The sequence below is a fragment of the Wolffia australiana genome, chromosome 1, assembly GCF_029677425.1.
Source record: "Wolffia australiana isolate 7733 chromosome 1, ASM2967742v1".
Classification (NCBI taxonomy): domain Eukaryota; kingdom Viridiplantae; phylum Streptophyta; class Magnoliopsida; order Alismatales; family Araceae; genus Wolffia; species Wolffia australiana.
Window position 1 is genome coordinate 8607476 of NC_135835.1, and position 143767 is coordinate 8751242.

General features: G+C 41.9%; 8 protein-coding genes, 1 long non-coding RNA gene and 1 pseudogene across 10 annotated transcripts; 5 read left to right on the forward strand and 5 right to left on the reverse strand.

Annotated features, from left to right (window-relative positions):
- Positions 1-12774: 12774 nt before the first annotated feature.
- LOC144704833 (DOMON domain-containing protein / dopamine beta-monooxygenase N-terminal domain-containing protein) lies at positions 12775-15641 on the reverse strand. The gene has a single exon (XM_078577383.1). It carries the CDS (start codon positions 15490-15492, stop codon positions 12838-12840), a length of 2655 nt encoding a protein of 884 aa, XP_078433509.1. The 5' UTR covers positions 15493-15641; the 3' UTR covers positions 12775-12837.
- A 13107-nt stretch (positions 15642-28748) lies between these two features.
- LOC144704847 (Transport protein particle (TRAPP) component) lies at positions 28749-61356 on the forward strand. Its single transcript, XM_078577407.1, has 8 exons — positions 28749-28897; positions 29857-29945; positions 49608-49671; positions 51163-51240; positions 60002-60078; positions 60184-60250; positions 60332-60439; positions 61158-61356. Exons 1-8 carry the CDS (start codon positions 28826-28828, stop codon positions 61185-61187), a joined length of 585 nt encoding a protein of 194 aa, XP_078433533.1. The 5' UTR covers positions 28749-28825; the 3' UTR covers positions 61188-61356.
- A 221-nt stretch (positions 61357-61577) lies between these two features.
- Positions 61578-62805, reverse strand: LOC144704841 (putative CCR4-associated factor 1 homolog 7 pseudogene; annotated as a pseudogene).
- A 2831-nt stretch (positions 62806-65636) lies between these two features.
- Positions 65637-67003, reverse strand: LOC144704855 (RTF2 RING-finger protein). The gene is made up of 2 exons (XM_078577419.1): positions 65835-67003; positions 65637-65743 (listed from the first exon to the last, which is right to left on the reverse strand). Exon 1 carries the CDS (start codon positions 66940-66942, stop codon positions 65890-65892), a length of 1053 nt encoding a protein of 350 aa, XP_078433545.1. The 5' UTR covers positions 66943-67003; the 3' UTR covers positions 65637-65743; positions 65835-65889.
- Positions 67004-75970: 8967 nt separating this feature from the next.
- SDF2 (stromal cell-derived factor 2-like protein precursor) lies at positions 75971-78657 on the reverse strand. Its single transcript, XM_078577449.1, has 6 exons — positions 78311-78657; positions 78084-78224; positions 77328-77468; positions 77103-77152; positions 76678-76807; positions 75971-76255 (listed from the first exon to the last, which is right to left on the reverse strand). The coding sequence occupies exons 1-6, from the start codon at positions 78404-78406 to the stop codon at positions 76154-76156; spliced, it is 660 nt and encodes a 219-aa protein (XP_078433575.1). The 5' UTR covers positions 78407-78657; the 3' UTR covers positions 75971-76153.
- A 321-nt stretch (positions 78658-78978) lies between these two features.
- LOC144704863 (sister chromatid cohesion protein PDS5 homolog E-like) lies at positions 78979-83714 on the forward strand. 2 transcript variants are annotated; one of them, XM_078577430.1, is made up of 15 exons: positions 78979-79213; positions 79309-79517; positions 79982-80185; positions 80280-80461; positions 80639-80765; positions 80860-81042; positions 81156-81206; positions 81273-81977; positions 82065-82172; positions 82525-82607; positions 82696-82747; positions 82826-82900; positions 82969-83018; positions 83103-83162; positions 83243-83714. In XM_078577430.1, the coding sequence occupies exons 2-15, from the start codon at positions 79410-79412 to the stop codon at positions 83628-83630; spliced, it is 2376 nt and encodes a 791-aa protein (XP_078433556.1). In that variant the 5' UTR covers positions 78979-79213; positions 79309-79409; the 3' UTR covers positions 83631-83714. The 2 variants fall into 2 exon arrangements, with proteins under 2 accessions (XP_078433556.1, XP_078433564.1); XM_078577438.1 differs by having other exon boundaries at positions 78979-79205.
- Positions 83715-100805: 17091 nt separating this feature from the next.
- Positions 100806-101775, forward strand: LOC144704892 (uncharacterized). The gene is made up of 2 exons (XR_013581924.1): positions 100806-101150; positions 101278-101775. It is a non-coding gene; the product is annotated as an uncharacterized LOC144704892 (long non-coding RNA).
- Positions 101776-103058: 1283 nt separating this feature from the next.
- Positions 103059-106609, forward strand: LOC144704886 (8-amino-7-oxononanoate synthase-like). Its single transcript, XM_078577461.1, has 6 exons — positions 103059-104558; positions 105100-105491; positions 105565-105652; positions 105719-105941; positions 106026-106245; positions 106345-106609. The coding sequence occupies exons 1-6, from the start codon at positions 104235-104237 to the stop codon at positions 106463-106465; spliced, it is 1368 nt and encodes a 455-aa protein (XP_078433587.1). The 5' UTR covers positions 103059-104234; the 3' UTR covers positions 106466-106609.
- A 6123-nt stretch (positions 106610-112732) lies between these two features.
- On the forward strand, positions 112733-116786 carry LOC144704898 (serine carboxypeptidase II-2-like). Its single transcript, XM_078577481.1, has 10 exons — positions 112733-113127; positions 113199-113306; positions 113610-113705; positions 113854-113946; positions 114621-114706; positions 114984-115250; positions 115677-115810; positions 115903-115998; positions 116217-116322; positions 116474-116786. Exons 1-10 carry the CDS (start codon positions 112833-112835, stop codon positions 116633-116635), a joined length of 1443 nt encoding a protein of 480 aa, XP_078433607.1. The 5' UTR covers positions 112733-112832; the 3' UTR covers positions 116636-116786.
- Positions 116787-117185: 399 nt separating this feature from the next.
- LOC144704906 (enhancer of rudimentary protein) lies at positions 117186-119450 on the reverse strand. The gene is made up of 4 exons (XM_078577493.1): positions 119291-119450; positions 118021-118114; positions 117618-117738; positions 117186-117519 (listed from the first exon to the last, which is right to left on the reverse strand). The coding sequence occupies exons 1-4, from the start codon at positions 119291-119293 to the stop codon at positions 117426-117428; spliced, it is 312 nt and encodes a 103-aa protein (XP_078433619.1). The 5' UTR covers positions 119294-119450; the 3' UTR covers positions 117186-117425.
- Positions 119451-143767: the final 24317 nt, after the last annotated feature.

Genomic DNA, 143767 nt, shown 5'->3' on the forward strand with positions numbered 1-143767 from the left:
GAGCTATAAATTCTAATTTTTGCACATTATGGTTATTTTTGACTGAACTCCTTGACTTCTTTGAAGTCAAGAAATTTTAGTACTGATGAGTATTCTCTAATTTTACATGTGCAGAAATTTACAAGAATGAGGAGATGGGAGCCCTTAAAGAGTTGGAGAATTTTTTGGGAGCTTAGTGATTCCACAAAGGGGCTTGAAAGGATCAAGTGGAGTTGTGGACCTTCAAAAGAGAAATCTGAGGAAGATGGGCCATTACCTGACCTGCCCATTGGGCTCTCAAAAGCCTTATATTGAAAGAATCTAATTATTACAAAGGGAAGCTCTCAACCAATGGAGAAAAATATGCAAAATGCAATGAAAAGAGAATAGAAAATGCCCAAAGGGGTATTTTAGTAATTCTCCTAATGTATAAATAGACTTTTTTCTCCCTCATTTTCCCTCATTCTGAACGTGCTCTAGAAAGTGGCTGGCCAGAAGGACAAGGCATTTTTTAGGATCCAAGTTGTCCAACTTGCTTAATGTAAGTTTATTGAAGTTTTCTCTTAATATAAGGATTTAAACTTGAGAGGAAGCATTGAGGTCTTAGTAAACTTGCATTGAGGTTTTATGAACTTAGATTTCCACTTTCCCCATCATTATCCATCCATTTATCCTTAGAATCCATCATCTTCTCACTCAGTTTTTATCTCTCTAGACCTTCGTCCATGTGCACCTTCAAATTATATCTCAAATTCCGTATACACCCTCTCTTTGTTTTCTCTCTCTATCTCCTCATTTCGATATTTTCTCTCTTTAGAATCGGTTCTTTCTTTATCTAGATAGTCATCCATCTTCCTAGTTTATTCCCTAAAATTTTAAAAAATCTTCTCCATTTATAATTTTAAATTCCGTCTCAAACTCCCTCTACCCTCTTCTTTATTTTTTCTCTCTATCTCTTCATTTTCTCTCTCTGTATCTTCATTTTGACCTTTCCCCTCTTTAAACCTGTTTCTTTCTCTTTCTAAAATATCTCACTATCTCTTTCTAGATTCTCCCATCAATCCCCATTTCAATCCCCAAAAAAATCACATTAAAAAAATTCTCAATTTTCTCCCATCGTCGTAGCTTGTGTGCATTGCATGGCAGCGCCCTTGGGCTGGCACTGCCCTTTGCCTGACGGTCGCACGTGCGCGTGAAGCCACATGCCTAGCGGACAGAGGGGAGCACCCTCGTTGGGGACTTAGCCGATTTTCAGCTAAGTCCAAGAGGGGTTAGACTGGGTTGAACCAGTCCGACCAGGTCGTACCGGTCTAATAGGGTCAAACCGGCCCATTAAAGAAAAAAAACATTTTATTTTAATAATTGGTCTGCCGCTATTGGGTCAAGCCCAATAGACCGACCCAAGCCCAACCCAAAGAAAGATATGTCGTTGCTGTCGCCGCCGCTGCCGCTCTGCCACAGCCACATCGCCGCCGCCGCTTTTCTAGTGTTTTTCTTTGTAATTCTGCTTCAATTTAAATCATAAGAAATTGTATAAACTACCTAAAAATCCACAAAAATTCCAGTAATTGTATTTCACTTTTAAAATCATTTTCTTCATCCCAAGCTTGAGAAAATTTCTGAAATCAAAGATGTGCCTCTTTGTAGATCGACCCCTTGCCCAATATTAAGTGGAAATTTTCATTACTATTGTTGGTTAAGTCTGAATCAAAACAATGACATAAAACCCCTAAATTTGGACATATTGGCATGTGAAACGCGGTCTTCTGGATGTCTTCCTACTTCATGCGGATCTGGTGATACCTCGGCTTGAGGTTGAGCTTTGAGCAACTCATCCACCACTGGAATAGGAAACTGATTGGGCACTATGACTCTGTTGAGGGCCCAATAATCAATACAAAACTACCAGCCTCTTGTCTTTTTCTTCACGAGCTGGGTTGAGATGGAGTAGGGGCTGTGTGACGTTCGAATGATCTCTCAGTCAGTTGTTCCTCCACCAATTTTTCTCACTTGTTATTTTGTAAATGGGAATAGCGGTATGGACGGCAGTGGACTGGACTCACTCCTAGGATCAGCCTGATCTGATGGTTGCATGAACGGTGTGGCAGTAGTGTCTTTGGCGTTTGGAAAACTGATGGGAATTGTGTCCAGTAGGGCCTAAGGCTCATCTCCACCCCAGCTTCTTGCAAGGCCACTAACCAAGTTATGGAGAGCTTGCAGAATACCATACCTTTGGTTTGATCATGATCGGTTCGTGTTAACGTCGGTACTGCCCCGAGTTGTGTCTCACCCGAACCACCGCACAATGTGAGCCACACGCCAGCCACTTGGAACCGTAGTAGTATCAGGTCCCATTGTGTCGATATCTTATAAGTTCGAAAAGTATGTTTACATGTGTCGTTATTTAAGGGTTTTCAAACTTAAGCAATAAAATTTGTTATAACCCTTAGTACTCGAGTAAGGGGTCGAACGTGAGGGAGGCGTTGGTGAACTTAAATTCTTGATCGATGAAGGTAGAGTGGACTAAATTGGAACTGATATGACACTCTTTTTACTCAAGTTAGAACCATGCTTGTAGTTGTATTTAACCTTCTACCCTTTTTTCTTAATTCAATTTATCTCAATCAATAGAGATTTAGATTCTGAAATTCTTATCAAGGAGAATCAAATTGATGATTAGTTAGCAATTCTTGATAAGAATTACTAAATAATCACCTGGCTAGATTAACTATGTATTTATTTGATCTTAGATTTTTGGAAATTTAGCATTACTCTTTACTAATTTGTTGTAATCACTAAGGCCAAATCAAAATCTACCACATTTATTGCTCGTTTATTTTACCCAAAAACTTAATTCAGTTTGAATTATGTTTTTGGGTTACTTAGTGAATTAAAACTGGTTTGGAAAAAATAGTAAGTCCAAATTGATTTATGATAAGCCTTTTGTAAAATCTAATCCAAACTTCTCACGAATTGGAAGCATTTTATTGTGTTTTGCAGTTTTATCCCACTTATTTTGAAATTGCAAAGATACCCTAACTCGCAAATCGTGGCTATGATTTGCTAATCAGGGTGATTGAGAGCTGACACGGGGGTGGAAAGTCTAGTTTGATCCAAATGAATTTGACCTCAACTGCAGAATACAATGCTAATCAACTCTTAAACAAGGTAAATCCCAGAATTAACAGATTGACCTCAGAGTTTTTTTTTGAAATTAAGAACTACCATATGTTGGCAAATCGTGAACGCGATTTGCTAATTAAGGAAATTGAGATCTAATATGAGTTCATTAAAGGTCAATATCAATTCAAAATTGTTTAACGTTGACTACTAAAGATTAAAAGATTAGAAAATAAGAGAAATTCGAGAATGAACACAATTAAAATTGGAAATTCATCAGAAAATTTTGCACGTAAACTGAACTACAAAATTGCTAAAATTAAACGCAAAATCAAGTGTAAAATAAATTTTTATTAAGCCTAGAGATACCCGGAATGATTTAAGAGTTGGTTTGAGAAGATTCCGCACACAAACAACCAAATTTGAGGCTTGATTTTTGGGGACGAATGCGGCACTAGATCATCAAAATTCTCTCCAAATTGAACTCCAAAATGCACTCAGGGCTGTTCTTGAGTCTTCCAGGAAGGTAGGCTATCTTTCCTCGAGCTTAAAAATCAAGACAAAACTTAAAAATCTACCACATTTATTGCTCGTTTATTTTACCCAAAAACTTAATTCAGTTTGAATTATGTTTTTGGGTTACTTAGTGAATTAAAACTGGTTTGGAAAAAATAGTAAGTCCAAATTGATTTATGATAAGCCTTTTTGTAAAATCTAATCCAAACTTCTCACGAATTGGAAGCATTTTATTGTGTTTTGCAGTTTTATCCCACTTATTTTGAAATTGCAAAGATACCCTAACTCGCAAATCGTGGCTATGATTTGCTAATCAGGGTGATTGAGAGCTGACACGGGGGTGGAAAGTCTAGTTTGATCCAAATGAATTTGACCTCAACTGCAGAATACAATGCTAATCAACTCTTAAACAAGGTAAATCCCAGAATTAACAGATTGACCTCAGAGTTTTTTTTTGAAATTAAGAACTACCATATGTTGGCAAATCGTGAACGCGATTTGCTAATTAAGGAAATTGAGATCTAATATGAGTTCATTAAAGGTCAATATCAATTCAAAATTGTTTAACGTTGACTACTAAAGATTAAAAGATTAGAAAATAAGAGAAATTCGAGAATGAACACAATTAAAATTGGAAATTCATCAGAAAATTTTGCACGTAAACTGAACTACAAAATTGCTAAAATTAAACGCAAAATCAAGTGTAAAATAAATTTTTATTAAGCCTAGAGATACCCGGAATGATTTAAGAGTTGGTTTGAGAAGATTCCGCACACAAACAACCAAATTTGAGGCTTGATTTTTGGGGACGAATGCGGCACTAGATCATCAAAATTCTCTCCAAATTGAACTCCAAAATGCACTCAGGGCTGTTCTTGAGTCTTCCAGGAAGGTAGGCTATCTTTCCTCGAGCTTAAAAATCAAGACAAAACTTAAAAATCTACCACATTTATTGCTCGTTTATTTTACCCAAAAACTTAATTCAGTTTGAATTATGTTTTTGGGTTACTTAGTGAATTAAAACTGGTTTGGAAAAAATAGTAAGTCCAAATTGATTTATGATAAGCCTTTTTGTAAAATCTAATCCAAACTTCTCACGAATTGGAAGCATTTTATTGTGTTTGCAGTTTTATCCCACTTATTTTGAAATTGCAAAGATACCTAACTCGCAAATCGTGGCTATGATTTGCTAATCAGGTGATTGAGAGCTGACACGGGGTGGAAAGTCTAGTTTGATCCAAATGAATTTGACCTCAACTGCAGAATACAATGCTAATCAACTCTTAAACAAGGTAAATCCCAGAATTAACAGATTGACCTCAGAGTTTTTTTTTGAAATTAAGAACTACCATATGTTGGCAAATCGTGAACGCGATTTGCTAATTAAGGAAATTGAGATCTAATATGAGTTCATTAAAGGTCAATATCAATTCAAAATTGTTTAACGTTGACTACTAAAGATTAAAAGATTAGAAAATAAGAGAAATTCGAGAATGAACACAATTAAAATTGGAAATTCATCAGAAAATTTTGCACGTAAACTGAACTACAAAATTGCTAAAATTAAGCAAAATCAAGTGTAAAATAAATTTTTATTAAGCCTAGAGATACCGGAATGATTTAAGAGTTGGTTTGAGAAGATTCACACAAACAACCAAATTTGAGGCTTGATTTTTGGGGACGAATGCGGCACTAGATCATCAAAATTCTCTCCAAATTGAACTCCAAAATGCACTCAGGGCTGTTCTTGAGTCTTCCAGGAAGGTAGGCTATCTTTCCTCGAGCTTAAAAATCAAGACAAAACTTAAAAATCTACCACATTTATTGCTCGTTTATTTTACCCAAAAACTTAATTCAGTTTGAATTATGTTTTTGGGTTACTTAGTGAATTAAAACTGGTTTGGAAAAAATAGTAAGTCCAAATTGATTTATGATAAGCCTTTTTGTAAAATCTAATCCAAACTTCTCACGAATTGGAAGCATTTTATTGTGTTTTGCAGTTTTATCCCACTTATTTTGAAATTGCAAAGATACCCTAACTCGCAAATCGTGGCTATGATTTGCTAATCAGGGTGATTGAGAGCTGACACGGGGGTGGAAAGTCTAGTTTGATCCAAATGAATTTGACCTCAACTGCAGAATACAATGCTAATCAACTCTTAAACAAGGTAAATCCCAGAATTAACAGATTGACCTCAGAGTTTTTTTTTGAAATTAAGAACTACCATATGTTGGCAAATCGTGAACGCGATTTGCTAATTAAGGAAATTGAGATCTAATATGAGTTCATTAAAGGTCAATATCAATTCAAAATTGTTTAACGTTGACTACTAAAGATTAAAAGATTAGAAAATAAGAGAAATTCGAGAATGAACACAATTAAAATTGGAAATTCATCAGAAAATTTTGCACGTAAACTGAACTACAAAATTGCTAAAATTAAACGCAAAATCAAGTGTAAAATAAATTTTTATTAAGCCTAGAGATACCCGGAATGATTTAAGAGTTGGTTTGAGAAGATTCCATACAAACAACCAAATTTGAGGCTTGATTTTTGGGACGAATGCGGCACTAGACCATCAAAATTCTCTCCAAATTGAACTCCAAAATGCACTCAGGGCTGTTCTTGAGTCTTCCAGGAAGGTAGGCTATCTTTCCTCGAGCTTAAAAATCAAGACAAAACTTAAAAATCTACCACATTTATTGCTCGTTTATTTTACCCAAAACTTAATTCAGTTTGAATTATGTTTTTGGGTTATAGTGAATTAAAACTGGTTTGGAAAAAATAGTAAGTCCAAATTGATTTATGATAAGCCTTTTTGTAAAATCTAATCCAAACTTCTCACGAATTGGAAGCATTTTATTGTGTTTTGCAGTTTTATCCCACTTATTTTGAAATTGCAAAGATACCCTAACTCGCAAATCGTGGCTATGATTTGCTAATCAGGGTGATTGAGAGCTGACACGGGGGTGGAAAGTCTAGTTTGATCCAAATGAATTTGACCTCAACTGCAGAATACAATGCTAATCAACTCTTAAACAAGGTAAATCCCAGAATTAACAGATTGACCTCAGAGTTTTTTTTTGAAATTAAGAACTACCATATGTTGGCAAATCGTGAACGCGATTTGCTAATTAAGGAAATTGAGATCTAATATGAGTTCATTAAAGGTCAATATCAATTCAAAATTGTTTAACGTTGACTACTAAAGATTAAAAGATTAGAAAATAAGAGAAATTCGAGAATGAACACAATTAAAATTGGAAATTCATCAGAAAATTTTGCACGTAAACTGAACTACAAAATTGCTAAAATTAAGCATAAAATCAAGTGTAAAATAAATTTTTATTAAGCCTAGAGATACCCGGAATGATTTAAGAGTTGGTTTGAGAAGATTCCGCACACAAACAACCAAATTTGAGGCTTGATTTTTGGGGACGAATGCGGCACTAGATCATCAAAATTCTCTCCAAATTGAACTCCAAAATGCACTCAGGGCTGTTCTTGAGTCTTCCAGGAAGGTAGGCTATCTTTCCTCGAGCTTAAAAATCAAGACAAAACTTAAAAATCTACCACATTTATTGCTCGTTTATTTTACCCAAAAACTTAATTCAGTTTGAATTATGTTTTGGGTTATAGTAATTAAAACTGGTTTGGAAAAAATAGTAAGTCCAAATTGATTTATGATAAGCCTTTTTGTAAAATCTAATCCAAACTTCTCACGAATTGGAAGCATTTTATTGTGTTTTGCAGTTTTATCCCACTTATTTTGAAATTGCAAAGATACCCTAACTCGCAAATCGTGGCTATGATTTGCTAATCAGGGTGATTGAGAGCTGACACGGGGGTGGAAAGTCTAGTTTGATCCAAATGAATTTGACCTCAACTGCAGAATACAATGCTAATCAACTCTTAAACAAGGTAAATCCCAGAATTAACAGATTGACCTCAGAGTTTTTTTTTGAAATTAAGAACTACCATATGTTGGCAAATCGTGAACGCGATTTGCTAATTAAGGAAATTGAGATCTAATATGAGTTCATTAAAGGTCAATATCAATTCAAAATTGTTTAACGTTGACTACTAAAGATTAAAAGATTAGAAAATAAGAGAAATTCGAGAATGAACACAATTAAAATTGGAAATTCATCAGAAAATTTTGCACGTAAACTGAACTACAAAATTGCTAAAATTAAACGCAAAATCAAGTGTAAAATAAATTTTTATTAAGCCTAGAGATACCCGGAATGATTTAAGAGTTGGTTTGAGAAGATTCCGCACACAAACAACCAAATTTGAGGCTTGATTTTTGGGGACGAATGCGGCACTAGATCATCAAAATTCTCTCCAAATTGAACTCCAAAATGCACTCAGGGCTGTTCTTGAGTCTTCCAGGAAGGTAGGCTATCTTTCCTCGAGCTTAAAAATCAAGACAAAACTTAAAATCTACCACATTTATTGCTCGTTTATTTTACCCAAAAACTTAATTCAGTTTGAATTATGTTTTGGGTTACTTAGTGAATTAAAACTGGTTTGGAAAAAATAGTAAGTCCAAATTGATTTATGATAAGCCTTTTTGTAAAATCTAATCCAAACTTCTCACGAATTGGAAGCATTTTATTGTGTTTTGCAGTTTTATCCCACTTATTTTGAAATTGCAAAGATACCTAACTGCAAATCGTGGCTATGATTTGCTAATCAGGTGATTGAGAGCTGACACGGGGTGGAAAGTCTAGTTTGATCCAAATGAATTTGACCTCAACTGCAGAATACAATGCTAATCAACTCTTAAACAAGGTAAATCCCAGAATTAACAGATTGACCTCAGAGTTTTTTTTTGAAATTAAGAACTACCATATGTTGGCAAATCGTGAACGCGATTTGCTAATTAAGGAAATTGAGATCTAATATGAGTTCATTAAAGGTCAATATCAATTCAAAATTGTTTAACGTTGACTACTAAAGATTAAAAGATTAGAAAATAAGAAATTCGAGAATGAACACAATTAAAATTGGAAATTCATCAGAAAATTTTGCACGTAAACTGAACTACAAAATTGCTAAAATTAAACGCAAAATCAAGTGTAAAATAAATTTTTATTAAGCCTAGAGATACCCGGAATGATTTAAGAGTTGGTTTGAGAAGATTCCGCACACAAACAACCAAATTTGAGGCTTGATTTTTGGGGACGAATGCGGCACTAGATCATCAAAATTCTCTCCAAATTGAACTCCAAAATGCACTCAGGGCTGTTCTTGAGTCTTCCAGGAAGGTAGGCTATCTTTCCTCGAGCTTAAAAATCAAGACAAAACTTAAAAATCTACCACATTTATTGCTCGTTTATTTTACCCAAAAACTTAATTCAGTTTGAATTATGTTTTTGGGTTATAGTAATTAAAACTGGTTTGGAAAAAATAGTAAGTCCAAATTGATTTATGATAAGCCTTTTTGTAAAATCTAATCCAAACTTCTCACGAATTGGAAGCATTTTATTGTGTTTTGCAGTTTTATCCCACTTATTTTGAAATTGCAAAGATACCCTAACTCGCAAATCGTGGCTATGATTTGCTAATCAGGGTGATTGAGAGCTGACACGGGGGTGGAAAGTCTAGTTTGATCCAAATGAATTTGACCTCAACTGCAGAATACAATGCTAATCAACTCTTAAACAAGGTAAATCCCAGAATTAACAGATTGACCTCAGAGTTTTTTGAAATTAAGAACTACCATATGTTGGCAAATCGTGAACGCGATTTGCTAATTAAGGAAATTGAGATCTAATATGAGTTCATTAAAGGTCAATATCAATTCAAAATTGTTTAACGTTGACTACTAAAGATTAAAAGATTAGAAAATAAGAGAAATTCGAGAATGAACACAATTAAAATTGGAAATTCATCAGAAAATTTTGCACGTAAACTGAACTACAAAATTGCTAAAATTAAACGCAAAATCAAGTGTAAAATAAATTTTTATTAAGCCTAGAGATACCCGGAATGATTTAAGAGTTGGTTTGAGAAGATTCCGCACACAAACAACCAAATTTGAGGCTTGATTTTTGGGGACGAATGCGGCACTAGATCATCAAAATTCTCTCCAAATTGAACTCCAAAATGCACTCAGGGCTGTTCTTGAGTCTTCCAGGAAGGTAGGCTATCTTTCCTCGAGCTTAAAAATCAAGACAAAACTTCAATTCATTTTCCCCAATTTTATTGCCATGGAATCGGAAGTACTCCTCCTTCCGATTCTGTTATTTTTTTGATTTTATTTGCTTTGTATGAAGGCTGAACGATGCCTTGCAATTGGGCCACGTGGTGCCACGTATGCGTTGCCCTTCGTGCGCATGACACTGTGTACATGCACTTCGCACGAACGAGGCTTGTGTGGACTATGACGATCTGCAATCCCATTGGTCCACGCAAGCTTTGTATGGCTTAACTCGTTGTGTCGCACGCAGTGATTTAAGCCGCATCTCATTGGTGGAGACTTACCTCTGTGCGGTGCGCGACATGCACGATGCTGTGTACATGTGTGTCGCGCACCGCAGACGCCGAGTGCCGCTTTGATTGGCCAGTGCTCTCTACGTACGCACTGCACAATTTAACACTGTGTTAGCGCTGCACAATTTAAGGGCCAGTTTCAATAAAAAATGATTTTTATTTAAAATCAACTGAAATAAATTGTAAAAAATCTTTATTAATGCGTAAAAATGCTTTATTAATTCCTAACCTCAGTTTTAGTGTTAATTTCTTTTTGTTTATGGAACTAGGTCAATTAAACGCATATAATTCCTTATAACTTTCAGTTCTAAAAATGTATAAAATGTGTTAATTAACCTAATTATTTATCAAAAGTATGATTCCTCTTGAAAATTAAGAAAAGTATTGTTTTAAGATAAAATCATGATAACATTCACTAGAATTGGATGTTTTTAAACACTAAAAGCCCACAAATATGATAAAATTAGCATTGTATAAGCTCTTATTTGCATGTTATCAATGTCTATCCTAGGCTGCAGAACCAAGAGAATCCCAAGATGACGTCGAAGCACAGGTCTTGTACCGGGTAGAAGGAGATAGTCGCTGAATATGCTTGAATTAGGAGTCAAACGTCTTCATCCGATTGAATGCCTGTTGAATCTTACGTATTGATAACTATGGACTCGTTGAGCATCTTACGGCACACATGTCGGGGAGTAAACTTTTTGTTGCATTGGAAACACAGCCCTTGTGCTCTCCAGTTGGCAAACTCATCCGCCCAAGGGCGAAACTGGCATGGAGCCCGTGGTTGTGGTGTTCCTCCTGTCATTAACCCCGGCTGGGTTGGGGCTGTGACGCTTCTTGAGGTTTCGCTCCCAGATATCTGGACCCCCTACTTCGCCTTGATGATGTCGTCTTCAGTTGACCCAATAGCTTCTCTTCCTTGAAGGCGCAATCTGTTAGGGCCCCAGTGGAACGAGGCGGTCAATTTCCACCTGGAGGGATGGCCTTATAGCGGAGTACAACGCATACATCATGGCTGTTTCTTCCAATATCTCCGGCGAATACCCTACCAAGTTTACGAAGGTGGAGACCACTTCGTCCACGGAGCCCGTTTGATGTAACTTGAACAATTGGTGGTATGCCTCCCAGGGCTGTAGACCAAAACGATGTGACAATTGTCGTTCGAAGTCATCCCAACTGACTGTAAAAAGCCCTTTCTCTTCTCTGCCGGTCTGATTAAGTAGCTCCCACTATTGGGCCTCTATGGATTGGATTGTCCTTCGGCATGGGCCTGGGTCGACGTTCATAGATGCAATGGTGTATCCCATCATTCTGTAGGTAAAATAACTTACCATGGGGCTCGTTGATATTGATCACTATTTAGTGATCAGTAGATCGGAGTAATAGACGAGAGATTGATTTGTTAAATGTGCCAGTAAGTTCACCATTAATTATTAAGCTACAGAATTATACTTGGAACATTAATTTTTTATTCTCACTTAATTTTGGTTTGCCTTTGAATTTAAATCAAAAATCGATAAAAATCTTGGTTCCTCAAGAGATAATACTCCCCCTTCTCGTATTTATCTGCATTTTATTCTCTTTGTCTCGTTAGTTTGTGTTTGCCTTTCCTGAGTCCCTATCCATATTTCTTTCTATTCCTTGCAATTTTCCCCAAACTGTCTTTCCCGAGCAATTGGTACGGTCCTTTGTCGAGGTCTGTATCTGTGGGTGGAAGAGGGTGAGACGAGAAGAGAAGTTCCCGGGGTAGAGAGGTGAAATGGGAATGGTCGGGGGAAAGCCGAGCAGAGAGGATAGGGATCGGCCGGGGACGAACCGCCTGGAGATGCGGTGAGGAGGGACGATCGCAGGGGACGGGGATCGTGAGGGGAGGGGGATCACTACTTCATATTCAAATTCCAGTCTGCCCTCCTTGGAAGAGGGCTGTGCTATTTAAAGGCAACATAGAAAGAAAGGCAACATATTAAAATGACGATAATGCCCCCACATGGGCTGGGAATCCATAATATAAAGATAATCTAAAACATGTCTTTTGATTTATATAATGAAAGCTCCTTCTTTCCCCTTTCCCGGGCGGACTCTCACTTTCTCTCTCCCCGTACTTTCTCTTCACCTATTTAAACACAGGTCAACAAATACCCTAAATCCCCTTAATTATCCATGTCGAATATCTTCCCCCCCACGATTATTCTCGAGTCTAGTCCACTCATTCATTTACTCTGCTCAATTTCTCCATCTCTTGTAAATTAATGATGGTGGTTGATGAATCATAAATTTTTGCTTTGATTTTGATCTTTTTACTCATTTTGATTTTGACCTTTCTTTCCTAAGCTTTAGTTTTAGTTCCAGAAGAATCTTATCTCACTTTGAAATAACTGGACGAAATAGGAAAGCAAAGAGACTCCAGAGTCATCACAGAAAATTGACTCCGTGCTTAAGAAAGATCAAAAGGAGTTGCCAGACAAGAAGCTCAATTTCTCAGAAATTATTGAAAACTTGCATATCTCATTGTGATCGGTCAATTTAATACTGTACCGCACACAGTAATGAAAAGTAAGTCTGCTCTTCTGGAACCTAGTTTGCAAGCATCACACGCATAATTTACGGGCATCAATCATCCCGTAACAGACGAGAAATCGCTCCATTGTTTCACATGCTCTTTCAAAATTTTGATCATATAAACAAACATTGAGGACAAAATATAAGAAGAATCATGTCTATCTGCTAATGGGTTCAAGCTGGATCTCCATTCCACTAGATGCCTGATTATCTGGTTCTTCAGAGAATATTCTCCTGTGATGCAAGAGATCAGCAGAATCATCATCATCAGTATTTCCTAACACCCAGGTGCCTGCAGATGAATTCCTATTAAACATTCTCCTCTTCCTTTCAGAATACTCCAAGTACACAACTACCAGAGCTCCCACCAAGAACCAGAGGACTAATGCCCAATTGAGGCCTTGAGCATTCTCATCCCCATATCTATCTCCCAAGTGCTTCATACCTGTGATCAACGATGCAATCCCTACACCAACTGCACATCTTCCAATGATGACATGAGAATACTCCCAGAGAATCCTCTTCGAAGACGGGACCTCCCCATTGGCTGGTTTCTTCGGCCTTATGCACGCGTTCACCGGCTGCGCACAGGCCAAAACTAAAGCTGTGAACCCAAACTTAACGTGCAGGGAACTCATGGAGAAACCTCCGAGCTCGGCGGTGGCGAAGAGCAACCCAAGCAACATGATGGCCACTCCAGAGTATTGCAGGTAGACATGAATCTTGAACCAGCCATCGCCCTTCACATGCTTCAGGTATCTTGCAGACAAGATTCCTCCAGGGATCAAGATTCCCCATGCAACGAACATCATGAACCCATGCACAGCCAAAACCGGGCGAAGATCCTGATCTGCCTCTGCCGAACCGTGCATCAGCATCACCCTCATAGGCTTGAAGCTAGTGAGAGAATGCATGTTTCTCTCAGTTAAGTTACCCTCAGACCACTGAGCCCCCAACGCCCACACCACTTTCAAGGGAGCCGCAGGATCAATCACGTTCTTGCATTCAATTCTCCCTGTGCATGAAAGTGAAAACAAGCGAGTGAACTCAAAGGTTACTATACCATTCTCCATTTTACAGCTCACATCAGTCAAATTCTCAGAAGTCGGGTGCAAGTTCGACGCATCCCGGCCGTCGATCCAGTAACTGCTGACGTGGGCCTTCCCCATTTCATCCACCCAGCCCACATAAGCGAAGCTATTCACCATCCCAGCACCAAAAGCAATAGCAAGATACCCACTTTTCTTCTCCCCTCTAGCTGCCAGAGAGATGGAGTCCTCAGACAAACTCCAGAAAAGAGTGACCTGCTGATCATCTAGTAGAACACTATTGTTGTACATGTCAGAGAGACCTCCATCCACCACTTGAATTTTCCAACCCATCTTCTTCCCAAAGAAAGACTGATAATAAACCTGGTCTGGAGTCTTCCTATCAGGCAACCAGAGAAGCTCATTTGGGCTTGCAGGGACGCCTTCAGCCTCAGCTCCACCTGCATAAATCACCTCAGAAACATTCCTGGAAGCAGCATTACCCCCAACCGGATCGGACGTCACATAAAGCGCCACGTCATGCCCTGCTTGAATGGAAAATTTCACAGGGACTCCCCTCTCAACTCTCAGCGTTGGAGCTTCCTTCTTGTTGATGTAAAGAACCTTTGAAGGGGAGGGGGGGTTCGGGTAGCGGACAGGAGGGCCAGAAGTCACTACCAACGGAGTCTTGCGGTCTGCAATTATCAGGTCTTGATCATCTTTATCTTCTGCATCCAACGGCCCAGCGCAATCGTCCACCGATTGAGAGAGATTGAGAGTTAAGAACCCATACGACTGATTCAGCTCTGCTTCATGTTTTTGAGGAAGATAAAGAGGGTGGAGCGCATCGGGGGGTCTGAGCTTGCCCAAAGCCCAGATCACTGCCATGGACTCAGATTTGTTCACCACAATGTCGAATTTCACATCCCCTGTTTTAAGCAAGCGATTAAAGCGAATAAAGGAGACCCCGTCTTTCCTGTGGCCGTAGATGAGCTTAGTATTGTTGACCATGGCAGATCCTCCACCTTCTTCTTCCTTGTAGACTCTATCCGGGCATACTCCTTGGGACTTACCGTCTTTGTCTTGTAAACATTCACTGTTTGCAGAGATGTAGTAGTCCTCTGCGAAGGGGTTGCCCTCTTCGGTGAAGCCAGAGACGACGATATCGGAGCGGATCATGGCGGGCGAGGCCGATCCAGGATCTGACCACCCGAAGGCCATGTAGTACTGAGATCCGACGGCGGATTCGACACCCACGTCGACGGAGTCGTTGCCAAGCGTCCATCGAAGGCGGTAGCGAGGGGAGAGAGCCCTGCAGTTGTCGAACATGGTGGGTTCGCGCGTTCGAGACGGCGCCGGCGGCTTCAAGACGACGTGCCCGAAGTCGGACGACGTGGACGCGTCCCAGACGGAGACGACGCCGATCTCGTCCCAGGTGCGGTTCTTGAGCCGGACGACGATCGTCTCGTTGTTGTAGGTTCGATTGAGCGGCAGATCGGAGATTTCGAAGCCCTGGGTCATGTTCTCGAAACCCTCGCCGGCGGCGCCCCACCATCGGACCTCGCCGGATCCCGGCAACATGTCGAATTTGCGGACGGAGAAGGAGCACGCGTCCTCCACGCGGAAAATCCCTCGAACTTGATGCTGAACCATGACGAGATCAGATTCGAATCCGGAAAACGTTGAATTTCTCTCCGGACAAGCCTTCTCCAGCGATCGACCGCCCCGCATCAGGGAAAGCAGGAAGAAGACGATCAGGGACGGGAGGATCGCCCTTCCCCTCATCGGAAATCAACCTTGATTTCCCCCCAAATCTTGGGAAGATTGCGGAGTTTCGTAGACTTCTCCTCGTCGTCGCTCCTCTCCGAAGAAGAAGAAGAAGAAGAAGAAACAGGCTTGCCGGTCGCAGTTCTTTCTTCTGCTTATGCGCTTGAATCGGCGCCGACTCGGTGAACCGCCGAGTCGCCGCCGATTCCCTTCTTCTGTTAAAATAATTTACCTTGATGGAGAGGAAGAGAAATTTATGCTTGTAAATGTAGGTTTTTGGAAGGGCTACCGTCACTGTTGGAAGCTGAAAATTTAACGAGTATGAGACAAGCAAGTTATGAAAAACTTGTTAAAACCATGAAAATGTGACTTAGGATTATGAGATATATAAATAACTATTCTATCAATATATCTGTAGAAGATCATTGGGTGCCACCAGAAGATCAACGTTTCATTTTGGGAACCAAAGTCCACTGACTCATTTCATGAGAGCCATTCTTGGGATCCATGTTTTTCGTACCCGTTCAAAAGGTATGATATCCTAGACACCTTGTATAAAATATTGATAGAGTCAACATTTGTTGAAGTAATGTGCCTGTAAAAGCCAATATTCAAAGTTCCATGATAAGATATATGCAAGTAAGTGCATATATTCATGACTTTATATGATTGAAATAACACATCATGATATGAATTTATTCAGTCATAAAGATGTATACAAATTATTTTGGATATAGTAAATTGTTTTAGGACACATTTTGGAATTTATGCAAGACAACGGATTGACTTCATATTTGACTACCCCACTAGTTGAGCTGAATTTCTTCTCCCACCTGCAATGTAGCATGTAGAAAGATCTGAAATTTCTCTATCTTGGGATATCATTCTGCAACTGAGTTCTATCGTAAGAATTTGGTTGGTCCAAATCCTTGATGGTTCTTTCTCACAGGGCGTGTCTTCGTCATGTGTTTCTATAAGTTTGGTGGTGAAATGGATAGAAGACCTTGAATGCAAAATGCTTTTGAGTACAACTCCTCAATAAAAAATAAACAATTGTAGATTTTGGAAATATATGTGACCAACAAGTCGATCACACATTCCATATTTATGAATACATGATCTGGCTTAGTTATTAAGGACGAGATTATAATATAGAGATAATTCATCTTTCAACATGTGTTCTAAATTTTTCTACTTCTAAAAATACTCGATAAGGACATTGAAATATCTGGATATAATAGCACTTTCTAGTCTCATCCATATGATCATTAGGGTCGATCCCATAGCCGTTAACGTGGAGATAAAAAGGACATAGGTGAGTGGCATTAAACAAAAAGAGTTCATTGGATTGATATGTACAAATCTCTAAATGGTATTATACCAAACTATCAATCATGTTAATTCATGACACAGTTGTGTAAGTCGACGAAGGTGAATGTGTGATTTAGATGGGATCATCTACCCATGGTATTTGAGAAGATTAGCTCAAAGAAGAAGAAGATTCTCTAATGATTTTGCCACGCATTAGTCCTAACCAAAACGCCAATTAAGATTTGAAGAGTAACCATATCCTAAGTCATTCAGGAGTCTCACAGGGATGAAGAATTATACATACAAGGTAACCTATGATATTAAAGGTTCCATGAACATCAGGAGAATGTTGGCAACCCATGGACTAGAAAATCAACCTATTGATTAGCTTAAATTAAATATTGGTTAAAATTAATCAAAATGTTGATTTTGATAATTCATAAGGTAGGCAAATAAAATTTATTGTTCATTGGACGTGTTAACTAGACTAATTCATGGGCCTAGAAGGTCACACGCAAATGGTCTGTTAGGCGATGTAAGATAGATTTAAAGATAAGGGTTTTTTCTTAAAAATTCCCCCTTGACTGTAAATAGGGGAGGCCTCAAACAAAATTCATCAACGTCATAATTATTCAGGTGCCCATCATTCTTCTCCCTTCTCCTTTTGGCTCCTCCCCACTTGTGTTTGCATGTCCTGAGTCCGATATTGGAAGACGACATTAGGACATCTATTAAACTGTATATCGCAAGTCGACTATCCGATATTTGTCTTTAATAATATCTAGATTGGATGACGATGTTCGATATCATTCGCTACAATACCAATATATGATTATGTTATTTGTCTTGAAATCGTGTTGTCTCTTCGTCTCAAGGGTTGGATGATAATATCTGATATTCTTATCGGTATTAGTTTATTGTGATATTTGACAAATAGATAGAAATATAATATAAATAATTTATCATTTTACTAGGAAACGTATGCGTGTGTAATTAAGCTAGAGTTATATATACTTTATTTTGGTATGATTAATATTTGGTAATAGAATTTATGAATTTTCAATTAGTTAAACATGTAGAAATAGTAATACTTAATAATCAGTTTGCCCCCCCCCAAATGGACTCATAACAGTGGACATCGAAGCCCAGTTTGACCCAATCAACTATATTTATTACATGATGGATATATGGATATATTGTATATCTTTGGAAGAATTTATACAAATCTGATGTCTATACCCGAAAACCTATTGTCCCTATGGAAGAAAACAGAAAATTTGAGCTGTAAATATTAAACAAGGTAGGATATATATTAAATGATTTAATAATATATTTAATAAATAATTACTATATTATTACTTCGTTAATGCGTAATATGTTTAATAAATATATATATTTAAAATATTACTACCTCGTTTAATATATACAACTCAAACTTTTTGTTTTCTTCCATATGGGATAATAGGATTCGGAGTTTAATCACATATCGAAGAAAACAAAAAGTTTGAGTTGTATATATTAAACGAGCTACATAATAATTTATAAAACTCTCTGCTTACCCTCTGGCCCACATATTTCCTCTCCAAACTGTTTCACGATGACGTCTACAATGATTAAATTATATTTTTAACAACCCTTGTATGTTGGATACTAAAATATGATATCCAACTCTGATATCTGATATCATCATCCTCCCCGAGAGACGAAGGCGGATGACGACATCAAGACAGATACCGATATTGAATATCGGTACTATAGCTATCGATGTCTGATATCGTTATTCGATATCCGGATATCGTAAAAAGAGAAAACCAAAAATTTGATTTCTGGTATCCACTACAGCTTCTGTCCCGATACCGTAATCTGATGTCGGTATTGGGACGGGCGATCTCTAATCTGACTATCATCTTTGATGCTCAGTACTGGCATCTGCCACGTCTTGGAATCTACAATGTTTGTCTCCATATACATTATTCATTGCATATTCGATATTTGGTATCTGGAATAATCTCAATTTCACATGGATATCGGATAACGGTTGTCTAATGTAGGATATCAGGTGGATATCATACTATTTATTACTACTCTCCGCCTCCAGTGCAATTGAAATGGCATAAGTATGATAGTAGAGAAATAACAGAGATCCTCAAGATGGAGGACATTGCATGTCTTGGGGTCGTGTGGATACATCTAGAGGCTGGACACATGAACAGCTCAACATGTTTCACTCGAGCAATCGAGAAATTATAGTTTTGGTCTCTAGACATGTGATTTAATGATTGCATTCTCATTCTTCCACTACATGAATCACCAATGTTTCACCTCAATCACGGTCATAGAACTGAACATTAGAACTGTTCCAATATCATATTACCTTGATGATGGGATCTTTGTCTACTTTTCCTTGAGTTATAAAGAAGGAAGTCCCAACATTGATCCACATCATACTTTGTAATACCTCCATTGAATTTATTGATATGCTAAAAAATAAGGTTTTAATGTGTCCTTGGTGTTTTCAAGTTTAATCTGTAAAATATAATTAAGTGCTCACTTTAAGTAAATTTAGCTAGTGATGAGTATGGATCATCTCCCTAGGGAATGTTAATTAAGGATTTATTATTCTTTAAATTGTCATTAGTGAGATGAAGTGAGATACATATTAAATATGTGGTTGGGCAACGAGAAAATATAAGGTGAGATGGTGATAACTAGTAATAAAAATTAAGATGATTATAGTAAATAGTAGATAGTGATAATCAGAATTTAAAAGATCAAGCAAGTGTGTTCATAGAGTGACAGTAAAGAGGAATACACTAGTGATGTGATGAAAAGAGCGAGTCGAATAACGACGTAATGAAATGATGATGATTTGGTGAAGTGAAAAGATAAGGCATAATCGAAGGGTATAAGGATAATGTGATGGTGAAATGTGATGATGAAATGTTTCTAACCTAATGATGATACCAAGAAGGCAAGTATACTTATCGTAGATCCTTATGTTATGCCAAGATCACAACAATTGGTGGGTGCAGGTAAGCTCTCCCTCTTCTTTGTTGTCTCGTCTCACATACCTACGACAACGAGAACAAGATTAATGAATATCATAAACTCACTAGCTTTCAATCATCCCAGAAGGGCACGAAGCAAGTATAAGGATGAACTTGTTAAGGATCCACATCTCTTTTTATAGATCAAATGGTGTAATAGAAGGAGGTAGTGATGACGAAGTGACCCTTGAAATTTCAGCTCAATCAACCTTCTTGATATTTAGATATCAATCTTTGAAGTAGGAGAAATCTTGGACATTGATTTTTTCTCCTCATCATTGGTATTATCACTTCCTTGCTTTCTGTTGGCGATTAGAATAATCAGTTTTCACAATTACCTCGTCTTCCACAATCGATTGCTCCTAGAAAGCTATGAGTCCCTGCCTAGAGGAAGAAGACAAAAAGTCACTTATATTTCTTTTTCTTGTCATTTTGTCTTGAATTTACACTGACATGTGCCAATGATTATGTGACATGGGAACACATTCCCGCACACCACATCAGCATTACCTTTGGTTTAAACCAATGGCGGCATTACATGTGTGCGCCATGTGTAACACCACAAATGTTGACTTTTAAGTTCTAAAGAAATCAATTATTCTCTTTTCCTCACTCGATCATCACATTTTATTTATTGTAATTTTAGTCCATTATTTTTTAATTGGTCCGTGTCACCTACGAACTTTAAAATAAGAAAAGCTATTAGCCAACGATTGGGCATTATGGGATGGTGATTCGTGATGCCATAATGATACCGGTTTACAATGATTTGTTTTGCTAATCATTGCAGAAACTCCTGATTGGCTTTCATTTTATTTGTAAAAAATCTTTACAATTCAGTTAAATCCACAAAAATCATAATATTAAGTATATATTGAATCATCTAGACCTTTATAACATGCAAAAATAATTACTTTTAATGCATTGAGTTATGAAAATTCCACAGAATTAACCCAATAAATTATGTTATTATATCTCGTGGGTGTTATTATGGTGTGTAAAGCAATCAAGCTCAGTTAAGTTTGGCTTCAATTTTTTCATTACTAGACATTCACGTTGTGTAGATGCTTAAGCTTAATTTGACGGATTAATTGAACAACCATTTTAACTTCGGTGATCATCTTTACAAGAAAACCGATGTGTTGCTGCAACAACTCACCCCCTTCAGCAAAAAATTCCATCTGATAGTCATTGTCATACAGGTTGTTAGTCATGTTGATATCACTCTCATCCCCCAGCAAGAGAGATGTCACAACTCTTAAGTGCTCCTAGAAAAATTATTCATCACGAGTTTGATGCATGAAACATATCTTTAGGCATTGAATCTCTTGTATTGTGGTTTAATTTCCTTCCATCCATGGTTACCATCCTTTTGTTGTTTCTTGAGGCATTATACACTGTAACCTTTGGTGCTTCTAATGAAAATCATGTTTACAATTTTGTTGTGAACTATGGTTGTAAGGAGGAGCACATCATTAACCTTCAACTCCACTATTAGAATTCCTCCAGCACATGAATGACGATCACAGATGATCTCACCTTCTTGCTTCCCATAAATATCTTGAACATAAAGGATGTCTTTGTGTTACTTCTAGTAAGCATCAATCAAGTGTGTGGTTATTTCCAGTTGGCCACAACATTTCTCCACATCAACACATGTTGTGAGAAATATTTGCTCAAATTTGGATAACATCTACTTGATCTTCACCTCCATCCTATCAAATGACATTATCAACCATGGCTTGACAACCTCTTCAATAGTAGTATCCACACAATTTTCATGGGACACTACCAAATTTCCTTACACATGTCTATATCAATCCAACACCAAGACAAGTCAGCCCGGTATACAATGATGTCCTTTGTATCCATTGGTATTCTAGCCTTCAAGGAGTGCCATCCACCAAAGACACCTCGTGTCACATTATCCATGTCATCATCAATATGGAGCTTCATGCCCACATTGTCCTACAGTTCGAGAGTGTTTTTTAGGATGAACACATTTCTAGGGTGGCTAGAAAGCATTTGAATTTATGTATGCTGATCGCTGCTCTTGGATGGGCTTTCTTGTATTTTAATCCAACAAAGCTCACACTCATATATCAGATCCCCAATGCGTCCAGTACTTCTGTATCAACAAACATTTTGCTCATATGCACGGCTTTAACACACCATTTGTTGTCTCCTCTGCTTGGTCTTTGTCCATACATTCCCTCTTCCATTGACATGAAAACTAGAAGGGTAAAATTTAAAATCTGAGATAATTAGAAAATACACGACTCCGATTTACCAAATGCACATAAATAACTATATCTAACATAATTTAATGGATAAATCCTTTAGAAATGAAAGCGAATGGAGAGAGAGATAGAATAATTCACAAATAAAATTTGAGATTAAAAGTGTGTTTATAAATTAAGAGAGAGACTGGTAAATTATTTTCTAGATGTATAACATTTTGGATAAAAAGTTAATCAATAGCAAGAGTATGACAGCTTTTTTTGACATGGATTAAATTTTAGAGATAATTATAAGAGAGGATAACTATGAGAGGAAATAAACAAATCAAGAGGGAAAATTAAGAGATAACTTTTAATAAAAATCAAGAGAGGGATAACTTGGAAGAGAGACCACAATATTGAGAGGGAGAGAGAATGAGAAAGAAGGAGAAAGAGTGAAGGAGACTGAGAGAGATAGTGATAATCTAATATTCAAATCAATATAAATTACACACAGAATAAGGATTTCCATTCAATTTAATGGTCACTTGAATTAAATGAATCTGAATTAAGAGTTAAATTAAGAATTTTTGTGTGTGATCTGTGGTTCAGATTGACAATATGAATCTATATGTTCCAAGTAGTGTATAAAGAGTTAAATAACTTCAAATTTTCATGAAAGCCAAGCTATCGATGGAAACATTTAATGTATACTATCAATCTCTCTTCATGTACCAAGAAGAATAAATCAAATTAAATAGGAATTGAGAAAGGAGGGAGAAAGAGAGTGAGAGAGAGAGCTAGATGAATATGAAATGGGATATGGAGAGTCAGAGAGTGATGGATAATGTGGCCATCAAGCCAAATCACATTAACGCATTTATTTAAGTTCATTGAATAAAATATTACATTCATTATAATTCAAGTATGATGTTTATAATGAAGTCCATGAAAATAGTGAATTATGATGATATCATAATGAAGTGATCATTAGTCTTTAAACATGTATTCTAAATATTCTTTTTCAATGGATAGTCAAGATGGACATCAAATTATCTGCATATAATAACACTAAATGATCCTACTTATGTGATAAGTATAGCAGATTATGTGGCTATTAGTCTACCGACACTAAGGATATATAGTGGGTGCTCTTCGGAGAAAGAGTTCACTGAAATGATCCATTCGAGTCCATAAAAGGTATTTTACCTAAATGTCAATCAGGTTGATTCATGCCACAGTTGTATAAGTGATCCATTGACTCGAGACACCAAGGACATCTCGTGAATGGACAACTACATTTTGACAACGTCTTACGAGCCTCTAATCATGGGATTCAAACAAGTCATAGCTTGGGTGTAGTAAGAAGCTCATGGAGGTGATTTAGTGGTTCAAGACAAGATCATCTGCCCTCGATATTAGAGGAGATTGACTCAAGGAAGACGATGCAGCAAATCCCTGGCCAGGATAGTGAGGATATTAGAGAAGGCCTTCACTAATGATCCCAATTACACGTTAGTATTAATCAAATGATAGATTAGGGTTTCAAAATCAACCATACCCTAAGTCGTTCGAGAGTCTCACGCGGATGATGGATTATACATATATGGTAACAGATGATGGTAAAGGTTCCATGAGAGAGTTCGAACTCTACTCGATATCTTATAGAACATGAGGTGCAGCTTGGCAACCCAGGGGCTGGAAACTTCACATATTGATTGGGTTAAATCGATCCTTAGTTAATTAATATATATGTTGATATAGTTAAGTAATAAGGTCGTCCAATAATTATATTAGGCCACTAAAGTTATTAACCAGAATGATACATGGGCCTAGAGGGCCACACACATAAGAACATATGGGCATTGGTGAATATATTTTACTTTATGGGGGTTTTTGAGGAAAACTTGAGTAAAATTGAAATAGGGAAGGGGCATTCATTTCAAGAACCTAGAATTGAGAGCCCCCTTTCTCCACTATGCTTTCTTCTCCACTCAACCAAGGAGAGTGTCTTCATGGTGAGAAGATCTTCAAGATTTTCAAGGAGAGTTGAAGAAGAGGTGGAGATCCAAGAGCAACATGATTGCATGGATATTTCTAAAAGTCGGGCACTTGAATGGCTTCAGAACAATCTCAGAGTGGAAAAGTCAAGGGTGGAAAAAGTTCCCCATAAGGTACATATGATGTATTGATTTTATAGATCGATTGAAAATTAATTCATTCTTTCGCATCATGGAAACTATGTTTTCCATGGTTGAACCAAGGTACAAAACTCAACAAAGAGGATCTTGAGAGACATAGCAAAGGAATAAGAGAAAATCTAAGGGGGAGAGATAGATATAAATGGTGGGAGAAAGAGCTAGTATATTTTTTGCCACCACCCCTTGAGACCACCGCAATCTATCTCAGGTGTAGCCTCTCCCCATTTCCACCATATCCCATTGATGACATATCCTCACATTGAATCCGCATTTGGATGATCTCCCTGAACTAAAACGCCATTGTATCAATAGATCAACTATCAACAAGAGCTCATCAATCATGAAATAAGACATAAGTATCATGCTTGTTATGACTTTAAAATATTTGATATGCAGTGTCTGTTCTGATATCTGATAGCAAAACATGAAAAGCACTTTGCTTCGTCTTCGCTTTATACGTCAATCATGTTTATAAATTCACACCTCGTCCCTAGTTCTAAACAGTGGTTTTCGGGGACTCATTGATTAGTAAACCTACGGTGTTGGGAAGGTCTGGACTTTGGACATTCATCTTTGGCTTGCCAATTAATAATATCACCGAAATTGACCAACCAGCTGGTTGATTTGGACATCTATTTATACTGAAAACGAGTCAATTATATGTTTGTTGGATGACATGTCATGCTTGTTCAACCCTTGTACTTGGGATGGTCCCTAGGATCCTATAAACTCACTAACATCTACATTGCCACAATATTGTTCTACAGAAATAGGTGGACCAGGTTTTCTTTTTACAAGAAAGGGGGATCATAAAGCTGAAAATCTAACATATAATGATTACGATAATATATAATGTAACAACATTTTATGTTGTCCTAATATGTAATACAATTGCAAATACCATATATCGAGAATGATTTTCCAGTGCTAAATGATAAGCGTGCAAAACCGTTATCATGTGGATAGTGGAAGATATCAGTCCTAGATATCAAATATCATATATTGTATATTGATGAAAGCAGATATCAATTTTCTCCCATTCAGGATCTGATTTAGCATCCATCCCTGTATTGTCAAGGACTGGAAAGGCTCGTTGTTCAGTCCCCTCCAATATGTTTCTAAGTGGTACCCGTCAACCATCCCTAAACGCTAACCAAGGGATGATAAACAATACAGGACAAAACACAAACCATAATAAATTATCCATCTTCACTAGGGTATGCGTCATGTATCACATTTAGTGCCCTCCCATTGCGTTCATTTAAGTTTCGTCATCAAATTCTTCTCCAATTATCCATTGATCTACTCTTAGTCTTCCTCATCCCAATCCGACACTTGCACCATTCAACCCCACATAGATAAGTAGGGTTGGACATTTAGGACATACTGTATTGAATGGGGACAGTAGGTCTAGCATTTCAAGATCAGTTGGTCTGACATGTTTATTGATGCAAAACGAAGGGTGGGGATCAACGTTTGTTCCAGCGTCACTTGGATGAGTGTAATGCAAATGGGTACTTAATGTTTATGCGACGTTAAAATCAACGAGAAGGAACGACTTGGCGCCGAAAGATACTGACGACCAGTAGATCACAATGAGGGGTCTTGGGTATGCCATGAGGCTCCCAATGGCCCGGACGTCGTGATAGTGATCAATAGTGTGAGCACGTCTACTGCCACTGGTGCACACAACCTCGATGTTCCAACCATAGGCATACCATGAAGAGTCCTATTTCTCAAAACGATAGTCCTGTCTATCTCTACTCTAACCCCAGTGGTGGAGTCCCATTTGGGAGGTACTGACGGAAGTAAAGAATGTGCACATGGTAAGGCGAGCGTACATGCAGAGGCAGCATGCAAGTGGGCAGCTTGGCGGCACAGGCAGGCGAGGGTGAGCACGAGCGAATGCGACGAGCATAGACGAGGTGTCTTAGGGCGAGGGCAATAGCCAAAGAAAATCTGAGCAGCTGGCGTGTGGCAAGGCGATGGGCGTGGGCCGCGGCGATAGGTTCAATCACAACAATGAGCATGGACAAGGCGAGGGGCGCGATGAGATATGTTGGGCGCAGTGGCGGACGTGGCCACAGGCGCGTCTGCGGGCGCAAAGGTGGGCACGGTGGTGAATGTGGTGGCGGGCACGACGGTAGACACGGAAGCAGGTGTGGCGGCTGTTGTGAAGGTGAGCGCATGGCAGGCAATGCGGCGGGTGCAAGGTGTTGGGCGCGGCGGCAATGCGAAGGTGTGTGCGGTGGCAAGCACAAGGGCAGCGGGGCGGGTGAGCTGAGGCCGCGTCAAGTTACTGGGAGGGTGTGGCTGTGAAGGTAGGCACGGTGGCAGGCACGAGGGGGGGAGCTGGCCGTGCTACGGTCGGGGCAGGCGACTGGTTGGCTGTGGCAGCGACGAACAGCCGGGTATGCTGCTCCCTCAAGCAGGCGCGGCAAAGACGCGGGCATGCATGGTAAAGTAGCAGATTGCATAGACGATAGCAATGGTCGGTGATGGTGGTGGGGTTGGCAGCCAGATTAGGGTTTCCACGAATTTCAAATTCGTGGTGGCATTATCATAAATATGTTGAAAACAAAAATAACAATATAATAAAATAAAGCTTTTTTATTCCTTTTCTCCTTAACGAATGAGGAATATCCCCCCTCCCCCACCCTTACATTGGGGTGAATATGGGCCTCCCTCCTAGAAAATGGGAAAATACGCACATAGACAAATCCTAAGCCCCCCTCTCCTCTCCTCCTTAGTAGGCGAAGGCCCACGCATGGGCCCAAACACGTCAGCCTGTCTACACGAACACATGGGCCCCAATACATACCGACACACACAAACAAAAAGGGGACATAAAAGCATGACGAAGATAACGTCAACTCTGGGGGCCCATTGACTAGGTCACATACGTGAAGGCCGGGTCTCTCCTTCAGCCCACGCTCCATGAGCTAGGTGAGACTGGTCTTCGGTCCTAGATGGTCCCCAACATTTAGGTCCAAGTGTCAAACCAAGACCAGAACCATAAGTAAATTATTAAATATTTTTTAGTAAAATTTTAAAATTTTTGCTTGAGAGGTCTCTACTGAGCTCGGCGTACCCGTGGCATATTTGATTGTCCACTAGTGTCAAATTGATGAAGAGGGGCTCTTCTTTGAAGGCTGTCAGAACTGATTGCAACCTATTCCTCTATTGAATGTTTCTTACTGCTCTATTCACCATGACAGTTCTCCATGAAGGGAGAGGTGTGGAAGGAGAAAGAACTAGAGAGGGAGATAGAGTGAGAGTCGGCAAAATAAGGGAAGGGAGGCGAAGGGGCCTTCGCTACAAGTGGTTTTGAAGCTTGATATGTTGATAGTCAACATATCCATTAACATGACTTGTCAACTTTGACTTTGACATTGACTAGTCAACCTGATTGGATTGGGACCTAACAGAACAATAACAAACCTGAACTGGACCGAACTTTTAGTAAGTTTTAGTTCTTTGTTAAAAACCGAGATCATCAAACCCTACATGTAATCTCACCAAATGACATGTCCTGCCTCCATTCCATTCCGTGCCATCAGTAGGGAACGGCAAGCATCATCCGTCATGTCACACGTCACCGTGATGGAAAAGTGACGGATGGCATGACGGTGACAATGACGGTTTTAGGGGTACGTGAAGGTGATTGTGACGGATGATGATGGGGGCGTGACGGTGATGTGACGTTGACGGGGTGCTCAGGACGCGTGATGTGACACAACGGCCGTCACAGATGACGGCCGTTCCGTTATTTCTAAATACAGTTAAAAAACAGTATTTTTAAACATTCGTAACTGCGTCCAATCGCCGGGAAAGTCCCTTATATTTATCTATCTTATATTTATCTCTCTATATCTCCCTATATATCAAAATATATTTATATTGATAACAAAAAATCTATCTGTACATATATCGATCGACATGCCACTATCGATATGCCAAATAGTATGCAGTATGTCCATCATTTGTCTATCTTTCAATCTACCATGCTATCCCTCTATTGTAAAATGAAGCCACACTAGAGACCAATCTAGTTTTCCCCGAAGATCCTTCTTAAAAAAAGGAACAAGCGCGACTTCAAGAAATTCAGAACGGTGTTAAGAAATTCGTAACGGTGACACTAGGGTTTTTTCCGTTACTGGTGACGGTGACGCCGTCACGGTGACGTGGACGTGACAGGACACCCAATAGAGGGATGCGAGACGGAACATGACGGTTTTTTGTATTTGCTGGGACGCATGATGTGACGGTGACGTGACGAAACTTTTGTCACGTTACCTTCCGTCACGTTCCGTCATCGGTTCTGTCACGTCCCGGACGTGCCGTTCCCTAGCCATCAGTGACAAAACGTCATCCGTCGTCCATTCCAAATAATAATCGTAACTGGAAAATTCGTCCCGGATTCTTGTCGGAACGTGGATATTCGTTTATTTTAGCGGGTGTTAACCGACCCGATATGCATTAGGAAATACCGGTGGAGTTTTGAGAAAACCTGTGAAGAGCGAAGAACGGAGAAAACAGAAAGACAGTATTGCGGGGAAAGCAGCGGGGGAAGATGATCGGCGTTGGGAAGACAAAGCAGTACTCGAATGTTCTGGAGAAGCCGCTCAGCCGAGGGAGACAGGAGGTAGAGATCCTCGTTAAATCTGCTTTCTTACTGTTCTTCGTTCGCTGATTAATGAGAAATCGTATTACTCCCAGAATTACCAATTCTGAAAGTTTTAGTTCTGCGGTAATCACTCTGGATCTGAGGTGCGCGTCTTCTGTGGCGTTTTTTACCTGATTCTGAGTTCCGTAATGGTTGGAATGGGGAGCGTTTCTCCCGTTTAACATTGATTCTTTGGAGCGTTCGGTAATAGTTTCTTCGGATATGTGACCAATTCTGAACCGTCAGCGATTTAAGTTACGTTCTCCGCAGCAGGGGTGTAGAATTTGGTGCGGGGGGATACATACGGGCATGATGTTCCAACCTTTTGAGATCTGGATTTTTGGTTCTGAATAATGAGATAAATTTAAAACTATGGTCGGCGATAAATATTTTTTTTCCCGGAAACATCATCATTTCACAAATGCGAAATCCCTTGTTAGACTGGCTTATGGCATTACGCTTAATCTGACCTGGCCGTCAACCTACGTTTCATTGGACGGATTGCATCCCTTGAATGGATAATTGCCGGATGCGGTCCTTCCTGGGCGGGAAGATCTATTTTACTCTCTCTGTTGCTATTTCATCCGAGTCAGAGCAAATCTCTACTGTGGGCTGAAGCTTTTCTTACACACTAACCGGAGTTAGACAATGATTCAATTTGGGGGCCTTTTTTCAAAGAGAAATCTGGGATAATTAACGCGTAATATATCACGTGCTGATTTTATGCCCTACAATGATAGCTTGAGGGTGTGGAGGCGGATTGAAGCTGGCCATCTTTTCAACTTATTTTCATTATTACGGTTGAAACTCGGCGTTAATTGTCTACGTGTGAACTAATTCATCTTTTTTGCATAGCTGCATATCAGCGAAAGAAGATATTGAATTATGTGTATTTTTAAGATTAAAGTTTGTGAATGATATCCTTTTCCTTTTTTCAGGTTAGTCTGAGCGCATTTGCATTCCTATTTTCTGAATTGGTGCAGTATAATCAGACACATGTCGACAATATTGGAGAGCTAGAACGCAGGTAAAATTCTCACATAGTATCACCGTTTAATCTCTTTTTAATTCTCCTCAACTTAAAATACACGTGTATTTACCCTTAGAGTTCTTGTGGAAACTTGTACTCAGTGAGATTTTCCCATGGCTTAGAATTCTTTTCTAGTATCTCAGTTGCTTTAGGTTGTTTAGAACTATGCCTTAGCTGTTAGCTTGAGGACTATCAAGGTCCAGTGATTCTCCTACTTGCTTTCTTCTTCATTATCCTTTCATGAAATTTCTCTCAGCTGTTATCCTCAACCATGCTCCGTTTGGCTCTAACTTATCCGTGCTTTGTTTGAATATTGAATTACGGTCTCTGTAAAAACTCACTGTCTTGGATGGTGTAAGGGAAACTAAATGCGTCGTGTGAATTTTTTGTAATCCCATTATTTTTTCGTCCCTACTTGTTACCACTTGGGTTTATAGTCTGAAATCTTAGAGGCGGTTAGTAAGAAGTGTGATGAAGAAGGCTTTATAGTATGGGGAAACAGATCGTTGGTGAAATAATTTTCTATTCATGGCAGGAATCTGTTGTCCAGGCTCTTACCCCCTTCAAATGGCCATCTCCAGTAGAGAGTAAAGTATTAGTTCTGTTTTCCTCACTGTTTGTGTCAGCACAAGGATATTAAATAATAACGCTATTAGTGTTTATATTAATACCAGCCTTAAAGTAGCTATCTGATTCGAAAATCCTAGTCTTTTTTTCGCATGGTATTAGAGCAGACTAGGATTTCTAGAACTTATCATCTTATCACCCACAAAGGTGAGGAACAAGCTGAATCTAAGCAAACTGAGTTGAGGATTTGATTCAGGGACTGATGAGAACTATGTATGATTTAGAACGCCAAATAGTGAAGGATTACAGAGAGTATGCTTCTGTTTTGCTACTTGTTAATGTTGCATAAAAATATTCTACATTTTTTTAGAAAAAAACAGGAAATGTGTTTTTAAAGTAAAAAAGAATGGATGTTCCGTTTGTTACTGTTGCAACCACTACCATTAGGACTTCTTAGACACTGTCAATGATGTACCCAACAAGATTGGAACCTTAGCAAGCTCAATAGGTTTTGAAACTGGTTTCTCAATTGTAGCGCAAGAAAGTGTGAGGGAAGAGTGAAGAGAGAGTGAGAGAGAGAGAGAGAGTCAGCTCTGTAGGATGGGCTTTGCAGGAACCAAGGGAGAAAGTATGTCACCAGTGCACTTCTCTGCTGCCTTGCACAGGAATGGATGTCTGGTGCAAGGAGTGAGTTTGGACAGAGAGGAGAGCTAAGAGAAAGCTCCAGGATGGAGAAAACTCCGACTGTCGAGCTGCTTGGAGAGACCGCCCCGCCCCTTCTATTTACAGATCCAGCTTGGCTCTTAACGGACATTTCCCTTAATGGGCCTATAACGGCCTGACCCTTTTCTTCTGTCCCACCAGGTGTCTGTTAGGACCTCTCTCTCCTGTCGTTAGCTCCCTCGGGCCTTTTCGTCTCTCCATTTCCCTTTAAATATGTAGCCCTACTTGTTGGAGGCCAGGACATTGAGTTGGAAATGAGTCTCTCCCTTTTGGTAATTACAATACGGTCTGCGATATCCACTTAATTGGCCCTTGACCATTGTGGCGTCTTGGCACCAGCCATCCTTGTCCTTGCTTCCTTGCTTCTTGTTTCCCATGGATCGTCCATTCCACCAGGGACCTTCTCCTCCCTCTCTTTCCCAAGATACTTCCCTCGGAAGGAACGTATCAATGTCACATCAAAGACATACAAGATGAAAAACTGTTGAAAATGATATTTGTAATCAGCGGTGTTGACTATATTCAGAGCAAAAGTTGGCTTTCAAAAATGTTTTTTCTTGTGAAACATTATGTAGAACACCTAATGAGGTACCTATACATTTCCAACGCCAGTAACTGATTATTTTTGCGTTTTTTGGTTGAGTAAGACCAAAGTTTTTAATTTTTAGACCATATGAGGGAAGTAAACCCAATTCTTGATGTGCTTTCAAAGGTACTAGATTGAGATTAGGTCATGTAAACGGATCTTCTGGAAGAAGCAGAATTAATGGTGTTATTTTGAAATTCTAAATTTACACACGAGTTCCTTTATAGTTCCATTAATTATGTTGAGAGGAATTGCAGAAGGATGGAGAAACTCTCCCTGTGGCCCAAATGACTTGGTTGTCTTGGTAATGTCCAGCTTGTACACCTTGTTTGTCACCTCTCATTGCAATAAGTTCACCAATTCTCATTTTTTATCATTCTTAGATATTTTAGTCCATGTCTGGGTGCACCATGTCTCTGGTCCATAAGGTTATGCTGGTGACTGTGACAAAGAGGCAAGTTATGTCAAAGTTTCCCCTTCAGTAGCTTCAAAGTTTGAAGAGATGCTAGTACCATTCCAGCATGATGCAGAGATTCCTATGGAAAAGCTTGTGGTTAGAGGAAGGGAGGGGATGGCTCTGGTATCTTGAGATGTAGTGTGCAGACTGGTCAACTTGGGGTGACTAGAAGTATTAGAATTACGCATGAATTTCGCATTAATTGAAAAGTGGTTGGGCAGACTTATGGGCCCGGAGGCAGATATGGTTACACGGGTTCTGAAATACAGTTATGGACCATGGATGGGCCAGGAGAGATGGATGACTCTGGACCTAGGGTCATTTGCATCTTGGTAGAGGGTAAGCAAGGCTTTTCCAAATGTCTGAAAATTCTTAGTGCCTAGTTGGGGGACAGCTCCACTTTCTGCTATTTTCTGGACTACTGGTTGACTTAGGCACAGTTAAGGAAGAGTTCCCGTGTCTGTTCGTTCTTGCACAGAATCCTTGGGCCATGGTTTGGGCATGTTGTGATGACATATAGAATCCATGCTTGGCCAACACCCCTTCAGACCAGAGAGTGGAGGATTATATGACGATGCAACAGGCCTTACTACATCTATGTCCACAGTGGGACACAAGATGGTTGGGGGTGGATAGACTCATCCTTCTATGTCCGGAATGCTTACGGGAAGCTCAGACACTTAAACTTAAAGGAAGAACCAATCTCCATCCTCGCTTGCAGTGCCATATGGAAACAAAAGATCCCACTTATGGTGCAGTTTTTGGTTGGTTGCTCTTGCAACGTAGGGTGATGACATGGGTTGTCAGGAAGAGGTGGCTCCTAGAAGCCTTGGCAGAATGTGTTATGTGCTCAGGAGGTGAAGAAGACCACTCCCATTTCTTCTTTGATTGAGAATTTGCCAGGCAGTATGGGCCGTCCAGCCAATCCCGGTTATAGGAGTGCATTTTCCGGCCTTCTGGGACTCTATACAACGCGGTGCACCCAGGTTATATGAGCGCGGCTCACCCTTCACGGTGCTTTGAGCAATATTGCGGCATCGGATTGAGGTTGTCTTCAAGGGATGGGAGGCATCGCTAGATGCACTGTACAAGCAGTTCAAGCCTTTCCTCTTTATGTTTTAAAGGGCCGTGACTAGAGGGCATGTGAGGGCCCTAGATCTTGTGTGTCCTTATTGATCATTATCTATTTATCACATTGGGAGGGTCACCAATGTATTGGTTGATCTTCCTCTCATCTTTTAAAAAAAGTTTGTGTTGTGCCTTTCTTTATGAAGTACACCTGCGATTGTTTCTTCATGTGCGTCCTTAGAGATTCATAACCTCTCTTGGAACATACACTCTATTCATGACTTTCACGAATACTGGTCTATTTTATAGATAATCTCCTCTTCATAGCTTCAGTAGCTCATCTTGTTAGTGTGGACTTATTATTATTATCACTCTCTCTCTCCTAGGGTATAAATACCCTCCATGTAACCCTTTGGGTCCCAATGTCATTCTGTTAGTCTTCCTTCATCGATCATCCTTCTTCTCCTCTCCCTCAACCCTTCTAGGGTTTCACATGGTATCAGAGCCCTTGGGCATCTGATACTAGGGTTTGACATCGCCCTAGTTCCGGCAGAACTCCGGTGAACCAAGGATCTGTTCGATCCTGCAGGAAGGGGAAACCCTAACTGCAATTTTGATCGACTGCTGGTTCTCCGACGAAGCTTTCTGCCGACGACCGCCAGCCGCTGCACAACCAGTCCGCGGACCCGCTGCACGAGCAACAGCCCGCGGACCAGCCGCGCGCGCAGCCAGCACGCGGACTAGTCGCACGAGCAGCCAGCCCGCACGCCAGCCGCCGCGCAAACAGCCCGCGGACCAGCTGCCCGCGCAGCCAGCCCGCGGACCTGCTGCACGAACAGCCGGCCTGCACGCCAGCCGCCGAGCAGCCAGCCTGCGGACCCGCGCCCGCACAGCCAGCGCGAGACCAGCGCCACGAGCAGCCAGCCCGCCGCCAGCCGTCGAGCAGCTAGCCCGCGGACCAGCCGCCTGCGCAGCCAGCCCACGGACTAGCCGCCCGCGCAGCCAGCCCGCGCGCCAGCCCCCGGGCAGCCAGCCTGCAGACCCGCCGCCCGCACAGCCAGCGCGCGGACCAGCCGCACGAGCAGCCAGTCCGCATGCCAGCCGCCCGAGCAGCTAGCCGCGGACCAGCCGCCCTGCAGCCAGCCCACGACCAGCCGCCACGAGCAGCCAGCCCGCACGCCAGCCACCGAGCAGCTAGCCCGCGGACCAGCGCTCGCGCAGCCGCGCAGCGGCCCAGCCGCCCGAGCAGCCAGCCCGCACGCCAGCCGCCAAGCAGCTAGCCTGCAGACCAGCCGCCAGCGCCGCCAGCACGCGGACCAGCCGCCTGAGCAGCCAGTCCGCACTCCAGCCACCGGGCAGCCAACTCTGTCATGGCAGCGAGCGACACTCCTCCTCCGTCTCCGGCAACTCCACCACGGAGGGCGCGAGTACCCGTCGCCAACGCGGCGTCGGCGACTGATTTTTGGACGTTGACTTTCAGCGGAGCCGCTGTCTCACAAAGTGGTTCATCCACTTCCGATGGTCCCGAGTCGACACTCCTCCGCGGCCCGAACATCCTCTCCTGGCGCGTTTCATGAAACAACTCTCAAGGCCCGCCAACTGTTTAAACACTGCATTGCCGCACCGCTCACGCCGACCCATCCGCGCCGCTGCCTGGGAAGCCGAAGAGAACTTCATCATGGGCTGGCTGTACATTCACACCCTCGCTCCCGAATTCCGTGACCGGTTCCCGCATCGGACTACTGTGAAGGGATTTTGGGACCAGGCCGCCGCCTATTGTGGTCGTGATGGCAACAACTGGCGTCTCTTCAGCATCGTTCAGCGCGCCAACAGCCTCCGTCAAGGACAATTGTCCATTTCGGACTACGCATTGGCCCACAAGAAGCTGTGGGAAGAGGTCGACTATTACCTGCCGACTGACGACCCGACCTGCGTGTCCTATCAAAACACACTTCGTCTCCGGCTTCTGGGGTTCCTGAACGGCCTCAACAAGGAATACGATGACATTCGTCGTCGAGCACTCCACCGACGCGAAGGCCTCCCGTCGATTGATGATCTCGTCAAGGAACTCCAGGAGGAGGAGAACCACTTCCAGCTGCAGGGTTCCTCTGCCGAGCCTTCTCCTGATTCGACGGCTCTTCTCACTCGGCAGTCTACTTCCTCCTCCGCCTCTACTTCCGACCCGCCGGCCTCTGCAGTGGTGTGCAACTACTGCAACAAGCCCGGTCACCGCAGTCGTTTCTGCCGGCGTCGCAAGCTAGATCAAGAGAAGAAGAAGGCAGCCGACTCGAAGGCGATGGTCGCCGTCACCTCGTCCGCTCCTGCCAGCAGTACCTCCCCGTCTCCCATGGATCAGCTTCAGGCCGACATGGCTCTTCTTCGGGAACAGCTGGCCGCTATGCAGTCCCAGTCCTCCGCTCACTTTGGTGGTTTCGGTGCGTTCTCCTCTCCGGTGTCTGATCAGTGGTACTGTGGTCATACGGCACTTCACTCACCTATTGTCTCGGATACAACCTGGGTACTTGATTCGGGGGCTACCGACCACATGACCCCGTTCAATGACCGGTTTGTATCCTACGAGAGGCACAGTGGGCGTCGTAAAGTTCTCACGGCCGGTGGCGGGCGTCTTCGCGTGGCTGGTATCGGGGCAGTCTATGTAGATGGCCTCGGTGTTGTCCGCAACGTCCTTCATGTCCCCGACCTGCGAGCTATCCTCATGTCACCACAGCGTCTGGTTGATGATGTCTTCTGTTCGTTCCATCTCCAACCTGACGGCATGTTCCTTTCTGACAAGGGGGGGCGGACTACAGCCATTAGACGGGAGAACGGGCTGCTGCTGTTGGATGATGGGGGTCGTTCGCAGTGCTTCTTGGTACTTCGTGGCCTCCGTCCGGTTGATGAGCAGCGTCGTGCCCGACTTCACTTGGCCCACCAGCGCCTGGGCCATCCTCCCTTTTCTACTTTGAAGCGACTCTTTCCTTCGTTGTGTACTGGACTAGATCTTCAGACAGTGGTTTGCGAAGCTTGTCAGTTGGCCAAGCATCGCCGGTCTACGTTTTCTCCATCTACGTCCCACACCTCGACGCCGTTGTTTCGCGATCATAGTGATGTTTGGGGATCGGCCCCGCAGGCGAGTCTGAAAGGCCATCGATATTTTCTGATCCTTGTTGACGAGGCTACCCGCTACACATGGACGTATCTGTTGGCTGCGAAGTCTGAAGTTTCGGCCTCGGTCCGGCATTTCTGCACCTTGGTCCAGACCCAGTTTGGACGCGGCATCCAGCGCTTCCGGTCGGACAACGCCCGTGACTTCATCAATGCCGATCTCACCTCCTTCTTTGCCGAACGGGGAATTCTTCACGAATCCTCGTGCGTGGCGACACCGGAGCAGAACGGCATGGCCGAACGTCGCATCGGCTATGTCACCTCGACGGCCAGAACTCTATTGGTGAACTCTCACGTGCCATGGCCATATTGGGGCGACGCGGTGTTAACGGGTACCCAACTCGTCAACCGCATTCCCTCCGATGTCCTTGGGTTTCAGAGTCCCATCGATCGGCTGACCGCGGCATTTCCTGGTGTTCCTCTTCGGACCGGCCTCCTTCCTCGGGTCTTCGGCTGCACCGCCTATGTGCACGACACCTCCCCCACTCGCACGAAGCTCGACGCTAGTGCCCTCCGGTGCGTGTTCGTGGGTTATGCCTCCCTCCAGAAAGGCTACCGGTGTTATCATCCGCCGTCTCGCAGGTATTTCATCTCGGCAAACGTCACCTTTGCCGAACATGAGCCCTACTTCGGTGACACCTCTTCCTGCCTCCCGTTGGATGAGGTTCCTGTGGCTCCCCACTTGGAGCCCTTTCCCGTTGCGGAGCCCACTGCTCCCTCACCATCCACTCATGTTCCACCTCCACTTGACCTACCTCCGGCTCCAGTGGCGTCGTCTCATGAGGGGTCTTCGGAGCTCTCCTCCACTACCCCATTGCCCCTTCCGGCAGCCTTGCCACCTTCCTCCACCCCTTTGGCGGTTCTGCCACTACCGCCCGCATTGCCTCCACCCGTGTCTCCCTCTTTCCCCGGTGTGTCGTCATCCACACCTCTCGGGGAGACACCCTCCATCACTCCATCTGCGGCTTCTTCTCCTTCCCCTCCCGGTGAGCTCGCTCTCTCTCCCGGAGAGGGGTCCTCTTTTCCCACGTATGCTTCCGCTCCTCCGTCGGACGAGTCCTCCCAGCCCCCTCCCGATGATGACGATCAGTTGGGTTGGCCTATCGCCCTTCGGAAAGGGGTCCGCGAGTGCACCCGCACTCCGCGGTATCCCTTGTCCCACTACATCTCCTTCGACCGGCTGAGTACTCCCTACCGGCTGTTTCTCACTCGCATCGAGTCGGATCCTATCCCACGCCGCCTAGCCGATGCTATTGCTTCTCCTCATTGGAAAGCGGCGATGGACGAGGAGATGCAGTCCCTGCTCAAGAACCACACTTGGGATCTCGTTCCCCTCCCTCCGGGCAAGAGGGCGGTGGATTGCAAGTGGATCCACACCAAGAAGCACCGTGCCGATGGCACCCTCGAGCGCTACAAGTCGCGTCTTGTGGCCCGGGGGTTCACTCAGTCTTATGGCGTGGACTACTTCGAGAAGTTTTCTCCGGTGGCGAAGATGGACACCGTCCGTCTCCTCTTGGCAGTGGCCGCTCATCTTCACTGGGTCATCCGGCAGTTCGACGTGAAGAACGCCTTCCTTCATGGCGACTTGACGGAAGAAGTGTACATGCAGCAGCCTCCGGGATATGCCCTCGGCCCTCCTGGCACCGTCTGCCGACTGCGGAAGTCCCTCTGTTAGTGAGAGGACTCTCCTATTGGGTCATGTTCTATAAACCCACTAGGCTCCCTCACTTATCACTAACTCATATTCTCTCCTCTCTCTCTCCTAGGGTATATATACCCCTCCTCATGTACATTCTAGTTAAGGATTTCATTTCCTCTCCTTCCTCCAAGCCCTAGCATGGAGTTCAACATGGTATCAGAGCCAAGCTCTTGATCCCCATCTCTAGCCCTAAGCCTGTGTGCGGGCTTCTTCTTCTTCTTCTTCTTCTTCTTCTTCTTCTTCACCGTCACCCCCATGGGATTCTCCACGAGACGTCTTGCGTGGCGACGCCCGAGCAGAATGGCCTTGCCGAGCGGCGTATTGGGTATGTCACGTCGACTGCCCGCACTCTCCTGCTGGACTACCACGTCCCGTGGACTTATTGGGGGGAAGCCGTTCTGACGAGTACTCATCTCATCAACCGGCTGCCCACCCCGACCCTCCAGTTCAGCCCTCCGCTTGACCGGTTGTCGGCTGCCTTTCCCGCCGCGCAGCTCCGCACTCACCTTCTTCCCCGCGTCTTTGGCTGCACGGCATATGTTCATGACACGCGCCCTCCGAAGCTGGATGCCCGGGCGCTCAAATGCGTCTTTGTTGGCTACTCTTCGCTTCAGAAAGGGTATAAATGCTTTCATCCCTCTTCTCGTCGGTTTTTCGTCTCTGCCAATGTCACCTTCTCTGAATTTCAACCCTTCTTCTCTCCCACATCTCCTCCGGCCCCTCCCTTGGAGCCGGATCTGGTTCTGGAGCCCGCTGCTCCCTTTCCTCCCACCGTCGTCTCTCCTCCCACAGTCGTTCCATCCTCCTCTTCTTCTCCTCCACCGGTCGGCCTTCCTTCCTCACCCATTGCGCCTACTCCATTATCTTCCTCCCCCGAATCCTCGCCTCCTGCTTCCGCTCCCTCCCCGTCTGCTGAGTCCTCGCCTTCCTCTCTTCCGCCAGCCATTTCCGAGTCGTCTTCTTCTCCTGCTGACGATGACTCCCCTGACTTGCCTATCGCTTTGCGTAAAGGGGTCCGCCAGTGCACCCGCACTCCCCTTTACCCCCTCTCTCACTATCGCTCCTTCGCCAGGTTGAGTACTCCCTACCGCCTGTTTTTGACCCGCATCGACTCTGTCTTCGTTCCACGCCGCTTAACCGATGCTATCGCTTGTCCTCATTGGAAAGCGGCGATGGATGAGGAGATGCGCGCCTTGCTCAAAAACCACACGTGGGATGTGGTTCCTCTCCCACCCGGGAAGACGGCCGTCTCTTGCAAGTGGGTTCACACCCCCAAGCACAACGCCGATGGCTCCCTGGAACGCCGCAAATCGCGGCTCGTGGCTCGTGGCTTCACTCAGTCCTCTGGCGTCGACTACTTGAGGCGTTTTCTCCGGTCGCGAAGATGGACACCGTCCGCCTCCTCTGGCGCTGGCGCTCATCATGAGTGGTTGATTCGCCAGTTCGGCGTTAAAACGCCTTCCTTCATGGCGATCTTACGAGGAGGTCTACATGCATCATCCTCCGGGCTACCCTCTCGGGCCTCGGGGACCGTCTGCGGAAGTCCTTGTATGGACTGAAGCGAGTCACCGGATGTGGTTCGGCCGCTTCAGCTCCGTCATGCGCGCCGAAGGTACACGAGCAATGGGGAAGCCACTCTCTTCTTCCGTCACGGCCCGGTCGCTATCCTGGTCGTTTATGTGGGCGACATCCTGATCACGGGTCGGACACTGCGAAGCTTCACGCCTCGGCCGCTCCCTTGCCCGCGAGTTCGAGATCAAGGCCCTTGGTCAGCTCCGGTACTTCTTGGGGCTCGAGGTGGCCTACTCGGCTCGTGGTATCTTCATCAGCCAGCAGAAATATCACGGTGGACCTGCTGACTTTGACGGGTATGACCGTGCTCTGTGAAGACCCCCATCGACCCCAACGTCAAGTTGGGCGAAGTGACTCTCCGCCGGTCAGCACCCATCAATATCAGCAGTTGGTGAAACTTCTCTATCTGACCCACACGCGTCCGACATCAGCTATGCAGTTAGCCTTCTCAGTCAGTTCATGCATGCTCCGCATGATTCATCGTCAGGCCGCTCACCGGGTGCTCGCGTACCTGAAGGGCTGTCCCGGAAGGTTTACTCTTCCCCGGAGCTCAGAGCCTGTAAAGGTATATCTGACGCTGACTATGCAGGCTCTGTGGACTACGGTCTACCACGGTCTTTGCATCTTGCGCCGGGGCCTTGAGCTGGAAAAGCAGCAAGCAGGATCGTGTCTCCCGTTCGAGTGCAGAGGCGGAATACCGGGCACTTGCGGATGGGGCCTCTGAGGCTCAGTGGATTCACGGGGTGCTCCGCGAACTTCGCGTCGAGTACACCCGTCCGATCCACTTTTATTGTGACAACAAATCGGCTATTGCCTTGGCTCAAAATCCGGGCCAGACGGGTCGCATCAAGCACATGGAGATCAACCGCTACTTCTTCAAGGAGCGGATGGGCGAGCTTGTTCGACTTGTCTTCGTGCCGTCATCCGACCTGGCGGCCGAGGTTCTCACGAAGGGATTATCAAATCCTCTCCTTGTTCGTGCTACCTCCAAGCTTGGCATGGATGACATCCATACCTCGCTTGCGGGGGGCTGTTAGTGAGAGGACTCTCCTATTGGGTCATGTTCTATAAACCCACTAGGCTCCCTCACTTATCACTAACTCATATTCTCTCCTCTCTCTCTCCTAGGGTATATATACCCCTCCTCATGTACATTCTAGTTAAGGATTTCATTTCCTCTCCTTCCTCCAAGCCCTAGCATGGAGTTCAACACCCTCTATGGACTGAAGCAGTCCCCGCGGATGTGGTTCGGCCGCTTTTCTTCTGTGATGAAGGCCGAGGGCTACACCCAGAGCAACGGCGACGCTTCTCTCTTCTTCCGCCACACTCCCGCTGGTGTCTCCATCCTGGCGGTCTATGTTGTGACATTCTTATCACCGGCTCAGATTCTGCAGAGGCTGGTCGCCTTGGTGTTGCCTTGGCCAAGGAGTTCGAGATCAAGGCCCTTGGGCCTCTCCGCTACTTCCTCGGCCTTGAGGTGGCATACGCCCAGGGCATTTCGTGTCTCAGCAGAAATATGCCGTTGACTTGCTGGCGGGCATGACGGAGTGTGCGCCAGTGAGTACTCCATTGACCCCAACGTGAAGTTGGGCGCGGGAGGACTCACCACGGTGAATTCCTTCCAGTATCAGCAGCTGGTGGGAAGCTCCTCTATTTGACGCACACCCAACCCGACATCAGCTTCGCCGTCAACCTCCTCAGCCAGTTCATGCACTCACCACGCGAGATCCACCGCCAGGCAGCATATCGGGTACTTGCGTACCTCAGAGGCTGCCCCGGCACGGGGTTGTTATTTCCTTGCAGCACGGATCGGCCGGTGAAGGTGTACACGGCGCTGACTTTGCTGGATCGATTGTGGATTATCGTTCCACTACCGGGTACTGCTGCGTTTCTGTTTGGCAGTCTAGTCACGTGGAAGAGCAGCAAGCAGGACAAGGTGTCCCGCTCTAGTGCGGCAGTACCGAGCACTCGCCGATGGGGCCTCTGAGGCCAGTGGATTTACGGGATTCTCCATGACCTTCGTGTGGAGTATTCCGGCCCGATCCACTTCTACTGCGACAACAAGTCGGCGATTGCGTTGGCCAAGAACCCTGGCCAGCAGGGAAAGATCAAGCACATGGAGCGCAACCGCTACTTTTTCAAGGAGCGTATGGACGAAGGGATCTTCGACCTTGACTTTGTTGCTTCCGCCGATCAAGCCGCGGATGTCCTCACCAAGGGACTGTCCCGGCCTCTCCTTCAACGTGCAGTGTCCAAGCTCGGCATGGACGACATCCATACTTCGCTTGCGGGGGGGTGTTAGTGTGGACTTATTATTATTATCACTCTCTCTCTCCTACTTACTCTCCTAGGGTATAAATACCCTCCATGTAACCCTTTGGGTCCCAATGTCATTCTGTTAGTCTTCCTTCATCGATCATCCTTCTTCTCCTCTCCCTCAACCCTTCTAGGGTTTCACACATCTGCACTGCCAAGAACATATCTTTTTCGTCGTGTAACTGTGACCGGTCTTGTGATAATATCACAAATTCAGGGTTCTTCATCTTGTTTTGACTGCAGTTTATGAACCACTATCCCGTCTGACTTCCATCAACTCATAATATTGAGAAAAAAAATCTGGGTCAGGGATCATCCATTCTAAAGACCACGTCTTCATATTCATCAGTCCAAGACTGGTTGAACAACTGTAGATCACAGAAACTTGTTATGCCCAGTAAGTTGGTGACGTGCAGACAGTTGCAAGTGATGTTGGATGCTGGAGCGGCTTACTTGTGAGCAAACATTTTAAATACCTCCATACTGCATAGTTCTGACCAAAAGATATGAGGTTGAGATGAAGATCACTTTGCTGATTTATCATGCCATGCTTGCTGGATTTCAAGATTTTTTTACAAATCAGATCAATGTAAGCAGGTGCTCCAGCATGGAATAGACGTGAGAAGGTGTTAAATGGGTTCTTGTCAATGGGCCTGGCCCATGGGCACACAGTTTCATGCACTAGCCGTTATCCTGATTGTTGAACTCCATGCTAGGGCTTGGAGGAAGGAGAGGAAATGAAATCCTTAACTAGAATGTACATGAGGAGGGGTATATATACCCTAGGAGAGAGAGAGGAGAGAATATGAGTTAGTGATAAGTGAGGGAGCCTAGTGGGTTTATAGAACATGACCCAATAGGAGAGTCCTCTCACTAACAGCCCCCCGCAAGCGAGGTATGGATGTCATCCATGCCAAGCTTGGAGGTAGCACGAACAAGGAGAGGATTTGATAATCCCTTCGTGAGAACATCGGCCGCCTGGTCGGATGACGGCACGAAAGACAAGTCGAACAAGCCCTCGTCCATCCGCTCCTTGAAGAAGTAGCGGTTGATCTCCATGTGCTTGATGCGACCCGTCTGGCCCGGATTTTGAGCCAAGGCAATAGCCGATTTGTTGTCACAATAAAAGTGGATCGGACGGGTGTACGACGCTAAGTTCGCGGAGCACCCGTGAATCCACTGAGCCTCGAGGCCCCATCCGCAAGTGCCCGGTATTCCGCCTCTGCACTCGAGCGGAGACACGATCCTGCTTGCTGCTTTTCCAGCTCACAAGGCCCCGAAGGCAAGATGCAAAGACCGGTGGTAGACCGGTAGTCCACAATCGAGCCTGCATAGTCAGCGTCTGTATATACCTTCTGATCGGCTCTGAGCTCGGGAAGAGTAAACCCTTCCCGGGACAGCCCTTCGTGCACGCGAGCACCGGTGAGCGCCTGACGATGAATCTCATGCGGGCATGCATGAACTGACTGAGAAGGCTAACTGCATAGCTGATGTCGGGACGCGTGTGGGTCAGGAGAAGTTTCCCCACCAACTGCTGATATTGATGGGTGCTGACCGGCGGAGAGTCACCGGCGCCCAACTTGACGTTGGGGTCGATGGGGTCTTCACAGGAGCACAGTCGGTCATACCCGTCAAAGTCAGCAGGTCCACCGTATATTTCTGCTGGCTGATGAAGATACCACGAGCCGAGTAGGCCACCTCGAGCCCCAAGAAGTACGGAGCTGACCAAGGGCCTTGATCTCGAACTCGCGGGCAAGGGAGCGGCTGAGGCGTGAAGCCGGCAGTGTCCGACCCGGTGATCAGGATGTCGTCCACATAAGCGACCAGGATAGCGACCCGGCGGGCCGTGGCGGAAGAAGAGAGTGGCTTCCCCATTGCTCTGGGTGTACCCTTCGGCGCGCATGACGGAGCTGAAGCGGCGAACCACATCGCGGTGACTGCTTCAGTCCATACAAGGACTTCGCAGTCGGCAGCGGTCCCGGAGGCCGAGAGGGTAGCCGGAGGATGATGCATGTAGACCTCCTCGGTAAGATCGCCATGAAGGAAGGCGTTCTTAACGTCGAACTGGCGAATCAACCACTCATGATGGCGGCCAGCGCCAGGAGGAGGCGGGCGGTGTCCATCTTCGCGACCGGAGAAAACGTCTGTAGTCGACGCCGTAGGACTGAGGGAAGCCACGAGCCCCGAGCCGCGATTTGCGGCGTTCCATCGGCGTTGTGCTTGTGAACCCACTTGCAAGAGACGGCCGTCTTCCGGGTGGGAGAGGAACCACATCCCACGTGTGGTTTTTGAGCAAGCGCGCATCTCCTCATCCATCGCCGCTTTCCAATGAGGACAAGCGATAGCATCGGTTAAGCGGCGTGGAACGAAGACAGAGTCGATGCGGGTCAAAACAGGCGGTAGGAGTACTCAACCTGGCGAAGGAGCGATAGTGAGAGAGGTAAAGGGAGTGCGGGTGCACTGGCGGACCCCTTTACGCAGCGATAGGCAAGTCAGGGAGTCATCGTCAGCAGGAGAAGAAGACGACTCGGAAATGGCTGGCGGAAGAGAGGAAGCGAGGACTCAGCAGGCGGGAGGGAGCGGAAGCAGGAGGCGAGATTCGGGAGGAAGATAATGGAGTAGGCGCAATGGGTGAGGAAGGAAGGCCGACCGGTGGAGGAGAAGAAGAGGAGGATGGAGCGACTGTGGGAGGAGAGGCACGGTGGGAGGAAAGGAGCAGCGGGCTCAGAACCAGATCCGGCTCCAAGGAGGGGCGGAGGAGATGTGGGAGAGAAGAAGGGTTGAAATTCAGAGAAGGTGACATTGGCGAGACGAAAAACCGGCGAGAAGAGGGATGAAAGCATTTATACGAAGAGTAGCTAACAAAGACGCATTTGAGCGCCCGGGCATCCAGCGGGAGGCGTCGTGTCATGAACATATGCCGTGCAGCCAAAGGCGGGAAGAAGGTGAGTGCGGGCTGCGCGGCGGGAAAGACAGCCGACAACCGGTCAAGCGGAGGCTGAACTGGAGGGTCGGGTGGGCAGCGGTTGATGAGATGAGTACTCGTCAGAACGGCTTCCCCAATAAGTCCACGGGGCGTGGTAGTCCAGCAGGAGAGTGCGGGCAGTCGGCGTGACATACCCAATACGCCGCTCGGCAAGGCCATTCTGCTCGGGCGTCGCCACGCAAGACGCGTCGTGGAGAATCCCATGGGCGGTGAAATCGAGGTCAATTCCTGGTTGGCGTAGTCCCTGCGCATTGTCGGACGGAACCGCTGAATAGTCCGGCCAAACTGAGTCTGAAGCATGGTGCAGAAGGCTTGAACAGTCGAGAGGCAGCGCTCTTGGGCGGCAACAAGTAGGTCCACGTGTAACGGGTGGCCTCATCAACAAAGATCAAGAACCACCGGTGTCCTTCAGGCTGGCCTGTCGCGACGGACCCCATACATCGCTATGAATGCGATATAAGGGAACATCACTATGAGAAGTCGACGGAGGGAAGGAGGCCCGGCGATGCCGCCAGTTTGCATGCATCACAAACAACAGAAGAGAGGTCAAGCCAGTACACAATGTCGGAAAAAGTCTTTTCAAAACATGGAAAGACGGATGCCCGAGCGCTGGTGAGTGAGTAGAAGCGCTGCGGCGCTGGTCCTCGACTGTCAACAAGCACCGCTGCACCGGGTTCCCGACCGCCCCTCTCGTCCAACAGCAGTAGGCCATCCGAGCGCCTAGTGCAAAGTCTTCCCCACCTTGTCAGTCAAAAGATCCCATCAGACTGAATGTGGAGCGAGCAATGGACCGCATCGGCAGTCGCTGCGGTGACATAAGTAAGGTCTGAAGGGCGGAACATGAAGGACGTTGTGAATGATACCAAGGCCATCCACATGGATCGACCCGATACCAGTCACGCGAAGTCGTCCCCACCGCCGTGTGGACAGCTCGACCACCAAGGTGCGCTCGTGGGACAGAAACCGGTGGTTGAGCGGGGTCATATGCTCTGTGGCCCAGTATCAAGCACCCAGGTGGTATCCGAAGCGAAGGAGCTTGGAGGGCAGTGTCCACAATACCACTGATCTGACTTGGGAAGGAAGAACGCACCGAAATCACTGAAGTGAGCCACGGTAGGCTGCGAAGAAGACCCGGTCTGCAGGGCAGCCAGCTGGGAGCTGAGACGGACAAGTTCGGCAGTCAGCTGGTCATTAGTCATGGCTGGATGGCTGGAGCTAGAGGCGACGGGGCGGTGCCTGGGCAAGATGGGCTCTGGCTGCGGGACCGGCGAGGCGGCGAGGCAGGAGCTGATGACGGCGAGGCGACCTCCGGATCGGTACTGTCCAAAAATTTCTTGATGCACCGGGCCTCAAGATGATTCGGCTTGCCGCAGTAGGAGCAAACCACCGGTGCCCGAGAGCCCGAAGAAGGCTTGGGCAGCAAGGGAGGTTGCTCCGTTGGGCGGGACAGGAGGGCAGCACTCGCCGGGGACTCGGCAGGCAGGTCCAGCAGCGGGCGTTGGCGGCGAAGGCTGCTTTCAACCTCCGTCAACTCCTTAACCAGACCATCGAAGTCCGGAAGAGGAGTCTGGGAGTGAAGAGCCCGACGCCTGACATCCGCATATTCGGATTCAGCTTGTCGAGAAATGACATGTAGCGGAGCTTGAGAGCATGGCGGCGGTCGCGCAGTCGGATCCCCACCGGCATGTAATAGTCCACCTCGCGCCACAGGGCTTGGTGGGCAAGGCTATAGTCCATAATGGACATGGTGCCATGTCGGAGTACACTCGCCGCTCGGCCAAAGTAAAGATCTTCCAGTCATCAGCATCATGCCCGCAGTAGCGGCAGCGTGCTCCCAGATCTCCAGCGGAGTCGTCAGGTGGAGGAACTTGTCATAGACCTCCCGAGAGAGTGTGAGTCAAGAGCCAGGAGTGGGCCAGTACTGCTCGGCACTCCAGGCCGGGAAATGCGGGTCCGTGACGGGAAGGGGCTGGCAGGTGAGATGTTTCTGGAGCAGGCGGCGCGCAGAGTGTACTCGGCGAACTTCAGCCACGACATCAAGTTCGGAGCACTGAGGCGGCAGTTATCCGGGCGGAGGGAGAGGAGCACCGATTTTCGGCGACGGGAGTTCCCGGGCAAAGTCAGCGCGGTGAAATCTGCTTGGAGTTGGCGTCGGGCGGTGGATGCAGGCGGATCACTGCCCATGCTGGAGGTAGTCGACATGACTGCAAACAGCAGCAGCGGCAGCGAACCGAACCGAACACGGTCGAAGACGGTTGCTTGCGGCGGCGGTCGTCGCGGCGCTGCTCGCGGCGCTGCTCGCGGCGGTGCTCGCGGCGGCTGCTTGCGGCGGCTGCGCTGCTCGCGCGCTGCTCGCGGCGGCTGCGCTGCTCGCGCGCTGCTCGCGGGCGGCTACTGCGGCGGCGGCTTGCGGCGAAGCGTCGCGGGCGCTGCTCGTGGCGCTGCTCGCGGGCGCTGCTTGCGGGCGGCTGCTCGCGGGCTGCTGCGGCGCGGCTTGCGGCGGGCGCTCCGTGCGGCGCTGCTCGCGGCGCGCTGCTCGCGGGCGGCTGCTTGGCGGCTGCTTGCGGCGGCGGCTGCGGGCGGCGCTCGTGCGGCGCTGCTCGCGGCGCTGCTGTGGCGGCGTCTGGCGCGGCGCTGCTCGCGGGCGGCTGCTTGCGGGCGGCTGCTCGCGGGCGGCTGCTCGCGCGGCGGCTGCGGCGGCTTGCGGCGGCGCTCCGGCGCGGGCGCTGCTCGCGGGCGGCTTGCGGCTGCTGATGGCGACGCGCTTCTTGCGTGCGAGCAAGGAGAAGATTGAGAGGGTGATGGTGAAGAAGAAGAAGAAGAAGAAGAAGAAGAAGAAGAAGCCCGCACACAGGCTTAGGGCTAGAGATGGGGATCAAGAGCTTGGCTCTGATACCATGTTGAACTCCATGCTAGGGCTTGGAGGAAGGAGAGGAAATGAAATCCTTAACTAGAATGTACATGAGGAGGGGTATATATACCCTAGGAGAGAGAGAGGAGAGAATATGAGTTAGTGATAAGTGAGGGAGCCTAGTGGGTTTATAGAACATGACCCAATAGGAGAGTCCTCTCACTAACACTGATATTGGGCCTATTTTCTGTTTCTTTGGCCCAATAACACTTCTATTTAACTTTGAACCCTAAATGGGTTGTGTAAGGGTCGTTCTTGAGATTTGAGGCTTCTTTCTTCTTCCCTAAAGTTCTCTACTTCTCTCGTTCACTCTTCCCGGAGAATCCCTACTTGTGACAGAAGGAAATGTGGAAGTACAGAAAACTGCAACCTTTGTGGCTCATATGTTGAGTAAAAAATACGTTCAGGGAGCGATGCATTCAGTGGACCAAATGTGGAAGAACCCCACCTGAGCTCAAAGATTCAGGCTCTCATGCCTCATGGGTTTCAATTTTTCCTCCAGGAAAGATTCTTTCACGGCTGTTACTCGAATATTGAACCAAGAGACGCGACAATTAAATATATATAGATGATTTTATACAACCTTAAATCAATCTTATCTATTGAGTCCTCACTTGACGAGTATTGGAGCACTATGCTGTAGTGTAGAAGTAAATATGTGATTATTACATGGGGTCAGAGATAACTCAAACATTACCCGTCACCATGGGAAATAAAATGTGTTGCTTTCCCTTCATTTCTAGGATAATCAACCAGATACCACTTCTAGAGTTCTAACCTAAGGTGGACGTGGTTTCAATTGGTCTTTTTTTATACAAGATATCAGAGATAACTTCAACACTGTCAATCACCATGTTGAGTAAAATGTTTTGCCTTTTCTTCTTTGCTTGGGTAATCGCCCGAATCCCACTTCCAATGTTCTAAACTGAGTGGAAGTTTTTGATTGTTTGTTATGAGTTGCTCTATGTTATCCTGATTTATTGTTAGATCATCACGGCCCAGTTAGGGCTAATTTTACTAACTTATGGGCCTGAGGCCATGTACGTGTAATAGACTAATCCTAGGGATCTAATGGAAAAACTAACCTAAAATGGATTTAAATAAAGGCCCAATAAGGGCCCATTAACGGCCCACTAAGGACCCATTAAGGGCCCAATAGTGAGGGCCCATTTAGGGAATATATTAGGTCCATTAAGGACCTAATATATGCTGGGCCTGATTTATATCAGGCCCAGCCTCCAACAGCTATAAATATAGCTGTTGGAAGTCCTTTTTGAAAAAGGGATCTCTTCTGCAGCTTTTTCCAACGGTCAGTTTTTGACCGTTGGACAAAAGCATTAACCTCTCTCTCTCGCTCTGTGAAAATTTTTATAAAAGGGGCATCTGTTCAGTAATAAAGATCAGTTCATTTTGCCCCAATTTCTCTGTCTCTTCTCCACATTCTCAATTCTCTCTGCAGTCCACTATCTCATCTTTTCCTTCAATTTATTACATTTATCAATCGTGGTTAATGAAAATACATTGTGAAGAGGAAAGAGACTGGCTTTGTGGGAGGATGGAAATCATTGGATCTCGATATTAATTAATGTATGTGCCTTTGAATGTGCAGGTTAGAGGACGCAGGATATTCAGTCGGTGCAAGAGTTCTGGAGCTCCTATGCCATCGAGAGAGAGTAAGTCCAGAGTGATGTGATATCTTATGCCCTTTTTTTGGGAGGCCTTTTTTTCTGGCTACAAGTCGTTTAACAGGTTTCCTAGGAAGCGTAAGGCTTTATTTTTTCTCTTAATACTGTAAACAAATTTGATTGTGTTAATTTTCAGACTAATGAGTTGTGTTCATCAGCCATGGTTTCCGGTCTCTGAAGCTTGACAGTGATCCGTGATTTCAAATCCCATGTAAATATTGAAGTTCGTTTAAAGGAGGTGGATGAAGAGGATAAGGAAGAGATTTAGTGGTTGAATAAAGGAGAGGAAAAGAAACATAGTGTGGATCTAACAGAACACTGACTTTTGGCAGGGAAGTGTTTCAATGAAATTTCCTCCTTAGCTCTTAATGCCCCCCTTCTGGAAGCACTGTTCTTAGTTTTTAGAGAAATTCCCAATCTCTATCTTTGCCAAATTCCCATTTTATATCTTCAAGCTTTGTTCTTAGTTTTAGCCAAGTTCAAATGTTTCTTTCCGTGCATTGCACTCTATTTATCAAAACGCCCATCTTTATTCCTTCTCTCTTGGGGCCTCTCTATTCTTCTCTCTTTTTTAGGGCAACTCTGTGTGAAGTCATAACCTTCTTCCATAGCATACTTAGTAATGAAGGGGGTTCCGTAAGTCTGCATCAGAAAGCGTTGAGGATGTGGAACATAGTCGTTGGTTATTCACTTGGTGAAAACGTGACCACATTCTATCTTGTTCTCAGATTTTCTCAATTCTAAATTGTGGTTTGACAAAAACAAGAGTCAGCATAAAAATCATGACAACTGTCTGAAACGTATAGACTCTTCCACCATGTTAGGATCTCCAACTTAGTTAGAGATATGCCTAAATCTTGGGCTTGACATTGAGCAGTTTGGTTGTTATCATGTTGCATAGTATAATTTTGCTTCTAATTGCATTCTGATTAGTTTTGGTATGACTACTGCCTCGTTTTGTCCTGTTCAAATTGTGATTGGAAATTTTAGACAAGGTTTTGATTGAGGAGAAAATTGTGATGCATGTCATACATGAGCTGCTCAAAATTTTTTGACACTGCTTGAAAAAAAAGATAACTTTCCATTTGAAGTTATAGAAAAATTGGCGGTGAGATTGTGAGTTCATTGTTATAATTGAGCTGCCCCAGCTCCTTACATTGTATGTGCTGCTCAGATGGGCTGCCAAAAAATCTGTGGGTAAATAAAGTCATGTTATGTTTCATTCATTACCTAGAACATCATTGGTACTGGATGTGATTGAATTTACTTTGGTGTTAACCTGGACGTTACTAAGATCTTGACAAAGCAATTTCTCATCTTGATGATTACATAAGAACACACATTTTCCCTGTCAAAGTAAAAACACACAGACCAGGTTCTTTGGGTCCAAACCAGGAGTCTAATTTTTTGACTTTGAACATTATGTACTTCTGTGTTAATTCCTTCGTTTTTATCTAATTTTTTATATATTCTGCTTAGGGAAACAGGAGAGAGACTAGATTGTTAGGAATCTTATCCTTCGTGCATAGCACAGTGTGGAAGGTTCTCTTTGGAAAGGTCGGTCATGCTTCTGTTTTGTTATAGTCTATTAAATACATTTTCTAGATTCTTCGTGTAAAATAAGACTTAAACCTAATTTATTCGTTTGATTAACAGCATTGTGAATATTTCAAAAAAAAATAACAGCATTGTGAAGTGTCTCTAAATCTTAAAATGCTGTTGAAATTGGTCTTAACCTATTTCTAACTTACACTATTTTTTTACTTACACTGTTTTTCTCTCTCTGTTCCTCTATATATACTGTTCTCATTCTGTTACACTTATCTTCATTAACATAGTTATCCTACCATTTTACATTCGGCATTCTTCTCTCCCCTTCAATCCTTGGCTTCTTCACTGTATCAGAGGCAGAAGGGGATTCAAGGTGACTTCTTCTACCTTCATTTACTTCAACATCATCTGTTGCACCGTTCGTCGCCTGTAGCATCAGCTGCCATAGGTCAAGCTTATGCATGTTGTCCACATCTGTTGCTTGTGCACGGTTGTTGACATCCTGTGCCGCCACTCGCTCCTGGATCATACATTACTGCAGCTTTTGTGTGTGCATGTGCCCGCGCTGTCATTTGTATGCGCCTGGACAGATGTTTGCAACCACCAGTGCCATTGACTATTTGACCACCTGCACCAATGGCTCTGCGCCATCTAGTCTACTATCCAGTGATGTAGTTCATCCGTGCGGCTGCTGCTGTCTACTGAAATCTGGGTCTTCTGGAATTATTCTTTTATGCTATGGTCTTCACTGGCTTCAATGGCTCTTCTGGTATTCAGGCACCACTCCGCCTAGTGGGATTGTGATAAGTTCTATAGGAAAAATTATTGTAGAAGAAAGAGCAGAAAAATCGACTTTAGGAAGCATGCAAGCAGAACCTGGCACGTGCCAAATCTGTTATAATTACGGAGGGCAGGAGTTCAAGAAATCAAGATCTGAATTTGACTTAGTTTCTGATCGGGAGGGAAGCTGTGCGCAGCTGGATGGATGTTGGGAATGCTCTTCGACCGAAAGCAGAGGAGAGCTTCATAAGCTTCCTCCATTCTCTTTTCTATCTGGATTTCCTCTTTTCCTCGTCAAGACTTGATCCATTTTATTGGTTCTTGGAACGCTTTTACTTTTTGGAATTCTTGAATTTCATTAGTGCTCATTCTCAACTACAACTGTTACGGTCAACTTTGATGCGATACAGATACCTGTGTCAGACTGGTTTGTCCGTATCACCTTACGGGCCAAGATTTTGGCAGTTGTCATTACCTTCTACCTTGGATTCCTCCTGAATTTTTATTCACAGAGAGGAACTTTTACAGTGGCATTAAATGTTCAAATTACTCTTAAAGGAAACTTATAAAGCATCTACTCGCGGATGGGCCTCTGCAATATATGATCATTGAGTCTAGATATGATCACTGGATTGACGTTGGGCATATCGTCCTGATATGTTCTTTTCAAGAAAATATAAAAGGAGACGAGCTAATAAAAGAATCAGGTCCACGTTAGCTCAAGAGGAATGAATGGGGCCAAAGACCCTATGAATAAAGACAGGGAAAGACCTACAGGTATCGGATTTTCAAGAAGCTGTTGGAGTCCCATCTAGGAGCACAGTTAAAGGCTGGAGAGCAGGAGAGGCCTGCATCTGGAAGAAAGGATCGCTATATCCTGGTTCCTGGTATCTTATATTCAGTTCCGTTGAAGCTACATTGTAAAAACTTCATATATGTCTCTCGTTCTGCTCACGCATTGTATTGAACTGATAAGATCTTTCTTTCAAGAAGACACAAGAAGATCACATTTCCGATTTCGATTTCTTGATCTTATCATGTCCATAGACGGTCACCTGACAATATCCATCTGTCCATTTCTGGCAAATTTCTGCCTCTTGGCTCAGCTTGGGAGATTTGGGGCACTGTTCAATACAGTCCTCTAAGAAAGATAACATGGCTATCATAAATGATTTGGTGCATCTGTCCACCAACCTCGTTCATGGTAATCAAGCAGCGATAGAGACAGCATAGAATTTTAATTTCCTATGGACCAAAATTGACTACTACATGTCTCCTGACCTGTCCTCGCACCAATCTTGTCCAAGGTAATTAAGTAGTAAGGAATGCAACATTGAATTGAATTTCTTATGGGCCAAACTTGATCACGACCTGTCTCCTGACCCATTGTCTACTGACATGCGTCCGGATTACGTCCCATAAGAAAAGTGAAGACCTGAATGATCCGTCATGAGAAAATCTTAACTTTCAAAGAGGTTCTCTGTAATGTTCAGTCCAAGGCGTCACACTAGTGCATTGTTTATTTTGAGCCTGTGTACACTATGGCCCTACAACCCCTATGCGGTCATGGCCCCTCACCTGAACAGGGCGTTCAATCAGCCATGTCACCATCCCTCTTAAAGTTTGCACCTGACGGACCAACCGCCAAAAGTGATCTCTCGTTGTTTTGTAACGACCGCAAGAAACGGGGTCACTCAAAGGAGACATGCCACATGCTATAGAAAAAAAGACCACTCATCAAGCCCATATTACTGCTATCACCTCGTCCACTATCAGTCCCTCCTCCACACTCATTCTCTACTACTGAGCCTATTCCTCCAATGCCACCCAGTATCCTACCTGCAACCCAACCTTCAACTGACACTTCTACTTCTGGGGATTATTTGAGGTGGGACGGGATTGCTCTAATTCACTGTTTACTAGGCTCAACTGTTGGGCATTCTACATCCTTGGCTCCAGAAGGTATGAACCTGCCTCCACTGCTTTTGTTGCATCTTCTTCGACTCCTTCATCATCGATTGTTGACTCCAGTGAAACTGCACAAACAATACCCGATTCCTGTAGTTTTCTTTCCTCTGATCCCTCTCCCAGCTGTCATAAAGTCCGTACCACCTTGGGTGACTTAATTACAATGGTGGGTGTTGGTCATGTCAACCTTCATTTACCACTCTCACATGTTCTTCATCTCCCTCGGATTACTGTTCATCTCATTTCCCGCTCTTGTCTGTTCAGGGACTTGTGTAAAGTGAGAAGGTATCAAAGAAGATGGCTAAACTTGCTGAGGAGTATAGGGGTCTCTACCTCATTGGCAACTCTCATGTTTCTTCAATGGAGGCCACTCCCTCATCCGCTTCTCAAGACAAGTTGTGGCTTCTCCATCGCCACCTTGGGCATGCTTCTTTTTCTACGCTTCAGTTGATGTTCTCTCATCTCTTCCATGGAGGGCATGTAGACAATTTTGTATGTGAGCCATGTCGGCGTGCTTATCCCACGTGGAAAATTTCAATCTCATTCACAGTGATATTTGGGGGTCAACTCCTATTTCTAGCACTCCGGGCCTACGATGATTTGTTTATTTTAAACAACACAGCTCATTTCTTATGGGATTCTCTGTGCCCTTGTTCAGCCTCAACTTTCTACACCTATTCGACACTTTCGCTCTAACCACACTAAAGACTTTGTCAACTTTCTCCTTTCTCATTTCTTTCATGCACACGACTTTATTCATGAGACTGCCTACATTATACCAAAACAAAATGGGGTGGCAGAGCACGAATTTTCATTATATCTTTGACACTTACCTAAATAGTGCATTTCCTATCCTCAACTACCTCCCTTCTCAGTTCCTTCACCATGTTGGCCTCCTCTACTGTCTCATGATTTCTTTCCCTTCCATTTCCTTAAGAATAGTCTCACCTATCAAGACTTTGGATGTGTCTTCTACATAACCAACCATCACCTTGTCAAGATAAACTCGACTCTAAGGCACTCTGGTGTGTTTTTGTTGGTTACATTTCTACCCAAAAGGGTTATCTGTGTTATCATCCCTCTACCGTATGTAGTATAAAGATATTACCTTCTACAAAACACTGTTCTTTTACCTTCTCTTCCTGCCTCTCCAATTTTGGAGTTTTCCTTTTCAGACTCTCTTTACTTTTTTCTTCCTCGTCATCCTTTGGTGCCCTCTTCTTCTTTGCACCCTAACCCTACCTGTTCCCTGCATTTTCAATCCCTCTCCTTCTCCTATGGTCTCCCAATCTCCCTTAGCACCTTCTCGATCTTTTGCATCACCTTGGCAAAATGTCGCTGCCATCTCCGACTTTTTATTCTTATTTCTCCTCATTGAACCTGATCTGATACTGATACATTCTATTAAACACATTACCAAAGAAGGCATAAAAGGAAGAATAATCAGCAGCAGATGCATCCGTGCAAAGATGCAGGCACGAACCACCTTTAAATAGACAGGAGAGAGGAACTCAGTTGACATATTCCATCCAAGAGGTTTCAAGATTTGAGCGGTTGCGGAGAAGCTGCAGACTGTAACGGCAGGTACAAGCCTGCTGAACCAGAGGGAAGAATCCAACTTGATTCCTCCTATCATATTTTCCTTTCTTTTCCCATCTTCTTCCGTTTGCTTGGTTTCCTGTTTTTAAAGACATTCCAAGCTCCTGGACTACTGGATCTATATTGAGTGAATCAGTACATTTTCTTCATTGAACTTTGGGAATTACAGTCTTGATACAATTTGACATATCAGATACCACATGAGACTTCGAGAAATTGTGGAGAGGTAGAGAAAGTATGGGGCAGGGGTTTTTCCAGCCAACCCAGTACACAAGATTAGGGTTTCCAATCACATAAGTTTCATTACATCTATCTACCTTAATTAGGCAGATTGAAGGTTATAAAAGTAAGTATAATATCCTAATAAAACCAGGAATTACTTGTTCCCCTGGCGTCTGACAGTCAATCGCTTGATTGATGGCTTCATTGTAAAGTGACTAGGTATGATGGTGGTAATATTGGTTCTTTGAAGAAACAGGGATCTGGATAGTGCACATCTGCTACCAGATTCTTTCGCTTGCTCTGTACTTTATTTCAGAACTGTATTCTATCAGCTTAAATGACACAATCTAAGTGTAGGAACAGTGTACAGAAGTGACTTTAGTCCATAAGCCTTGCTCTTTGTTGAGACCCTCGTGCTGACACTCACACTGCAAACTCAAACTCAATTCCAACCAAGTTCGAGGTCCAGTACAGAAGGGGAAACAGAAAGTAGTAGAGAGGAATGAGAAGGGGAAGGGCAGGAGCAAGGCCGCTCTCTTTGTCGCCAGGAGACTCGGCTGCACGATCGATAGTAGCTGGAGAAAGCCAAGGAAGAGAGAGGAGTTAGGGTCATGGAAGGGTGAGAGGGAAGGGAGAGGACTTACGAGAGTTTTTGTCTGATGCCCCCTTCAGCTCCTCAGGCTCCCTTCTTATGACTCGCGGTACTCCCGCAAGTCAAAATGCCTGCTGGTCGGGGCCCGAAACGGCCCCCTGTGGAGTCGAAACGCCAGGGGACCATTTCGACCTCCGTCTCTGATAAACCCTCAGCGGGGTCTTAACACTCTTCTTGGAGTAACCAAGTCCTGAATCCGCATAATTAGCCTCTTCAACCCTTGAGTCCACAAGGTCAAGCGAGTTTTGCGTGAGTCCAATAGCACTGGAGCACTCTCTAACAAGGAGAACACCCAGTCGGGAGAAACAGGGTTCTCAGAAAAAAATGAATGCTTAAAATTGTCCCATTCAAGGTTACAATTGAGCCATAAATAGGCCAACTAAAGGCAGAGGTCATCCTAAGTGATAGTATCCTTGAATAACACTGACAAGGTAATACAGAAGATCCTAAATTTGACAGGCCTGCAGCGAGATATTCTGTGGATTCCTGAACCTAGGGAATCTGTCAGAGGATGTTGTATGGCTCTAGAAAATTAAAACCAGATGAAATAGAAGGTTTCTAGCTCTAAAAAGGCAGAGATATTGATTACATTCTGTCAGATTGTGTGCATCTCTTAGTGATGTTCTGCAGATCTTGTCAGCTTCAAGAAGATTGTCCACTCTAGCCAACCAGCTGTAATGGGCCTCATGAACTGGGCTCTTGAGATTCATCATTAAGTAGCTATTTGTAATATTCATCGTGTGACTCCCCTGGTCATACTGGAATTTCAGGCTCTACTGATAATTTTGAATAATAAAATGTTGGTGCATCAATTGGTGTTTCTGCTTGTAGACTACTAAGATGATAGCCATCGACTCACATTCATTAGCAGATCTTTGGTGAGCCTCGATTGGCAGAGCTTGACTGAAGGAAGGGGCCTCCCCATTTGCTTATGTCTGTACTCATACCCACTCCAGAGGCACCTAAATACATGGTTAATGGATGTGAATCATCGAGCAGTGTTGAAACTTCTGCAGAACAGAGAAGCTTTTTACAGGAGAAATTCTCTTGGGCTTATTGTGACGATTAAAACATATATTTTCTCCGTTATTGAGTCAACTGCTGAGCTACAGATGCATAATTATGTTAGTAACCTGTAAGACCAGGGAATTCCTGAAGCTCCTTAATATTTTCAAGGATAGCCCATTCAAGCAGCCTGAATCTTCCTTCTGTCTTCCAGGATCATGCAGACAGACTTAACCTTTTTTACTTCTACAAAGAGCCTATCGATACAACTATTGAAGACATCCTTAATATTAGACACTGCAGAGGCAATGTTCTTCCAAGGCAGCAGCTGTGGAACTCTATTATTTGGGGAAGTGAAAATCGCAGTAATCACAGAGATGGGGCTGGTTTAGGTATCAGTTTCAGAGATGGGACCGCATATGACAGATTTGGCAGTAGGCCCATTATAAGGATAAAAAAGTGTTGAGATATCTAACTAGAGAGCAGTGGTTTCTTTCAAAAAAAGAAAAAAACTAGAGAGCAGTATTGGGCTTGTTTACGATTGGTCCAATAGGGGTTACAGAGAATAAGAGTGAGAACAAGAAAACACTGGGATCTGGACATCTGTGTTTAACACTCAGAATCAATAAATTTACACTGAACTTGGTAGTAGTCAGTTTCTCAAAATATCTCAAATAGATAATGACCATATTCTAGTGCTATCCACATAGTTGAAGGAAGAATAAAATATTCCTGGAAGAGATTGGGCTGAACGATTCCTCGTTATGTTTATAATACCAATGATGAACCACATCTCGTTGTTTCCATTGACTCGTGATTTTGAAATTTATGATTGATGACAGCGACCTGAGTCTCATGTCTAAGAGCCATTGAGATTTCTTCAGAAAAAAAGTGTTTACTTAGAGGTACTAATCCAATATCAAATCTTGCAGGGAGATCTATGGTCGTAATATAATAAAATTTCCATTGTCTGAGGTATGTTGTGGTCTCTTTCTGGGGCTTAAGTTTCTTCTGGGTTGAGAGAATCCAAAAGCATCGCTTCAGAGCTTTTTCTCCAGTTGTAGGATGTTATGGGCAGAAACTGAACGATGAAAAATCACCAAGAAGTTGTAGCATGAATGCCCTTTGATGACAAGAATTTAGTTGATGAGGTTGTGCAGTAACGTGGCACACGGAATGAGGTAGCAAGGAATTGAAGATGGAACTCAAACTAGGGTTACCGATAAGGTAACCCTCCCTCTGGATCGGCTTACCACTCCTCTTGGCAGTTGTTGCGATGCAGCTTCGAGAAAATAAATATCCCCTTCTTGACTTCACCCGCCCCTTATTTATACAACACCCGCCTACCGATTCAGTTGACGGTACATTTTAATGTTGACCAAGGATGCTTGGTCCTCTTGTATCGTAGTTATATTGGGAGAAGCCTGATACTTATAAATGTATCAGGGGTTCTTAATGGGCCTCCTAGTTATATTGGGAGAAGCCTCCCTATGAGGTCTTTTATCGTGATCCTCTCAGGGTCACATTATAAATGGAGAGAATAAACATAAACACCTTAGGCTGACACTTTTGAGCCTCAATCAGGGCTGTTTTATTTGGGAAAATAGTTTTAAGTATTTTCCCAAAGTAGTGATAGTAGCAAACTTGAATCAAGAGTTGAAGAACGAGGTATCCCAGTGAGGGAAGAATACAAGGATGGGGTATCCCTACTCCAGTCACTGAGAAGCCGAAGAATCTCCTGACGCTCCAATGTATCACCTCAGCAACCGAAATTTCAAGATGCCCCCTCCTCAAGCTGCCTTCCTTCTTATTTATAGAATTCGGGCGCCTTGTCTTGCTTCTCACTTGCGTCGATCAGCAAGTGTGTCTTTTGTTTGCTTCCTCCTCGGTATGTATGTGAGTGGAAGGGTCGTACCAAAGTGCCAGAGAGATGGAAGGCAGGTAATGTCCATGAGTATAGTACAGGTACAGGAAGGGAGTCATACGGATCTCACTGGAGCTTGGAACTATAATGAATGTGGTCAAGTTTCCTTTGAACAGGAGGAAAGAAAGAATTGAGAATAGAGAAAAAAAGGTTTATCTTCTCATTACTAAAGACACACATATATAAATATAACATGGACTATAAGACCATTTAGCCGGGAAAGAGACAACATTCCGGTTTCCCTTATAACCGTATAGTGCGTAACAGGCACGTTCTACACGATTAAAAAATCCTAAAATGGGTGTATTTAAACCCCAATCATTGTCATGGGGAGTCACTCATGAGCATTAGGATGGTAGAAGGTCTCAAAGGGATTTTCCTTAATAACTCCCAAACGAACAAGGTTGTATAGAAGTTTCTATTATAATTATTATTTTTAACAGAAGTTATTGGGTTCATTAGACTACACAGAAAATTTATCTCTCGGTGTATAAGCTTAAGTACTTTGGAAAAATGTGTTGAAGTCTTAATTATCACTCCCGATCAATTTGCGGTATCTTATCAACTACCCGAATTGGCAATCAGTGATCGATTCCTTTGACTATTTGATGTTGCAGGTTGCAGACTCGCTAGAGAAAGGTACGGAGCATGAAGACGAATACATGATCAGTGAAAAAGAGCTGCTTGTGAACAGGTATCTGGGTGCAGCCTTTCAATATTAGCTCGGCTCTTGAAGAAAATAGTATAAAATCCTTTTTTCATACCATCAAATCAAGATAACCATTTTCTAATCTTGAAGATTCATCTCTACGCCTAAAGACATGGGCGCATTCAATTGTGGAGCATTTGTCGCTGGGATAGTAAGGGTATAAGCAGTTCTCTAACTCTGTTCAGACAAATTTTTTGAATAATGGTTCCTCTCTCATGGGTCTAATAATGTCCGGCAGGGAGTTCTGGAGAATGCAGGATTTCCTGCTGTTGTGACTGCGCATTTTGTGCCAATGGAGGGCCTGCAGCGGCCCCGTACTACTATTTTGATAAAGTTTGCCGAAGAGGTATGTTTGGCCTTCATTCATTTGCAAATGTCTGTCAAATTGTGGAATTTAAGTGACTGATCTCATTTCAAATATTTCATAGTTCTTGTAAAATATCGACTTCATATCTCTCACATTTTTATTTTTTTCTACTTTTTGATGAAGAATTATAAAGTGTTATTTTGATGAACGGTGATAGATTAGTTTATTTTCTTTTGGAAAGGCAAAAAATTTTCGGAGAACCATCCAGTTTATTAAATGTATGATTAGTACCCCGAATGTTGGTAGATATTCAATCGTCAACATCTTGCCAATGTCTTACGATCTTCCACGTTTTTTTACGAGTTGATCATCTGATGCATGCAAAAATTACTGAATCAAAGCCCAGAAAATAGACGGGGGCCACTTAGTACGTTTGTTTCCTGAAGCCCTCCGTGTTAATTCAGATCTCCAATAATATGGCCACATCACTACCAATATTTTCGTCTATTTTACCTGAATCAAAGTTTGATGCTGAACCATGTTGGAAAAAAGTTTGATCCGATTGTTCCATCAATGTGAGGCATAGTTGTGATTTTGATCAAATTTAATCCTGATTTAAGTCGGGGAAATAACAAATTTCGTATCTTTTTATTTTCTTTTCTTGGTTTGGTTGTTTTTGTTTCATACTGTGGACAAAGTATCTCAATATATTCTTCCTTTTGATGATGAACCCTCTAATTTTGCTATAATCTTTCAGGTGCTGAGGAGGGAAGCGAGATTAGGATAAATCATCCCGGACAAACCGGCTTTGAAATTGCTTGCCCTCAATTACTCAAGCAAATTCCTCACTTTGAAATTGATGCCAGGCTGATAAACCAGATCTCCAGCGCCTGGTAACTTTATAGTTCCTGACTATTTAATTTTTTTGAATTGAGTAGATTGCCCACGTTGATAGAGCTAAGGTCTTGATAGATTAGACACTTGATAACAGCAAAGTGTGAAATTGAAGCTCTAGAAAACGAGAATTCCCAGTACAAGACTAGGGAATAGCTAAACACGTATGAAAATTCTGTTGCTTAGGACAGGATTCGTGAGAGAATATGTTAATTAAAACATGCATCCCTATCTGTATGTAATTCATGGATAAACAAAGGAAATTCTTCCGGAGGCGTGGTCAGAACCAGAAAAGAAAGAGGGAACTTTCAGAACCCAAAAGATGACAACTTGTGCATTTACCCGGAAGAAGAGGCCGATAATGCATATTATTCCTAAAGAACCTCCCTTTTTTCAATAAGCATTCTGCCCGGTCTCCACGCCGAGGCCATACAACACGCCGGCGTACTTGTCGGTGGATCCACTGAAGAACATCTCCTTGAGCTTCCTGAACGCCGAGGAGGTGAGCAGGCTATCAGATCCGGCCTGATGACAAATCCCCACCCTCTCCACCTCCAACAACTCCGCCAGCTTGTTCAATCCCCCGTGAAGGCTGTTGCAGAACTTCATCATGTGCTTCACATCGTACAAATTCGGGAAATATATGTTGATCATCTCGAAGAACCCGGCCTGCGATTCCGGCAGATTCTGCCCGGTCAGCAGCTTCAACAAGTACCCAAAATCATACCCACTGTGGAACGTCACCCAACGCACGGCGTCGTTGAGCACGATCCCTGAAGACATCAGCAGTTCCCCAAATCTCGACGCCTCGATCCCCTGTTCCGTGTTCTTCCCGAAATCGATCCCCGATTGGCGGAGAAGCTCGATGGAATCGTTGGCGAAGACGTCCAATTGGGGGTTGAACTCGCGGAAATTGAACTGCCAGATGCAGGGCCGCCCGTCGTCGCCGGCGGGAAGCCGCCCCTCCTCGTCGGAGAAGGTGAGGCCGAGCTGGATTAGCTTGAGGAGGTCCACGTTGGCCTTGAGGGTGTGGTAGTTGAACTCCGCGTTGGTGCGGAAGCTACCGACGGGACGAACGACGATGCCGGGGAACTCGGTGTCCATCGCCACGTACGGGAATCGATCGACGATATCGCGGATTAGGGCAAACTCCGCCTCTAGATTGTGATCCCAAACCTCCCGGATCTGCACGGGTCCGCTTGTCTTCTGCTCCGCTTCTGCCATCGGGACGGCGGTCGGACGAACATCCGACGCTGCAAGGATTCGAAGGGTTCTGCGCCGGATCTGTCGCCGGTGCGATTTTCTAGGGTTTCTGCGGATCGATGCGATGAGCACAGAGACGAGAAGGACGACTCGATCGGAAAACCAGCCGCTAATCTCAGCCTGGATCGACGACGACGGATTGAGCGAGAAGAGGAGAAGAGATAGCAGGTCGAAGAAGGCGAGAAGACGACGGGGAGAGGAAGATAGCGAGAAAGGGGAAGGAAGAAGATAGAAGAAGACGGAGAACAACGCTGGTTGGTGGGTGGGTGTTTAAAGGGAGTCGGTCGGCTAACTGGGCTTGATGGGCCTGCCTTTGTTTGAGCCCAAAACTACACTGAATGAATTAAATATCAAGCCGTGTGGAACAAGATACCGCCAGTTTTCTGTTTTCTTCTTTTTAGTTCGTTTTGTTGTTCTGGTATGTTTTGTTTAATAATTAGTTATCAATTATTAAACAAAAATCTACAGAAGCATGCGATTTATTTTGATGCAGAATTTTCCGGGTGTTGAATATCGATATCTTGACATATGTTGTGGATCCCTAAAGATGATGCGAATATTGAAATCTATTGACATAAAATCTAGGTTAAATTGTACGAGAGTAACAAACTCATTAGTTAAATTGCATTGATAAACATGATACTTTGTGAAATGCTTTGATAAACTCATGAAAAATTAAAGTTCTATCAGAAGGATTTCATCTACATCATTTGGCATACTCTTTGCATCACATATATCTACAGCTTAACTAGAAGAAAAATAGTCTTACTGCCAACTCAAATGAATACGTTGCCCTCGTTTTTTATATATGTAGACGTTGATAATGTATCATCACACTCCAAAAAATTCCAAATCAGCGTAAGGACCCATATACAAGTATTATTTTAGTATGACAAACTTACAATGTGAGCTTGTTTGATATATCCAATGGTTCACAATGTGATCATGCAGTCCATATCTCTCATCCCTCATAATTAAACTTGGAAACTAAAATATAATAAAATGTTGGGTAAAATGACATACATAGAAAAATGGACGTATAATTTTCATATTCTAAGATCAATTGATGAGGTTACTGGCTTTCTACGACGATGCCAATCTCATGGGTCATATCCGGTTCATTCTTGCATCTTGATAGTGCCATAATAATATTACAAGATAACTCAGATCCTATGAAGCATTTAGGTATGATCACGCCCTTATTGAGGAATTTTTAAACAAGATCTTACAGACTTTCAATAACAAGGTAGCTCTTAAAATTGGCAACTCATTCCATCAAGCAATAGGAATAATCCAAACTAGTGAAAATACTCAAAACAATGACAGCAATGAGCATGCCAGAGAACTTGCACAGAAATTGCCAATTTATTTTCATACCATGAGATCAAACCTTGTCTCCGTTGTAATGAGGAACATGTATCCACATCACATTTGTTAAGATTTCTTTATTTGTGTTCGCAGGAGTACATCCACTCTATCTCTCATAATCTTCCCACATGCTCAGGATGTACGCAAGTTATTTGCATACACTTTAACAAAATCTTGATTATTTAGGTTTTTTAAATCGCACTTTGCAAGCCACTACAGGTTTAAAAATGGGTAATCATCGCAAAGCTTTGAATACACAATGCACAACATTTTGAACATAATGCCTATTTCTTGAGACAACTACAAAGTGTGATTTATTTCAGTAAACTAATGACATTCTTTAAGGATAAAATTGGGGACGCATATATGTAAGTTTAAGTAATTCAACATTGATTATTATAAGTCCGTTTAGTTTAAGTCTGTAATTAAAACATCTATTTGTCAACCTTCAGTGGACTCCATAGGGGGTCATCTCCATTTCTTCTTTAAGATGATGTATTAGCGGGCTGTAAGGTATTATCCCCATCAGGCAAGTGTAAAAAATGAGACTACAACGACAATTTTATCCTTAAAGTTTTTGATTCGTGATACCCTAATTCCGCTCCAAGACAGATGTTAGGCCCCAGTATACTCGGTTCGGGGTTATACTTCAGTGAGACAATGAACACTGCATCAAGTCAATGTATAAACATGGCACTGCAGCCAGAATCAATGAAATGTATAGAGTAAATCAATATTTTATATCCAGTTTGCTTCAAAATCTGAAAAGATATGGTTAAATATTCTGATACACAGTGAAGTCATCATCAGACCGTGAAGGCTTAGCTGAGCTGAAAAATGGTATTTTACAGAGGTGATGTTCCATCATAACATGTTGTCGAATGCATTATTCTTAGATGATGCTGCTAGGCTTAATATTACTCGATACGAGGCGACAATCTTTTTTTTAGAAGAAATATGATGAGACAATCTTTCAACACTTAACCTAGAATGGTGTCAAATTAATACTTCAACTACGATTTTCACACCGGCATAGAAAATAATATCTTGAAGGATACTCCATTATTTCATCAAAAAATGCTCCCTAAAAAGTTTTGACGAAACCAAGACAGTAGATAATTTATCGTATTAATCGACATCGGCAAGACGAAGTGGAACATCAACCATACGATAGCAACAAGACTTGATTGATTTCACGAGTTATATCTAAGATGAGTTTCAAAATTCACATTTAGTCATTTTTTTATGTTGATTGGTTCGCTAGAAACCACTAAACAGTTCAACTCTGCAAATCTAGATGCCTTAGAAACACGAGAGACTGGATTCGGAGTATAGTTCTCAATTTATGAGGGCAGAGTATTTCAAGAGCAAAATTTGTAAAAATGGAGAAAATAATTAGATTAAGTGCCAGTTCAACATTTCTTAGCTTATTAAACATTCTTTAGGATCTTACCGCAGCGATATTTAAATATTTATCTGAAGAAAAGCATCTGAACTCTCCTCCTCAGACATTATCGTCAGCCTAAAGAACTCAAGTTGATCAAGATCAATTCCAGAAAGTCAGAACTGTTGGATCCATCCACGAAAGTTGTTCTACTCTAGCTAAAGAACAAAATTTAAAGAAAAAACTGAGTAGGAATGTCCACAGGGAGTAATCTATGATCCGTCTCGCCACTTGAGCAAGGGCTGAATGAACTAACCGAGAGAAATGTAGAAAAAAATATACATTTATATTCTACCCATGTCATGTACACCACTTCTCTAAACAAAAATGGACGATGATGACCTCGACGACGTAGCACAAATCCATTTAATGTTCTGCTCCGCTCGAGTAAAAAAATAAAATCAGAATTAAGCACAGCGAATATGATCAAGATGAAAAAGATCAAGCCTCAGGAAAGGAGAATACGCGGTTATCATTAGTATATATCGCCCACCCGTAGGTATGAAGCAGGAAGCAGCTGTCAGTTCCTTCCCAAAGGAAGTGATCGGCAGGAATAAGTCTCCTTGAATTCCGACTTCCTCGATGAAGTAAATATAGAGGCATAAACTTCTTTCGTAGCATGGGCAGGAGCAATATCAATCGCTTTGAACTTCTTCTGGGTTCCTTCATGTTTCCCATTTTCATGAAGCCTTGCCTTCTCCTCTGGCAGGTGCTTCGTGCCACTTAACCGAACATCCGATTTCTTATCTTTCTTCTCCTTTCTCTCTCTCAGCTTCCCCCTTTCCTCCTCCATTCTTTCTCTCAAGATCTTCACTTCTTCTGCAGACCCATTGAGCACCATCTTCTCAGAATCCGAGAAAGATCGATGGCAGACCAAGCAGGAAGAAGATTTCACCTCCTTGAACGCTTTCGTGCTCAAAACATGCCCACACCCACGAAGCAGCACAAACCCACACTTCCCATTGAACTCCACCCCGGTGATCGGGCACTGAAATCTCTTCTCAAAATTCTTCGCCTCGCCAGGAATCTCAGACAGAACAATTGGCATCATGTCCTTTAATCCCCTGATGTGGGAGAATTCCTTCGGAAGCTTCTTCCCCAGCAGCGCTTCCACCAGCCTTTCCTTGTTGAAAACGTTCCCCAAACGATCAGCCACGCAAGGAGGAGCAAGCGGCTCGAACGAGAGAGCGCACGTCGTCCACTTAGACATCCGCTTCTCGTTCGGGTCTACCTTGTCGGGCTTCTTCTCCGCGTACATGTTAAGGTAGCAGTCCCGGGACTCGGCCCCGGTGGCGCCGCCGTCTCCGCCACCGCCGCAGACTCTAACGTGGAGCGTTAGCGTAGACAAAGGCAAGATTCTAGCTTCCGAGAGAGACGATGAATCAAGCATGGTTCTTCCCCCCGAAGAGAAGTAGAACGATTCTGGCTCTAGGGTTTCGCGTGGAGGCGTGAGAGAGAGGAGATACTGCTTGAGATTGTTGAAGGTGAGAGAAGGATCGATGGGTAGAGCTCGCGAGGGGATTCCGATATCGGAGCACCGAACGATTACCTGGAATTTCTTCGCCAATTCCATGGCCGGAGATCGATCTAGGAACGAGAGAGATGATCGGGGGAAGACGATGAAGATGTTCTAGAGCGCTCGGATTTGGAATTTATACCTTCGCTTGTGGGCTTGTAATGATATTTGGCCCATTTACTCAGATTGGCCGAATATCATTAAGTGAGAGAGATAGGTAATAGTGGTTGGGACTTGGGAGATAGTAGTGAGAGAGATAGATAATAGAGGTCCGAAATATGAAGATCGTCCCGACGTCCTGAATCAGTGCAGGGACGCGGACGGGACGGTTTTTTCGTCCCATGATGAAAAAAATCGTCCCGTCCACGAGGTTGGAAGAAAATTGGGAGGGAAATTTGTCCCGAGACCTCCGGACGGTATGGTTTTCGTCCACTCGGACGAAAAGCCCGTCCCATCCGGAGATCTCATATGAAAAAGCTGTCGCGTACACGTCCCTGCACTGATTCTGGATATCGGATGGGACAATCTTAGTCCCGTCCGTCCATTGTCCACGTCCCAGACGATCCAGAACTATACTAGTGCAGGGACACAGATAGAACGGTTCATTCACCCCCAGGATTAGGATTTTAGACATAGTTTTAATGACGGTCTAAAATCAGCTATTTTAGTAAGAAATTAGCCATTTTTCTAAAATAGTGTATAGGAGTTAGAGTAACAGGTAATAAGTCTAAATATAATATATTATAAAAGTGACAAAAAAATCATCCCGTCGGGAGGTTGGATGGAAATCGGGACGGAATTCGTCCTGAGACATCCAATCGGACTAAAACCGTCCCATCCAGAGGCCTCAGATAAAAAAACCGTCCCGTCCGCGTCCCTGCACAGATTCCAGATGTTGTACGAGCCGATCTTCGTCCCATCCCGTCCATCGTCCACATCCCAGACGTCCCGGAACTATAGTTGGGACTGGGGGGAGAGAGAAAGTGGTAGAGATAGACATAGATGTAGAAGTGTAGCTAGAAATATAAAGATAGAAAGAGATGCATGTATAGAGATATAGATAGAGAGATATATGCAGATAGAGAAAGAGAGTGTTAAAGAGATTTGGTTAGAAGAGAGAGTGGTAGAGATAGAAATTTACAAATATGAAAAATAGTAGAAATTTAGTGGAAAAGAAAGAGAAATAAATAGATACTGAGAGATTGTGAGATTGTTTTGGTGACTGAAAGATCAATATGAATAGGTAGTGGGATGGCAAGAGGAGTATGAAAAGAAAGAGAGAGACTAAGACAATGATAGAGGTAGGGAAATTATACGAATAGGTATAGAAAGTGAAAGAAGAAGATAAATAGAGAGAGAGATAGAGAGATAAATAGATAGAGAGGAATTGAGGTTGAGATTCAAATAAGAACATATATATATATATAGAAAGCAGTACGGATAGAGATCGGCAAAACGGAAATATAAAAAATAGTTTATCTAGATATGGAATTTTATTAGCATTTAAAAAACAGTGAATATTATATACATACATATTATGCATCTAGGGAATTATGATTGTAGATAAGGAAGATGCATGTTTTTTTATGCAAAGGTCAGCCCCTTGCTCTTCTGTTTGGGTATTCTTGTCTTGGGTTTCTTCCGCGTGATCCCCAATCAATAATATATGGTGCCGAATCCTCAGCCTTGGAAATAATGGTGATTACAACAAATGTGATCAACATGACCAAGAATCCTCTCAAACAAAATCTCTTCATGTCCTCAGCCAAGCTTCTGCAGATAGAATTGACATCTCCCTATGTCAGCGTTGGAGGTTCGGATTATACTAGACATGTTAACACTAAACTAATAATATATGTATGTGTATTTTTTGAATGGTTTTTTATATTTACCCTATTTTAACTCAATTTCAATATATTTAAGGAAATACCTTTTTGAATATTAGGCCATGTATCCCACTATTGCACAATTTACTATATCACAATGATGCTTTAATTTACATACCTAAAATGTATCTAAATATCAAATAGTTCTTAAAATATATTTCTCGATCCAATATACAATATAACTCAAATTCAAAATTTTAAGTTTCTTTAACTCAGACTATAAGGGTTAAGTCCCAAATAGTTGATGCAGAAGTAATATCCTCAATTTCAACACTTTAAAAAATTAAATATAGCCTCTGAGCATTAACATTTCTTAAATATTTGTGTTTGTGTACAATTAAAGTATTCAAAACCAATCCAAAACATGACACTTCACTTTGATTTCAACTCAACCAATATATAAAAATAATTCAATTTTATTATTTATATATCCTAACATTTCTTCAACTATGTATTTATCAAATAAAATAATAACAACAATAATATGTATGATGCCATCTAAGGTAACGTATCATTTATTTAAATAAATTCAATTGACCATGTTGTTTAATGCACTCAACAAAATAAGTTCACTAAACTTCCATCACATTTTCTTGATTCTATTTTTTGCTCAATTTTATCTTCCATTTTTTTCTTATATTTCCATTAGTTATTGTTTATTACTATGTCTCACCCTTGTTCCTTAACCTTTCAGTTTTAGTTAACTACCTTTTGGGCCTTATCAAAGTTAGTGTTTGGCAAACAAAAAGGTAGTGAGAAAATTGTTGGTAATATTGTTTTGTTTTACTTTCTTCCTTCTATATTGTATTGGTTTCTTACTTTAATCATCATGTTTTCCTGCATTTTATCCAAATTAGTAAGAAATGTGGTAAAATAAATTTAGAGGTAATTAGTTGTTGATAATATCTAATTGACCTTGAATCTGTGTATAAGACAAGCCGGGGATTTGAGAATGATATTTTATGGTGCAGAGAAATAAATAAGTGAACATTTGGATATGAGATTTGGTGAGTTATAAGTTTAGATGTTATAAATATATTTGTGAAATTTGGAAGGATGGAGTGTCGTGGATGCACAAAGAATACAAGAGAGAGAGGGGGGAATAAAGTGTAGGAATGATGAACAGATATATACATACGAATCATTATAGAAAATTGATCGGTGGATTACGCCACATTGGATGGACGCATGAGGGTTTTGGGATGGATCAGAATTGGATGATGTCACTGAAAAGGGTTTTGATTAATAGAGAGAGATCTAAACAAAATGGACATTTAAAAGTTATGATAATGTAGATGCCATTAACTCATATGGGATTCTTATTTGGTGCCAATATTAGGACTTTTACTCCTTCCAAATGGACTCCTTCACCTCATGGTTGTACTCATCCTTCAATTATTAACGAACATCAAGGAAAAACTCAGCCAATAACGTAAGAGCAATATAAAGGTAGTATTTAAAAGTTTCTGACACTCTAATGGGGGAATAGATGTTTTAGATGTCACAATGATATAGCTCAGCTCTAAATTTCAGTGTTGAGATTCTTTTGGATTGTCAGATTTAAATTTTTGATGGTGAAACATTTATAAATGTTGATCTTATTCATTATCTCTCATCTGTGCCACCACCGCATCAACTTATGGTTTTTCACCTTGGCAGCTTTGAAAACAATGGGGCTGTGATTGGGTCTGTATTCCCACATGTGCAGAATCAATGTATCCACATTAACGTGGAGAATGAAAACTCATCATTTTGGAAATTTAGAATCTTTATTGCTCGAAGTGATGCTTAAAATTGTGAAACCACTTTCATAGTTTTTCTACTTCTCATTAGTAAGGTATCATCGCATTTGATTGGTGTCTTGTGGGGTCACAAATAATGATGTCATAATGTTGGAAGCACATGCTCACGGAAGCGTACTTGGGCGTGAACCAATGCAGAAGATGTCGAGGATGATCCAAGATGATACAAGGAGAAACACTGAGGCGTAGTTGTTAGCCTCGTCAAGTCCCCGCGTCGTCATTGTCAAGAGAGCACCAACTACAAGAGAGAGGGAAGGAGGAAGAGACTTCTAGTTCAAAAGAACTTTCAAGAAACTCTACTCAACTCAAAGGGAGAAAAGAGAATACATCAAGGGATGTTTTGGGGGTTAAGAAAACAGGGGAGATGGGGGGCCTTTTATAGGCACAAACCAAGGCCTAAATGCCCCCTAAAAACTAGGCACGGTCCTAGAAAGTAGGCACAGTCCTATTTTCAAGGATGTGTTAGGTCATCCTACTTTCCAGGATGTACCAAGTCAACCCCCATAATCCTGAAACTTAGGGCTGGGGGGTTTGACATTTTCAACAATCTCCACCTTGGCAAACTTCCCAGCCAATGTACTTGTCACTTGATCATCTTCAAGGTGCTCCACCTTCTTCGAGATACCATCTCCTTTTTCACTCATTTGGCCTAGCCGCAAGTGCCATAATTGAGTGTCCTCAGTTGATGGCTCATGTGGTGTTGTTGTAGCAGCTCCACCTACAACGGTGCTCCCTTCAAGTCTATAAATGTTGGCTCGTTGTTGACTCCCCTTCATAATGACAAGATAACCTTTACAAACCTTGAGCATCCCGTTCTAGGACTGATAAGAACATCCATTCGCCTCTAGCACACCAAGCGAAATCAAGTTCTGATGCAAGGCTTGTACATGCCGCTAGACATGGCCTTTGTGTTCTGTTCATTTGAAACGAACACAAAATTTGCACAAAAGAACCGCACAGGCCCTTGTTCTTTGTTATGTTCTTTTTCTTTTTCAAAAACAAAAAAAATTCGCACATTCGCACAAAATTAGACTAAAATTCGCACAAAGCAAACAAAAGAACAGAACACGGGTCTGTTCAATGTTCTGTTCGAATTCATTTTTGTTCTGTTCGAAAAACCAAACAGAACGAACAATTCGCACCAAAAGAACAGAACGACCATGTCTACATGCCACACATTCCCTAGCATTCTCACCATGCCGTCAAACATCAAAATCTTCATGCTCCCAATGTCAACAACCTCTCACGGAGGATTGTTTCCCATAGAACAGTTCCCGTCGAATTCCTAGAGGAGTCAAACCAGTTAGCATGTGAACACATATGATAAGAGCAGCCGGAATCAAGGATCCATGTGTCTGCCAACTCCGCAGCCGCAACTAGGGCAGAATATACTTCACCATCATCACTATCCTCCTCCTTTGCGACATTGGCCGAACTCGTCTCTCCAACTTCTCCCTTAACGCTATTCAGCTTCGGAAAATCACGCCTTAAGTGCCTCTGACATGGCACTTATGACATTCCTGGTTTTTCAACCAGTTGGCCCTTTACTTGGACCGTCCCTTCTTCTTCTCTCCGATGTTGTTTCCCTCCGTCATACAACCTCTTTCTTGCCCGCCTTGCACAAACAAACCTTGACTCTGATCCGAATCAGATGCAGACCGCCTCTGGTCAAACTCCATCAATGTCAAAATTGCCTCATCAAGACTCGACATATTCGTCCCATGAAGTATAGTCGTCACAAGGTTCTCGTACTTGTTAGGCAACGAAATCAACAAGATGATCGTTTTGCTCTCCTCAGACAAGTCGTCCTCAAACTTCTGTGGTTCAACGCAAAGGCTTTGGAAATGATCAATATGAGCATGCAACTTGGTACCTTCGGCCATCCGAAGCACAAATAGCTTTGCTTTCAACAAAGCTTTGCTCATAGACGTCTTCCCCGCATATCGCCGAGCCAATGTCTTCCACATCTGGGCAGGATCTTCAAGCTCGGAAACATGATATCTTGCACCATCCGACAAACATTGATGAATAGTGCTACCGGCTTTCAATTGCATTCGTCTCCAATTGGCATCCTTGACACCTCCATGATTCAAATCATCCGAAGCCTCAATCACATCCTTTTTGTTCAATAATGGAAGTCACCATTTCCTAAGCCGTAACACATCCCCTCCAACATGTAGCTCTGATACCACTTGTTGGGCGCACACACTCGCGGAAGTGTACTTGGACGTGAACCAATGCAGAAGATGTTGAGGATGATCCCAAGACGATACGAGGAGAAACACTGAGGCGTACTCGTTAGCCTCGTCACGTCCCCGCGTCGTCACCGTCAAGAGAGCACCAACTCCAAGAGAGAGGGAAGGAGGAAGAGACTTCTAGTTCAAAAGAACTTCCAAGAAACTCTACTCAACTCAAAGGGAGAAAAGAGAATATATCAAGGGTTGGTTTGGGGGTTTGACCTTTTCAACACATAATGACTCATTTTGCATTAATTGGGTCAGCCAATAATTGGCTGTATTATAAACAAACCATATTATGAAACTCAGCACAATGGGATCACTCGAGATAAAAATCCAGAACCAAATTCAAAAAACCATCAAAAAATATTCTACATAAATTTGTTTCTCTATGAGTCTGCTTTAACTTTGATTATGTGCACATAGTATAAATTTAATGCAAATAAATATATAAAAAAGATGATACATCATGAATAATCATTGGTTTATCGTGGTACCAAAAAACTAACTAAATAGATCAAAACAATAAATAAATATGTGGTTCATTGTGGCTTGGAGTGAGGTTTCCTTTTACTATTAGATATCTGCAAGGCCTGCACCAAAAACATGGTTCTAGATCCTATGAATTTGTGTGTCACCAGGAACAAATGGCTTGAATATTTGGTCTTGAATGTTCTTCAAAGTTAGAAATCTAATGAAAAGTCATCTTATAGAATGTTTTTGGACTATTGAGAGAGATTCTTCTTATTATGATGTAATATCAAAAGTGGGATTACTTCCCACTCGTAAGTTATTTGTACAGGTCTTAGATGGAAACACCATCTGACAACAGACTGCTTGACCAGTTGTAGCTGTCTGATTGGCAGTGAGGATCAATGTAGCTGTACAACCAGGGGTGATGTAATATTTAACATTTAAAGTCATTATGTATTTCAATATCCTATTTTAAAAGCAACATATTTGTGTGAGGGCATGTCAATATTATATCCAACTAGCTAAAACACAGAGGATGCGACATCAGTATGAATTTCAAATGTGTTCTTAGCTATGCAAGTATTGTTTTACGACCTTACAAATCTGGATAAATAATATCACTTTTTTTACTTAACCTATCCCAAGTTAGATGAGAGAGGCATCTCAAATAACTACGGAAGCCAAGATATCCAGGAACTTCAATGTTTTTTTCTGCCCCCCTTAATGGGCTGGAAGTATATTGAGATAAGATATGGTTAGTAAAAATGAAAATGGACCCTTTTGCAGGTCTGGGGATTGTATTAAGGCAAAATAGGATCTGGCATGGTGATAATCATGAATAAGATGCTATTTCTAATATTGATTTCATGTATTTTACATGTTTATTTTCATTGACATGATCATAACATTCATGTTATTTGAGCTATAAATAATTTTCTATGAATTCAATAATGATTTTGGTTTCCACCCAATTGTATGGTATTTATATGGATTTTTAAAGAAAATAATTTTACAAGTTAGAATATATATGGATTTTTATTTAGATACTTTTACGGGCTTATTACATTTTTAGAATGATATGCTGATTTTTTGGAAAAATATGGAAGTCTGACATTAAATCTATAAATAATATATATATATATGTATATATATATTTGGATTTATTCAAACATTTCTAAGATTGAAAGTACAAATTTATTTGAATTAATGTGCTTCACCAGGTGTTGGAATCACGCTCGGTTGGATTAGGGCCAATGACTGGCGTCGGCCAATCATTGGTAGTCACTAATGATTGTTGTGCACTTCTTGAAATAAAATTTATTACATCCATTTAAATACAAAATGTGCTGCCAATAAAAAAGAAAATCTGCCTTTTTCACAATAAATGCCGAGTGACGAAGGCACACTTATCATCATATGATTGAACAAATAAAAAAAAGAGCAATCTAGCGTTGGAATATCCTTTCTTCTTTATTCTTTTTGAAGTGCACTTGGAGAAACTGGATTAGGCACGGTGTATTAAACATGGAATCTCAACCAATGATTGGCACCTTTTCCCAATTTGGAGATGTGTCCCTCAGATTGAAATACATTGATTTTGATGTAATTATGGATAGTTTTTTCAAAGAATCTGAGGACACGTGTTAGTGCATAATGGAGATTAAATCTATGCACGGATTTTGGCTCAGAGTTTTGGTGCAAGTATCGAGGAGGAGAGAGAATAAAGCAACATCCTTGATTGCTCAAACTTTAAAACATGTTGTCTATCTATTTCATAAGGAGTTTGGAGCTCAAAGGCCATTTTGCTTTGACCCTCTTTATCCATATGTGGTCTCAAATCTATAAGTGGACCCTCCAATCAATATAAAAATACACTATCAGATTTTTTTCTTAAATACAATCATCAGATTCTCCAAAAATCTAGTTTAGGTGTTTTTTTCGACAGTAAAAGATCTAAGGAGTGATGAGCTGGTCAAGAGTTGCAAAAAAAAACATCATTCAGCCAGTTGGGCACATGGCAGTGAGGTTAGTGTAATATTTGGTCTCTTTAAGACTCATGTCGTCGACCTTTTTCTTAACTTATTGTCGTCCTAGATAGCTTAGTTTTTCACCATCACGACTGCTACCTTCAATTTTTGCGTTCGCCCGCCCGTAGAAGTATTTAAAAATTAATTTTGAGTAATTTGATTTTACTAAATTAATTTTTTTTTAAAATTAAGATTCGTAAAATTCCTAAAATTTTAAATTCCCTTTTCAATACTTTGTGCCTAGTGGATTCGACCCTTACTGGCTTTGTGCTTACAAGGAGAATTATAAATATCAAACACTATAAAATCAAAAACTATAAAATGACATAATTAGCCAAACCAAGCTCATGGCAAGCCGTATAGTTTGCTGCCAATACAATCAGTCTGCATATCCTGTTAAACTTTGCCACCAGGGCAAAGCTTTATTTAAAGGCAATACCAAGTGACAAACTGAAGCTCTTAGCTCTAGTCTAATTTTGTACCTCTCTATTGATCCAATCAAAATTTTACTTGGTATTGCAAACGTACTCGCGCTTGTCTGCTTTTTTGTCGAAAGGTAACTAAACCAATTCCATTGCTTTCCAGTTTGCACCATTCATTGTTTCTGCCATTATATTTGGGATGGCCAACACTTCCATCCTGGTATGAATGACACAGTATTCAGGTGAAATTTAGCCACTACTGACTATAATAGAACTAGAGTATCTCAGTCTCTCCTATACTGGATATAAGAGAGCAAGAGGAAGGGGGTAGAGGGAGTCACAGAACGAAGACATGGTATTAAATTGGATTAGAGTTTTACTCATCAAGAAAGGTGTCGTTGACTTCGCATAATGGAGAAATCACGAGCTGGCAGACTTCTCGGAGTTGGTGTTGACTGGGAGGTACACACCTTCAGCCGCCAGCCAGATGTTGTCGGGCTTCTTCTCACTTACCCCGCATACCTGTGAAGGATGTAATATAAGATAAATACAACAACTACAATGAACTTGGATCTAAATTTATTGGTTACAGTTTTAAAACTCGACAATTAAACAATATTAAGGCCATTAACACCACAAATTCCACAAGGAGCCATTTAAAATATTCACGAGATTCCAAGAATTTTCATGAGATTCTGAGATGTCGGAAAGTTACACAACAAATTTTATTCAAAACTTTTGCAAATCAACACCGTTATATGTCGAAAACATTAACTAATAGAGTCTAAGAAATTCCTTGAAATTGAAATCGAATAAGACTATCTAGTCGGAACCGAATCAATAAATTCAACGAATGGAACTTCGGATAAACAGAATCAGTTTTTCTGAGCCCATGATTTAAGAACCCAGGAATACCACAACCAAGCGGTGTGATAGTATTTTACCTCCTGCTGCCCCCCGGCAGTCCGAGCATACTTCTTATCATGGCTATGCAGGTAACCGCCTGTGTCCATGTGTTTCAATCTAATCTTCTGATCTTGCCTCCACGTCTTCCCATTTCCCTCAATCTCCAACCTGCAAAATATCCCATAGTCTTAAGAAAAAGTAAGTTTCAGGATCTGATCCGATCAACCATATTAGAGATTGGATCGGCATAGTCCATTTATCTAATGATCCCAACTGATAATCAGATCGGGTCATTCGATCTCAATCACTTGATCACCAAACCCTACGCCTGATCAAAGATTGGATCACTTGATCGAGTCAAAAGTTGACCGGCCTGATTGATGATCCAATTGGGGAATCGATCAGATCTATTATATGATTGGTGATCAAGAATATCGCCAAACATTGGGTAAGATTAACTTACCGCCAGTAGTCACCCGTGTCAGACTCTTGGTCTCCTCCAAAGCAGCTCACCTGCAAGAATTGAGATCTTTCACTCACCATCCATATTGAGAAATTGCATCATCATTTTTAGACTTTTTTTCCTTTCTACTTATCTCCCTTTTGTTTATCTACATAACCCCGTATTTTATTTTTATTCAAATAAGATATTTAATTCATTTGGCAGAGAAGGAAGGCAGAAATATACTTCGAGGTTCCCAGAGATTGGAGAAGCGTGCAAGTGGCTGTGCAACCATTTTCGAGTTCTCATGTGTTGCAATCGGATCAAAGTTCCTGTTTTAATCGGATCCCCTTGTTTGGCTGATGAATCTGGAATGGGATGCACGATCTGCAGATTTGGGGCAAAGAAATAGAACGTGAGGTGCCTTTCCAAAGAAGTACATCAGAGATATGATAGAAAACCAGAATACACTACATGAATGTTACGGGAAACAAATTATAACACCTGGATCAGGGAAAATAATTATGACGCTTTGAAAACAATAAGAGGAATTCAATAAAAGTTAATAAAAATGAAAAGAATCAAACACTAAACACTCAAAATTACGGAGAGAAAAGCAATCTGAGACGTGAGCAAATGAAAAACATGTACGCAGTGATCCCAGACTCGAATGAATTTTCGACTAGCACTATCCCAGACTCGAATGAATTTTCATAAATATTATTATTTTTCTACTGCTCGACATTATCTCAGACATACAGTACGACGTTGCTTCAAGGTAACTGAACCGGAAAATCCCACAATCAAAATCTAGGTTACGGCTCTCTAGGTTAATTGATCGCAGGCTTTCCATGAATTATCGTCCCGATTCCTATATTGACACAACACTATTACAACGAGAAAGATATATATGTTGGATAGTAAATGCAAAAACAAGAATGGAATCCCGAATTAGAAAAAAAATGTCAGATTTAAGGGCGACAGACTAGATGTTACACATACCCAGTAGCTATTGGCATCCTCAACATTGGGAAATCCCGTCACAGATTGCTGGCCACTCCCCGTTCCATACGGAACATTGTGGGAATGGAGTCGAAATTTAGTCTTCTCGTGCATCAACTTGAGAGTAGTCCCATAAGTGACCTGCGACGAGCAAATCAATTCCAACAATTCTCATCACAAAAGCAAAGAAAAAGAAGAGCAAGCAAGTATTCATAAGATTAACAGACCTCGATGCCCGCGGCGAAAGATAGATGGGGAGAGCCCTCCTCGACTTCCAAACCGAGGAAGAGAACGACGGCCAGCGCAAAAAAAGACAGACCCATCACGAGGAGAAGGATCAAGAACCAAGTTTGCTGCCAGAGGCGGAGATTGGTCTGGGGAAAACGCTGTTTCGATCCCCTTACAGATTTCGACTCTCTCCCAGAAGCGGCGGTCTTCGGCGAAGCAGAAGCGGCGATGTTCTTCCTTCGAGCGAGGCCTTGAGCCTCAGAGGGAGCCACGATTCGCTCTTCTCGAATCTCCAGTGCGAAAATCGCCGATCTTTTCCCCCAAATCTTCTTCTTCTTCCTCTTCTCCTCTTCCCCTTCGAGAAATCGTAACCTTTCCACGAACCTCAACCAATCGGAAGACGCCATGTGAATATTTAATGACGTGGCGAGTTTTCAATGGTCCACCTACGTGTTTCTCAATAAGTAAATAAATCGTCGGGAAAACCTTGGAATGCCTTTTTCGCAAAAATAAATATTGTCGGAAAAGTTATAAATTTGGGGGTTTTGATAAAATAAATGCTAATGGGTAGTCGGTTTCGGATCCGCGTGGCGGACTCGAAGATACTTCTTTGACGAATTGGATAAAACATGACAGATCACACGATCACGTATTTCTCTGATCTTCCCCCCATCTCTCCCCATTTCCCTCACTACCCTGGTAATTTCTCCCTCCCTCTCTCTCTCTCTCTCCGAATTTGTCTCTCTCTCTCTCTAGATTTCTCTCCCTTTCTCTCTCTAAAATTCTCTCTCTTTCTCTTTCTTTCTCCCTCTAGCACAGTCGCTCATACACGCGCATTTGCGTTGTAACCTTTCTAGGAGGGAAGAGAGCAGGAAAAATTTGTTCTTGAAGGAGGTGAAAACGTGCGTTGATTATTTTTTTTTTGAGTTTAATTCATTTGTTCGCATGAAGAATGTAGTGGGTTGTCGTCTCAACCCTTTTTCCCGTTCACCATCAGGTGAGAGAGAAGGGCTCAGCTCTTCTCTAGGGTTCTGCTGGGTTTCAATGGGATCATCGATCGGTTTGCCAGCGTGAAAGTCTTTGCTGGGATCCTGAAGAATGGAGATGGAGAGCTCAGAGAAAGAGCTCGAGGAGAAGATCATGGATGCCGGTAACCGGCTCCAGAAGGCTCCCCGTTCGGTCGACGATCTCCTGCCGCTTCTTGACGTAAGCCCTAGACTTTTCTTTCTTCTTTCCCCTTTGATGTTTGCCCGCGCGTTTCTCACCGCATTGATGCGTGACATGTTTGGCGGGTTTTACCAGATTTCAAATTTTCACTGCCCTTGATTTTGTAGTTTTATTCATATGGGTTGTTGTTTTGGCGCCAGTCTTCGGAAATTCCGTTCTTGAGGGACGAAAGCTTGCTCTCGGAACTTAATCGTTTTCTTTTCTTGTTTTTTAAGCTGCCCATTACTTGTAAAGTTGTCGGCTAGTGAAGTTACCCGTCAGGGTGGTTTGATACGCCATGTATGATCGATTCTATGATAAGGGGCATTGGCGATTACCGGTTCCAGAAAAAACTCAACCTAACTTCTGTTGTTTTACTCCCAAGGAAACGCGTTCTGTTTGCAATCTTTGATAACTTCTCTTAGGTTGCATTTCTCAATCTTCTGTATTTTTTTGTATTATAGGAATTAGAGTCTTTATTAACGGGAGTCGAGCAGTCGCCCACCCAATCAATGTTGACTGCGCTGAACCCGGCAATTACGGGGCTTGTTTCAAAAGATCTTTTGGAGAACACGGACACAAACGTGAGCGTCAGTGTCACCACTTGCATTAGCGAGATTACCAGAATAACGGCTCCGGAGGCTCCATACGATGATGACTTGATGAAGGTTTCGAATGCCTCGCACAAAAATGAAAATTGGTTTATCAGCCTCGATCTTGACCGCTGTCTATGACATTTAATCTTGGTTTTTTTAATTTCAGGAGATATTTCATAGGATCGTTCAGTCCTTTCGAAATCTGGATGATGTCTCCAGTAATCTGCACGCCAAAAGAATTTCGATTCTTGAAACCGTGGCAAAAGTAAGGTCATGTGTGGTGATGCTGGATCTTGAATGTGATTCGTTGATCCTGGACATGTTTCATCATTTCCTGAAGACCATCAGGTGATTAAGTTTTTATTGATACTTACATGGACCACTCGATAGGGGATATTACACTACTTCAACCCAGTCCCTAAGTGTTTTTGCTTGTGCCTAATTTTACATCCTTCCTTTCTTTCAAAAAATTGGCTCTGTTTCTTATTTTTATTTTATGGTGAAAATGAAATGACTGGTTTGCAGGGATAGTCACTCAGAAAATGTTGTTTCTTCAATGGAGACAGTAATGAGTCTGGTTTTAGAAGAAAGTGAAGATATATCGCCTGACCTTATAGCCTTGCTCTTACTGAACGTAAAGACAGCCAACAAGGTACACCCAATCCTCAGGCTTTCATTACAAAATCTTTTCCTTATTTATTTTATTTCCAAGTTCAAATAGTGAAATCCTCTCCTTATATTTCCAGGACATTTTGCCTGTAGCAAGGACACTAGCGGAGAAAGTCATCACAAACTGTGCTGTGAAGCTAAAGCCTTGTCTGATGGAAGCCGTCGAGTCAGTTGGTGCCCCTTTAACTGATTACAGTAAAATTATTGCGACAATCTGTCAAGAAAGCGCAGATGCATTGGAACATCTTAATACTGCAAAGGTTTGTTTGTTATCGACATTTTTGTTTCCGCAAAACAAGATAATTTTGTACCAATCAATGGCAACAACGCATATTCTTCCAGATTTTTTTACTAATCAGGTCAATCCCATCAGGTGAACGAAAATGAGGCAGTTGAGACTGCCGTCTCTGGCGAAACCGAACAGGTATTTTTCTTATGATCATTAGCTTATTATATTGATTCCTTCTGTCAAGCTATCATTGCTTTCTAGGTCTCGAGCAAGGCTCCGTCAGAAGCTCAAGCTGTTGCTGAAACTGCAACAGAACCTTTGGTGAACAATGGCACGTCTCAGCCAGCAGATGATAGTTCGTCTGAGAAGAAAAGTAGGCGTTCTCGCCGCAGCACGTACTCGACGGAAGAATTAGATGCTGCGTCAGACCGCAGTGCGAGAAGGGGTAGAGGTCGTCGAAGTATCAGAGACGAAGATGTCAAGTCACCCATCAAGAGAAGAGGTCGCGGCCGCGGAGCGAGCAGGGTTCTGTCTGAACGCATTCCTAGAGAGGAGGCACAAGTGGAGAAGGCAGAGCAACCTGCAGATAATGCGGCATCCACTGATTCTGCCCGTCGAAAGAGAGGCCGTTCCTCAGGATTCAGGGGCTCAATAAAGAGACGGAGAAGCGAGGCGTCTGCCAACGGCAACTCTGTGGAGAAGGTTGATGAAGATTTTGATGACTTGGAGAAGAAGCCTCTCAAAGATTTGGCGAAAAGGCTTCTCGAAGATGGAGAAAATGGGAGCGGGACTCGGAAAGTTCGATCCAAGATTGGAAAGGAAATCATAGAAAGGAAGCCTTCTGGTGCCATCGAAGGTTCCGAGATCAAACCTCAGAAAAAGCGGGGACGGAAGCCAAAGAGACCTTTGGAGGAAGGTCTTGAGAGGCCTAAAGATGATAACGGCGGTGATGTGTCAACTCTGGGGGTATCTTCTGGTGGCATTTTGCGTTTTCTTAGGATTTTTACGAGATTTCTCTTCAGTGTTGAATTATTTGCAATCTCCTTGCTTCAGGGTACTGGAGGTGAACCCGCGGCGGTGGCTGTCGAGGTTGACAAGAGTCAGATTGTTTCAGGGGAGAACTCTCGGAAGAAACGTCGAAGGAAACCTGTTCCTGAGGAGGTATATATCTGTAAGGGTTTGCATGACAAGTTCATTATCTATGAGGGATGATGGTTAGTTGTCCCTGTCATCATCCTCATCTGCGTCCTGCATGACAAGGACAGAATCGTGATTGTCACAGATGAATGACTAGGAAGATTATGACTCGTCATTGGCCCCGTTAAATGTAGAGAAAGCGACTAGTGGATGATGATGAGTAATCATCATCATTTGTCTACAATGCGCGGAAAGTGGACAATGATGCGTTGTCATCATCCTCTCATGCTTGTCGCCGGTGCCGGCAAACTATATTATTCATTCTGTCAAGTTGCATTCGACGAGGACTCTATTTAAATGCTTCGGTGTCTTGCAGGCTCCTAAGACACTTCATGGTATCAGATATGATGAGAGTCTCATCGGCGTCAAGATCAAAGTCTGGTGGCCAGATGACAAGAAGTAAGAGAACCATCTCCCTATTTCACCATAAAAGGCCGAGGGCTCTCATTGTATTGACTCTTGATGGCCCGATTTTAAATTCTTGCAGATTCTATGCCGGCATAGTGGAGTCCTACAATCCGACAACCATGAAGCACAAGGTAAATGTGTTAACTTTTTTCTTTCTCTGGAGAGTCATAAGTCAGCCCGTTAAGTTTAAACATTCCCCTGCCTCTCAGGTGCTGTATAACGACGGTGATGAAGAGAATCTGCTGCTGAAGAAGGAGACTCTAAAGTTCCGAAAGGGTACAAAGGTAATTTCCTCGGAGATCCTGTTTTGAATTCATCTTAGTCTCGTTATTTGATGGTATACTTTTATCAGCTGGGCATTGAGGAGAAAATTGTATCAACCTCCGATGGCACTCCCGAAACGTATGCTACTTCATCCTCTGTTTGGTGTTGATCGTCTTTCCCTGTAAATTTTATGCATCATTGAAACAAGATTTTGGGCAACAGGGCACAGAAGAGAAGGTCAGAGTCATCCGGTAGAAAGTCAAAGTCAACTGCATCTCCGAGGTTGAGCTGACCCACTTCACTTTGTCTCATCGTTAATGTCCGCTGAATTTTGGTAGTCGTTTTTGGTTGGGCTCATGCAGTGATCGTCCTCGTGAGGTTGATGCTGATGGGTCAACAGCTGGCAGTGGTAAAAGGCGAGGACGGCGCCCCAAGCCCCTCGAGGGCAACTCAGGAAGCCAACCTCGAAGGCGGGGGAGAAAGAGTGGAGCTGCCTCGGCCGTAAGATCCGCGGGAAGTGGCCGTCGGCGGGGGCGGCGGCCAAAGGATACCTCGGCCGCTGAGGGGGGCCACACTGCAAGAGCAGACGACATTGTTGGAACTGACGACACTGGCGGTGGTGGCGGCGCAGAGGAAGATCCCGGCCGGAAACGGAAAGCTCGTGAAGAGGAGGAACAGACAGAGGTTGACAGTGGGGAGACTTTGGCTTCGGGTGGCGTAGAGGACAGTACTAAACGGAGAAAGAAGTAGAAATTTGGTGGGGAAGGCATCTCATGTTTTGGCTTAGGGGTTGATTTAGAGAGATTTAATAGTATCTTTTGTGATTTGATTGTATGTTCCCTCACTATCCCATCCTCATCAATTTCTCTCTTCCTCTTTTAATTTTCATCTCTCTGGCATAATCTCAATCTCTTCTACAGAAAGCTCCTTTCTCTGTATCTTCTAAATAACCTCTAGCCAACATTATATTTCACAAAGTCGCCCTCTTAAAGATCTTTCAGGCAGTCAACTATTTATGAAAGCTTACTATATTCACGATTTTCTTGGGGTTTTATTGCCAGTAATACTCGTTAATCGTAGAATGTTTCTATACTTATCAATACGAACTGCATGCAATAGCCTCGCTCATTTAGACTTAACCATTTGAACAAACAAGTTGTTAAATTCCAATTAATTCATCATCAGATATTAGAGAACTTTCTTCAATGTACTTAGGCTTTTCAATCATTATTAAATATACAAAGGGTATACTTACATTTCACAATTACCATGCGCATAGCATTTAATAAAAGTAGGAACAATTAATGCTTCGATAAGTGGTCATATGCTAGTGAATTATTGAATGAGACTTATATAATGTTTCCCAAAAAGGAGCATAATTTTGTGTTCATACTCTAAAGATGTATCAGTGGACTCTGAGATATATTCCAGAAAGTACTGAGAATATTTTAGAAAGTGTTATCTGATCAATATTTACCAGTCAACTGGAATGTATGCATTCATCAGTATTAAAATATCTTCATTGACTATTATTTTCATTGAACATATAAAAAATTAAATGTTGTGAATTGATCCTTGCGTTCTTCCAATATCTGACTTAATATTTTGAATATATCATATACTTTCACATTAGTAAAATAAATAAAACATGTGATTAAATACAATAACCACACTATTTTAAGAAAATTAAATGTTGTGAATTGATCCTTATGCTGAGATCGAATCTCGGTTGTGGATATCTGTTCTTCTAATATCTGACTTAATATTTTGAATATATCATAAATACTTTCACATTAGTAAAATAAATAAAACATGTGATTAAATACAATAACCACACTATTTTCATAAAATTACAATAGATAAATTATCTAAGTTGTACTTATAATACATCATCTAATAATGCATTATAATGGGAAACGATTTAACTAGGAATACAATTAACTAACTCAGAAAAATTTATATGCATAAAATTATTTATAGATCATATAGTTTACTTTAAACATAGGAATAATACTAAACATTTTGCATGAGGCAGCAAGCGTCAGATAACAAGATGTTGTCAATTATGGGGGGAGCGAGCTATGAGCAACGTACGAGAAAAAAATATTTTTAATTTTATGCCTACAAAAAATATAGAGCGGGTTATTATAGAAAGTTACTTAACAAAAAACATTCTGACATCCATATATTGACATCCGAGAAATAGAACAGATCGCTGTACATATATTGGAATCTGACATCATGTATCATCATCCTCTAACATCCACACCCCTTTGATATCCTTTATAATAGCCAGTATCCATCTTCCTTTGCACATATATCGGATCGGGTATCAGGATGTATATCAAGAGGTGAACACTATTAGTCAGTCCTCAGCTTTAATAAACAAATAAAATCAGGTGAAAATTTTTCCGCATCCATGTAAAAAATGTCACAACAGCTCAATGGAATTTAACCGAAATATTTGAAGTTCTGAAAGAAAATCAAGGTTGTTACAATTTGCATTTAGCTAAAACTTTTCAAAGTAGATTGAGCATTCTCATAAATGTCACAGAACAAGATCTTAAAAGAGACAAAGATACAAAAAAATCTCTCTCAACTATACAGGTGATTATAATATAAAATATTCAAATATACATATATAATTGAGGTATTTTTATGAGAAACATTACAAGTAGTTTCACATTATTTAAGGCATCAAAATTTGATACAAAAAGTGATTTATGACAAAAATGAGCTTTATGGCATTTGGTTAATAAGTTTCTTCATAGTTTAAAATCATAAAAATAAATTGAAGACATAATCCAACCGATTTTCACTATATTTTATGGTGCTAACTAATTTTACGCATAGGGAAACTGTCCCTAACTTTTTACTTCAGAATTGGTTTGAAAATAATTTGAAATTTATCAGAATTAGAATTATTTCAAAAACATAGATGATAATCACGAATAACACACTAATTTTCATAGTGATTTCATGTACTTAATGTGTTTATTCTCATTGAAATTATCATATTAAACCTTAAAATGATTTATTTCACTTTTACAATCAACTTCCAATTTTCTTTATTTTATGATAATTTAAAATAATTTGATGACATTAATTTCTTGAATAAAATAATTTCACAACTCATAAATAATTTATTTACATACTATATAGGAATTAGTATATTTTTAATATGATATTCTGACTTTTTTGGATTTTCTAGAATTTTTATGGAATTTGTTGAAGTTAAAATCATATAGAAAGTAATTTAATGTAATTATGAATTTATTCAAATATTTTCAATGAATGAATGTTTTTTTCCTACTCCTAGAATTTTGTGCCACACTTGCAATCCACTATACAATTCAAAGGAGAGAGAAAATCAGATGGGTTAAATTCCTCGAAATTGAAACAATGATATCTAGTCATCTAGGAGGAGTTTTGGGCTGAGATTTTGAGATTAGATCTTATTCTCTCCTCTATCTATCCTTGATCTTGAATTAATAAATAGAACAACCCATCATTGGAAAAAAGGCACCCTTGGATTTTTTTTCTTGTATTCCAAGAGCGAAGGATTCTAGTGATGGATACTATGTGACCGTCAAGCCAAATCACACCACCATATTTATTTAAGTTCATTGAAGAAAATATTTCGTTCATTATTATTCCAGTGTGATGTCTATAATGAAGTCCATGAATATGTGCAATGACCTAGTGAATTATGATGGGATCATAATACATGGATCATTAGTCTTTAAACATGTATTCTAAATATTTCTATTTGATGGATAGTCGAGATGGACATGGAATTATCTGGTTAGAATAGCACTAATTGATCCTACTTATACAATAAGTATATTTGATCCTATGGCTATTAGTGTGGAGACACTAAGGACAAATAATGGGTGGTCTTTGGAGAAAGAGTTCACTGAATTGATCCGTATGAATCCCTGAATGATATTATACCTAAACGCCAGTCAGGTTGATTATGTCACAGTTGTATAAGCGATCTATTGACCTGAGACACGAAGAACTTTTGTGGATAGACGACTACCTTTTGGCTACGACTTACGAGCCTCTAATCACTGTATTCACACAAGTCATAGCTCGGACGTAGTAAGAAACTCAAAGAGGTGATTGAGTGGTCACGAGAGGATCATCTGCCCTCGGTATAAGAGAAAATTTACTCAAAGAATACGATGTAGTAAATACCTGGCCAAGGTAGTAAGGATATTGGAGAATACATTCTCCAACCATCCCCGTTACGCATCAGTACTGATCAAATGACAGATTAGGGTTTGACGATCAACCATACCTTAATTCGTTCGAGAGTCTCGCGAGGATGATGGATTATACATAAATGGTAAGCGATGACAGTAAAAGGTTTCATGAGAGAGTTCGAACATTATTCGGTATCTTTTAGAGCATAAGGTTTAGCTTGTCACCCCATGGTTGAAAACTTAACGTATGGATTGGGTTAAATTGATATTTAGTTAATTAATCTATATATCGATATAGTTTATTGATAAGGTTGGCCAGTAATTGTTATTGGGCCACTAAAGTTATTAACTAGAATGATACATGGGCCAAGAGGGTCATATGCATAAGATCATCGAGGCATTTGGTAAATATATTTTACTTTATGGGGTTTTTGAGAAAAACCTAAGTAAAATTGAAGTAGGGAAGGGGCATTTCAAGCACCCAGTGATGGCGCAGCACCACCGGACGTCATCGGGCCAGCACGCGAGGAGCCACCGTCGTCACCGAGCCCGCCACCGACACGTGTCCAGCCGACACGACGAGCCACCGCAGCGACACCGAGTTCATGTACTCGGCATGACGCACGCGCCATTTCTTCATTGGATTTATCCATTTCTATCTCCTTTTGTTTTCCTTATCAATGTAGTGAGGGGAAGGCCCATATGAGGACATCTTCCCCTCCCAGCCCTGCCAATGGGCATGTTTCCCTTTTCTTTCTTCCTCTTATCTCTTTTTCTTATGTTGTTATGGGGACCCATCTTCACCATCCTATATAAGGAGGGGGTGGGCACCCAAAGAACACACTCTTGAATTTGGAAGTTTTCATATTGGAAGTTGAAGAGTCATATCGTGAGAGGAAGAAAGAAGAAGAAAGAAGAAGAAGAAGAAGAAAAAGAAGAAGAAGAAGAAGAGGGAAGAAGAAGAGAAAGAGAAGAAGAGAAAGAGAAGAAGAGAAGGGAAGAGGAGGGGAAGGAGGAAGAACTAAGGACGCCGCCCCCGCCGCCATCGCCACCCCGATCGCCATCGTCTCCGCTAGAGCCGTCATTGCCGCACGATCGCCATTATCACCGCCAGAACCACCGTCTGCCGCTGTCGTCTTCGCCGCCACCGGCCGGCCGTGGATGCCCCCAGTTTCGATGTTGTTGCTGCTGGATCCTTGCCATCCCCGGGTTGCCTCAACCTCCATCTACGCCGACCCCCCGCGTCGCTGACGATCCGGCTTCGCCACTTGGTGCTGACTCGCCAACGCAGCGCCGATCATCACCGCGCAGTGCCCGTGACTCTAGAGACTGCTTAGCAGCCTCGCCGCCGCTGAGCCATTCCCCGCTCTGCGCCAATTCTCCCGACCAGCAGCCGCACGCTCCTGACGGTCCGCATTCCATCTGGAGCCGGTGCGCCGTCCGCCGCGTGCGAGGCCCGGACACCGGCGCTCCCCGCTCCCTGTGACGCCCGCGCGCACGGCCCTGCGCGTGGCCACGCCGACGGCCGCGCCCGCCCGAGCTGCGGCTGCCAACGGGCCGTGCTCTTGCGCCGCGTGCTGCATCACCAGTTGCCACCCGCCGTGCGCGCGACCCCCTTCCCGGCATGCCGCATCCGCCGAGGGCAGTGCCCGCCCAGGCTCCGAGCCCTGCTAGCGTACCGCTCTGCCTGGGTGCCGCCCGCCCTGCGCGCGCTGCCGCCACACGCCGCGCTCACAATCGCTAGCCGCCGTGTGCACTGCCGCTTCTGCCCGCCCGAGGACGTCCGCAATCGCCGACCCACTCCCACTTTGGCCTACCATCGGCGCCCGACTGCTCGTCACCACTCCTCGTATACCTCTGGACACTCTCCGACTCGAGATAACTGTCGCCAACGCGACGAAGTTACTCCCCCTATCTGCACTCTTTACGTCTCTTACTTTCTTCAGTATACTTTCGTATTGCCTCCTCCGCGCTAGGGTTAGATAGGTGAGAGAGAGACAGGTTGAGAAAAATGACGAATCGTCATCGAGAGTCTTACCTGCCTAGTACGAGTCGGATCCTCCCGACGCGTGTGAGCATTTTTTGCGGGGTTTTCCCGTTCGGCGACGTACTTGCCCTCGACCCTCTCGGGCGAGGTTCAGGAGGTCCGTCTGACCTTACTTAGAGCGATCCCGTCAAACTCTGGAACGCCACACCCCGCTCTTCGGCGCATGCACGTACTACACGTAGGTTTTCTCGCATTCACGTCTTCATCCTTACCTGTCTGTTAGCATCCTCGGACGACGTTGCTCATCGTCGTCCGACTGAGTTCTTGATTCGCTACCGAGCCGTTACCCTCGGTGACGACCGGACGACGTCTTGACGACGTCCGGCATCACCCAGGCCAGACAAAATTTAGAGCCCCCCCTTTCTACGCTCTGATCTCTTCTCTACTCAACCAAGGAGAGTGTCTTCATGGTGAGAAGATCTTCAATATTTTCAAGGAGAGTTGAAGAAGAAGAGGTGGAGATCAAAGTGTAACATGATCACGTGGATATTTCTAGAGGCCCGACACGTGAACGACTTCAGAACAATCTCAGAGTGGGCAAAATCAAGGGTGGAACAAGTTCCCCATAAGGTACATGAGATGTAAAATTTTAAAGATCGATTGAGAATCGATAATACACTTTCACATCCATGGAAACTAGGATTTCCATGGTTGAACAAGGGCACAAAATCCAACATGAAGGAGTGATATTCAAATCAAGATACGTGAAGAAAAATCAGCATTCAGCTTGTTGGGCATTTGACAATGAGGTTAATGTGACCTTTGTCTTTTTCTAAGTTAGATCATTCTCTTTTTTCCCAGGTTATCATCTCTTGTATGTAGGTTTCCACTCACATGCACACCACCTTCAAATTCACCACTTTCGATGCATATCCACCTCAATCTCCGTTACACCAACAACGATAAAATTGTCATCACTTGTCTCCGCACTGCTGATTGTTGCGTGTATACACCATCATCCCTGCCACAATCAGCAAGGTATATCTTTCATCTACTCCACTACGATCATGTCCATCTCCACATATCATTATCTGGCGCTCCAAAAGTGCTGACTAAGGTATTTTTTTTTGAAAAAATTCAAAGTAAAAAAAGTAAAAGTGAGAAATACTCATGCATTTTCTCCTTGCTTTCCCTCCCTTCCAGGTACGATTCTAATGGTGAAAAGAGCTTATTCAATCTGTCTGTGAAAATTTTGAATGAAACAACAAGATCCGATATGACATGGAGAGCATGGATAAATATAAAATATGGATCCGTGTGTAGCTCTAGATAACTCTTTAAAGGAATCAAAATGTATCATATTCAACTCTGCATAAGGTGATTCTATCATCGATATGTTTTAGTTTTAAAGGTTTGATTTTGATTTATATTCATTTATGGTCGAACCCAACAAAGGGATAGAGGCACTAAGTTGTTTCTACAACACATTGGGAGGTCCAAGTTATACCACCTATATATGATTTCCATTTTTGTCTATTTCTGTCTCTGCAATATTTCTAATTCATGGCTTATCGCTTCCCAATTTTACAACCTTTCATCTTGGAAGGTTTATATATTGTTCATCCAAAAATCACTTTGTTTCCTTGGAAATTTTTTTGATTCCCAAATATCAACTTGGACTCAGTTTTTCCTATGGGGGAACAGCAACTTTTTTATAATTATCTTGATTACACCTAAAATAATGAATATTAAGTCTGAGTAACCCTATTTTATGTCTCATTATTTGTTTTTCTTTGTATAAAAAATGTAAACAAGGTTATAAGGTGAGCTTGATAGGGTTTCTAACACAAGCTTTAGAAAGAAAAAACAAAAATATAGGTAATAATGTTTAATTTATTGATTCATGAGTAATAATAAATGATTTTAGATCATATACATAACATTTATAAATTATGAAAAATCAAAGATAATGTCTATATACATACTCAAATTCATTCATGTAGTTTGTTACTTTAAAGGTTACAAGTTGTCTATATGATGGAATTAGCATAAAAAATAGTAATCAGCAATTCAATTTCATGCATCAATTTCCATACTGTGTAACATTCCTATCTCTAATGACACAATAAGTAGAATGTTGATAAAATAAAAAATAAAATAATAAAAAAGGTTGTGGCCCTGAAGGAGCCGCCACAAGGGCTATGGCCGCTTACGCAGCCACAACCCGAGTACTAAGGGCTCCGAAGGACCAAAGTTGCACATAGCAGCTAAAGCCACCACCTTGCATTGTGACACCGAGGTACGCGCAACACCTAGGGAGAATCCTCATTGTCTTTCTTTTCAATTAAACTCTCAGGTGTTTTTGAAATTTATATGCCATTGAGGGATTTTAAATCTTTCCATATGGGATTAAAAATTGATGTCTTGAGAAAGGTTTGGGCCAGAACGGGGCAGAAATAAGATGTTTTCACCAAACCCGCGGCCCGCCGCTATACAAAGTTGCAGAGAGGGAGCCAATCAGGCTTTGTGTTGACCCACATACACTGTCCACATCCTTGATTAAATCCAGGTGCCCACTTTTAATTGGTATGTGTCAGCTGCCGCCACTAATTTGGCACCAGTAAGAGATAGAGAGATGTATATTAAAAAGCGTAGATTGCATCTGACTGTTCTATCTTCTAAGAGAATATCAAATTCCAGGATTAAATCCTTGGACTTAAGAAAACCCATCCCAACATTTAAAATTTTCAAAAATCAAAGATAATGTCTATGAATTAAAAAATCCATCAAACTATGGAATAACAATATGGGTCACGTTGTAGGTTATTAGGATCATTGTGTATTTCAAATAATATTCTATATAATGAGAAAACACACATGTTTTGAGAGCCATATTTTTTATCTTTCAGATGTGTTTTTTCAACATTAATGTTATAATTAAGCTATCTTATTCTCGCTGAAAATAAAACTAGTGCCATTAAATCAGGCTTTTGAAAAAACCATAAAGATTACTGGATTTTTCCAATTGAGGGTGAAAACTCCTTGAGACAGCCCAAAGATGACCCATTTGGGGCTCCTACATCAACATTCATCATGTGATTGTGATCCATACATTCTCCAATGATCCCTATTATGCATTAGTACTAATTGTATGAGCGATCAGGGTTTGACAATTAATCATACTTTAATTCATTTGTGAGTCTCTTGTGGAGGAAGGATTGTAAATATATAGTAAGCAATGATGGACAAGGTTCCATAAGAGAGTTCAAAGACTACTCTATATCTTTTATAGCACGAGGTGTAGCTTGGTATCCACGGGCTGGAAACTTAACCTATCTATTGGGTTAAATTGATCCTTGATTAATTAACTTATATGTTGATGTAGTTAATAATAAAGTTGATCAATAAATTATATTGTTCCTTTAAACTTAGTAACTAGATAGATATATGGGCTTAGAAAGTCACATAAATAAACTTAAAGGGAGTTGGAAGATATGCTTTATTTTTATGGATTTTTGTGAAAATTTCAAAATATGTATAAAGTCTACACTACTTTCCATTTATTTAGACTATGCCTACAAATGATGATAGTACCTTTGTCATCTCAAAATTAACCTTTGATGTTCTCTAATAGTCAACTAATAAATCAACCCATATTTATTATATCCACTTGTAAACCAATCTACCTATAAACCAATCCATTTTTCAATTTTTAAAATAAAATAATAATCCTTTAAATTTAGCCTAAATTCTTAGGTTCTCCTCAAGGTAGGGTCAATAGTCCTCCCTGAATTTGCTCAATAAATTTTTTTCTAAAAAATAACCAATAATGCTTCTCTAACTTTTGCCTAAAATGAATTCCAAAATATGGCTCACAGTAGGTCAAATAGGAAATCTTGAGTTGATCTTCAAGATACGTTCAATATTCTTCTCTCAATTAGGCTAACAACCTCTCTGATTAGCCCAATAAGGGCTTTAAGAACTTTAAATAGTTCCAGCAATTTTTTTTCTTCCCTTATCTCAATTCTTTCTAAAATAAAAATCTTGAATCTCTTTATATTCCAAAATAAGAAATCTCTTTATATTACTATTTTTTGTCAGATTTATTTCTTGAATTCTTCGTACTCTGTTGACCGCAAATGGGCCTCTAAGGTCAATCAATACTTTCAACATCTCCTCCTATAATAGTAGGGATCATAAAATTCTGAGATACAATTTCTTAGAATTTTCATTATAAACGTTTGACTTTTTGTTTGATTTATAGGGGCCATACATTAGTTTGATTTGTACTCTCCTATAGGAAATGCTTAATTAAATTGACTATAATTGATCTGAAACCAGAACCAGATACTCATCAATCTGTTTGACTGGTCAAAGAGACTTTATTTTGAACCATAACTCTGGGATTGGGTCAAAACTGTATTCTAGAGTTTTTCTGCCACATGTTTCCATCAATTTCATCTAATGCCGATCAATCAGGATTTCTGAAATGATTAACACCACCAATCATTGTGAAAATGTTCCATTATGGCATCGTAATCATGATGCCAGAATAGCCAATTGTTATCTGACCCGGGTTTATTTTTTATTTGAAAATTGAGAGAACTGATTTAAATTGCACTACATGTGATGCAACAATCTAAATAAACTTTTATTTAGATTTTTAAAAGTCATAAATTTTGGCCGTACACAAATGTAACAAACCATTGATTAAAAGTAAATAAAGGCTAAAAGCATTTTGGGAAATGGGTCACCACATCATGGACACTCACTACGTTGATATGTCTTTTTCTTTTATTTAATTTTTCTCGTACATGTGGCAGCTCTCGATAGGATCACATGTAAAGCCATGTCGTGGCATGTGGAAACACGCCACCACATCACATGCATATAATTTAACATATTTTTCTTCATGCAGCACACATGGCGCTATCAGAGCTGTCATATGGAGAAGGCGTGGACAACACACTAGGAGATAGTAGGTTTCTGACTTTCCATACACATGGGGCTGTATAGAATTATAAAATTTATTGGGAGCTAAATTTTTTTGATTAACTTAGGATCCCCTTGAATTAGTGATTCATTAGAAAAATATCTTATGCAGGCAAAGATGCCATCGAGTAACACGATAAATTGCATAATGGATGTTAGCTGTTTGACCGGCTCGAATGTTACCAAATGAGTCAAAAACCTATGTATTCTTCTTAAGTCTGAGCATATAGCTATGCTTAGAGTTGGTCGTATGGCGCGGTGCAAAAATTCGCACCGAGTGTGCAAATTTTTGCACACACAAAAGGGCCTGTGTGATGTGCGGTGCGGTTTCGTGCGGAAATTTGCACTGCACAACTCACTTATTCGCACACCGTTGTAGAGGGGGGGGGGGCGCGGTTGTCGGTGGCAAGTAGGAAGGCAAGGCTGCCGACAACGGTCGTGAGCGAGTGAGGGCAGGGGGCGGTGGGCCTCGGGGGCCGGGGGGCGGCGGGGAGCGGCGGCGGGGAGGGCAGGGGGGTGCGCGGGCTGCCGGTGGGGGGGGGTGGGGGGGCTGGTGGCGGTTGTCAGCGAGAGAGGGTGGCAGGGCAGCGGGGCGGCGGGGGGCGGGAAGGGTGGGGGGGGGGGCGGGGCGATGGCGGTCGTCAGCGAGAGAGGGCAGCGGGTTGGCGGGGGGCAGGAAGGGTGGGGGAAGGGGGCGCGGGCTGGGAGGGGGTATGTGGGGGGGGGCCGGGCGGCCGGGTGGAGGAGGGGGTGGAGTCCAGGTGATAACGCCCTAATTTCTGTCTTTATTTCATGTTATTAGCACAATTTTATGCATTTAAAGAGCTTAAAATAGGGTTGTTATCATATATTTACATGAAAATAGTGTTTTCAAGTGATTTCTGATTTTTCCCTAATTTTCTGTTAATTCTATGAATTTTAAAGGATTTATTGAAGCTCAAAATAATTATTTTTGAATGAAAATGGCATATTTAATATTTTATTTTGACATTTATCAGCATGGGAATGAATCAGTAAAATTTTTAGAATTTTCTAGAATTTTTTATGAATTTTTAGGATTTTTCTGAGATTTATTTGAAGAGGAAATGTATTTATTTCAAGGAAAAAAGGTATATTTATAAGAAAAGAAAAAGCATTTTTTGAACATTTAAGGGCCGTTTTGCAAACTTTCGTTGCAAAAAGACCCTGAAAACAGCTCTCGGTCGCCACTACAGGCGTAAAGATGTAATTTAATATCTTACAGGATTTTATTGCAAATGTATTATTAATTGTTTTAATATTTTAGAGAAAAGCGGAGGAGAGAGAATGCGAAAAGGGGTACATCTCTAAATATTTTCTGGGTGGCGTCGGATGGCGAATGTTAATTTTATAAAGGACTTAGCCGTAAATGTCAGGGCGATTTATGGGAGCCACGACGTGGCCTCATCACGACCGCCGGATGAAAATCTGACGGCGGTCAGTGATAGAGGCCCGTTGCGGTAAGTTTACCGCCCGTGCGACGCATGCTAAGCGCTCGCACGGGCGGTGACGTGGCACATTCTCTGTGGGATCTTTCAAGTTCAGACGCACGCAAAGGTGCGTATCAATATGTATGCAAATCCCGACTTGTGATATTTTCTTTTGGTTTTTTTTTTTTCGCCAGGGGTACGTGGCGCCACGAGAGAGCACCCGCCCAAGGAATTTGAATCAGCGCGCCCAATGAGAGGGCGACACCTCAGCCTGCGGTAAAAAAAAAATCAATTAATAAATGAATTAATCCAATGGTTAACATTGGCTTAACATCATTTATTAATAACTTTTGATCCAGAAGTCCGATTCAGATGATTTTTTTTATGGATTTGTTCGTCTTGATCCCCTCTTTCTATCTGTACAGTTGGATCATCAAGATCAAGCTTGTATTGATAGATATAACTTAATTACTCATTAGGGGTAAAATAGTAATTTATTACATTTTACCTAGGTATAAAAGCCGAATTTCGAGAGGAGGGGGTCATTCTTGATGGTTCTCTATCACAACTGCAAGACAGAGAGGAGCCCCAGCCTGGATCAACCTTTTTGGTACTTTTTTCCTTCATTGTATTTGAACTTTGATGCATTTTGAATGAAATTGATTAAGTTGTTTGTTTCTTCTTCTCTATTCTGATCTGAACTTCTAAATCGCTTGGCTTGAGCGGCATGTACAAGCCCTGATTAGGATTGAGAGGAGAAATTGAGGGATTTACCTAGGCATTCCATTGCATTCCCAAAGAAAAACTCTAAAAAAATTAGTTTTAATTCTTAGGAGATTGAATTACCCCATTTCAGTTCTGAATTACCAAAGTTGTAAAAAAAAAAACAACCCAAACTCCAATTAAAAATTCCCTTTTAACCTCTCTAATTGACCTCTTGGATCCTTTCATTAGGATCAAAGAAGCCAATTTAGAGCCCCATAATTCTTCTACTCATCTCACCTCTTCTACCCCCCCTTTTTAAACTCCTCTTCTAATTAGGGTGAGTTGATCTTCATTGAAGATCAAATTCACTCCAATTAGGATTAAAACACCAAAAAGATCATCGAATTGAATTTCTTACTCGCTTCCCTTGGACGACACTCGTACTTATCACTATACGTCTTAAGTGGAGTTCTTATAAATTTTATTGCATAAGCCAAAATCCACAACGACAAGGGCTAAAAATTGCGTAGTTTTTACCCCTATTTTCGGCTTAATACCAGGGGCGGGGGTGAGTAGGGGTGGTGGCGGTCATCAGCGAGAGAGGGCGGCACGACGGGGGAGGGGGGGGGGCGCGGGCGGCCGGGTGGAGGGGGTCGTGGGCGGCGGGGAGGGATGGGGTGTGGGGGCGCGGGCGGCCAGAGGGAGGGGGATGGAAGGTGGAGAGAGAGCAGTGGCCGGGGGAGGAGCGCGGGGTGGAGGAGGGGGTGGGCGGCGCCAAGGCCGTGGGGGGTGGCGACAGCGGGGGGAAGAGGGTGGGGGCGCGGCAGAAGAGAGCTGGAGAGAGGCGGCAGCGGGAGGGGGGAAGGGGGGGGGGGCGGGCGCGATCGCCAGAGGGGGGGGGGTGGCACCTTCACCGCACAACCGCACAACTGCACTGCACAACCGCATGAGCGCGAATCGCTCGCATGGTTTGGACCATCCCTAGCTATGCTTTAGAGATTGATGGCACAATCCGATGTATATTATGTGGCAGTCGAGCCAATCACACTACCATGTTTATTTAAGTTCATTGAATAAAATATTTACGTTCATTATTATTCCATGTGATGTTTATAATGAAGTCTATGAATACGTGCAATGACTTAGTGAATTATGATGAGATCATAATACAGTGATGACTAGTCTTTAAAAATGTATTCTAAATATTCATATTCGATGGATAGTTCAGACGGACATCGAATTATCCGGATAGAATAGCACTAGCTGATCCTGTGGCTATTATTGTGGCGACACTAAGGACAGATAGTGGGTGCTCTTTGGAGAAAGAGTTCACTGAATTGATCCGTATGAATCCCTGAATGGTATCATACCTAAATGTCAATCAGGTTGATTCAAGTCACAGTTGTATAAGTGATCCACTGACCTGAGACACCAAGGACATCTCGTGAGTGGGCGACTATGTTTTGACTATGACTTATGAGCTTCTAATCATGGGCTTGAAATAAGTTATAAATCGTATGTAGTAAGAAGCTTACAGAGATGATTGAGTGGTCAAGATGGGATCATCTACCCTCGGTATAAGAGGATATTGACTCAAGGAAGACGATGCAGAAAAATCTCTGGCCAGGGTAGTGAGGATATTGGAGAAGGCGTTCTCCAATGATCCCCGTTACGCATTAGTATTAATCGAATGATGGATTAGGGTTTGACGATAAACCATACCCTAAGTCATTTGAGAGTCTCGCGTGGATGATGGATTATACATATTCGGTAACTGATGACAGTAAAGGTTCCATGAGAGAGTTCGAGACTACTCGGTATCTTCTAGAGTACAAGGTGTAGCTTGACACCCCACGTGTTGAAAACTTAACCTATCAATTGAGTTAAATCAATCCTTATTTAATTAATCTACATGTTGATATAGTTAATTAATAAGGTTGGTCAATAAATGTTATTGAGCCACTAAAGTTATTAACTAGAATGATACATGGGCCTAGAGGGTCGCACTTAGTGGATATATTTTACTTGATAGGGTTTTTGAGAAAAACCTTGAGTGAAATATAAAGAGGGAAAGGGGTCTCATTTTAAGCACCCATGCAAGCCTCATTTGAGAGCCCCTCCCTTTCTTCATTCTCTACATCAACCAAGGAGAGAGTCTCTAAGAAGAGTTGAAGAGGAAGAGGTGGAGATCTAAGCGCCAAGTGATCACCTGGATACTTCTAGAGGCCGGACACGTGAACAGCTTCAGAACAATCTCAGAGCGGAAAAGTCAAGGGTGGAACGAGTTTCCCAAAAGGTACATTCAATATATTGATTTTAAAGATCGATTGTGAATTGATCTACACGCTTCCGCATCCATGGAATGTGTTTTCCATGGAAAACGAGGCCACCGAACCCAACACAATCGAGCATTCATTGAATACAACGAAATGGGAGATATTGGAGTATTTGAAGTGGAAAGATGATTCCATCGCGGTGCAGTGCTACACGCTAGCTTCCATGTACAATTTGTTGCAGAGGCACCATGCAGATATGGAGTTGAGGCCGATGCTACTTCATCTGATGGATTTATTTTCTGAGAAAATTATGACTCAGAGATATAAGATAACAAATAGTGTATTTAGAGCTTAGATGGCCGAGTCTTCATTAGTAGAGAGCCATGTAATGAAGATGATTGATTGGATAAAAAGGTTGCATCGCAAGGATTTGAACTTCCCCTTGAGATGAGCACAAGCATTATTATTAAGTCCTTACCTTACTCATTCTGCTAGTTAATTTTTAACTTTCACATGAACAAACTTTAGAATACTCTGCCTGAACTCCTGTACATGCTTACCACTACCAAGGGAAACCTTCAGAAAAGATAAGAATTAAATGTAATCAACTCCCACAAAGGAGGACAATGGTAAAAAACACACATGCTTCCACCATGGGATGAAGGGTCACTAGAAGAAGAAGCATAAGATAGCTTGAAAGAACCATGTTGATGTTTGATGCAGCTATCTGATAGATACTTTTATTGTAGATATCCTACATTATGGTATTGGATACTGAATGTGCCTTTCATATCTGCTATCGCTTGGAGTTGTTGACAAGTGGGAGGAAGTTGAGTAAAGGTGAGGTAGATCTGAGGGCAGGGAATGGCACAAGAGTTGCTGATACCTTGTGGGGATTGTGAACCTCAAGTTTCAATCTAGAGATGTCTTGTTTCTAGAATACTTCTATTATTTTTCTTGCATGATAGAGAAAATCATTTTTTTAGCATCTTTATCTATCAAATAGGTACTCATAAACTTATGAATTAAAAATTTTGATATTCTTGAATTAAATATGAACACCTTTTATGTGAAGATCAATTAGGAATTCGAATGACAATATTTTTAACAATGTTTAATTAAATGACTGATGGTTGACCCAAAAACAGAAACATTGCATTGGTCAGTGTTTTTAACTGGTCAGACTAGTTTGAATCGATCTCAAATTTGGGGATTTGATCATACATTAAGTATGGGGTTGACCATACGAGTTTGGAGTCAAAATGAGTCTGTTGGACCCATTGTCCTTATATGCCAAGTCAACTATGTCCTGGTATTCCATAGGCATAGGTAAAATGTGCATGTATGTGATTTTCCAATGCATCCTAAACTCACTAAACATGGTTTTAATTTGTTGTATCATGGGTTGGGAAGAGGTTGACCATGGAGAGGTCACTGGTCGACCGAGTGCATGGTTGACCAAAGTGTAGGTGGACTTCATAGGTTAAATTCATCAAAGTTCATACATTAACTTAAGGTGAATGACATTCAATCATAAAAATAACTGATGTAAGGGGAAAAAAAGAGGTTCCTGAATTGGGATTGGGTTTGTCAACGAATTAACTGCACGTGGACATGGCTCATTCTTTAAAGTAGGAATAAAATCAAATTGAAATATATTATGATTGTACTTTTTTTCTTGGTAGTAATAATATTATAACATATTCATGTTCTTATGAGAATCACTTGGTATATAGGCCTTAGGACCAACCTCTGGGGTAGGCCTTAGGACCAACCTCAAGATTGGTCCAAGCACATCTGTAGTAACCAAGTTGGAAGAGGTGGGAATTAGAAGATTCATGTTTCTGATAGAATATCTACTTAAAATGGTTAATTGTGTTTTACCCTCATTCATGGGGCCAATGCCTTAGTAGACATGGTCGTTCGGTTCGTTCTGTGCGAATCTGCGTGAATCTATGCGAACTGTGCGTTCTGTTCGATTATCCGAACAGAACAAAATTGAATTCCCACATAACTTCGCACAGACCCCCGTGCGATTCATTTTGTGCGAATTGTGCAAATTATTTTTTAGAGATTTTTTTATAAAAAACTCGATTCTTCCCTATCTCAGTCAGACTCTGTCTCTCTTTGGCCCGTCCTTCCCTGAGTCAGAGTCATGTGATGCGAAGGCTAAGAAAAAGAGAGAGAGAAGGCTGATCTCCTTCGTTAACCCATGACCAGCCGAGGCTGAGGAGATCGACACCTGTCCCCGCAGCGACGAGCGGCAGCTAAAAACGACAAAAGACTGGTACTTTTCGCTCGCCCACTTGCTCTAACCATCGACCTATGTAGTTATTTTTTGTTTAATTTCTCCTCGGGATGTTCTTCGCCTTGGGGGAATGGGGATCGCAGTGAAAGGATGATGATTCTTGGGATCTGGAGCTTTTTGGGTCCTTTAGAAAGACGATATCTTCATTGAGGAAGTAGAGAATTTACCCCCCTTTTTTCTCTCCGGAAATGAGGGTGAAGGGGAGGTCGAATTGTGGTCGAGAGTTGGGGGGAATTCTGTTATCTTTGTGATGAATTTTAAATTTCGTGTTTTTTTTGTTGGAATCTTCAGATATGGTGGGAAATCGGTTGTTCTGCGAATTGGGTTTGTTTCTGCTGATTTTGCGGTGCAGATTAATTTTTTTTGTTGTTTTTGTTCTTTGATGGTACTTGATATGATTGAAACAGAAATATTTAGTTTCTAATACTCTGTCTGCCCATTTTTTCCTTTTCTTCTCCTGTGATCTGAATCAGGGAAACAAGAAAGAAGGGCTGGGGAGTGAAGATGAATATAGATAGTTCACTAGAATAAGGTTGAATCAGGAACTCAAGAGGAACATAGATTAGGAAAATTTTCCATCCGGGTTTCAATATCTCATCGTGAACTCTTAAAGCTATGGGATCAGACGGCAAGGATCATCCGACAGCAGGACCTCCAGCACTAGCCAGGCAATCTTCAGTCTATGTTCTGACCTTTGAGGAATTTCAAAATTCACTTGGGAGTCGAGGCAAGGACTTTGGTTCAATGAACATGGATGAGTTCCTGAAGAGCATCTGGAGAGTTGAGGAGAATCAGACGGCCCATTAAAATTTACATCACGTTACATGCCCATTAAAAACTTGTTATTAGGATCATTTGAATTACCAATATTATTTATTCAATGTTAATGTTCCTCAATTCAGTGCAACTCTGCCACAGCTTGTATGGATTTTATTAATTTGAGAATTTTGTGAAATTTTTTATTCGATGTGCGAATTTTGTTCTAATTGTGTGAAGTGTTGTTGTGCGAATTGTTCTAATTGTGCGAATTTGTGCGAATTTTGCGAATTTTGTTCGGTTTGTGCGAACTGTTCGAACATCTGTTCTAATTTTTGCACAAAAAAGGAACAGAACAACGAACAGACCCCTGTGCAGTTCGTTCGTGGGAATTTTTTGTTCGTTTAAAACAAACAGAACAGAATGACCATGTCTATGCCTTAGTAGCCTAGAATATTGATAAGGCTGCAGCGACAGAGTGAATTTATGAAGGGGATATCCAGAACTAATCGGTGATTGGCCTCGATCCCTAAGAATAATCACTTTGTCGCTTTGTCTCTTACCCCAATTCCTTTTATAGGATTGCATGCACGTCAAATTGAAATGCCAATAACTCAAGAAAAACTTTTAGAGATCACTTCGAGTGTATGTAGGCCTATATACCCTTCCCCCAACAAGTAGAAGCTAGAGTATAATAGGCTGAAGAATGATGAGGAGAGCATTGATCGTCCTGAAAAGTATGGAGGTCCAAAAGATTCTAAATTGTATTTCGATGTGTATTAATTGCTAAAGAAAATTACCTCACATAAGCCCAAGATCATTGCGAGGAATGAAATTTGTTCACAAGTTCCTTCTATATCGTGCGTAATAGCCGTGTACTATGAAGCTTTGGGTGAAATTGAAGAGTTCTTGATGTGGGATGAGAGGAAAAGACTCATGCTTACACATCAGGCACATTTTTCAGTGTCTAATGATGGGAATAAGCTAGACAAGTTAGAAAGGCGCCGGAAGCAAAGGACAATTACATCTTCATCAAGCTTTTCTTGATTCTGGTTTTCTTTATTTTTATCCTTCCTTTTATTTTTCTTTAAGCTGTAATCTCCCCCTGTTTGTTTGAAGAGTTATAACGCTTGAGTCGCGGGTAACGATCCAAGCCAGCCAACTAGTCTTATACAAGCTTTTCTTGATTGGCATTCTGTAACAAGTGGAGCCGGAATGCAGTTCTTATTCTTCTTTCTCGTCGGTTGCTTTCTCTCTCTGTCTCTCTCTCTGTCTCTATATATAAATATCTCTTTCTTTCGGTCTCTCTCTCTCTCTCTATATATATATATATAAATATATATCTCTTTCTTTCGCTCTCTCTCTCTCTCTCTATATATATATAAATATATATCTCTTTCTTTCGCTCTCTCTCTCTCTCTCTATATATATATATAAATATATATCTCTTTCTTTCGTTCTCTCTCTCTCTCTCTATATATATAAATATATATCTCTTTCTTTCGCTCTCTATCTCTCTCTCTCCTTCGTGCTTGCTCAGTCAGGGTCTACATCTGAAAACCAGATGTTGATAGAGCACCATAACGAGTTAATGAACAAGAGTATTATTTTTATATTTATTACGCAGGACAGTAAGTTCTAGATCTACTATGGAAGATCTCATTGTGGAAATTGCCGATGACTTGCATCAGTTCTCGACTGTTCAGTGCCTCTATTAATCACGTATAGATGAAGAGAGAGAAAAGAGAGAAAGTAAGGGACGTAAAGAGAATAGAAATACAAAACAAGAAGAGAATTAAATTCATAGAACTTTATTTGACGTTTGTGTTTCTTAAACTATAATTTTGTGTTTTTATTTATAGTATTTTACGAGAAGTTGAATGGATGTAAATTGCCATTGTCGTAAGAATAACGCTTAGCTGGTTTCGAAACGGTTTCTCGATTTGTTGCTACCCTTGCTTGAGATGTCGTGTTGTAATACACAAATGATTCTTCCGAAAGGCTCGCTTTCTTGATGTCCATCTTTGTCTGATCTACGATTAGCTTGCTGTGTGCGTTTCATGCAAGTGTCCCCTACATTTGTACTATTCCCACCTTTTCTGTTTCTTTTCTCTCCATTGAAGTCTGCTTTTAGGTTAGTACTTTTTTTACCCAGCCGTTTTAAAATATTTTTAAGAATCCGTAAAATTACGCGATAACTTAAAAATCTGATTAATTTTCTTTTGTTAGTTTCTTTGTTAGTACCAACCTGAACTTGTAGAAAAACCAGTTCCTATGCATCTATATTCTAAAATATCCAGTCGATGGCAAGTTTTTGCGCAACGGGCCGAGTGAGACTTCTTTCTCATGATGTGGATCAGCACGTCGAGAGAGAGAACAAGATTTAGTACCGAATATCGCCTAGACTTTTGATCTACTGTTTCCACTTAAATAAACTAATTTACTTGTAATGATGTGGAACTAACAAGACACTGTTTCGTTTTTTTTCTTCCGTAAGCTTCTTGTAAAGCAAAACTGATTAGTCTTCACCGTCTCTCCGGCGCTGGCTCTCCAGCGTCAGGTTCAAAGTTGCACTGTGTCACGAGGACTGCGGCTGCAACTCTATTTTTAAGTCTTCTCCAGAGTTTGAAACCTCATTTGCTAGACCACCTCGCTCATTTCCTTCTCCAAAACTATGGTTGAGACATCGTCCGCTGCAGAGATGTGGGAAGCGTGGGTGGGGTCTGCGTATGCTAAGGTGGACAAGAACGGGTTCCTGGGCTACTTGCCAAAGATTTGCCTGCCCAGGCCAAATGCAGACGAAGATCCCCTCGCCGAACTGGAAACGTTTGATGGCCCGGGCCCATGGGACAGAACCTCGTTAGAGATAGAGGTAGAGGATTCCCAAACCCTTCGGACTGCAGATGGCGAACCAGTCCGGAAGAAGATGCTCTTGTTCTCCGGCAACGACTACCTCAACCTGAGCTCCCACCCCGCCGTATGCAGGGCGTCTGCCAAGGTTATTCACCTGCTTATTTTACCGACGTTTCTTACCATCTTATTTTATGCTTTATTAGCCGGTTAATGCTCCTCTAAAGAAGGAACTATCATGTAACATGATGTTTACTCCCCTCTATGTTTTATGTTCTGTAAGAGAAGTCATTTTGTTTGTTCCTTGAGTGTTGATCCTCCTCTCTACCTCTATACGGGGAGTTTACGAGTCTATCACAAGTCTTGTCTACCTAACAGTTTATTTAGGATACAACTGTAGAAGTAGATAAATTCTAGAGAACGAAGACGAGAAACAGGAAGAAACTTCCACACACCCTTCAAATATGACCGGAAGAAGCACTTCTTACGAGTGATTACAGAGGGTATTTATAGAGAAGAACGGCAGTTTTCCCATCCGAATGTGCGCGTAAAATCGCTGAAATTTTTTCGATCTGCGGCTAAGAGCATCTCCTTCTCCATGTTTAGGATGATTTAACCTGTCTCCATGACCAGAATCATCGCTATGCTTTATGCTTCTCATATGATGGGGATCTAAATTCGTTGTGTAGGCGGCCCTCGCATATGGGATGGGTCCGAGGTCATCGGCCTTGGTCAGTGGCCAAACGGAGTACCATCGGCAGCTCGAGATACTCCTGGCGGAGATGCACCAGAAGAAGGCCTGCATCGTGGCGCCCACCGGATTTGCCGCTAACACGGCTTTCTTTTCGACCCTGGGAGGCGTCGCCACTCACAACGCGGCATCGAAGAAGTTGGTCGCGCCGCAAGAGAAGATTGCTGTCTTCTCTGACGCCTTGAACCACGCCTCCATCATCGACGGACTTTGCTTGATGGAGCGACATCAGCAAGCCGTCGTGTACGTTTACAGGCACAGCGACATGGCTCATCTCGACGAGATACTCTCAAGCTGCGACCTGGAGAAGAAGGTCGTCATCACAGATAGGTGCAAACAAAGAGATGGTCATCTGCTTTTCCCTTCTCTTTGCTCTCAAGCTCTCTTTCTTCTTGTGACGCAGTTTGTTCAGCATGGAAGGGGACTTCGCGCCAATTCTCGAGCTTGTGCAACTAAGGGAGAAGCATCGGTTCCTACTCGTCGTGGATGAAGTAAGTTTAACGCCTCTGTGATGTCGCCTTGTGCCTAAATCGAGACTAAATAGAGCGGCTTTTCAGGCCCACACGGCATTTGTCTGCGGAAGGAACGGCGGTGGCATTTGTGAAGTTTACAGGATACAAAATCAAATCGACGTTATCGTGGGGACGTTGAGCAAGGCAGGTGGATGTCTTGGTGGGTTCATTGCATGCAGCGAGAAATGGTCTAACTTAATCCGCTGCGTGGGCCGCTCTTACATTTTCACTACTGCATCGCCTCTACCCATCATCGCTGCAGCATACAGTACAGTATTCTCTTCAACTTTCTTTGTCAAACAATCACCGGCCAGCCAACCTTGTTGATGAAATTTTTGTGTACCCAATGCAGCTGCTGCAATGGTGGCCAGAAAGGAAGGCTGGCGCAGACAAGCCGTCTGGAACAGAGTTCATGAATTTGTGGCCTTGACGAACCACCCCGCCACGAGCCCCATCGTTTCATTAGTGGTAGGCGATGAGAACGCGGCTATTCTTGCCAGCAAACACATGCTCGAGAAAGGCTTTCACGTCACAGCTATCCGCCCACCTGCAGTTTCACCCGATGCCTGTCGGCAAGTTTTTTAGCTTGTTGTTTATGGAATATTCATTTTTTATGGTCATGTTTCAGACTGTCAAGTGACTCTAAACTGACGATCCGTGTCATATTTCAGGTTGAGAGTTACATTGACTGCTGCTCATACCAAAGAAGACCTGAGGGGACTGGTGACCGCACTCGACCAATGCATTCCTGGACTTGTCCCCCAAGTGGATCGAGTTCCCGCAAGGCTCTGACTTATATATTATTTATAACTACATCGAATGATAAGCCTCCTCCTCACATGCCCAACAATTGGAACAACTACTGCATTTGACAGATGAATGTCCATGTATTATGTTCATCAAAACTGTGGAGCTTAATTGTTTATTTTTCGTTAATATTGTCTTATGGGTATGAATGTTAAATAAATGTGAAAACAGTAGTTGAAATCGGTTGATGATATTTTATGTTTCCTGATTCCTTAAAATGTTCACAATGGTCGTGACTTGTTATCAGTTCCATACTTCCTCGCCTTTTATACATAGCTTCATATTATCATATTAACCCAATATAATGAATACAAAAAATTTACGCATGAATGCAGTAAAGTAATGTAATGGACTTTCTCATGGGAATCTACAATTGCTTTCTATTTATGAATACTTATGAAATTAATGACATGTATTTAATAAAAAAAATTACCAGTCGCAAAATACACTTTTGTGGTCTTTAATGGAAATATTTAATGATCAAATTATTCATTTTTCAGGATTAAAAATATGGAGCACCATGTGTCATGACCCTATGGATTGAGATTTTTCATATGTAAAATATTATGACTAAAGGATTACCATATGATTGCAAAGGGGACATCATATTAACGACTCCAAAATTCGAATAAAGACATTGACCTCACACATTAAATATGATGTCACTGATTTACCATTTTTATTTTACATGAAACATGGCATGAGGGAAAAAATAAAATAAATGATGAAAAATTAAGATATCAGTTTTCCAACAAATGTGCCATTACAGTGCTATGGTTCAAAAATGTAAATAATTAAAAAATATAAGATTTTTTAATATTCATTTTGATTTTTTAATGAGCATACAAATAAGGATATATCATGTTAAGATAGGATACACCTTCAGACTTGATCAAAGGAGCAGAATTACATGCACAATGTGCATGAGATTTTAGGAATTCTAAGGACGGCAAATTTTCTTTGTTAACATATAAAAAATTGCATAAATGAATTAGGATAAAAGAAATAAATTTGACTTTTGATGTGGAAAAATTTAAAATTTTACAAATATTAGTTAGTATAATAATGATGGTATTAATGATAATACTATTTGAGGGTAATCCAGATGGTGTTAATGTTGTAGGGAGGAACCTGAATCTGCAAACTATTGGAAACAAGCAACCAAGGAAATGATTAGAGTGTAATGTATCAGAATCAGGTGGTGAATGACTGCCGAATGAAAGCTTAAAAGAGAAGTAACCGCAAGATCAGAAAACCGCCCAGAGAAAATCAATAATCATTATGAATCAACACTTCTCTAAAAATTAAGGTTTCACAAGCTAACTTTGAGAAGGGAGCTAATAACTTGGTCGTTTTAATTTCAATGTCCTTGATTGAAGTTCACATGCAACTCTACTCAAGGTTATGGAAGGAAAGGAGATGGTGCAGGAGATGGATGGGGAGAGGCAAGAGTGGAATAGTGGTGGAGAAGTTTGAGAGGAATGGGGTTAAGATGAGCTCAAAATTAGGTTTTATATTCCCCTCATTGGTTTTGCGTTTAATCAATAAATTTTATGAAATATTTACTCACATTAATATGGCTTGCTAATGAATTATGATCTGCTGCACAGGGAGTGGTAATCAGGGATTTAAATACTCTTTAAGTCATGATTAGTGAAATGATAGGAGTTTAGGAATGCATTTCCTCATTTTTCTAAGGTACCTTGTGACACCTTGATCACATTGGGCACCTTCTCATGTATAAAAGATGGGACATTGAGACGAGAAAAATGCAAGGTGAGGAGATGATAGTTAATTTTTAATGATATATAAGGTGACTAATATGGAGGACAGTATATAGAAGATAATGATGTGAGCAAGAAAGAGTGAAATGGGGAATGTAGTGGCAATGACTAGATAAGAAGATATATAGATAGGTAGATATGTTATGATGGAAATTTTAAATAAGGGAGGTGATGGTAAGATGATGATGATGACAAGGTGATATGAGAGGTGTAAAAAGTGGTGGAAAGTGAAAGATGTGATAAGAATACATGGATTATTAGTTTAAGCTAATGATAATGAAAGGAAAAAAATCTAATGCGATGACACTCACCCCATGGTGATTCTTGAGTATGGGTAAGCTCATTCTCTTTTCTGTTGCCTCTCATCAAACATCCAGGACACTAAGATTGAGCTTGATGGATCTAAGAAATTCACTCTCTTTCAATCAGACTAAAAATATAGGAAGTAAGTTTAAGGATGACTTTAAAAAGCATCCTTGCCTCAATTTATAGATTTGAGGACATGGATGGAAAGGGGAGAGAAATATGTAGCTGATTTCAAAATTTCAGCTCAATCAACCTCTTTGGATTATCAAATTTCAAGACTTGAAGTTGGAGAATTCCCGGTAGTTCATTTGATTAAATAATCTCTCATTGCTAGTGTCGCTGTTACTTCAGATTTGTACACTATTGGCTTTAAAATCCAATAATATTTATTTCAATGATTGTCTGCCATTATTCTCATCATCCTTGGTCCATGACTACAGATTCTGCCAGTTGTCATTCGTGAAATAAGAGGATTAAATAACATATAGATGTGTTATTTATGCATGATGGTATGGCGCATCACCACACGCCACATCAATGCATTTATGTTTTTGTTCAATGGTTGGTGGATGCAAGTCATTAGCAAAATATGAAAAAATGCATGCAATGATTGTGCAAATAAAGGAATGACATGGCGACACATATTGTGGCACCATGTCTATGTGATTTTTCCTTCTTTGCCTATGGAGTGAATCCATATAAGTGTGCCATAATTTTGAATTTTTAATTATTAATTAATGCATAAATAATATTTTATCCCATTCTCCTTGATCACATTTATTGTGATTTTAATCATTTTTTATTGGCCCATGTCACCCTCTGCTAAAAAAAATAAAAAAGTGTCAATTAATCATTTTCTGTTATGTCATCATGATTTGTGATGCCATAATGGCTTCTTCTGCAGTGATTAGCTGCCCTAATCATTTGGGAAAAGAATGATTTTTTTCCATTCAATATTGTCAAATGTCAGTAAGTGGCAGAGTGGAAAACAAGATGAAAAGCATTAAATATATTCCATTAAAAAAATATAAGTTAACAAATATAAAAATGTGTATTCTAACATATAAAAGTAATATATCCATGACTATGATGTCAATTTGTCATAAAAATATATTCAGAATCAGAAATATAATTTCTTTGAGAATATGATGTCAGAAAAATCCAAATACCTATGAATAAAAAAAACAGAAAATTCCTTTGTAGATTTAATCATTTTAGGCTTGATATGATACGTATATTTATTAATGCAGAAAGTGACTTAAATTTCATGATATTAACTTAATAATTAATGTCTTATCAGTAACATGAGGAAAGAAAATGATAAGGATTGGCAGGATTGCTAAGATGTTCAATGGTGGTGACAAAACACAAACAAGGAGAGAAGAGAGTCAAGTGTGGAGCAAGAGGTGAATAAGATGAGAGATTACGAACTGACAAGGAGGGAAAGATGGATATCAAGGAGAGGATGAGAGAATGGATGAAAATTTTCAAATAGGAGAAAAAGGAAAAGGACATGAGGAGAGAATGGAAGAGGGATGGGGAAACCAAGGGTAAAGGAGAGGACTATCGCATCAAACTATAGATCATTGCCTCATCTTGTAGCATCACCATGGCAGTTCGCCAATCATTGCCATCTTCAATTGCTGAGGACTTCATTTTCAATACAAAATACTCCTTTTAAAAAACTCAGGTTCAACTCTTACAGATAGGCTTGTGGGCTTTTAAAGGGAAGGAACTTGCACACACATGAAAGAAACTGAAAGATGGTCATTTAAGAGAGAATATTGGTAAGAGTCATGGGAGTGATAGGGTATGTGGAACAAATCATGTTGGATCATGTGAGGAGTTAAAAGAAACGAGACATTTTGGGAATAGAAAGAAAAATCAAAGAGAGGCTTGATGAAAAAGAGAGAATGGACAAAGAGAAAGTAAATGATTTGGTGAGGATGGATGAGATAGGAGAGAAAGAAAGAACACAATATTATAATATAATCTTAGAGAAATTTAGAAGGGAAAAAGAGAAAAATAAAGAAGGAGTGAGGAGGGGTGAGAGAAGGTAAATATGAGCTTAAAAGGGGGCCTCATGCATTTCCCTCCATCCATATTGATTCAAACTCTAGGTTTGATATTTGGCCATATAAGAATTTAAGAATTTGATTGTCTCTCTATGATCAACCTAACAACGTTTTCTAGAGCTATGCCAAAGCCCACTCTTACATACATCTAGTATAATCAAGGAAATGAAAATAATGTTTCTGTTTCATATTTTTTACTTGGCTAAAACCCATGACCCAAAAAATCTTATACATCCAGAAGCATGCCGATTGATTAATAAAAAATAATAATCATATAATTTATACTTGTTGTACATATGTTAATAAATCGACCATTAATGATATAATTTCTAAGATAACCCCTTGTGTGTGTGTCATAACTTGTCAGTAATATATGTGGACCATAAGCCAATCATACATTCCGCATCTCATTAAATATTCACTGATACAATATATTTTGAATGCACGTGTGAAGCTTATAAATGGAGTCCATAAATACATGAAATGACAGTAAATTATGGTAAGATCATAATATGGTGGCCAGTTTTTAAAACTATTATTCAGAATATTCACATGAAGTTATCGATATAAATCAACATTATTTAGTCCCACGTGTACGATGATAATGGATGCTCCTGTAGCCATAGTGCATAGACACTAAAGACTTAGAGCGGGTGTTATTTAGGAAAAATAGTTAATTGAATTCATCTGTGTGAATCTCTGAATGGTTTTATACTAAACCGTTAAGTGGTTCTTAAACTTAAGACAACCAAACATCTCCCAGGTGGATGGTTGTGCTTTGACTAGGACTTTAGAGTTACTAATCTTGGAATTCTAAACCATGATATCTCAACTGTAGTAAGAAGCTCATGAATCTGATCGAGTGGTCAAGATGGTATTATTGTCTGCCCTAGGTATACGAGGAGATATCATCTTAGAATTAGTTCAATTTTTTTCCCCTAGTTTGATTTTATTAAATTAGATTCAGTGATAAAAATAAGTATAAAATACTATATATAAGCTAAAATTTCACTTTTTAATACATGCTCTAAGTGGATTGCACCTTTATCCCTTATCAGGTCTAAGTTCACATAGAAAATTATAAATTTCTTTCCATAAAATTAGAATCCTTAAAGGACATATTTAACCTTGTATTCACATAATATATGTTTGTTATATTTCATAGTTGTGTAATCCAATTTTTTTTGTTTTTTAGCAAAAAACATGGTGTTGGGTACAGGCAACCCAGGGGGTTTTACATATTAAGTGAAGTGTTTATTAACGTCTATAGGCGTGGAGCGAGCGTAAGTGTCCCAATTACACCCGGACCCTACTTGCCCAGCTCCCGGAGAAGGCCGCGGGCGCCCATGGTGTGCTCATGTCCCTCGGAGGTGGTGATGCACGGAGTATAAGCGGTCCTCGCGTAATCATCATTTATCATCGTGGAGGTGCATGGAGTATAAGCGGTTCAATTTGATTTACTGTGCAAAGTATTTTAATTATTTAGAAATATTTTATACTACTATTTTTTTAGCATATTTGCCAGAACGATTTATCTTTGACTTCCTCATTTTTTTAGCATAATCAAATGCATCGTATTCAGAATTTCATTAAAATTGATTTAAAAATAATTATAAATCTCAATGCGACCTATTCTTAAATACATATCCATATATGTACTTATAATACATCTCTTGAGTTCAATTTACACCACTCGAAACAATACTTTACATTATTTAATTCAGTTTTCTATATTATCCATATTGTTTTTTCATGAAAAAATCATGATTTCCTTGTTATTCATACCATAATTACACATTTATGAAATAATATCATACCAATATCATACCCTATTTGAGATAGTTCAGTTACTCTTTATAATACAGTATACTATAAAATCTCACTACACCAATCTATATACTACATCAAAAAAATCAAGCATAACTATATTTAAATGGGTTGCATTAACCTACCAAATCGGGTAAACCGATTGGACCCACCCATTCTTAACCATACATTTACGATTTACGAAGCTGACTGAAAGCGGCGTGCCTGCACACAGGCCAATCGAGACGCTTGATGTGATCTTGTGAGTGAGATATTCCGCCATAATTCAGTTGCCCACCTGCGTAAGCAATCGGGTATCGAGTTCTGGTAAAAAGACGAGTTCTAGACGGCATTTCATTGGAGAAACAGCAGGAAGAAACGATGAATAGTGGGAAATCAGGAAGAAACGATGATGGGTTTCCATCTGTCATTCGCCTTCTCCTCGTTCTCCTGCTGTCGTCGTTCTACTGCTCTGGCGTTTTCGGAATCGCTTTCTCCGGTGTGAGGGAGAAGGACAGAGTATTGCAGTTGCCTGGGCAGTTGTTTAATGTGAAATTTGCCCATTTTTCGGGCTATATCACGGTCAATGAAGAGTCCGGAAGGGCGCTTTTCTACTGGTTCTTTGAGGCTAGCGATGACCCGGCCTCGAAGCCCCTCGTTCTCTGGCTCAATGGAGGTTAGATTTGATCTTATCCACCTCAAATAGGATTTTTTCCTCGTCTAATTGGGGGTTTTTTTTGTTTGCAGGTCCTGGGTGCTCTTCTGTGGCTTATGGTTTGGCTGAAGAAGTGGGTCCTTTCCACATTAACCCTGATGGAAAGAGTCTCTACTTGAATCCGTACTCTTGGAATAATGGTCAGTTAACTTGCGTCATTTGAGAAATTTCTTGTAGATGTTGTGTATCCGGGTATAGTCCCACTAATTATCTTCTTTTTGATGTGGAAAAAAAATGTTTTCATTGTTTTTTTTTGAAGCTTGGATGCATAGTTTTCGTCTTCTTTAGTATGTGTTTTCTTTTTGGTCATGTGTCTTAAACTGCTCTGTTTTCTTGGTCGTCTTCTTCTTGGGTATTTGTTTTCATGTTGTTATTGCTTCTCTTTTCCTTCTGCAACATGAACTGTGATGACGCACGTTCTTTCCCTTTCCTCACTTCCGCAGTTGCAAATATTATCTTCCTCGACTCTCCTGTTGGTGTTGGCTTCTCCTACTCCAACAACTCCCAAGATTTGATCACCAATGGTGATAAACGAACTGGTAAGTGATAAATTTTCAAAGGCCACATTGAAATGCAGCTGCTTGTCCATTTTTTGGGACCAAAGAGTCATGATTTAACTCTTAATGCGTGAAGAATTTGATCTTGAATCACTTTTTCTGATCATTTTTTATTTTTTCCTCTTTCCAGCGAAAGATTCATTGGCTTTTCTGGAGAACTGGTTCAAGGAATTTCCTAATTACAGAGGCCGAGAGTTGTTCCTCGCAGGAGAAAGCTACGCTGGTCTGATATCTTCTTTCACCACTTTTGTGTTTCCTTATCTTACTTTTTTCATATTATGAGAATTATTTCACGTCGTCATTTTTTCAAAAAAAAAATTTCACGCCATCATATTATAATTATTTGTCCCCATTGGTTGTTATGCATTAATGCCCCCATCGGTTTTTATTCCCCTATTTTCTTTCCATATGTGTTTATTTGTCATCTTCTTCTGGAACCCGATACTTACCACGTTGTTCATATCATCTTCAATGTAATTCCGATAATGGAAAGCCTCAATTTGGTAGATATGGAAGGGGGTCGAGTGAGGGTTAGCGAGAGACTTCCTGGGATGGAGAGGAGAATGAGAATGTTAGGGGAGAGGTTGAATGGAGGAGATAGTGATCAGCCAAGGACTATCCGCCTGAAGGCACGGTGAAGAGGAGAGGATCATGAGGACGAGGATCGTAGGGAAAGATACTCGGCTTGGAAGTTGAGGGGAGAAGAGACAAGGAGCTTCCAATAGCATAGTATTTTCTTGCTGCCATTCCATAGGGAGGGCTGTCCTGTTTAAAGGGAACATGAGAAGAGAAACATGTGAATGCCCCTTCCATATGTTGATTCGGGAATCATTTTTCTTCCATATGTTTATTCGTCATTTTCTTCTAGGAGCTCATTTCCTCAATCTTTTTCTGCAGGGCATTATGTACCGCAGTTGGCTCAGGCGATTGTAAGGTCTGGAAAGCTGAGCAGTGATCCTTCAATCAATCTTAAAGGCTTCATGGTTTAGTTCTTCTCTTTACTCATCTCTTTTCTCTCCAGAAAATATTTAGCAAAATAAAAATTGTCGGAAAATTCCCAACTCAAGATAAAATGGAATCCTTAATCCTCCATTTTTCCTTCACAGAATTCACAGAAATTGATTGAATTTGCTGTCATCTTTTCCAGACGAGGAAAATAATTTAAATCAACGATTTCAGACATTTTATTTAATCAGAGAAACTTATTTTCTCGTTCTTTCTATTTACTATTTTTGTGATTTGATGTGTATTTTAATACAGGTGGGGAATGCTCTAACAGACGATTTTCGAGATCACTTGGGGGTTTTCCAGTTTATGTGGACCTCGGGTCTTATATCTGATCAGTCCTACAAATTGCTCAATCTCCTCTGTGACTTTCAATCTTTTGTACATGTCTCTGCCCAGTGCGAGAGGGCACTCGATATCGCCAGCAATGAGCTGGGGAATATAGATCCTTACAGTGTCTTTACCCCATCCTGCACTCACAGGGGCAACTTCTCCAGGAATAGACTACTAAAGAGGCTCCATGTGAGTATCTCTAATGTCTAGGCTCCATATAACATACAATTTTCAAGAAAGTCCTACTCTCCTTTCTAGTCTAGAAAAGACCACCCCTTTGTAGGATTTGGATGATGACGATTGGTGGATGATGATGGCTGGTCATGATCATCATCATTATCCATTAGTTGATGGCATCATCTTCTCAATTGTCATCCATCACTTTCCCTACGAAGACATCATTTAATCATATCACTGATGTCATCATTATCGTCCGGTATTCAAGAGACATCATCTTTGTCATCCATCTGGTGGATTCATCATCCTCTGCGTCAGAATCGTTCAAGGCAGCATCTGTGTGCTCCATTTATCGATTAATTGATTTATTTTTTTGTTCAAAAAGACTAAGATTATCTCTCTCATCCTTCCGCTTTCTATGGTTGCATGTCATGGCAGTCTGCAGGTAAGATTGGGGAGAAGTACGACCCATGCACTGAGGAGCACTCAACTGTGTACTTTAATTTGCCGGAGGTGCAGAATGCTCTGCACGTCGATCCTTCCGCCATGAAGTCAAAGTGGGAAACTTGCAGGTAGCGAGAGAAAAAGAGTGTGATCATGATGCCAATAACTCTACCATATTTCCAGTGGATTTATCTATGTTGTTCTCACATGAACTTTACAGTGATCTGGTCAATGAAAATTGGAAGGACTCCCCAAAATCAGTTCTTGATATTTACCACGAGCTCATGAAAAATGGGCTTCGTATCTGGATGTTCAGGTGGGAGACCATTCGCCTGTTTATACTTTCATTTTCTTGCTCTATTTGCAAATATTGCCAGTGTCAAATTATGAGTACTTCCTAACTCCCGAAAAAATTATTCTGTTATATATCTGGCAACCTTACATGTGACTTTTGTTTAGGTATAATTGAGCATATCTCTCATTTTGAATTTCACTTTTCTAATTTTTTCATAATTCCTGTTTGACTTGTTTCAGTGGGGACACGGATGCCGTCATTCCAGTGACATCTACCCGGTACAACATCAACGCAATGAAGCTGCAGACGGTCACACCGTGGCACGCCTGGTACGACGATGGCCAGGTACAAGGAAATCCCATATGTTAAGTCAATGGTTTTACAATTGAACTATTTCCTGTGTTCATACCCATGAAACCCAGTTATTGTACCATATATTATCGTCTAACCAACTGTGAAATCTATAAATGAAGCGTTGGATTATTTGCAAATGCAGGTTGCTGGGTGGACACAGGTCTACAAAGGTTTGACCTATGTGACAGTGAGAGGAGCAGGCCATGAGGTCCCTCTCCACAAGCCTAGGTTGGCTCTGGTTCTGCTCAAAGCCTTTCTCTCCGGCAGCCCCATGCCTTCTCTGCCGGCGATATCTGATTCGTGATGCCTTTCCTATGTCTCTCTCTCTATATCTATTAATATATCCATCAATCTATCTTTTTTAAATTTTATAAACATGCGTAACTATGGAATTCCTTTCCAGTTGTATCCAATTGGGCAACCCAAGCGGGTTAATCTATCTCTCTTGTTTTCCAGTCTGTCAGCAATCGCATGCATAATGTGAATGCATCTTTATCTATAAGGAGGAAGCATATTACAACATCAAATTAACAGCTAAGAAAGTAACAATTGTGATCTACACAAGCAAGAACTTATATCTCAGCTGTCACAACAAACACCAGCCTTAAATAAATAGCAGTTTAAGCGCAGCATGCAACAGTATCTTATTGATTAAAGGACGACGACTCTCTCTCATGGACTTCTGTAAAGACAAGGGCACTCTCTCCCCTTTCTTTTGCGTTTGTGTAGTTGAATACAATGAATGTATTATTTACTCAATACTCCCTCTCCGTAATCAGTGGACAGTAAGCTTAGTGTCACATTAAAATATAATGTTAACTGGAGTAACATTGCCAAGAAGAAGTCTTACTCTCTTGGACAGCGCATCAAACATCAGCCTTAAACAAACAACAGATCGAGTATTGCGTGCAACAGAATTGCATTAAGTAGGAGAGCTCTCTCATAATGGGTTTATGTAAATATTTAAGTCTAGTGCGAGAAGCTCTATCTCTCCCCATCTCTACATGTGAGCCCTTCTCATAGAGGTCAACATCATAAGCATAAGATATGTAAAGAATAGCTTGGTCGCTTGGATCGAGCTTCTTGAAATACCTCTACCTCATAGCAAGCCTCTTGAGATGGTGGAATGTCCGCTGCTTGATCCACTCTCGATCATACGGCAGGTAGGCGTGGATTGAGTGATCGAATCTACGATTTACATCGAATAAATGCTTCAGATTCAAAAGCCAAGGATCCAATTCTAATGTGAGTTAGCAATAAAGGTGACTTTAAAATCAAAAACATACACCAGTGCGCTCAAATCTGCCAGCCCATCGATGAAGTTGTAAAGATCTGAGATATCGTATTGCAAGTTCCTGACCATCGGATTAAGCTCCTTCAGTTTCCTTTCGTACAGGCCACAAATTCCTGTTATCAAGCGAAGTGTGAGGAAAAATTTATAGTAATTAACTAGTAAAGATAATTACTGGGCAAGTGAAAAAAAAGTGAGATGTCAAGGATGGCAATTTATGTGCATAAGATGCCAACATTGAAAAGCAATCTGACTTAGGCGGAAAGGTTTAGATTTACGGGATTTCTCGTATATTCAAAATTCAAAATCTGCGGTCTGATTCTGCGTAAATGTTAAAATAAAAGGAATTTCAAGAGAAAATAAATTAGGGAGGCCGCCATGTTTTCCCAACGCCATACCGTCCATTGCTTGACTTATGGAATCGTAGTCCATGAACGTTCTGGTTGCTCGATTTGGGGATGATTGCATTAAAATAATTGTGTGCCGATTTGCCTGAAAAAAGTTCATAATGAGAATCGTAGCAACCGATTAAATACTTCAAACTATTTTAGCTTTTTTCCTCTAAAATTTCTAGATGTAATCGTCCATTAAACAGAAATCTCCAGGCCTAAAGTTTTGTCAAAAAATATCAAACTCAAAATTAATTTCCACGAATCCAGCGATGATGGTGGAAACTAATGCAAGCTGAATCTGCACAGACTTAGAGGTCGACGAACAGATGGCTACAGCGTTTACAGCAGAGAAAGGGTGACTTGACTAAAGTAGAGCTTAGATAGGAGAGTTCAGTCAAGTCTATGGGACTCCTTTAATGACTCGAATAGTTTTATTCTTACTAGACAAGCAAACTCTGAAAATATTACTGCCGAATTTTTTTTCAACCGAATGAAACGTTGAAAGGCTGATAAGCTAAACGAGGGTGGAATACTATATGGCATACATTTGAGCGTGGACCTGTAACAGAGGTTTAGAAGACCACAACCCTATACATGAGATAATTGATTCTGTTTAGAATTCCTGCTAGGCAAAGTCCCGGCCAATCTTCTTTTATCCCTCTCTAAATACACCATAATTCTGATAAAAACATAGGTTCAAATGCTACAAAAAGAAGAGATACATGGAAGGCAAGACATGAAATTCAGTGAATCGTGCCGAATATATGTCTCAGACTAGATGGTAGAAGATTGTGTATGGTAACCATTAACAAGAAAATCGGCGACATGACACATGCAGGTTATATAATGATCTTCGCCGGCTAAAACCTTTATCTTTTCGGGAAATACTTACCATGAATAGCATATACTTTTGAACTGATGCTCCTACGTCTTCCCTAAGTCTACAACATCATGCAGAAGGGAAAATCTCATTCGGTTAAATAGACGAATTCTGAATATCTGTCGATAGCCCAAAACATTCTCGAACCAGGTTTTCTCTCAAATCAATCAAGGTAGTCGCACCGAAAATAGGAGATCAAATTACAAACCCGAAGATTTATAACAGAGGGACAAGAATTGTAACACACCCCAGCTTGAGAAGGCAAACCCCAAAAAGTACTCTTTAAAAGAGGAAAACTCAAATTCGGCAATCGATTCGACAATTTGTAAGACGTCTAACTATCACCAGACGAAGACGACGTAGACCAGAAGAGAACAATAAAAGGATGTGGCCTACCATTGCTAAACAGTCTCCTTGGAAGATCAACGAAGTAGAAGCCTGACGCAGAGATGAAACGCCTCGCCTGGCTGAGTGAGAACAAGGAGGAAGGTTGGAAGTGAGCAGACCTTTCGATCTCTCTGCGTATATATTCGATAGTTGGACCGCATCCACACAACTAATGTGGCCCGCAAATTATATAGCACGGACGCGGACGGGACGGTCTGTGGGGGTTGAACGGACGACGGAAATTAAAGTCGACCCCCCGGCATTTGGATGGGGACGGATTGTTTGCCAGGTGACTAAAAAACCACTCGTCACATCTGGTCTCAGTCTGGTTTAACCGAAAACCTAAACTTAAACCTAAAGTTCTGTCTGGTATTGGTCCGGTCTTTGGTAGGTCATGTTGATTAGTCAATGTAAAAGTCCATATAAAGTTGACTTGATCATCTGACTGCATTTAATGTGGCCTCTGGAGCCGAAGCACTGTTGGATAATGAGAGGGATAGAGAGGGATGGAGAAAGAGAGGAATATAATTAGAGAGTGAAAGAGTGTGAGAATGAAAGAGGGAGAGAGTTAGAGAGTGAGACTAAGACAGTGCAGAACTGAGAGAGAGAAAGAGAGAGAGAGAGAGAGTAAGACAGTGAGAAGGGTGAGAGTGACAGAGGGAGCCAGTATGAAGGAGAGTACAAGAGGGACAGAGGATGAGAGTGAAAGAGGGAGAGAGGGAGAGCCGAAGAGGGGAAGTGAGAGGGAGAGAGGGAGAGGGAAAGAGTTCAATAGGGAGAGAGTGTGAGAGAATGTGAGGGAGAGAGGGGGAGAGTGGAAGCGGGAGAGAGGGTGACAAAGAGAGGGGCAGAGAACGTGAGGGCGAGAGAGACAGGGAGAGAGGATGAGAGGGAGGGAGAGGGCGCAAGAGAGAGGGCCTTGAGAGAGAAGAGGGAGAGCGAAAGAGAGGGATAGAGGGAAAGAAAATGAGAGGGAGAGAGTGAGAGCGCGAGAAAGGGCGAGAGGAGGGAGGGAGGGAGAGTGAGACCGGAATAGAGGGGGGGGGAGAGAGAGAGAGAGAGAGAGAGAGAGAGAGAGAATGAAAAGAGAGGGGGAGAGAACCCGCGGGAGGGGTGAGAGAGCTAGCGGGAGAGGAGAAATAGCGGAAGGGAGGGAGAGAGGAAGAAACGAGAGGGAGAGAGAGAGAGAGAACGAGAAAGAGAGAGGGGAAGAGAACGAGCGGGAGAGAGGGTGAGAGAGAGGAGAGAACAAGAGAGAAAGAGGGAGAGAGGGTGAGAGAGACAGGGAGAGGGCTGGTCTTCAGTCTGGTTCGATGTGTAAACCGGACCTGAACCGGAAGGTTCACTCGGCCCTAAAAATGCTGACCGACTGTCCAGTTCGGTCCGGTCTGACTGAACTTCAGTCAAACCATATCCTTCCCTACGTCGGAAGGCCTTTTGGACGGTGGACAGTTAAGAACCAATGAAAATTCCAGATTATTTTCTTCAACAATATTATTTTTTAGGGATAATAATTACATTTAATAATTAATAGGGGTGATACCAGAGAGAGGTGAGAGTAAATAAGGCAAGAGTAGAGGAGTCTTTCGAGTGCCGAGAAGTCTGCTGAGAGGTCAATAAAATTTTCAATCAATATGTATCGTGAAATATTTAAAATTCAATTGATCCTGCATGCATAATAATCTCATGTCCCAACTAGGAGCTGCCTTCCCCAGATGCATCAAATGCCAATATTGGTCCAGATATCTGCCATAACTGATATCCTACTATCAGATGCCAACATTGAATATTGATTGCTTTTGTGCCGATATCCGATGTTAATATCGGTCTCGACATTGGCATCCACCTTCGTCCAAAGGTTTGGATTCAGGTTTGGAATCAGGTATTGATTTTCTCATATTGGATGTGTTATATCTATGCAATTTAATGATAATATGATGTTATATTTTAGGTTAATACTTTTGTATTATGAAATATTATATTTTAGGGCAAAATTTCTGATGCATGTTTTTTTGGTTTGATCAACATAGAGAAGATGCCAAAAACATTTTTAGACTGTGTAAGACTGAGGCTAGGTTATTCAAGTCTGAGTCAATAAGGGACAACTTTATCCAACATGGTCCTACACATGTACAAGCTATGCTCAAAGAAAAAGAGGACTGCTCTCTACCCCTGCCTTCCATGGGATACTGATAAGTGTTTATAATGTGTCGTTTTAGGCAAATGAACTTAAACAATATATTTATAACTCCTTAATCACTAAATAACCTAATATAGAGTGCGAAAGGATCTATCCACAGGGAGGAAAGGTATCCAGATCTAAATTAGGATTTCTTTAAGAATATGGAAAGATGAGAAGGATGATGGAATTATCTTTATGTATTTATCTCCTTTCATAGATCAAAAACATAAAGATCTAAGTGGTGATTTAAATTAGGGATATTTATCTAAATCTAAATTTATTCTAATAAAAATATTAAAACAAAATCCATTCTTTATCTAACCTTGTTTTCACCTTTGTGCGAGTGATGCTCTCCTCACGTTCATATCTTCATGGACCCGTACATTTTTCCTAGTGCCTTGGCGTCTTACTCAAACATGAATCAACTAATGAGAAGAGAAGAAATTCACTAACCTTTTGATGAAAACACAATTCTTCATGTTTGCTTGGGCTTTGTTTCACTCCGACAAGCCATTTGCAAGAAGCCACACGAAAATGGAAGAACTGGATGCTTTGAAAACTCTTTCCTTTCACAACTTTTCAAGATTCTGAGTACATAACAAAAGATAATTTTTAAATTACTTTGAGGCCTTTTATAGGCATTCTATAGGCCAGAAAATAGGTAGTTATCAGAGGAAACTACGAAAAAAGATTCTGAGTCAAAAAGCCATCCGGGTTAATCGTTATGGCCCTTTGAAAAATGCCCTTTTTAGGATTTATTTTTTTTCAGGCATTTTTCTGATTTTTAAATGATTTTTATGGCATTTTTCTCGATTTTCTTATGATCGGAACGTTCCTCAGCCGTCGAATTGTCCGATAATCCCGATTGGGATTTTTTTCCACCATTGGATCTCTCTTAATTTTTGGATTGCTTCCCGGCCGTCAGATCTGGATCCAAAATAGTCAGATTAGCCGCCAAGCGCCCGATCGATGCATGCCGGGAACACTAGATCTTCTTCTTTAAAATTGGATTCTTTTTTGGCCGTTGGATCTAGCTCCTTTATAGTCAGATTGCACGCGGACCATCCGATTGATAGACCCCTGGACCACTAGATCTTCTCTTTAAAGTCGGGTTCCTTCCTGGCTGTTAGATCTGTGTCCATAATAGCCAGAATGTTTGTGGACCACCCGATCGATGCACCTTTGACCTGTAAAAAACAACAGAAGAGGAGGTAAGCTTACCTCTTAAACGAGTAAGAAGGTTAATCCCATATGAAAGATTTTAAGATTATTTTTTGTTATAAATAACGAGGCATATGTTATCTATTGAAAACTTCTCTTCGCACATTGCTCCTCTAAAAAATGCATACGTGTGTGCCCACTCGTGTCTCGTCAGTGTCATTTGTTCCCTTTGGTTGCCGACATGTCTCACTCGCAAATGCACCTGCCATGTCAGCCAGGGTCAGTGGTTAATGGGCCTCATTTTGCGCTTTTAACCTAAGAAAATATTTTAAAAATCCATATAAATTCCAAAATTTTAAAGTTAAATATTTTTTAATTTAGTCATCCTTTTAATCTGAAATTTTCACCCAATTTTATCATTTAAAATTCTATTTTCCATTAGAACAACTTAAAACATCAAATTAATACAAAATTATAAAATGATATTCAAATTAGAACAAATTATATTCAAATTAATACAAAATAGCTATTTTGTATTTTTAGGAAAATTTTAATCATAAAATGATAATATGCAATATAACTTACCAATTTAGCCCAAGAAATGCATGAATTATTATACAAAAACATGTATGAATTGCATATTATCTGATACCATAAGGCATGCATGTGGGGTAACTAGCATTAAGGGAATCATGTGATACTATTCAGCATTCACGAGCCATTTAAAAATGACATTATGGGACATATTGCCTCAATCAAATGATACTTCCCGATACTCAGATAACAAATCTGATATCTGGATCTTCTACCTAGAGTATGGTGTTAATATCTGATGACATCTGCTTGATGGCTGATACCCATCATATCTTGTACATGCTATAATTATGATATCTAAGATATCCGATATTGCCAGCTGAAACCATTTAAAGTGTCTTGTATCGATTATTGTCACGGATATTACTAGGAAAACACTAGTCCCTAGTTGACCTAACTTGGCTCACAAATGGGATAATAAGATCTTATAAAACATGTGGAAAAAAATTTCCCAGCCCAATGGTAATAACTTGCTATGGGACACTGTGGGTGGAAAACCCATTAATCCCATTAAATAAAATATATTATTCTAATCAATTTCTGAATAGATATTTGAAGTACTCACATAGAAGCAGGACCCACTATGGATATATCCCTGTTTCATGTGTCATTCCAATGAGACACAAGACGGGATGTGATGCAGGCGTGAGTGCATGGGATGATTCTGGAGGAAAGGGCTAGGGATAGTTGATGATTCCAGATAAAAATTTTAGGCATAGTTGATGATTCCAGATGTGTCAAATTGTCATCATCATCAACATCATGAAACAAGTGATAGGTTATGAAGAAGTGATGGTTATTGAAGAATCAAATGTGTAATGATGACAATGGTGCTGAGGCAAAGTTTGATGGTTATCTTATTTTGAAAATTTGTCTTTTTAATAAAAAATTGTAAAATGGGATATCGTGGTGTTTTAAAATTAGTAAGTTGAATATAATAATAGTATTTGTATGAGTCAGACTGGACTAAAATTTAATACTTATTTAAACTTCACACTTATTCAACATGAAGTCAATTAACCCTTGGTATTGGTCATTAACGCTTTCAACTACCATCCTTGTTAATGTGACAATGAAATTCTATTAACGCAACATGATGTTGTATGACATAATAATGCTTTCTTATGGATGTGATGATTGATGTAAATAATTATGGCAAAAAATCCAATCACACATTCCATATCCCATTCAACATTTCTTGATACTATATATGCATTATAATTCATATATGATGTTTGTAATCAATTTTTTTAATGCATGATCTGACTATGTGGATTCATGCATCAACAAAGCCATTTGTGGATGCACAGTTCTCCTAGGAGTTCCATTTGGGAATCGTTTTTTGCTTAATAAAGCCTCTTCATCACCTCCTACATTAATCGCCTTCTGAACATGCGTCTTCCTTCTTATGATCATGCATCCTCTTATGGTAATCCTAAATCATCTATGAAATCAAAATCTGAATAGGAGATTGGTATGGTTGATTGTTAACGTTGGATATTGAGATCTCTCCCAAAATGAAACTCTAAGCCCTTTCTTGAAATTAGTATTCCATGATCCCCCTTATGTTTCATTGATTTGACCTTGGCAAAAATGTATGGCATTGTTCTCCTCCATCTCTTAAAATCCCTCATCTTCATGCTCATAACTATGGCATACAAAACAATAATTTAGTTTATTTTCTTATTCATACTTATAATTATAAAAATATATAAATTTGTTGGGAATATATGTGGTTGGCAAGTCAATCATGCATTCCATATCTATTTCAATGTTCATTAATATAATTTATTCATTACGATGCATGTGTGATCCTTCTATGAAGTCTATGATTACATGATCTGACTTAATGAATTATGATGAGACTTATTACATAGACTATTATTTTTTTTAAAAGTGTTCAAATATTCCTACTTGAAGGATACTAGAGAGGGACATCAAAATACTCTGATAGACTATCTAATGGAAATATATGTGGCCGACAAGCCAATCCACATCTCGTTCTATGTTCATTAAAAAAACATATCCATTATAATGCATGTGTGATGCTTATAACGAAGTCCATGAATACATGATCAGACTTAGTGAATTATGATGAGATCATAATACAGAGATCACTAGTCTTGAATCATGTGTTCTGAATATTCCTATTCTAAGGATACCCGAGAAGGGCATCAAAGTATCCAGAAAGAATAAAACTATCTAGCTTCAGTCATATGATGAGTATGGTCGTTCCCGTAGCCATTAGTGTAGAGACACTAAGCATAAATAGTGTGTACTCTTTAGTGGAAATAGTTATCTGAATTCATCCGTATGAATCCCTTAATGGTATTATACCAAACTGTCAATCATGTTGATTCACGTCACGGTTGTGTAAGTGGTCCTTAGACTTGAGACACCAAAGACACCTTGTAGAAGGACGATTGTACTTTGACTATGGCCAACGAGTATCTAATTATGGGATTCTAAACACTCCTAGTTTTGGCGCATCAAGTTTATGAAGATGATTGAATGTTCAAGATGAGCTCATTTACCCTCAGTATAAGAGGTGACAGCTGAAGGAAGATGATGCGATGAAGTCCTTGGCCAAGGAAGTGAAATATCGGAGAAGAGTTCTTCGATGATTCTCAAATGCAACAGTACTAACTTGGATGATCGATTAAAGTTTGACAGTTGACCATACCCTAAGTCATCCAAGGAGCATTAAGTGGATGAGGAACTCTAAGTACACAGCAATCGATGACGAACATGATCCATGAGTGAGTCGATACACACTCCTTTGCATCTTCTAGAACACAAGGTGTAGCTTGGCACCCCACGTGTTGGAGACTTGACCTATCGATTGGGTTAAAATGATTTGACATTAATTAATCTATATGTTGATATTGTTAATTATTTTGGAAGGCCAATAAAGGTTATTGGGCCGCAGGAGTCGTTAAGTAGTCTGATACATTGGCCTAGAGGATCAGACACAAATGGTCTTTTGGACGTCAGAAGATATACTTAAGTTTTGGGGGTTTTTATGAATGTTAAAGCCCCTTCTCTCTCTCCTCACTATCTAACCCTAGCCGCATTCTCTCTCTCTCGAGTGGTCATCATCTCTTTCTCTCTTGTTGTAGCCTCTCTCTCGCTTTCCCTCTCTCTCCTATTGTCTATCCTCTTCGTCATTTGTGACATGGTATCAGAGCAGTGAGGGATCGACGGTGGTTTAAATCCATCTCGACGACGATTCCCTCCATCTGACGGTGATGATCTTCTTTCAGATGTGGTGGCGATTCCATCCATCCATCTTCTGGCGCTCCTTTCGGATCAGTGCCTCATCCTCGCGCGATCCATTCAGCGGAAATCATCCTCAGTGGCAATACATAAAATTCCACGATTTTTCATGTCTGATTCATTCAATGACTCCTCCACGGTGGCAGCCTCCTCTTTGGTGGCAAATCCTCCTCCCGAAAATCACTCTGTCTCCACACTCACTTGCCCGGCGTACACCTTCGATGGCACTAACTATGGCTCCTGGTCCACGGCATTTATAGAGTTCCTCAACGCTCATCAACTCCCACACCACCTGACAGATTCCCCGCTGAAGGAATCTGATCCAATAATGGAATTCCCTAGAGTCTGCCATGTGCACATGGCTGTGCCAGAGCGTTACTAATAGCATTATGGAGCCGATCAGTCAGACTCGCCCAGCTCGTGCTCTCTGGCAGCGGCTGGCTATGATGTACGCCAACAAGAGCAATGTGAGCAAGACTATGCGCCTATATGAGGATTTGTTCACCTGTAAGCAGGGCTCCCTATCACTCCAAGCTTACTACAGCGTGATAGAAGCCATATTCACCGACTTGGCGGTATATCAGCCTCCTTCAACGAACATTGAGACATTAGCATGATACAAGGATGAGCTTTGGGCAAGAGCCTTCCTTAGCGGTCTCCGACTGGAGCTCGCCAACACAATATGTGGCCAAGTGCTAGGCGGCACCAGGTTTATGCCCACCGAGGAGATCTTTGCATCAGCGCTCCGAGTACAGGACAGTATGTCACCATCATCAGTCGCTTCATCCATCGAGATATCAGCTCTTGCTGCCACAGGACCGTGAAAGCCCTCCGGGAAGGGGACAGTGTCTGTCAAGTCTTGGAACTCGTTCCGTCCATGCAAGTATTGTGGGAAGATGTCACATCCTGCTATAAAAATGTTGGAAGGAGTTCATGAAGCCTACATGGGTGCTCGCTGCTATTGGGGGCAAGTCGGGGTCAGCCCCATCGAGTGTATTTGCTCCACCCATGACGTTTGCGACAACCGCCTCTTCTTCTAGAAACTTTCAGGTCGCGGTCTCTCCGACAGAGCTAGCATACCTCCAGGCCTCACGTGCCTCAGCCCTCCACACTCCGCCATCAGCTTCCACCAGCCTCGCTTCTTATGCTAGAGGAAATGCATCCACTCTAGGTACGTCCACCCTCTTAGCTTCAAATAATATGTCTTGGGTTATTGACTCAGGGGCTTCGGCCCAAATGATGGGAATCCCCTCTATCCTCACCTCCTTCCATCCTGATTCCTCTGTTCCCCACGTACACATCGTTGATGGTCACCCATGTCCGGTCCAAGGTTCCGGTACCACCCAAGCTACCTCCACCCTGTCACTGCATAATGTCCTTTATGTCCCCAGATTTCCCACCAACCTTCTGTCTATTAGTGCTATAACCAAAGCCCTTAACTGCGGAGTATCCTTCTATCCTTTTCACTCCACATTCCAGGATCTTCGTACGGGACAAAGGATTGGACTAGGCCGTGAGAATGGATGCGGCATCTACGAGCTTATGGTAGATTCTCCTTTTGCTAGACTTCGCGCTCTCTTCTCACTTTCTGCTTCTTCGTGTCCTTCCCAAACTTCCTTTTTGTGTCATTATCCATTAGGACATCTTAGTTTTTCAAAGCTTAAAGAAGTTTTACCTTGGTTAAATCTCTGTGATTTCAAATGCGAATCGTGCGAATTGGGAAAACATCATCGCTCCACCTATCCGGCACTCACTAGCATACCCTCTTCTCGCCCATTCGATCTCGTGCACTATGACGTACAGGGCCCTGCGCAGCATGTCTTGCCTACTGGAGGATGCTACTACATTGTCTATGTGGATGACTACAGAGACATTGATCCACGAGATGCTGTATGGAGCTGGGTGTGGCGTAAGAGCAAGGCCTAGTTTGGCCGCTGTGTCTTCGGAGACTGCGTTGATGCAGCTCATGCTATCTATGATAAGTTTGCACGTATGTCTCCTGATCTTAAGAGAGACGTAAAAATCGAAGTGCGTTGCTTGAGATCGGGCGGAGTAGGTGGGTGTTGTGCCCTCGGGGGCGGTAGAATGACCACTGGGGTGGGTGATCGTGACGGCAAAACCCCTGGTACTATCACGGGTTGGTGAGCCAGCGAGGTCGCGGGCGGTGATGGAGGGTTGTCGTGGCTATGAAGGGCGCCGTGGTCGGGGTGGGCCGCTAGACTCTCGAGACGTCGGGGTGCGTGGCGCCTTGCTAGATGCCGAAGTTCACTATAGAAGAGATGGGTGTTGGAACATCCAGAGTAATCTTTAAGTACCCTAAAGGCTCCTCATAGATATCGTCTTCCGGGCTTTCCTTAGGGTAAACCTCTACCTTGACGTCATCCTTTGATGGCGAGTCAATCGGGTTCCGGCTATAGTCCATGTAGAGGAGTGATGGGCAGTCGGACCGCCTATGGCCGTATCCTTTGCACTTGAAACACAAGCTCCTCGCGGGTCATATTCGGAGCATGAGCTTTCGAGACGACGAAAGAGGCGGCAGGGACCATAGTGGTCATCGTCGGGGAAGGGACATGATTCATAGGTGTAGGGGATACCACTTTCGTCTCACTCACGGTCGGGGACGGTCTAGTAGTGGTGGTCATGGTGGTGAACACGATGCGAGTCGTTGGACCCGTTGCCGCACTCGTGTTCTCAAAGGAGTATTTGTTACTCTCTACTATGCTGTATGCCTGATCTACTGACGATGGGTTCTGTTCTAATACTCTAGCACCTAATTGGGACGGAGACCATGCAAAAATAGGGCGATCTGGATCTGGGGGCAATCAATGAAACGGCAGTGCATGCGATATTCCTCGAAATTCTTTATGTAATCTTGACGTGGGGGGGCCGGCTGATGATAGGGCTCGTATTGAGTCGTGGGCGCATAGGACGCCCTGACCGCGATCACGGCCGGTGGCCCGGTGGCGAATGTTGAGGCAGCATATGGGTCACGTGGCGCATAGGTCGGCGCTGGTGCATAGGCCGGTAGTGTCTTGTAAGTCGGCGTCGGTGCATAGGTTGGCGGTGTCGTTTAAGTTGGCGCTAGTACGTATGTCGGCGCCGGTGCATAATGTGGTTGAGGTAGGGCCAGGGGGGCACGAGGCACCCTGTAGTAGTCAGGTTGTCCATAAGGTGCTGCATGAGTTTGCACCAACCCTGTTAGATGGCGGGGTTTCCTGAGGAGTTGGTGGGTAGTACGGCTCCTCGTATGTCGCTGGTTGGCCCCGCGCATACGTCGAGACATAGGTAGCATGACTCGCGTATGTGGCCGAGGTGGGCTCGTAAGGCCTGCCTTGATAATCATGACGGGGTCCCCCTGACCGATAGGTGGCCGGGGCGGGCATCTCTGCGTGTGGCAGGAACCTCGACTCCGGTAGTGCAGCGGTCGGTCCTGGTTGAAATATCGGTCTTCATTTTGTCGTGGCGGGTGGTACCGGTTGGTCGGTGGTGGCCGTCGTGGCGGTTGTCCCCTTGGCGTCTGACGTGATTGATAGGGGTGCGTTGGCAGCTTGATAACACCCTAATTTCTATCTTTATTTCATGTTATTAGCATGATTTTATGCACTTAAAGAGCATAAAATGGGATTGTTATCATATATTTACATGAAAATAGTGTTTTCTAGTGATTTCTGATTTTTTCCTAATTTTCTGTTAATTCTATGAATTTTAAAGGATTTATTGAAGCTCGAAATAATTATTTTTGAATGAAAATGGCATATTTAATATTTTATTTTGACATTTATCCGCATGGGAATGAATCAGTGAATTTTCTAGAATTTTTTACGAATTTTTAGGATATTTCTGAGATTTATTTGAAGATGAAATGTATTTATTTCAAGGAAAAAAAGTATATTTATAATAGAAAAAGAAGTATTCTTATTATTTTCAAACTTTCAAGGGCCTTTTTGCGAACTTTCGGTGCAAAAAGACCCTGAAAACAGCTCTTGCTTGCCACTGCAGGCGTAAAGATCCAATTTAAAATTTTACAGGGTTTTATTGCAATTTTTAATATATATTTTTAATGTTTAGGAGAAATCGGAGGAGAGAGAGTGCGCCAGGGGCATATACACAATTACTTTTGGGCGGCGTCCAAAAGCAATTCCAGGCTTTTTAAGGACTTTTCTGCAAAAAGGAGGATTCAAAATGCGCCAGCCAATGAGAGAGCGACATGTCATTGTGTTTTTAAAAACGAAACTAATAAATAAATCAATTTTAAATCCAATGTATTAAATTGGTTTAAAATTGATTTATTAATAACTTTTGATCCTGAAGTCCGAGTGAGATGATTTTTTTATGGATTTGTTTGTCTTGATCCCCTCTTTCTATCTGTATGGTTGGATCATTCAGATGTAGCCTACATTGATAGATAAATATTAAGTACTAAACGGGGGTAAAATGGTGATTTTTACCATATAACCTAAGTATAAAAGCTATATTTCGAGAGGGGGAGCTCATTCTTGATGGTTCTCTATCACAGCTGCAAGACAGAGAGGAGTCCCACCCTGGATCAAGTTATCTGGTACTTTTTCCTTGATTGTATTTGGATTTGTGCATTTTGAATGAGATTAGTTCAATTTCTTGTTTCTTCTTCTTGGTTTTGATCTGAAATTCTAAATCGCTTGGCTTGAGCGGCATGTACAAGCCCTGATTAGGATTGAGAGGAGAATTCGAGGGATTCAACTAAGCATAAGCTGCATTCGAAAGAAAAACTCTAAAAAGATTAGTTTTAATTCTTAGGAGATTAAATTACCCCCATTTCAGTTTTGAATTATCAAAGTTGCAAAAACAAACCAAACTCAAATTAAAAATTCCCTTTTAACCTCTCTAATTGACCTCTTGGATCCTTTTATTAGGATAAAAGAAGCCAATTTAGAGCTCCATATTTCTTCTATTCATCTCAACTCTTCTACCCCCCTTTCTAAATTCTCATCTAATTAGGGTGACTTGATCCTCATTGAAGATCAAATTCAGTTTAATCAGAGTGAAACGACCAATAATCACCAAATCAAATTCCTTACTAGCTTCCCTTGGACGACACTCGTACTTATCACTATACGTCTTAAGTGGAGTTCTTATAAATTTTATTGCATAAGCCAAAATCCACAATGACAAGGGCTAAAAATTGCATAGTTTTTACCCCTATTTTTGGCTTATCACAGCTCAACCTGATGAGGTGGCACGTCAAGTAGCAAGGACTCCAAATTATCTCATGCTAGCGCCTTCCCGAGGCGTTGAACAAAGTCCTCCGCAGGTGCTGGGATGGGATGAGAGCCTAGTGCCGACGTAGATGCCGCTGGCATTAAATCTTGCCCTCGGTCATCGGTCCGAGGTGGGGGTGCGCTCATCGGCGGCCCGCTAGGGGAAGTAGGGGCTCTCGGAGAGGGATCTCTGCTAGCTTGAGTTGATGCTTCGAACTCGCCTCGGTCAGATGAGGGTTCATAAGGGAGGGCTAGCACAGGTTATTTGGGTGGAAGATTGGGAACATCGGGGTCGTAGTTGAGACCCTCCTCATGAGGTGCACCATCTAAGGCAGACCATAATTGGCCCCGTGTCTGAACCATTCTACGTCCAGGTAAGTCGTAGTCTAGGTCTTCTATCTAGGATGATGCGATGACGAGATGTATGTATGGAATGCGATGAATTTTGAAATATGAATGCGTGCAAAAATAAGAAAAAACAAATAACAGAATATAATAATTATTTTTTGTATTTTTCCAGACCGATCGTGCTAAGCACAGAGGTTAGCACGATCGGCTCTAATACCAATATGATGTAACATGATGTCGATCATTTCGTCACGTCACACCACAGGGATCGATCTAATTCAGTGGAAATTCAATGAGGAGACACAGTGACCAATTGATCCGGGGCGTGGTGCAGGTGACGACACCCAGGGAACGTCGAGCCTTTTCTAGGCTCCCAATGATCCGAGAGCTCAGCTCGAGGCCTGACAGGATGGGGAGTGGCTACCACCCAACAGCGTCCGTACCGACGTAGTCAACAAACCGATCCGACACCGCCAAAGGACATACCCTAGCATGTAACGGTGGCTAGTCCTATGCTCTGAAGATAGATCTCTCAGGGCAGAGAAATAGTCGGTGATTGGCACTAGAAGAGATAACGGAGCTGCAAAATAAGGGGGTTGGGGAAGGTAGCGAATGACGTGTGAAGCGCCAATCAATCTCGTCGGTAAGGTACAACCAGCTGAGCTCGGGCGGAGAGTCCATTATTTTGGAGGTTCACTAGGAAGAGCGGACCAGCGTCGATGCTATAGTTGTAGCCACCGACTGGTTGACGGGGTTTTGGACCCAAGCTGACCAAAGTCGTTGACGGAAGAAGAATATAGGTGGTGATTCCATGGGCAAAAAATGAATATCGGAATCGTCCAACTGGCGGACAGGAGCACTGGCAACCGTCCCCCTCAATTGACGAAGTCAGCTCGCAGGGAAGTAGTAGAGGATGGTCGTCACGTGGAAGGGGCATCCACATGCTGAATAAGAGGCAGGAGCTTGAGACAAGGGGTGGTGCAACCATATATCGTTGCGCTCACACGGTGAGAGACCCCACAAGAGAGACTGCCGAGGTCAGCAGGTCTACAGCAGCACCAGCCACGAAACCCCAACATAGAAGGTCAGGGTCCCAACGGGGTTGGATGAGGAGCAAGAGTGCACCAGCGCGACCGTTCCCAGTCATGGGGACGCAACACGACCGGAGAGAGCCGGCTGACCACCGACCAACTGCTTTGGAGTTGGTTGATGGAGTCGAGAGTTGTGTTGAAACTCAGGGCGGAAATTGGCCCCCCCCAACGAAATCTGTGATGGTCGAGAAGGGGAGGGGGGCCGGGTCAGAACTCAGTCGGACGACTTCGCGGAAGGAGGAGGGGCAGGAAGCCCACATGATGCCACTTTGCTGGCTACAAAAGTGCAACAAACTAGGAGAACACATGGAGGGGGAGCGTCCATGGCGGGACAAGCTGTCTCCTCTAGCCGGGAGGCACGATGGTTGACCCAGAAAAGGTTCGCCCACGGCAGGAGAGCTTGAGGATGACCTTGGGACTAGAGAGAAGGTAACCCTAGTTTTCCTACTGGAAGCAACTCATGACAACGAAAGAAAAATCAACATTCTTCTCTGTTTTTTTTTCAAAAGCAAGTCCATAGGAAACGATGCCCTCCCCCTCCTCTTTATAGTGGGGCAAAAGTGCCCTAATGGGCTTCTTTAGAGGAGAAGGCTTAGTGGGCTCCTCCTCTAAAGGGACCTTCAAGGGGAAAGAAGTCCTGCTGGGCTTCTCCCTCCTTCAAAGTTGTACAAAAACTGGAAAAAGGAAAAACACAAACTCCCCTGGGGAAAGGCTGTACACACGCAGGTGTGGCCTTCCCCATAGTCTAGGATGACGAAATACAACAAACCGTGAGGGGTCTGTGTAAAGCAGTAAAACAACACGAACACGAGAAAACACCATGACACGGACGTGGTTTTCAAACCTGGTAGTGAAAGCTTGGGTTCTTCGCATCGGCACGGGCTTCGCGACGGGGTTGACGACAAGTTGGGACGCGTTTGACGGCATGGTCCTCCATCATCCTCCTGGGGTGGGAAGAATTCGGCTCTGATGAGTGAGGGCCAACGATGTCGTCAAGGGGTTGGATGAGTTCTGGCCGTAGTCAAAGAAGATCCGCCTCTGAAATCCACGCATCGTCGGATGACGGTCGACCCTGCCAATGCACAGGGAACTTCCGGTCGAACCTCAATGTCGTCTCGTGCAAGTGGGTGTACTCCCTCAAATATAATCCCAATGGCTCTATTGCTCACCACAAGGCACGTCTAGTGGCTCGGGGGTTCTCCCAAGCCTATGGTCTCGACTACAATGAGACTTTGTCGTCAGTGGCTTGCCTCAGCTCCATTCATGTCATCTTCTCAGTTGCCCTTAATCAGGCATGGACTCTCTATCAGCTCGATGTCTCTAATGCCTTTCTTTATGGTGACCTTGCCAAGCAAGTCTATATGGAGCAACCTCTTGGGTGTATTGCTCAAGGGGAGTCTTCAAAGGTGTGTCTCCTAAAGAAGGCTATCTATAGCATGAAGCAAAGTCCCCGTGATTGGTTTCACAAGTTCTCCAAGCTGTTGTTCATGCATGGCTTTGTCTCCACTGTCTCTGATCCCACAATGATGCAAAAATGTACTCCTCAAGGGTGCATGTTGTTGGCAGTTTATGTTGATGACATTATCCTCATTGGCAGTGATGAAACCGAAGTGGCTGCAACCAAGGTTTATCTACGACAACACTTTGTGACGCGTGACCTCTCTCCACCACGGTACTTGGTCTTGACATTGCTTATAGGCAGGATCATATGGTTTTGTGCCAAAGGAAGTATGCCTTAGATCTTCTACAGGAAACATGTATGATGGGTTGTAAACCCATTGTCTCTCCTATGGAGGCAAATGTAGATTGGTGGGACAATTCAACGACGCTACTGGAGGACGCAGGCCTGTACCATCGTGTGGTGTGCATGTTGATATATCTGACAGTGACACGCCCTGATATTGCGTATGCGGTGAGCGTGCTGAGCCAATTCATGCAAGCTCCTCATATGGTGCATCTTGATGGTGTGTATCATGTCCTTGCCTACATCAAGAGAGCTCTTGGGAAAGGCCTATTATAATGAAGACATGGGCACTTGCATGTTGAGGTTTATTCCGATGCAGGTTATGCTAGAGATAAGGCAGATCGAACGACTCATGGTGATTATGCCACATAGGTTGGGGGCAATCTTGTCGCTTGGTGATTGAAAAATAATCTGCGATCTCTTGCTCCAGTGCCGAATCAAAGTACAGGGCCATGGCTGACACCACAGCGGAGATGATTTGGCTGAGGTCTCTACTGATTGAGTGCGGTTTTCCTCCTCCCTCACCTATGAACATGTACTCCAATAATGAAGCAGCCACCTTCATCATCAACAACGACACCTTTCACATGAGGACTAAACATATTGAGATGGTATGTCATTTCATTCGACAGTATGTCATGGACGGTACCATTTGTACACCTCATGTCGCTTCTGCGCATCAGCTCGAAAATATCTTTACGAAGGCTCTTGCTGGGACGGCCTATGAGACTATTGGAGGCAAGCTGGGCATGTTTGATCTCCACGTTCCAGCTTGAGGGGGAGTGTTCAATCCCCTTCTCTTTCTCCTCACTATCTAACCCTAGCTGCATACTCTCTCTCAAGTGGTCGTCGTCTCTTTCTCTCTTGTCGTAGCCTCTCTCTCGCTTTCTCTCTCTCTCTCTCCTGTAGTTGATCCTCTCCCTCATTTGTGATACTGAAAAATAACCACTTAGTATAAATAGGGGAAGGCTCTAAACAAAATTCACCCAGGCCAGAATTGTTCAGGGGCCTTCCACTTCTTCTCCCTTCTCCCTACACCCCTCTCCATGCCCGATCTGATCGGGATGGCGTAACAACGACGATGGAAGTAGAACGGGGCTTGTCAATGAGAAGATGGAGATCCGATGTGCCGAGGATTGTGTGGATACACCTAGAGGTGGCACACTTGAGCAGCTTGACTCGTCTCGCTCCGGGATCCAAGAAATCACGGATGCGATCTGTGCAAAGGTACTTCATTATAATGATTTTATCGATGTCATTTGATTCCATTACGTGTCTTCCGCTACGTGGAATCTTTTTCTTCATCTAGATTTAGGCCTCTAGAACCCAACACTAGCAATATCTAGTCTTTCATGCAGAATGAATATGGCTTGTCCTATAACCATTAGCGTGGAAACACTAAGGGTATATGTATATTTTAAACATAACATTAAGGATAGACAGTGGATGTTGTTTTGCGGAAAGAGTTCATTAAATTGATCCATTTCAATATTTCAATAGTATTATATTTAACTGTGAATTAGGTGGTTCACGTCAAGGTTGTATAAGTTATCCTTAGACATGCAACGCCAAAGATGTCTTGTGAATGGACAATTATGCTTTTACTATGACATATGAGTTCAATTTATGGAATTCCAAATAGTATTAACTCAATCACATCAAAAAGTTCACAGAGATGGCTGAGTGGGCAAGATGTGATTATTCTCCCTTGTTATAAGATAAGGTAGCTCAAGGAAGATGATGTGATGAGGTATTTGAACACGGTAGTGGAATTTTGAAGAAGAGTTCTTAAATGATTCCCAAATGCATTAGTACAAACTTGGATGATCAACCAGTTGACCATACCCAAAGTTGTCCTAGGAGTGCTAAGTGGATGGTGAATTATAATTACACACAATAACCAATAGTATGAAGGTTTTATCAATGAATCTATACATTCCTTTGCATCTTATAGAGCACAAAAGGTAGCTTGGCTGGAAATGCAACCTATTGATTGGTTTAAATCAATACACAAGTAATCAATATATAAGACGATATAGTTAATTGATTTAAAAGGCTAATAAAGGTTATTGGGCCAGTGGATTTGTTAAATAGAATGATACATGAGCCTAAAGAGTCAAATGCAATAGCGTTTCGGACATCAGAATATGTACTTCAAATTTAGGGGTCTTATGGAAACATCTCAGTTAGTATAAACATGGGAGGCCCATGAATGAAATTCACCCATGCCAAAAATTTTCAGGGCCCTCCCCTTCATCTTCCTTCTTCCCTGGGCACCTCTCCTCTCCTAATGGTATTAGGAAATCATAAATAATGATGATGAAGTGAGAACGGTCCTCGTCATAATAAAGGAAAATATCTGAATTGTCAAGGATCACATGGATATATCTATAGGTTTCACAATTGAGCAGCTCAACATGTATCACTCAAGGGTCCAAGAAATATTGATCTGATATGTGCACGTGATTTGATCAATAGGTTTGAATACCATTTTGACTATATCCAAAGTCTCATGTTGCGTTCATCCTTCTCTGTTTCATCCAAGTCAAGGCCATAGAACCCAACACATCAACCTTCACCCCGACACTACTAAAGTACCATCTAATTTATTTATTTGGAATCAAGTACTATTTACAATAAAAATTCCATTCTAATTCCTAAGTTTATTTTATAAATTTTGAATAGATGTGGTTAATTTGGAAAAAAAATTTCTAATTCTTTTAGTATTATTTAGAAAAATTTTCATTATTGTATTTTAATTAATTGTTTTAATTATTTTTAATCTGCTTTTTATCCATTTTTAAATAATTAATTTTCTCTAATTTAAATTTTCATAAGCTAAAAAATTAATTAAAATAAACTAAAACATTAAAAATAAGATTATTTATTTAAAGAACAAAATAGAATTAAAATAAAATAATAAGATTATTTTATTAAATTAGATTTAATTTCTTAATATCTATATATGAATCCTAACAAATAAATTAAAATTAAAAATGATTTAAACTTTTTACCACAAATAAGTTATTTTAAAAATTGTTAAGAAAATAAAAGGCCAATATTTAGGTTCATTTTTAATTTCATTATGCTTGAAGAGAACATACATCTGTCACCATGATATATTGCTTTGTATTCCATTTTTTTTGCCATCAAAGTTCCATTTTGAAAAACTATCAAGGTATAAGTGTTCGCCCAACCGGTATCCGTCCGTCATCTGGTATCGGACAACCGATATATGCTTATTTTTTCCCATTCCATCGCAATCCCATACGGGAAATTTCTGTATTCTTGTGAGGTTTAAATTTGACCCAGTCGTTATCATTTAAATCCCCTAGCGTGCGCCCATAGATGCTATGTCTTGAATAAGTTAGATATGTCCCTATTATTGGAAAATGTCAAAATTAATATGTTGAATTTGCAACATACGTGTGGGCCACAATTAATATTTTAACGAAAATAATATTAATGTAATCTTAAGCATAAAAGTGCATAATATAATTAAATTTTTTTATAGATAATAGATATAGTTAGTAAGAGGAATAATAAATCTGAGGGTTTATTAATAAGGGTAGAGTGTAAGATATTAGTGGAAGGGTTATTTTAGACTTACAATTAATGTTTTAACGAAATTTTAAGAAAATAGTTACAATGGAATTCTAAGAAAATAAAAGTGCATAATATAATTATTACTTTTAATAGATAATAGAAGCAGTTAGTAAGAGGAGTAATAAATCTGACGGTTTAATAAAAAGGGAAAGTGTAAGATATCAGTGAAAGGGTTATTTTAGACTTACAATTAATGTTTTTAAAAAATTAATAAAATGTAATTTTAAGAAAATAAAAGTCCATAATATAATTAATAGTTTTAATAGATAATAGAAGTAGTTAGTAAGAGGAGTAATAAATCTGACGGTTTAATAAAAAGGGAGAGTGTAAGATATCAGTGAAAGTGTTATTTTAGACTTACATTAATGTATTCAGGAAATTAACTTATGTAATTTTAGTAAAATAAAAGTGCATAATGTAATTAATACTTTTAATAGATAATAGAAGCAATTAGTAAGAGGAATAATAAATCTGACGGTTTAATAATAAGGGTAGGGTGTAAGATATCAGTGAAAGGGTTATTTTAGACTTACAATTAATGTTTTAAAAATTAATATTATGGAATTTTAGGAAAATAAAAGTACATAATGTAATTAATACTTTTAATAAATAATAGTAGTAGTAAGTGAGAGGAATAATAAATCTGACAGTTTAATAATAAGGAGAGAGTGTAAGATATTAGTGGAAGGGTTATTTTATACTTAAAATTAATGTTTTAACAAAATTAATACAAAGTAATTTTAAGAAAATAAAGGGGCACAATATAAATAATACTTATAGTAGATAATAGAAGTAGTTAGTAAGAGGAATAATAAATCTGACGGTTTAATAATAAGGGTAGAGTGTAAGATATCAGTGAAAGGGTTATTTTAGACTTAGAGTTAAGATATAGCGAAATTAATATAATGTAATTTTAAGAAAAATAAAAGTGCGTAATATAATTAATACTTTTAATAAATAATAGAAGGAGTACGTAAGAGGAATAATAAATCTGACAGTTTAATAATAAGGAGAGAGTGTAAGATATTAGTGGAAGGGTTATTTTAGACTTACAGTTAATATTTTAACGAAATTAATATAATATAATTTTAAGAAAATAAAGGTGCACAATATAAATAATACTTTTAGTAGATAATATAAGTAGTTAGTAAGAGGAATAATAAATCTGATGGTTTAATAATAAGGGGAGAGTGTAAGATATTAGTGGAAGGGTTATTTTACACTTACAGTTAAGATATAGGAGGAAGGATAATAAGCTTAGCATGATACTTAATGATAAAGATTATTCATTTTGAGTGATATTAAGATTATATATAGGATAGGGTAGAGAGATATAGTAATGACAGATATAAAGAATTGTTAATTTTGGGAAATTGAATAATTATTTCGGGAGAATTAAGTTCTAATTAAGTTGTAACAAAAGTCTTAATTAAGTTTTAATTAAGTTCTTCCTCACCTTTAGGTGCCTCAATAAGTTGACTTAACCAATATTTATAATAAGTAATGAAGTGCACTTTTGAATTAAGTATTTTACTTGGACAGTTAAATGTGAATTTTTAATTTTTGAAAATTAAAGAAATTTTTCGTAAAATGTTGGAAAATAAAATCTCCCTCACTTTGTGGTGCTTTAACATGGTCTGTGGAACCAATATTCAAAATACTAAATAAAGTGCACATTTGAACTAAGTACTTGTTTGGTTAGGTGGGAATTATTAATTTAGTGAAATTCAACAATTTTCATGAAAATGGTACAGAAATAAATAGAAAAATATATAAAATTATATACATGAAAAACTCTTAATTTTTAACAAAATTCACTAAATATATAGGACAATGATGTAGAGTCTTAAACAAATGAGGCTATGTCAAAAATACGCTCTTCCCCTAGGCATTTGTCCACGAGTGTCAGAGGTTTGTACTTACTTGGTTGTCACCTGCTTAGCAAAAGTGAAGAAATAATTACCAATGATTGCGTAAAAAATGGGGAACATGTAGTTCATGAACTTGATGTGTACCTCTAGCGCATGCGACAACACCACCTAGCTCATCATCGCCATCCGAATCCAGCTCAACATCAGTGTACCATCGTTTGTTGTCCGCGTGGACCCAATACTTCATAGTGATAAGTGTCTTGATGCTTATCAACGATAGACGTGATCTCTTGTACGTGACAATAGTGTTGCCCACTGAGAACATGCGCTCGGGGGGAGTGATTGTCGCACATACGGACAACAGCTCCCTCGTAATGGCTGCAAGTAAGGTGAAACGCTTCGCCCCTGTGCTGGCCCACCAGGATAGTGGAGTGAACACTCCCTCATCAGGCACGACTTCTGTTAGGAATTGGTTGAACGTGTCCCACGCGGACCTCGTTGACGCACGTGCCGGTTGGACTTTCCGCATAATGCTTTGAAGCCAACTGTCCAACTCTTTACCTCTTGCGAGTCCCTCTTCAACATCCCCTCTCAGTCCACACTGCGGCGAGTCACACGGTAACAAGGACCATACGTATGCAATGGTTTCCTCTCGAAGGCCCGGACGGAGCATTGACCCTTTGTGGAATGGATCCATCAATGCCGCGACGGTGATTGCCTCATTCGCCCACAAGATCTCTACATACTATGCAAGCTTCCAATGCATCACCTTACATGCTTGCGCCATGTTGGAACGATCTGTCTCAGGCAACCGTCGGACGGTTGTGAAGAAATTGCCATCTTCGATTTGCTGGACCACTTTCTCCATGTGTTCTTTGAGGCTGTCTATGAGATATAGTACGTCACATATCGCCGTCGTCACTATCTTGCAAACATGGTCGGTGGATATCGCGAAACAACTAAGGATGCGACAAAACTCTTTCACTAACTCCCACTCATCCTTTGACATCTTTGTCGCCATCCCCTTCCGGCCAAAAGCCTTTGACACTTCATCAATAACATCACGCTTCTTTACGGCGGCCGCTTGCATAGTGTAAGTGCTACTCCATCGGGTCGGACAGTTTAAGACGACCATGTTGGAGTCCTCAACTTTAGGGCCATCTTCACATGCCTTCGCATAATGTTCTCTCCGTTGCGTAGAGCTTCAAATGCTGCGGACTTGTCTGCACCTTTACAACTACATCACCCAAACATAATGGTTGGGCATGCTCCATCATGGTCGTCAGATGCTGAGAATATATCCCCAAGTTTGTTGTCCTGGTCGTTGTCGTACTGGTCTGGTGTCCTTGTCACGTCGCCCTCTTCAGGCTCTACAGCTTGGGCTGAAGGAATGCCGAAGCTCTTTATTGCCACTTGAAAAATAATGTTCAGAATGTGCGTGACACATGGGACGTGCCTTCTGTCACTAAAGGTCGGGCTAATGATCTTTATCTTCCTCGCCATCAAGGCCAACATCCTCTTATTCACCGTGACATTATCAATACTCATGGCGTAGACCTGCATAAATATCGATCACATGTAAAGTCATGAAGTTAGTTGATAAGATAAAGTTTGCCGTTGAATGCTGACCTTCGGCCGCAGAAAAAATTCTTCTAGAGCTTGGAGAATGATGGCCATCATGTTTTCTCCATCGTGCTTGCCGACGATTGAGAAAGATGGCAAGTACACGCTCTCAGAACACCCATTTATCATCCACCCAATGGACGGTGATGCCCAGTAGTCCAGTACCGTTCTCAGCGATCCACGCATTTATGGTGAGTGAGACTCGGTCCACGTTCTCCCATAGCTTCTTCACATCTTGTTTCATGCGACCATGCATTTGGATGATCCACTGCTTAATGACCTTCGCACTTGGAGGATCCAAGTCGAGAAGTGTCGCATAACTCCACATCTCCTTGAAGGCGACATTCTGAACAATGCTCCATGGTGAATCAGTCATGCATATGAACCGTGCAATTACATTCTTCGTTTCCTTCGGCGTATGCCCTCTCATCGGCCCTCGTCGGCTTGGCTCTCCCTGTTGTCTGCTTTGCAATCTGTCCGATATACATGGCTGATCAGGGTCTTCCGACACCTCGCCCTTAAGCTCCGCGTGACGAGCTGGATGGCAAGCTTTGAAATGTCGCCAAAATATGTTGGTGCTTTTGTCGGCCTGTCGCTTTATCACTTTTCTCTTATTGTGTGGGTTCATCTCCCGGCATAGTAAGCATGCGTAGTATCCATTTTCCATGTGTTTGAAGTAGTCAATGATGACTGAACGATTTGAACGAGGGTGACTTTGTACGGCATGAGAAGTTCCCGTGTTCGTACGTTCAAGACCTATAGCTCCCAACCCAAATCTGTCTTGGGTTGGGCCACTGCTTCCGGATGGGTTTATGTTTCTGAAGGCATAATTTGCTAAGCAATAATTGAATACAACGGCATCGCATGATGCCGAACTGCATTTGAAACTCTGAAGAAAGTAACGGATCCAATTAATATAGCCAATAAATAAACACAACACTAAGGTAGGATGACAGAAGCGTGGAATTCACTGCAGAGAATGACTGATGGGTGAATTCAAGAGGAAATATTTAGAGTTAGTGAGTAAAAGAGAATGAGTGGGGAGAGGGAGATTTGTAGATAAAGAGAGGGTGAGAGAGAATGAAGGTGAATTAGAGGTAAAAATATAAGAACATTAGCAAAGCGTGAGAGAGAACGAGGGTGAGAGATAGAATCAGATTGTAAGAGAAATTGAGAGAGGGAGGGTGAGAATTATGGAGTAAGTTAGAATGAGAGGGAGAGGGAGATTTGTAGATTAAGAGAGGGTGAGACAGAATGAGGCTGAATTAGAGGTAAAAATATCAGAATGTTACAGAGCGTAAGAGAGACTGAGGATGAGAGATATAATCAGATTGTGAGAGAAATTGAGAGAGGGAGAGTGAGAATTATTGAGTAAGAGAGAATGAGAGAGAGAGAGAGAAGAGAGAATTATAGAGTTAGGGAGAATGTGAGAGAGAGAAGAGAGGAGAGGGGGAGAATTATGGAGCAATAGAGGATGGGAGAAGAGAGGGAGAGATATAACTCTAAGTTAGAATGTAAGAAAGACTGAGAGAGGGAGAGGGAGAATTATAGAGAAAGGGAGAATGAGAGAGAGAGAGAGAGAAGAGAGAATTATAGAGTAAGGGAAAATGGGAGAGAGAGAAGAGAGGAGAGGGGGAGAATTAGAGAGTAATAGAGGGTGGGAGAAGAGAGGGAGAGATAGAACTGTAAGTTCAAGATTAACAGAGCGTGAGAGAGAATGAGAGAGAGAGATAGAATCAGGTTGTAAGAGAAA

What these genes read in the sequence shown, in the direction of transcription:
- LOC144704833 (XM_078577383.1), bottom strand. Translation starts at nt 15,492, where the DNA reads ATGAGGGGAAGGGCGATCCTCCCGTCCCTGATCGTCTTCTTCCTGCTT.
- LOC144704847 (XM_078577407.1), top strand. Translation starts at nt 28,826, where the DNA reads ATGATCGGCGTTGGGAAGACAAAGCAGTACTCGAATGTTCTGGAGAAG. An exon ending in GGAAGGTTCTCTTTGGAAAG is followed by an intron (nt 51,241 to 60,001) that starts GTCGGTCATGCT and finishes TTGATGTTGCAG; the next exon opens with GTTGCAGACTCGCTAGAGAA. An exon ending in TTGTCGCTGGGATAGTAAGG is followed by an intron (nt 60,251 to 60,331) that starts GTATAAGCAGTT and finishes AATGTCCGGCAG; the next exon opens with GGAGTTCTGGAGAATGCAGG.
- LOC144704855 (XM_078577419.1), bottom strand. Translation starts at nt 66,942, where the DNA reads ATGGAATTGGCGAAGAAATTCCAGGTAATCGTTCGGTGCTCCGATATC.
- SDF2 (XM_078577449.1), bottom strand. Translation starts at nt 78,406, where the DNA reads ATGGGTCTGTCTTTTTTTGCGCTGGCCGTCGTTCTCTTCCTCGGTTTG. An exon ending in GACACGGGTGACTACTGGCG is followed by an intron (nt 76,808 to 77,102) that starts GTAAGTTAATCT and finishes GATATTTTGCAG; the next exon opens with GTTGGAGATTGAGGGAAATG. An exon ending in CTGCCGGGGGGCAGCAGGAG is followed by an intron (nt 76,256 to 76,677) that starts GTAAAATACTAT and finishes CATCCTTCACAG; the next exon opens with GTATGCGGGGTAAGTGAGAA.
- LOC144704863 (XM_078577430.1), top strand. Translation starts at nt 79,410, where the DNA reads ATGGAGATGGAGAGCTCAGAGAAAGAGCTCGAGGAGAAGATCATGGAT. An exon ending in CATTTCCTGAAGACCATCAG is followed by an intron (nt 80,462 to 80,638) that starts GTGATTAAGTTT and finishes ACTGGTTTGCAG; the next exon opens with GGATAGTCACTCAGAAAATG. An exon ending in TGGTGGCCAGATGACAAGAA is followed by an intron (nt 82,608 to 82,695) that starts GTAAGAGAACCA and finishes AAATTCTTGCAG; the next exon opens with ATTCTATGCCGGCATAGTGG.
- LOC144704886 (XM_078577461.1), top strand. Translation starts at nt 104,235, where the DNA reads ATGGTTGAGACATCGTCCGCTGCAGAGATGTGGGAAGCGTGGGTGGGG. An exon ending in AAGGTCGTCATCACAGATAG is followed by an intron (nt 105,492 to 105,564) that starts GTGCAAACAAAG and finishes CTTGTGACGCAG; the next exon opens with TTTGTTCAGCATGGAAGGGG. An exon ending in GTTTCACCCGATGCCTGTCG is followed by an intron (nt 106,246 to 106,344) that starts GCAAGTTTTTTA and finishes GTCATATTTCAG; the next exon opens with GTTGAGAGTTACATTGACTG.
- LOC144704898 (XM_078577481.1), top strand. Translation starts at nt 112,833, where the DNA reads ATGAATAGTGGGAAATCAGGAAGAAACGATGATGGGTTTCCATCTGTC. An exon ending in TCCGTACTCTTGGAATAATG is followed by an intron (nt 113,307 to 113,609) that starts GTCAGTTAACTT and finishes TCACTTCCGCAG; the next exon opens with TTGCAAATATTATCTTCCTC. An exon ending in CAATGGTGATAAACGAACTG is followed by an intron (nt 113,706 to 113,853) that starts GTAAGTGATAAA and finishes TCCTCTTTCCAG; the next exon opens with CGAAAGATTCATTGGCTTTT.
- LOC144704906 (XM_078577493.1), bottom strand. An exon ending in CATAAGTCAAGCAATGGACG is followed by an intron (nt 117,739 to 118,020) that starts GTATGGCGTTGG and finishes GCTTGATAACAG; the next exon opens with GAATTTGTGGCCTGTACGAA. An exon ending in GCAGATTTGAGCGCACTGGT is followed by an intron (nt 117,520 to 117,617) that starts GTATGTTTTTGA and finishes TGTAAATCGTAG; the next exon opens with ATTCGATCACTCAATCCACG.